The 144,179-nt window shown below is 40.7% G+C and overlaps 1 pseudogene; it reads left to right on the forward strand.

Annotated features, from left to right (window-relative positions):
- The first annotated feature begins 1,853 nt into the window (after window positions 1-1,853).
- Window positions 1,854-2,241, forward strand: LOC110579042 (annotated as a pseudogene).
- Window positions 2,242-144,179: the final 141,938 nt, after the last annotated feature.

Genomic DNA, 144,179 nt, shown 5'->3' on the forward strand with positions numbered 1-144,179 from the left:
TATAGTATGCAACGATTGATCTTTGGGTGGTGAGTTCAAGCCCCATGTTGGGCATAGAGTTTACTTAATTAAAAAAACTATTAAAAAGTATTTTTAAAAAGTGAGCAAATTTTATTATGATCTCTTTATGGGAGAAGTCTTTCAATTGATGTGAGGGATTTCCAGGTTTGTTTGCATTTCAGAGCTTTTGCTTTGTTTACCTGATTTTTTTATATTTACTTATTTATTTATTATTATTTTTTATTATGTACGTTAGTCACCATACAGTACTTCATAAGTTTTTGGTGTAGTGTTCCATGATTCATTGTTTGCATATAACACCCAGTGCATAGCCCAGAAAATCTTTGGCTAGTCTTAACATTTAAGTAAAGAAGTTTTTTCATCTTGCAGTGGCCTGGGAGAATGTAGGAGAGCCTAAATGCCTTTTAAAACAGCTTCCTAATATTATATGAAAACATAGGATTTCTTTTAGTAGAGGTCTTTTATTTTTTTATTTTTATTTTTTTTAAGATTTTATTTATTTATTTGAGAGAGAATGAGAGAGAGAGAGCACATGAGAGGGGAGAGGGTCAGAGGGAGAAGCAGATTCCCTGCTGAGCAGGGAGCCCGATGCAAGACTCAATCCAGAGACTCCAGGATCATGACCTGAGCCAAAGGCAGTCGCTTAACCAACTGAGCCACCCAGGCGCCCAAGTAGAGGTCGTTTAGATGAGTAATTTCCTAATTTGGCTTCTCCAAAGTAATAATTTCAGACAAAGATAAGTAAACTTATTTTTTGAACTTTTGGATATGCAAGGTTGCTGTTAAAAGTATTCCAGTGATCTAAATCAGGATCGTTAGGCTCTTAGGAAAGAATGAGCTGCTGCCATGTGCCTGTTGATGACACAGCTTCGAGGAGGACATAGGCTGGTGCAGACAGGAAGCCAGGAAGGTTTCAGGTCCAGGTCATAATACACAGGAGAGGTGGAGGGCTGGGGCCTGCCTCTTGCTGCTGGCTGTCTGGAGGCAGGGGGATAGCAACCACTCTATCTGCTCTCTTTGGCTCAGGACAACATTGAGGTATCCAAATATGGAGGGTATTCACTGGGACTCCAGTGGAAAGACCCAGCACTTTTGGGGTTTCCCTTGGGTTATTCAGTTCCAGAGCTTTTTTTTTTGTTTTTTTAAATTTTTAAATTCTATTTTTATTACAAGTAATAATTATTTTAATTTTATTTTTATAATAATTCTTTTAATAATTTTAGATTTTGGGGGCATCGGGGTGGCTCAGTCTGTTAGGTGGCTGCCTTCGTCTTGGGTCATGATCTCAGGGTCCTGGGATCGAGCCCCGCATCGGGCTCCCTGCTCAGCGGGGACTCTGCTTCTCCCTCTTCCTCTGCCCCTCCCCCTGTTTGTTAGCGCTTTCTCTCTTCCTCAAATAAATAAATAAAATCTTTAAAAAATTTAGATGTTGTATTCACATTTAAAAATAATTTTATGTTGTATAATTCTTTTTATTGTGGTAAAGAACACATAACATTAAATTTACCATCTTAACCATTTTGAAGTATACTGTTCAGTAGTGTTAAGTATATTCACGTAACTGAGCAACAGATCTCTAGGACTTTTTAATTTTGCAAAGCTGAAATTCTATACCCACTAAACACTTGCTCCCCTCCCCACACCCTCTACAATCACCTTTCTACTTCCTATTCCTACAAATTAGCAACTTTAGACACCTCATATAAATGGAATCATACAGTAATTGCCCTTTTGTGTCTGGCTTATTTCACTTAGCATAATGTCCTTAAGGTTTATCCACATTGTAACAAAAGTGAGAATTTCAGGAAGTGCTACTATTTGTAGCAGGCATGATGGCTTCAAGGTTATTCTGCAGAATTAGATCACTGGCCACGCAGGCCCTCAGGGCCTGCCATCCCAAGTGAGTTGCTGCAGTGTGCTCATGGCCTCTGAAGGTGGTGTTCTTACTGCTGACCAGCAGGCTACTGGGCTGAAGAGGGAGGTCATGATGGCTGCATGGAAGGGACTGGACCAATATTATATGCTAGGCCCAAAGGCAGCTTTGGCACCAAGGAAGATTTGAATTTAGTCCCATCTATCACCAACAAGTGAATAGCGGGCTGCATCTGTGAAGAGGACAATAGTGCCGTCATCTGGTTCTGGCTGCACAAAGGTGAGACCCAGCGATGCCCTAGCTGTGGAATGCATTATAAGCTGTTGCCCCACCAGTTGGTCCACTGAGCCTTTGCTCTAACTTATTCAAAATGTGCTGTAAAGTATCTTCTTTCCAATAAAGACTAGCTATTCCATTGGCTCCTTCTCCCATTAAAAGAAAAGTGAGAAATTCTTTCCTTTTTAAGGCTGAATAATATTGTATGCATGCACCACATTTTCCTTATCAATCTGTTGATGGACATTTGGATTGCTTCCACCACCTCTAGATGCTATGAGTAATGCTATGATGAACATGGGTGTGCAAATATCTCTTTGAGATCCTGCTTTGAGTTATTTTGGATTTATACCCAAGTGGGAATTACTGGATCATAAGGTAATTTTATTTTTAATTTTGGGGAACAGAGTTTTTTGTTATTCAACAAAACATTTTTCTTTTTCCAGAACTGGTTTAGATTTCTAAGTTTGTACTACTGCTTAAAAAAGCTTCCATTTTGGATGTTTTTCCTTTTGGTCTTTGTCCCATTATTTTGAACTTTACCTATGGGTATTTAAAGAAACACCTTCTTTTGGATATAGTTCCTCAAATATATCTCCATTTTTCTTTGTTTCTACTTCTTTCTGACTTTATACTTGTTCATTTTTCTGTAATTTGTTATAGTGACAATTCTCCATCTTCATTTGTTTTGATTATTTTCTTTTTAATAAATATCTACAGTCTTTATTCTGTGATGTCTGTATCTTAGGGTTGACCAGGAACTTGTGCCTGCTAAAATGGTGTTTACATAGCTCAGTATTTTCCCCTCCAAAGTGAGGGGGACTCATGTTGATGAATCAATTGGCAATATGCTCAGTAAATTGTGGATTAGTAAATTCTGTTAGTTATTTGAGGCCACTAGTTTCTATCTTTGAGCTCTAGATAAGACTTCAAGTCATCCTGGGCTCTGAGTTTGCATCTGACGTTCACAGGGCCTGTTTCAAACCTCCATCACATTTAGAGACCTGAAGATCCATTCAGAAATTTAAACCCTCCTCTCAGAGTGGAGCACTTCCTGGGTATTGTTAGAATCCAGTGACTTGTGAGATTTGAGATCTTATAGCTAAAAGCTTGTATGATTTATCTCAACACCTGAGAGTCTTAAAGTCTCAAGTTGCCCAAGGATCCAGAAAGCTAGTATGGGGTCAGAATCCTTGAAAGTAATTATCTTTCTTATAAACAATTCTACTAATTGTTGTTTTATTTTGGAATCCATACTCAAATGACACTTGTCAATCTATGCCTTTCATTGCCCAACTCAGTTTTATTGCTCGGTCTTATCCAGTTATTTATGTGATCTGGAAATGCCTGGCAGAATATAAGGAGCATTATGTGCCACAATGTGGGAACAGGGTTTGTCTTGCTGCCCTAAGCCCTGTTCAGAGATCACTAGGATGGGGTACTTGGTGAGGCCTTCCCCCGAGCATGCCTGATGACAGAGTTGCTTCCCTGATTACTGAGTGATACCTCTTTTTTTCCACTGGGACTGGAACCTTCTGTGATGCTCAGCCCATTAGACTGCATATACCCTGATCACCTTGTCAGCTCCCCAACCTGCTGCCACTGTGTATCCCTAGGTCTACAGCACTTGCATCTCAGAGTTTCCATTTCAAACTGATGACCTTTTTTTGTTAACACCTGCCCCACTAGAAGTATTGCCACTACATGGAGACCTGCTAACATACATTCAGCAAAGACGGTCCTTAGCTGCCAACATTGGCCTGACTGGGTCCCAATTCCACTGCCCAGCTCTCCAACCACGCCAAACCTCTGGCTATGGGGGACATAGCTGGTTAATGTTCTAACCAAATTCCCACCTCTTCCTCTTTCCCACACGATGGATAGTTAGGTTCTGTCCTGCATCATAAATGACCTTGCTTTTATAGCCCATGGGCCAAATCTGGCCACTACCTCCTGTTTTGTATGGCCTGCAGGCTATTATCAATTCCTAACTGATTCTACAATTTGATGATTCTACATCTTTTTATGTTTAAGAAAATGAAAGAAGAAAACCATTTTATGATACATGAGAGTTATATAAAATTAGAATTTCAAGTGTCTAAAAATCAAAGTTTTATTGGTACACAGCCACACTCATTTGTTTTTGTACCGTCTATGGTACTTTCACTGTATAATGGCACAACTGAGCAGTTGTAGCAGAGACTGAATGGCCTATAAGCCTCACATATTTACAGCATGGCTCTTTACAAAAAATTCTACTGAATCCTGTTCTTCACAATAATAATATTTGTAAAAACTATGGTGATTTTATTTTACTCCAGTTTTTGTTGCCACTGTATCTTTATCCTCCTCAAGTCTCTTTGTTATTCCAAATGGTTAGGAAAAAATCCCCAAACCTGCCAGATTCTGTCATCTGTAACTATACACCAATTTAACAGAATTTTTATTCCTGTGAAATATTTGCTTTATCCCAGATTATATTCCCTCCACCCCTCCCTTTGCCCTTTCCTCCTTCTCTTCCTTCTTTCTTGTTACATATTTCTGCATGTTAATTTAGCATCCTCTTAAGCTTAAGATTTGAGCTACTATCCTGTGAAAGTACTTTGTGAATGTTTTCTATGTTGGCTAAGCTTCAAGGATATTGTTTAAAAATCACTCTTAACTTCAAAGACAGAGACATCATCAAGAGGCAACTTTATGAGTTCAGTAGGAACACTAAATACCCAAATGTTAAGATTAAATAATTGTCCATAAGATTACAAACACCAAATTATTTGCAGTTGCCCATGTTTGTCAGACCCTAGAAAGTATGGAAACTTAGGAACAGAAAAGGCCAGGCAGAATTTTTGAGGTATTTTCTCTCTGTAGGAATCAGTTAACTGAGAATGACACAATGTGAACTATTCTCTTTAGTCTAGTGACAATTTAAGTGGCGCTTTCAGTTCAGTTAGATATTATTAGCAAAAAAATAGATTCCTAGAGAAGATTTTGTACTGAAAGCGCATTTCATGGACAGTCTAGGTCATCTAGAACACTTTCCCCCAAACAAATCAGATATATGTGTACACGGCAAGAAGAGCCAAAGGACAACTGGGGATTGATTTTTCAGTGATTAATAATGTGGAGTGGTGGTGTGGCCTTTAAATGCCGTAGCTTTGCTTTTGTCTTATGAACTGCCATCAAACCAACAGATCCCTTACTGTGGTGAGAGTGTTTGCCAGTCCACTACCCACAGGATATCTTGCTTTGGATGCTATTGGATTTTACTTGGGCTTCCAGTAAATGATTGTTTTGTTATCCCTAGCAGCTGTTGGGTCTTACATAAATAATTCTCAGGAGTTTATTCTGGGTTTGCTTTGTATCTGTAATGACTGATCACCTCCAAGGGGATCACCCTATAGATGGAGATGATATGTTGATATAGGTAATTTGGTTACACATGCTGCCAAGACCCCAAGAGCTTTAGTAATTTTTTTGCCTTTCATTGCTTATAGCTTCCTTTCTTATAGCTCAGCTGAGTTGGTTTTTTAGTAGGTTTCTTTTTGTGGTTATCTGAATACTAAGCTGCTTATTACAGCAGAATTAAGATATGTCTAAATGTTTGCAAAGCATATTTTTCTGGAAGTTTGGGGTAGGAGATGGACTTTTCTGTTTCTTTATGTAATTCAAGATTTTTCAGGCTACATGGTCTTTGGGTAGAAATAAATCACAGAGAAGCCCTAGAATATTTTCCTGTATGTGTCTCCACACAATTAAGACTTCCATTCTAGTTTATCCTTATTTCTCCTGGCTGTTTCTGGGGATCCTTACAGATTGTGTCCCATGCACTGGGATATGATTCTCTGAGCTACCTGATGGCTGCCATTTCCCTATTTTCTGCCCTGGCTTTCAGGAAAATTTCTCCTTTGGTTGCCAGAGCTGTGTGAGTCCTAACGTCTTGGGGTTTAGGAGTCTCTGGGTCCCTGCATCCAGTCTGCTGTAACAATTGTGACTCACATATGACATGTGTAATATTGAAAGTTATACTTCAAACTAATGGACAGTTAACAAATACTTATATTCTATTATTCTATCTTCATAAATGTCTTCATAATTACAAAATAAAAATATATATAAAACTAGAATTTTTATGACTAAAAGCAAAATATCAAAGATGAATTTAATTATTATCCCACATATCTGTTTGTTCTGTAGATGTCTTCATAAATAATAAAACAAAATATACACAATTAATAAATATTTATCACATAAAACTTATTTTTTCTTGCTTCATTTTAGCAAAATCACTAATTACATAGATGTAATAAAAATTTTTACATAGTTTGTGTTTAATTGAAAGTAACAATCTAAATGATTAAAATGGAAATATTTTTATAAAAATATAAGTTAAAACAAGTGTAAAAGTCTTAAAAATTAACATTACTTTCATGTTTTTGAAAAATCATTTTTCTTTCAAAATATTAAAAATTTGTTAGGATGTAAAATACAAATTTCAAAAAAATGAATATCCAATTTTAAATCAAAATTATAGAAAAAAGCTAAAATTTAAATTTAATTTTAAACATCTTTTATCAGAAGTTCTTTATAGATCTTGGATACTAGCCCTTTATCTGCTATGTCATTTGCAAATATCTTCTCCCGTTCCATATGTTGCCTTTTAGTTTTGTTGACAGTTTCTTTTGCTGTGCAAAAGCTTTTTATCTTGATGAAGTCCCAATAGTTCATTTTTGCCCTTGCTTCCCTTGCCTTTGGCAATGTTTCTAGGAATAAGTTGCTGCAGCTGAGGTCAAAGAGGTTGCTGCCTTTGTTCTCCTCTAAGATTTTGATAGATTCTTGTCTCACATTGAGATCTTTCATCCATATTGAGTTTATCTTTGTGTATGGTGTAAGAAAAAAGTCCAGTTTCATGCTTCTACATGTGGCTGTCCAATTTTTCCAACACCATGTGTTGAAGAGATGTCTTTTTTCCATTGAATATTCTTCCCTGCTTTGTCAAATATTAGTTGACCAAAGAGTTGAGGGTCCACTTCTGGGTTCTCTGTTCTGTTCCACTGATAAATGTATCTGGTTGTATCTGGTTTTGTATCAAACTCAACCAAAAAACAAAATCCAGTCAAGAAATGGGCAGAAGTTATGAACAGACATTTCTCCAAAGAAGACTTATAAATGACCAATAGACACATGAAAAAATGCTCCACATCACTTGGCAGCAGGGAAATACAAATCAAAATCACACTGAGATACCACCTCACACCAGTCAGAATGGCTAAAATTAACAAATCAGCAAACAACAAATGTTGGTGAGGATGCGGAGAAAGGGAAACCCTCTTACACCCTTGGTGGGAATGCAAGCTGGTGCAGCCACTCTGGAAAACAGTATGGAGGTTCCTCAAGAAGTTAAAAATAGATGTAACCTATTATTCAGCAATTGCATTTGTAGATATTTATCCCAAAGATACAAATGTAATGATCCAAAGGGAGACCTGCATCCCAATGTTTATAGCAGCAATGTCCACAATAGCCAAACTGTGGAAAGAGCTGAGATGTCCATTGACAGAAGAATGGATAATGAAGATGTGGTATATATATATATATACAGTGAAATATTACTCACCCATCAGAAAGGATGAATACTTACCATTTACATCGATGTGGATGGCATTGGAGGGTATTATGCTGAGTGAAATAAGTCAATCAGAGAAAGACAATTATCATATGGTTTCACTCATACGTGGAACATAAGAAACAGCACAGAGGATCATAGGGGAAGGGAGGGAAAACTGAATGGGAAGTCATCAGAGGGAGAAAAACCATGAGAGACTCTTAACTATAGGAAACAAACTGAGGGTTGTTGAAGGGGAAGGGGATGGAGGGATAGGGTAACTGGCTGATGAGCATTAAGGAGGGCACATGATGTGATGAGCCCTGGGTGTTATAAGCAACTGATGAATTATTGAGCTCTACATCTGAAACTAATGATGTACTACATGTTGGCTAATTGAATTTAAATAAAAATTTAAAAAATCTTATATCATATAATTTTCATTATACTTACATTTTTGTAAACATAAAACAATTCACAGTGCCCATGTAGTTGCTGATGTAAAGAATTGGTATTGTGCTTCATGCATGTTTAAGTCTAGACCAAAATACATAGATTTAAGAGTAATATAAATTGTTTAATGTTGCAAAATATTTCTCAGCCACCATGTAGTTTCTCATTAATTGTGGTGAATACTGTGCTGATATGTGGATCCCTTAGGAACCATGAATAGGCATAAGAAGAAAAGCAAGAATATGGACTCTCAGAAATATGGGGTGCCACTGGGAATTGATCTCACTATGCAAGAATCCGTTGTATTTATGCTAAAGAAGAACTGAAAAGGTAAATTAACTTTTCAAAATACATTCTTTATCATACCTAAGTATTCTTCTTATTAATTTCTCCCTGCATGCAAAGACAGTGTTGGACCCAGCTGTGGGCAGTAATACAACCCACAGGCTTCACAGCATTTGGACACGGCCACTTTTTGTGTTGAAGGTGTTGGGCAGGAGATGGAGAAAAGTGTGCCTTTGCCTGGGGGGTGTCACATCATGAGTGGAGTAATGTTCTGCCAGAAAAGCACCAGATCACAGGTGAAAGATGTACCTTTGGGCATTGCATTATTTTTTAGTTTGTTGTTTGGTGTTTGTGATGAGCAAGATCCAGTGCAAGTGCCCCTCTTGCCTACATCTAATTCCTAAGATGCCAGTCTTATATTGTGACGAAGTGAGTCAGAATTTCTCTCCTTAACTTGCATTTTATTATGTTAAATCAAGTATAAAACATAGTGGGCTTGTGTCCTTGATGTCCCCAAGGAAATTGAGTGAAATAGCTCTTATTTCTACTTTCCCTTTATTTCATTCCTCTCTCCCTAAGAGTGGAGGGAGCTGGGTGGAGGACAACCTGAATAGCATATATCATTATGTTATACTCAAAGAAACCCTTATTCTCTGACTTGTACTCATTAAATTTGGGCCACATATTTAGATATTGACTCCCTCTTCCCTTATGAAGAAGTATTTTATTTATTTATTTATTTATTTATTTATTTATTTATTTATTTATTACATATAATGTATTATTTGTTTCAGGGGTACAGGTCTGTGATTCATCAATGAAGAAATCTTTCTAAGAAGCTTCTTGACCCCTCATGCAAATATTTTCCTAGTGGGTTCCTCCATCCATCTTCCAAAAATACCCTGTTGTATCACATTTAAATCATGCTATAGCATATGGAAATGAGAAAGCAATATAAACCAACAGTTTGGCCTCCGTGTAATACCTCTTTAATAAATTGGTAGTTTTGGGGAAAAAGTTCATAGTCTAGATTACATTCTTTTTTTTTCTAGTGAAAGGAACTTTTTATTCAGTATTATGATTTGATATGTGCTCTTTTATTTAATTTTCATGGTATCCCCTGCAAGGCAGTTGTTATTTTCTTCTTCTTCTTCTTTTTTTCAGATGAGGAAACAGAATTTAATACCAGTTAAGTAATTTGCTTAATTTGTAAGTGTTAACTTGAATATTGGTCTGTTTGATTTCAAAGCTTTCACATTTTCTGATAAACCATCTCCCGGTTTTCAGTGCTACAAGTAAAATTCCACTTAAGACATTAAATGGGATCCAAAATTCTTCCTTAAATGGAATTTGGGGAATGAATGAGTCTATGTCACTTAAAAAGCCATCAGTAATTATCTTCTTTGACTTTTAAAGGCTTCTAGCATCTGTAAGACATCTGTCGACTGCACTCCCTGAGGGGATTTCATGGCTTGGGAACTTAAATTTAGATTTATTAAAAACCAAAATAGCTATAATACATGGTTTTGATTCTTGGATAGATGCTGGTGAGACCATTAAGAGGACAGGACAGAGACTGGGAGAACACTGATTGATCATGCTATTCTTTTAAAACTTTAAATAGAGAATTAAAGAACAGTGAAGGGTTTTATTGGATTGTGGATGACAGGAAGCTGGTGGGAATAGAGAACATGTTGGATGATATCATCTGAAAGCTAGAGTGATGAAAATCCAATAAACTAAAATAATATAAGTAAATTGGCAAATTTCTGTATTTAGTTTCAAAAGATCACTGTACTAGAAGTTCAATAAATGTGAATGAAAGCAGCAAAATTTAAAAAAAATTGGGAGAGGGATTGATATTAGCAAAATGGTGAACAACGAAGCTCCAAACTCTTATTCCCCCATAGAAATATTGAAACAGACAAACAAAAATTGTCTCAATCAACTTTGTCAGAGCCTTGGAAATTAGCCACTTTTGCAGCCACGAAGTAAACATCCAATCAAGAAAAAGGCATATTCAAAATGAAAAAGTTTTGTGTCATTTTTACTTACTCTTACCCAAACCCTTCCCCAGCATGGTGGCAGTCTTTGTCTTGAAGCAGCAGTAACCCAGTTCCCAGTTCCTTCTCTTAAACTGGATGGATCAGCACAGACTTTATTAACAAATTATTGTGCATGTCTATTCTAAACTACCTGAGGGGATACTCAAAAGACTAATGCAAAGTGCTCATGTCTGTTTTGCTTAACTCAGAACTCAGGAGGAAAAACTGTGGGCAGTGTTCCTCATAATGAAAAGGTGACGACAGAGCTACAGATTGATTCTAAGGGTAAGAGATCATGGGGAGGAGACATACAATAGACAATTTAAGGCATGGGGGGAGGCTAGGGTGAGACTCTTTGGAAATTAGGGCATTCAAAAACAGCTGTGTATACAAGGAAAACTAGAAATTCAAATGCATGCTTAGGCAAGACACAGAATCAGAAAAGACTTGAGAAGACATTAAACTTTGAACTTGGGCTGATTCTTATGCTCAAAGCAAGCATAACTAGGTGTTGAAGAATTTCCCCATCATAGAGCTAACTGTCAAAGACTGGGAGAATTCTTGACATTCAAGTCTCTGTCACAACACTAGCTGGACACATCTAAAAGGACAGAGACTTCAGTGATCACATGGGACAAGGACTATTCTTTGCAAAAATAGTTTGGAAGTCTCAAAACCAGTGGGCTAATACAGTTTTTAACAATCACAAACAAAGAAGGAACTCTTGGAGCAGGGCAATCTGATATCTAGAGATATCACATTGTAATATTCAAAGCCTCAATTTTCAAGAAAACTATCACAAGGCATACAAAGAAACAAGGAAACATGACATGTTCAAAGAAAAGAAATGGACAGAAACTGTCCCTGAAGAAGCTCAAAATAAGACTTGCTGGACAGAGATTTCAAAACAACTGTCTTAAGTATCTCAAAGACCTAAAGGAAAACATGAGCAAAGAATTGAAAGAAATCAGGAAAACAATGTATGAACAAAATGAGAATAATAACAAGATATAGAATGTGGAAGTGAAAAATACTCTACTGAAGTGAAAAATTCACCAGAGGAGTTCAACCGGAAATTTGAGCAGGCAGAAGAATCAGTGAACTTGAAGATAGGACAATTGAAATTATGGGTATGAGGAACAGAAAAAAAGTAAAGAAAAGTGACTGAATCTAAAGAACCATCAAGCTGATAGATGTTTGCATTATGGAAGTCTCACAAAAAGAGAGTGAGAAAGAGACAGAGATTATTTGAAGAAATGATGGTCAAACACCCCAAATGTGATGAAAGACATGAATGTACAAGTAAAGGAAGCTCAATAATTCCAAGTAATAGAAACTCAAAGAGACCCACATGGAGATACATTCTAATCAAACTGTCTAAAATGCAAGGACAAAAGGAGAATATTGAAAGCAAGAAGAATAAAACTGATTCATCATGTATTATACATCCTGAATGAGATTACTGGCCTATTTCTCAGCAGAAGGAGGTCAGAGGCAGTGGAATGATATATTTAAAAGGCTGAAAGTAAAAACTGTCATCCAAGAATTCCATATCTGGTAAAACTGTACTTCAAAAATGAGAAAGAAATTAAGATAGTCCAGATAAACAAAAGTTGAAGGGTTTGACCTCACCTATAAGAAATGCTAAAAGGAGTCCCTCAGGTTGAAATGCAAGTATGCTTGACAGTAAATAGTAGTCAGATGAAGATATGACTTTGTACAGGGAAATACATGGCAGATCTGAACATAAATATTATTGTAATTTTAACTTACAACTCTGCCTTTTACTTTCTTCAAGATTTAAAAGACAAATACATAAAATAATGAATAATCCATGTCAACTGGGCACACAATGTGTAAAGATGTAATTTGTGACACCAATAATGTGGAACTGTATAGGAGTAGAATTTTTATATGTGACTGACATTAAATTGATATAAATTCAAATTTGATTGTCATAACTTTAGGATATCATATGTAATCCCCATGGTAACCACAAACAAAATATGTATAAAATATACACAAAAGGAAGTGAGAAAAGATTAAAACATGTCACTACAAAAAATCATCTAAACAGAAGACAATAATGGAGGAAATGGGGGACAAAAAGTGATATGAGAAATATAGAAAAAAAGTAAAATGGCAGAAGTAAATTTTTTCTTATAAATAATTTCTTTAAATTTAAATGGACTAAACTCTCCAACCAAAAGGTAGAGATTGGCAGAATGGATTAAAAAACCATGATCCAGAATTGCAGCCTCTGAGACGGAAACCTGGTGCGCCAGGGTCCCGCTGGTGAACTGCAACCTCCGGGGTGGAAACCCTGAGTGGCGGAGTCGCGTGCACGCGAACTGCAGTCCCCGGGACAGGACCCCAAGTGGCGGAGGCATGCGCACACACGCGCGCATGCGAACTGGGAGCAGCTGGTGGTTTTAGAAGCACAAAGGCAGAGACGTGCCCCGAGCTGGAGGCAGGACTGGGAGCACTGCGGAGGGGCCCACAACTCGGGATGCTGCAGTCTATAGCAGCACGAACAGAAACGGAGACGATGTGGCCTGGAGAGCTCAGTGAAGAACAGACTGAGGTCTCTCTGCTCTGAGGCAGAGGGTTGGAAATGGTCTCTTCTGCTCTGACTCACGGAAGAGACGTGGAAAGCCGCCAGGGAAAGGCACTAGAGAACAAAAGCCCCAAAGACTGATTCCCACTGAGCCCATCCCCCACCACAGGGGCGCAGGGCAACTCCCCAAACAGGGTTGCCTGAGTAACAGCGCGGCAGGCCCCTCCCGCAGAAGACAGGCTGGGAAAACAAGAGGCCAGCAACCCTAAGGTCCCAAGAAAACAGGTGCATCTTGCTTGGGTTCTGGTCAATAATTTGGACTCTATACATTCCCTCAAACACCCATCAACAGAATGACTAGGAGGAGGAGCCCCCCAAACAGAAAAGACTCAGAGATTATGACTTATGCTGCAGATTTACAAATGGATGCAGATATAACCAAGATGTCAGAGATGGAATTCAGGCTAGCAATTGTGAAGACAATAGCTAGAATGGAGAAATCAATTAATGGCAACATAGAGTCTCTAAGGGCAGAAATGAAAGCTGAATTGGCAGAACTTAAAAATGTTATCAATGAGATCCAATCCAATCTAGATAATCTAACAGCTAGGGTAACTGAGACAGAAGAGAGAATAAGCGATCTGGAAGACAGTATAATAGATAAAAAGGGGAAAGAGGAAGCCAGGGAAAAACAACTCAGAATCCATGAAAATAGAATCAGAGAAATAAGTGACACCATGAGGCGTTCCAATGTCAGAATCATTGGAATCCCAGAGGGAGTGGAGAGAGAGAGGGCTAGAAGATGTATTTGAGCAAATTGTAGCTGAGAACTTCCCTAATCTGGGGAATGAAACAAACATTCGTGTCCTAGAGGCAGAGAGGACCCCTCCTAAGATCAAGGAAAACAGGCCAACACCCTGGCATGTAATAATAAAACTTGCAAATCTTAGAACCAAGGAAACCATCTTAAGGGCAGTTAGGGGGAAGAGATTCTTTACGTACAGAGGGAGGAATATCAGAATAACGTCAGACCTATCCACAGAGACCTGGCAAGCCAGAAAGGCCTGGCAAGACCTATTCAGGGTACTAAATGAGAAGAACATGCAGCCAAGAATACTTTATCCGGCAAGGCTTTCATTGAGAATGGATGGAGAGATGCAGAGCTTCCATGACTGGCAGAAACTGAAAGAATATGTGACCACTAAGCCAGCCCTGCAAGAAATATTAGGGGGGTTCTATAAAAGGAGAAAGACCCCAAGAGTGATCTACAACAGAAATTTACAGGGACAATCTATAAAAACAACGTCTTCACAGGCAACATGATGACAATTAATTCATATCTTTCAATAATCACTCTCAACATGAATGGCTAAACGCTCCCATAAAACGGCACAGGGTTGCAGATGGGATAAAAAGACAGGACCCATCCATATGCTGTCTACAAGAGACTCATTTTGAACCTAAAGATACATCCAGACTGAAAGTGAAGGGATGGAGATCTATCTTCCATGCCAGCGGACCTCAAAAGAAAGCTGGGGTAGCAATTCTTATATCAGACAAATTAGATTTTATTTTATTTTTAATTTTTTTTAATTTTTTTTAAGATTATTTATTTATTTATTTGAGAGAGAGAGAATGAGAGACAGAGAGCATGAGAGGGAGGAGGGTCAGAGGGAGAAGCAGACTCCCCGCTGAGCAGGGAGCCCAATGTGGGACTCGATCCCGGGACTCCAGGATCATGACCCGAGCCGAAGGCAGTCGCCCAACCAACTGAGCCACCCAGGCGCCCGAGACAAATTAGATTTTAAACTAAAGTCTGTAATTAGAGACCCAGAAGGACACTATATCATTCTTAAAGGGTCTATCCAACAAGAACTAACAATTGTAAATATCTATGCCCCCAAAATGGGAGCAGCCATCTGTTAACCAAAATAAAGAGACATATTGATAACAATACCTTAATTGTAGGAGACCTCAATACTCCACTCTCAGCAATGGACAGATCATCTAAGCAGAAAATCAACAAGGAAACAAGAGCTTTGAATGATACATTGGACCAGATGGACCTCATAGATATTTACAGAACATTCCACCCTAAAACAACAGAATACTCATTCTTCTTGAGCGCACATGGAACTTTCTCCAGAATAGACCATATACTGGGTCACAAATCAGGTCTCAACTGATACCAAAAGATTGAGATTATTCCCTGCATATTCTCAGACCACAGTGCTCTAAAACTGGAACTCAATCACAAGAAAAAATTTGGAAGAAATTCAAACACTTGGAAGCTAAAGACCACTCTGCTCAAGAATGTTTGGGTCAACCAGGAAATCAAGGAAGAACTTAAACAATTCATGGAAATCAATGAGAATGAAAACACATCGGTCCAAAACCTATGGGATACTGCAAAGGCAGTCCTAAGGGGGAAATATATAGCCATCGAAGCCTCACTCAAAAAAATAGAAAAATCCCGAATTCACCAACTAACTCTACACCTTAAAGAACTAGAGAAAAAGCAACAAATGACGCCTAAGCCACGCATTAGAAGAGAAATCGTTAAAATTAGAGCAGAAATCAATGAATTAGAAACCAGAAACACAGTAGATCAGATCAATGAAACTAGAAGTTGGTTCTTTGAAAGAATTAATAAGATTGATAAACCACTGGCCAGACTTATCCAAAAGAAGAGAGAAAGGACCCAAATTGATAAAATTATGAATGAAAGGGGAGAGTTCACGACTAACACCAAGGAAATAGAAACAACTATTAGAAATTATTATTAACAACTATATGCCAATAAACTGAGCAATCTGGATGAAATGGAAGCCTTCCTGGAAACCTATAAGCTGCCAAGACTGAAACAGGAAGAAATTGACAACCTGAATAGGCCAATAACCAGTAACGAGATTGAAGCAGTGATCAAAAACCTCCCAAAAAACAAGAGTCCAGGGCCTGATAGATTCCCTGGGGAATTCTACCAAACATTCAAAGAAGAAATAATACCTATTCTACTGAAGCTGTTTCAAAAACTAGAAACAGAAGCAAACTTCCAAACTCATTCTATGAGGCCAGCATTACCTTAATCCCCAAACCAGGTAAAGACCCCATCAAAAAGGAGAATTTCAGACCGATATCCCTGATGGATATGGATTCCAAAATCCTCAACAAAATCCTAGCTAATAGGATCCAACAATACATTAAAAGGATCATCCACCACGACCAAGTGAGATTTATCCCCTGGATGCAAGGGTGGTTCAACATTCGCAAATCAATCAATGTGATAAAACACATTAATAAGAGGAGGGAGAAGAACCATATGGTCCTCTCAATTGATGCAGAAAAAGCATTTGACAAAATACAACATCCTTTCCTGATTAAAACTCTCCAGAGTATAGGGATAGAGGGAACATTCCTCAAGCTCATAAAATCCATCTATGAAAAACCCACAGTGAATATCATCCTCAATGGGGAAAAGCTGAGAGCCTTTCCCTTAAGATCAGGAACACGTCAAGGGTGCCCACTCTCACCACTGTTGTTCAACATAGTACTAGAAGTCCTAGCAACAGCAATCAGACAACAAAAAGAAACAAAATGTATTCAAATTGGCAAAGAAGAAGTCAAACTCTCTCTTTTCGCAGACGACATGATACTTTATATGGAAACCCCAAAAGACTCCACCCCCAAATTACTAGAACTCATCCAGCAATTCAGTAATGTGGCAGGATACAAAATCAATGCACAGAAATCAGTTGCTTTCTTATACACTAGAAACGCAACTGTTGAAAGAGAAATTAAAGAAACGATTCCATTTACAATAGCACCAAAAACCATAAAATACCTCGGAATAAACCTAACCAAAGAGGTAAAGGATCTATACTCTAGGAACTACAAAACACTCATGAAAGAAATTGAAGAAGACACAAAAAGATGGAAAAATAGTCCATGCTCATGGATCGGAAGAATAAACATTGTTAAAATGTCTATGCTACTCAGAGCAATCTATATCTTCAATGCCATCCCGATCAAAATTCCAATGACATTTTTCAAAGTGCTGGAACAAACAATCCTAAAATTTGTGTGGACTCAGAAAAGACCCCGAATCGCCAAGGAGATGTTGAAAAAGAAAAACAAAGCTGGGGGCATCCCGTTGTCCGACTTCAAGCTATATTACAAAGTAGTGATCACCAAGACAGCATGGTACTGGCACAAACACAGACATACAGACCAATCGAACAGAATAGAGAACCCAGATATGGACCCTCAACTCTATGGTCAAATAATCTTTGACAAAGCAGGAAAAAACATGCAATGGAAAGAAGACAGTCTCTTCAATAAATGGTGCTGGGAAAATTGGACAGCCACATGCAGAAGAATGAAACTCGACCATTCTCTAACACCATTCACAAAGATAAACTCAAAGTGGATGAAAGACCTCAATGTGAGACAGGAATCCATCAAAATCCTAGAGGAGAACATAGGCAGTAACCTCTTTGACATCGCCCACAGCAACTTCTTTCAAGACACATCTCCAAAAGCTGGTGAAACAAAAGCAAAAATGAACTTTTGCGACTTCATCAAGATAAAAAGCTTCTGCACAGCAAAGGAAACAGTCAACAAAACAAAGAGGCAACCCACAGAATGGGAGAAGATTTTTGCAAATGACACTACAGATAAAGGGCTGGTATCCAAAATCTATAAAGAACTTCTCAAACTCAATACCCAAAAAACAAATAATCAAGTCAAAAAGTGGGCAGAAGAGATGAACAGATACTTCTCTGAAGAAGACATACAAATGGCTAACAGACACATGAAAAGATGTTCATCATCATTAGCCATCAGGGAAATCCAAATCAAAACCACACTGAGATACCACCTTACACCAGTTAGAATGGCAAAAATGGACAGGGAAAGAAACAACAAATGTTGGAGAGGTTGTGGAGAAAGGGGAACCCTCTTACACTGTTGGTGGGAATGCAAGTTGGTACAGCCACTTCGGAAAACAGTGTGGAGGTTCCTTAAAAATTTAAAAATAGAGCTACCCTATGACCCAGCAATTGCACTACTGGGTATTTACCCCAAAGACAGAGATGTAGTGAAAAGAAGGGCCATATGCACCCCAATGTTCATAGCAGCAATGTCTGCAATAGCCAAACTGTGGAAAGAGCCGAGATGCCCTTCAACAGATGAATGGATAAAGAAGATGTGGTCCATATATACAATGGAATATTACTCAGCCATCAGAAAAGATGAATACCCAACTTTTACATCAACATGGATGGGACTGGAGGAGATTATGCTAAGTGAAATAAGTCAAGCAGAGAAAGTCAATTATCCTATGGTTTCACTTATTTGTGGAACATAAGGAATAACGTGGAGGACATTAGGAGAAGGAAGGGAAAAATGGGCGGGGGGAATTGGAGGGAGAGATGAACCATGAGAGACTATGGACTCTCAGAAACAAACAGGGTTTTAGAGGGGAGGGGGTGAGGGGGATTGGTTAGCCCGGTGATGGGTATTAAGGAGGGCATGTACTGCATGGAGCACTGGGTGTTATACGAAAACAATGGATTGTGGATCACTACATCAAAAACTAATGATGTATTGTATGGTGACTAACATAACATAATAAAATTAAAAAAAAAACCAACAAAAAACCACGATCCAACTACATGTTCCCTACAAGAGCCTCACTTCAGATTTAAGGACACAAATCGGTTTAAAGTGAAAGAATGGAGGAGTGACATCAGCATCATGGTGATACCTTTTGTTTCTCACCTTTGATTTACAACTAATTGGGCATCCATAAGGAACCTAAATACTTCTGCACATTATACCAGGGCACCTGGAGTTTTTCTCACTATGCATCTGAAAGCAAGCAGACAGGACTCAGTGGGGGCTGTGGATCCAAGGGAGTTTGTAAACCTGCCCTCCCCCCACCTCCTTCTATGGGGGAAAGGGGAACTTGGACAGTGCAAAACTGGGCAGATATTCATGGCCTATAGAGAATTTATGGAGATCCAGACTGCCTGGCAAGGGAATCTGGCATGCCATCAGAGCAGAATAGAGATAAGTTTGGAATCAGAGGAGAGGGAGGGACTCACTAGGTTGGCTCCCCTCCTTAGGGCAAACTGCAAAGTGCTGGACTTTTGGTGGCTTCAGAAGCAACTTCTCCAGGAGAAGAGGTAGAAAGTAAAAGTAGTGAGTGACTGCCTAGCTAACCAGTTGTGCAGGTGGCAGCTGGAGGGACCTGTTTATTTCCAGCAGCACCTGAATTTCTGAGAAGGGACATCTGACTGGGGGTAGGGAGAGGAAGGAGAAGAAAGCAGACAGAATATCAAGGGGCATCAGAGGAAATCATTTCCTGCTGTTCTATATGGTATTTCAGCAGGAGGTCCACCCACAGACCTTTGGGAGTACCCTACTGGAGGATCTGTCTATTGGGCCCATGGGCCTCTCCCAAAGCCCCAGGTGCTAAGTCCACATCTCCCCCCATTCTACAGCCAGCTCCTTGTGAAGACTTCTAAATTTATCTAGGTGTGCCAGCTCCCTTAGGAGAAACCTCAAACTTAAGTGATAGTGCCACCTTCTGGGATACAAAAGAAAGGTTTCTAATTGCCAGGCTGTTGAACTCTAACAAAGTATACATCAATTCTTAATTAAGGAAAAGTGTCTGTTACTTCAAATGCAAAAGTAGAAGCACACGTCAAACACTAAAAAAACAAGGGAATACAGTATCACAAAAGGAAAATGGTAATTCTTCAACAACCAAACTAAAGGGTGTGGAATATTGTAATTGAATTGACAAAAAATTCAAAATAGCTGTTATGAAGAAATTCAACAAGCTACAAGAAGACTCAGAAAAACAATTCAATGAACTCCGGAATAAAATTAATGAACAGAAAAGTTCTTTACCAAAGAGATTGAAATGATAAAATGAAACCAAATCCTGAAGCTGAAGAATCCAATGAAAGAGGTGAAGAATGCAATACAGAGCATCAGTGACAAGGCAGACCAGATGGAAGAAAGAATAAATGACTTGGAGGATAGGAAGAGAGAAATAATTCAGAAGAGGATAGAAATTTTAAACTTAAGTGAAGAAACCCTTATGAGAACTATCAGATATGACCAGAAAGGCAAATATAACAATTGGCATACCAGAAGGAGAAAGGGGGGGGGTGGCAAAAAGTGTATTTAAAGAAATAATATATGGGAATTTCCAAAACTTGGGGAGGGACTTGGAAAGACAAGTCTGTTTCAAGACACACAAGTCCATGAAGCTAATAGATCACTCCATTATCTCAAGGCAAAAAGACCTTATCCAAGACACATTATAATGAAACTTAAAAATCAATCACAAGAAAAAAATCTTAAAAGGCAGCTGGGGTAAAAGAAAGAAACTTACAAAGGAACCCCCATTATGTTATTGGCAGATTTCTCAGCAGAAACTCTACAGGCCAGTAGAGAGTGGAATAATTTATTTGAAGTGTTGAAAGATAAAAATTACCAGCCAAGAATACTTTTCTGTCAAAGTTATCTTCCAGATATGATGGAGAACCAAAGGCTTATCCATACAAACAAAGGCTGAGGGAATTCACCACCGCTAGACAGGCCTTAAACAAGAAATGCTGAAAGGAGCTCTTCAAGTTGAAATGAAAAGGTGCTAATCAGTGGCATAAAAATATATGAAAGTACACAACCTTCTGGTAAAAGTGATAGACAGAATTGAAAACCTGTAATTCTAAATTAGAATGGCATGTTACCCACTTTACTATTGTATAATGGTTAAAAGAAGCATAAAAAATAACTATGACTACTATAATTTGTTAATGAATTCACAGCATAAAAAAAGCAAATTGTGACATTAAAAATATAAAAGGGGTGGAGTAAAAGGGTAGAGCCTTTATAGACAATTGAGGTAAGTTGTTAACAGCATAAAATGGAGTGTTTTATCTCTGAGATGTTTTATGTAACCACAAAACAAAAATCTAGAGTAGATTTATGAAACATAAAGAAAGGGACACTGAGCATACCATCATGGAAAACTACCACTTTACAAAGATAGACAGAAATGGAAAACAAAGCAAAACAAAACAAAACAAAACAAAAAACCCACAATCGAGATACAAAACAACAAGAAAGCAAACAATAAGATGGCAGTAGTAAGTCCTTACATATCAATAATCACTCTAAATATAAATGGATTGAACTCACCAATCAAAAGGCAAAGTGTGGATAGATGGATAAAAAAAGAGGACCCAACTATTTGCTGCTTACAGGAGATTTATTTCATCTAAAAACACACATAGGCTCAAAGTGAAGGTGGAAGGTATTCCACATAAGTAGCAACCAAAAGATAACAGGGATAGCCATACTTATATCAGGCAAAATAGACTTTACGCCAGAAATGGTAACAGGAAACAAAAAAGGTCATTATACAATGATAAAGGTTTCAAGAAGAGAGAATAATTATAAATATATACATATCCAACATTGAAGCACCTAGATATATTAAGCAAATAGTAACATATCTGAAGGGAGAAGTTGACAACTATACAACAATAGCAGGGGATTTCAATACATCACTGCCAGCAATGGATAGATCATCCAAAAATCAGCAAGGAAACATTGGAACTGAACCATACTTTAGATCAATTGGACTTAATAGATATATATAGAACATTCCATCCAATAACAGAGAATACACATTCTTCTCCAGTGCACATGAAACATTATCCAGAATAAATCATAATAGGACACAAAACAAATCTTAGCAAATTTAAGAATATTGAAATCATATCAACATCTTTTCTGACCACAATGATACAAAATTAAAAATCAACCCCAAAAGCTTGAAAATCTATAAGTACATGGAAACTAAAATACACACTTTTCAACAACCATTTAGTCAAGGAAGAAATAGAAAGGGAAATAAAAAAAATCTCAAGCAAATAAAATATAAATACAACATATCAAAACTTGTGTGATGAAGCAAAAGCAGTTTTGAGAGGAAAGTTTATAGTGATAAGTGTGCATATTAAGAAATTAGAAAGAGCTCAAATAAACAACCTAACTTTACACTTTAAGGAACTAGAAAAAGAAAAGTAAATCAAGCCCAAAGTTAGCAGAAGGAAGGAAATAATACATATCAGAGTGGAAATAAATGAAAAACCAAAAAAAAAAAAAAAGAAAAAACCCACAAAAAACCCAAAAGACAGGATCAAAGAAACTAAGAGTTCATTTTTTAAAAGATAAAATTGATAAAACTTTAGTTAGACTAAGAAAAAGAGAGAGAAGACCCAAATAAAATTAGAGATGAAAGAGGAAACATTACAAATGACATTACAAAATATGTAGGATCATAAGAAACTACTTTGAACAATTATATGCCCACAAATTACATAACTTAGAAAAGTGGATAATGTCTAGAAACACACAATTTACAAAGACCAAAATCAGGAACAAATAGAAAATCGGAACCAAACAATAATGAGTAAAGAGATTGAATCAGTAATCAAAAATCTCATAACAGAGAAAACCCTAGAACCAGATGGCTTCACTGGAGGATTCTACCAATTAAAGAAAAATTAATGCCAATATTTTCCAAAATCTTCCAAAAAGGTGAAGAAGGAACATTTCTACACTCATTCTACAAAGCCAGAATTACTCTGATACTAAAACGAAATGAGAACACTGTAAGAAAAAAAAACAAAAACAAATGTGTAGTGTAATATTCCTGATTAATATAGGTAGAAAAATTCTCGACAAAATATTAGCAAACTGAATTTAAGTGGGTTTTATCCCTAAGATGCAAGAATGGTTAAACAGATGCAAATCAATAAATGTAATACACCACATTAATAGAATGAAAGATGAAAATACATTATCATCTCAATAGATGTAGAAAAAGAATTTGACAAAATACAGTATTCTCCCATGATAAAAATCCTTGACAGATTGGGCACAGGAGGAACATTCCTCAACATAATAAGGGCCATGTATGACAAACCCACAGTTAACATCATACTCAATAGAAAAAAATTAAAAATTTTTCCTCTAAGATCAGGAGCAAGACAAGGATGTTTTCTGTCATTACTCTTATTCAATATAGTATTGGAAGTTTTATCTAGGGCAACTAGACAAGACAAAGACATAAAAGACATCCAAACAGAAGGAAGAAATAAAGTTGTTGCTATTTGCATAGGATATAATTTTGTATAGAAAATCCCCAAAACTCAACTAAAAATGCTGTTAGAATTAATCAAAAATTTAATGAAAGTTGTAGGATACAAAATCAACATATAGAAATCAGTTGCATTTCTATACACCAATAATGAAACACGTGAAAAAGAAATAAAACAATCTTATTCATGATAGCACCAAAAACAATAAACGTGCTCATTATTGCTACAATGGCGATCATGTTACAATAGATAAACGTATCAGATCAACATGTTTATACAATTTAAATTTTCAGAAAGTAATGTACAAAATATATTTCCATAATAAGTATATAAAATCACATATAATTAAAAAAAGAAAGTGAGCTGATGGAAAGGATATTATTATTTTTTAAGGTTTTATTTATTTATGTGGCAGAGACAGAGGGAGAGAGAAACAGAGAGCAAGCACAAGCAGGGGGAGCAGCAGGTAGAGGGAGAAGCAGGCTCCCCGTGTAGCCAGGAGCAGATGCGGGACTCAATCCCAGGACCCTGGGATCATGAACTGAGCCAAAGGCAGCCGCTTAACTGACTGAGCCACTCAGGTGTCCCTGGAAAGGATATTCTATGCAAATTGTAAGCAATAGGGAGCCGAGGCAGCTATACTACCAGACAAAATAAATTTCAAGTCAGAAAGTGTTCTGAAAGACAAAGAAGGACACTGATATTGATAAAAGGGTCAATTCATCAAGAAAATATAAAAAATTATAAACATATATGTATGAACATCAGAGCCCCAAATTATATGAAGCCACCTGACAAAATTGAAGGGAATAATAAACAGTTCTACAGTAATCATTGTAGACTTGAATACCCTACTTCCAATAGTAGAGAGAATAGTTAGGACATAAAAATCAATAAGGTAATAGAGGGTTTGAACAACACTATAGACAAATCAGACCCAATAGACAGATACAGGTCATTTTCCTCAACAACAGCAGAATATACATTTTTCTCAAGTACATTTGGAACACTCTCTAGGATAGACAATATTTTAGGTCACAAAACAAGTCTTAGAAAATTTAAAAAGATTGAAATCATACAATGTATCTTTTCTGTTCGTAATGAAACAAAACTAGATATTAATAGAAGGAAAAGTGGAAAATTCACAAATATGTGGAAATTAAATAACACACTCTCACATAACCAATAAATCAAACAAGAAGTCACAAGGGAAATTAGAAAATGTCTTGAAACAAACAAAAATGAAAACACAACATATCAAAACTTATGGGATGAGCAAAAGCATCCCATAAGTTATAATTATATGGGATGTTATTCCATAAGTATCTCAAACTTATAGCTCTAAAAGTTTACAGTCAAACAGAAGAAATATTCCAAATCAACAAGTTAAATAACCTAGATGAAAGGGACAAATTCTCAGATACACAAAACCTACCAAAAATGATTCATGAAAAAAAAAAAAAAAGGAAAGCAGAATAGTCCTAGAACTAGTAAGCAGATTGAATAGGTACTCTAAAACCTTCCAAGAAAGAAAAGTCCTGGATCAACTGGTTTCACTGGTGAATTCTACCAAGCATTTAAAGAAGAACTAATACCAGTTTTTCCCAAATTCTTCCAAAAAAGTGAAGAAAGAACACTTAACACATTCCATGAGATCAGAATTGCCCTGTTTCCAAAGCCTGACAGAGATACTACAAGAAAGAGCTACCTTCTGACCCAACAAATGCACTACTGGGTATTTTCCCCAAAGATACAGTTGTAGTGAAATGAAAGGGCACCTGCACCCCAATGTTCATAGCAGCAATGTCCACAATAGCCAAAGTGGAAAGAGCTGAGAGGTCCTTCAATGGATGAATGGATAAAGAAGATGTGGTTCATATATACAATGGAATATTACTCAGCCATCAGAAAGGATGAATATCTACATTGACATGGATGGAACTGGAGGGTATTGTGCTAAGTAAAATGAGTCAATCAGAGAAACACAATTATCATATGGTTTCACTCATATGTGGAACGTAAGGAATAGTGCAGAGGACAATAGGGGAAGGGAAGGAGACAAACAAATGAGAGACTCTTGACTCCAGGAAACAAACTGAGGGTTGTAGAAAGGGAAGTGGGTGGGGGGATGAGGTAACTGGGTGATGGGCATTAAAGAGGGCATGTGATATCATCATATAGCCCTGGGTGTTATATTCAACTAATGAATCATTGAACATTATATCAAAAACAAATGACTAATGACAAAAACTAATACCTTGGCTAATTGAATTTAAGTAAAAAAAGTACAGAACAATATCCCTTGTGAATACTGATACAAAAACCCTTATTAAAATACTAGCATACCAAATTTGGGTATTCCTGAGTTCATTCCTGGAATGTAAAAATGGTCCAATATATGAAAATCAATCAGTGTAATGACGTTAACAAAATGAAGGAGAAAAACACATGATTATCACAATTGATTGGAAAAAACATTTAACAATATTCAATACCCTTTCACAATAGAAACATTCAACAACTATAAATAGAAGGAAAATACCTCAGCATAATAAAGACCTTATATGAAAAACCCACATCTAACATCATATTTGATTGTGAAAGACTGAAAGCTTTTCCCCAAATCAGAAAGAAGAGAAGGATGCCTGGTTTTGTCACTTCTTTTTTTAAAAAAATTTTAAAAAGATTTTGTTTACTTGAGAGAGAGAGAGAGAGCACAACCTGGGGGAAGTGGGAGAGGGAGAAGCAGGTTCCCCACTGAGCAGGGAGCCCGATGTGGGACTTGATCTCAGGATCCTGGGATCATGACCTGAGCTGAAGGCAGATGCTTAATTGACTGAGCCACCCAGGTGTCCCCCCCTTTTTAAAATTTAAATTCAATTAGCCAACATCATTAGTTTCAGATGTAGAGTTCAATAATTCATCAGTTGCATATAACACCCAGTGCTCATCACATCATGTGCCCTCCTTAATGCCCATCACCCAGATACCCCATCCCCCCCCCACCTCCCTTCCAACAATCCTCAGTTTATTTCCTATAGTAAAGAGTCTCTTGTGGTTTTTCTCCCTCTCTGATTACTCCCCACTCAGGTTTTGTCACTTCTATTTAACATAATACTGGAGGTTCTAGCCAGAGCAAGAAAAGGCAAGAAAAAGAAATAAATGGCATCCAAAACGGAAAGGAAGAAGTAAAATTATATCTGTTTGCAGATAGCATGATATTATATGTAGAAAATCATAATGATTCCACAAAATACTGATAGAACTGAATAAATGAATTCAGCAGTTGCAGGATAAAAAAAATCAACATGCAAAATTCAGTTGCCTTTCTGTAACAATCTGAAGAGGAAACTGAGAAAACTCTATTTTCAATAGCATCAAAAATTAAAGTTATTTAGGAATTAACTTAACCAAGTAGTTTAAAGAATCATACATGGAAAATTACAGAATATTCCTGAAAGAAATTAAAGAAGATGCAAATAAATAGAAAAACATATCTGTTCATTGATTAGGATACTTAATATTGTTTAGATGCCAATATTGCTTGAAGTGATCTACAGATTCAATGCAACTTCTATAAAATCCCTACAATGATTTTGCAGAAATATAAAAATCTTTCCTAGAATTCATATGGAATCTTAAGGAGCTACAAATAGCCAAAACAATGTTGAAAAAGAAGAACAAAATTGGGAGACTCACTTACTAATTTCAAAACTTACTGCAGAGTTGCAGTAATCAAAACAGTGTGATCCTGGCATAATGACAGACATATAAACCAATGAAATAGAGTGTCCAGAAATAAATCTTTGCATACACAGTGAAATGATTTTTGACAAGGATCCCCAAACCAAAGGGAAATGAGTCTTTTCAATAAATGGTTCTTGGAAACCTGATATGGAGAAGAATGAATTTGGCACCCTTATCCTTCACCATATGTAAACATTAACTCAAAATGGATTAAAAACCTTGCAGCTAAAACTAAAAAAACTCTTAGAAGAAAATATAGGGCAAAAGCTTAATGATAATTGGATTTGGCAATGCTTTCTGGGTGTGACACTAAAAGCACAGGAAACAAAAAAATATAGGTAAATTGGACTCCATCAAAATTAAAAACTTCTGTACATCAAAGGACAGTATCAACAGAGTGAGAAGGCAACCTACAGAATGGGAGAAAACATTTGTAAATCATAACTGATAAGGGGTTAATATCCATTATATATAAAGAACTCCAAAGATACAGATGTAGTGAAAAGAATGAGCACATGCACCCCAATGTTCATAGCAGCAGTGTCCACAATAGCCAGACTGTGGAAGGAACAGAGACATCCTTCAGTGGATGAATGGATAAAGAAGATGTGGTTCATATATACAATGGAATATTACTTAGCCATCAGAAAGGATGAATATCTACCATTTACATCCATATGGGTGGAACTGGAGGATATCATACTAAGTGAAATAAGTCAATCCTTTGCTTATCATATACAACTATCATACACAATACCAACACAATTATCATATGGTTTCACTCATGTGTAGAACATGGGGAATAGTGCAGAGGACAGTGGAGGTGGTGGTGGGGGGTAGAAATCGGAGAGGGAGACAAACCATATGAGACTCTTGACTCTGGGAAGCAGACTGAGGGTTGTGGAAAGGGAGGTGGTGGGGAGATGGGGTAACTGGGTGATGGGCATTAAGGAGGGCACGTGATATAATAAGCACTGGGTGATATGCTCAACTGATGTATCATTGAACATTGTGTTAAGGACTGATGATGTACTATACCTTGGCTAACTGAATTTAAATTAAAAAAAAAAAAGAACTACTAAAACTCAATAACATACAAACAAAAAACCCAATAGCCCAGTTAAAAAATGGGTAAAGGACTAGAACCACTCGATGTATATCTTCCAAACAAGATATACAAATAGCCAATAAGCACATAAAAAGATGCTCAATATCTCTGATCATTACTAATTAGGATAATGCAAATTGAAAACATGAGATACCACTTCACACTCATTAGGATTGCTATGTAAACAAACAAAAACAAAAGCAGAAAATAACAATTGTTGGTGCAGATGTGGGGAAATTGGAACCCTTGTGCATTGCTGGTGGGAATGTAAAATGCAGTCTGTGTGGAAAATAGTATAGTGATTCTTCAGAAACTAAGTACAGAATTACTACATGGTCTGGCAATTCCACTTCTGGGTTTATGTCCAAAAGAATTGAAAGCAGGGACTTGAAGAGATAGTTGTGTACTCATGTTCACAGCAGCATTGTTCATAATACCCAAAAGGCTGAACAACACAAATGTTCATAAACAGATGACTGGATAAACAAAATGTGGGATGTCCATACAATGGGATATTATTTAGTTTGAAAAAGGAATGAAATTCTTATATATGCTATAACTTGGATGAACCTTGAAGACATGGGCTAAATGAAATAAACTAGACACAAAAGGACAGATATTGAATGATTCCACTTATATGAGTTACATTTTTAATTTAAATTCAACTAGCCAACATATAGTAGTACATCATTAATTTCAGATGTGGATGGAGTTCAATAATTCATCAGTTGCCTGTAACACCCAGTGCTCATCACAGCACGTGCCCTCCTTAATGCCCGTCACCGAACTTTATAGAGTAGTCAATTTTATAGAGACAGAAAGTAGAATTGTGGTTACCACAGGGTGGTGGGAATGGGGAGGGGATGGGAAATTATTGTTAAACCAGAGTTACTATTTACTTATTCTTTTGTTATACCACACAGACTTGATTACTATATCTTTTTTAAAAAAGATTTTATTTATTTATTTATTTGAGAGAGAGAGAGAGAGTGCGCATGAGCAGGGGGAGGGGAAGAGGGAGAGGGAGAAGCAGACTCCCTGCTGAGCAGGGATCCTAACATGGGGCTTGATCCCAGGACCTGGGATCATGACCTGAGCTGAAGGCAGAGACGCTGACCCGACTGAGTCACCCAGCTGCCCCAGCCACATTCTCTTTTAGAGTCAACTTCCTTTACTAGTGTTGGGGAAGAGGTCATTTGGCATACTTCTTTTCTTGGGTGGTACCACTGGTAGGTGCTTCACCATGCCACATATTCCTCACTCAAGTTCTAACTGCACTGTGGGTCACTGCTTAGCTGGCCTATACTCCTGGATCACCCTTTCTTTCATAGAACATTCTCCCCTTAGCGTCAGGGGAGGGCTAATTGCAGGGTGAGGAGTACTTGCATTTACTGATCCATCCCTTCAAGGAAAAAAATTTGAAGGTCCTCTTCATATTGATGTCTTTCATGGACTAATGAAAAAACACGAACAAAGTCAAACTACTGAAAGTAAGGTCACTTTGGAGATTGGGTTGCTACCTTTCTTCTTCACAGCTTCAGATCCACCCCCATCTTAAGGCTTCAGATCATGATTTTGTCAGTTTCTCCCATTAGCATCGCCCTATGTATTTACTTTAACTTTAATAAAAATACCTGGGGGTGGGATGGTGTATTGATAAGATGTTCTTCTTACATAAGAAGTCTAGTAGTAGGCTGTTCCAGAGGAGTCAGTGAACCACTCCCTTTCTGCTCCACCCTCCTTGGCATATTGGCTTGGTTCTTAAGTTCACTCCTCAATGAGACAGGACAGATGCTGCAGTTCAGATGTCATATGTAGTTATAGTACGATTTGGACAAAGAGGAGGGCATCTTTTCCCATACCTCTCTCATTACCTATTAGAAGGAAAATCATTCCCAGATTCTTACAGCAGACTTTTCCCCAGGACCTCTTGACCATGCCCAGTTGCAAGGAGGTTGGAAAAGTAGATATCTAGCATATCCAGCCCCTATCTTGGGAAGTAGATACAATTAGCAATGAATAAAAGAGTAGGAAATAGCTTTTGGGTAGAATAGCAAAAATACTAAAAGGGAAGAACAGTTTTTCACTGCTGTTTATGAATGAATATAGAGTTTAATTCTCCAAAAACTGTTTCAGGAAACTGAAGAGGAGGAATAGCTACCAACTCATTTTATGTACTACTCTGTGCTATTCAGAACTAGTCTGATACTAAAAATAGACAAATATATGGAAGAGAACATTAACATTAGGATATTAAATAGTAACACCATAGCAACTTTAATGATACTCATCTTATTGATATGATAGTACTATTTGCTTCTGGATGAAAACAAGTATGAAGTATAATTTGTGATTAAAGATGGAAATTATAGTGAGTTCTGAGAGGAGGATAGAAAACATTGCATTTGGACTAGGAGGGAATTTAGGTTCAACCATTATGACAGTGATGTTGAACAAGAATGTAATAAAGTTAGAAATCAACAATGAAAATATAGCCAAACACTGTAAGTTTGGAACATTAAAATAAATCTAAGTAATTCATGAGTTAAAGGAGAAATAACAATGAAAAATATAAAATATTTAGAAATTAACAACAACAAAAGCATTATACTTCAAAACTAAAGGAGTATTTAAAGGGAAATTTATACTCCTGAGTGAATTTTTTGGACAAAGATAAAAACTAAGAATCTATAAAAGAAGAGCAGAACAAACCCCCAAAATTCAAGATAAAGAAATGATAATGACAAAATTATAAACTAATGAAATATGAAATAATAAAAAGACATGATTAATGAAGTCATAATATGATTATTTGAAAGACTAAAATATTGACAAACTTTGACAGTGACTGAGAAAATGAAGAACTTAAATAATATTAGGAATTAAATAAAGGATATTACTACAAATACCATAGAAGTTTAAAAATCCTAACAAATTTTATGAATATCCTTATAACAAAAATTTGGAAATTTAGATAAAGTAGACAATTTTCTGCCCAACTCATTCTATGTACTATTGTATGTACTACTCTGTACTATCAAGAAATACTCTGGTACTAAAACTGGAGAAAAACATTACAAGAAAAGAAAACAGACCAATATCTCTCATGAACATAGATGCAAACATTCTTAACAAAATTTTAGCAAATTGAATACAATAATATATTAAAAAGATTGTGATCAAGTGGGATTTACCCCTGTATGCAATGTTGGGTTAATGTTAAAAAAATTAATCATGGGACGCCTGGGTGGCTCAGTCGGTTAAGCGTCTGCCTTCAGCTCAGGTCATGATCCCAGGGTCCTGGGATCGAGTCCCGCATCGGGCTCCCCGCTCCGCGGGGAGCCTGCTTCTCCCTCTGCCTCTGCCTCTCTCTCTCTCTATCTCTCATGAATAAATAAAGTCTTTATAAAAAAAAATTAATCATTATCAGTTCATCATATTAACAAATGGACTTAAACCCACCTATATTTTAATCCCAGTAGATGTAGGAAAAGCAGCTGGCAAAATCTGACATCATTCCTGATAAAAACTCTTAGCAAACTAGGAATAGAGGGAAATTTCCTCAGCCTAATAGAATATACCTAAAAAAATCCCTATAGTTAGCACCATACTTAATTCTGAAGAAATGAATGGTTCCTTCTCAGATAAAGATTTTTACTTCACCATTTCTATTCAACATTGAACTAGAGCCAATGTGGCCAGGTAAGGAAAAGAAATAAAAGCCATCTAGATAGGAAAGGAAGAAGAAAGACTGCTTTATTCATAATGTGATTGTCTACATAAAAATCTTATTAAATCTATAAAAATAGCTACTAAAACTAGTAAGAGAGTGTAGCAAGCTTGTAGGATACAACATCAGTATAGAGAAATCAATTGTACTTCTATATACTAGCAACAAAAATTGTTTAAAATAGCACTTACAATAGCATAAAATATGAAATATTTCTACATAAAACTAAGAAAAGTTATATAAGACTGTACATTGAAAACTGTAAAATATTGCTGAGAAAAATTTAAAAGGACATAATAGATATATGTAAATTTATGAATTGGAAGACACAAAACTGTTATGATATCAACTTTCAAAATTGATCTAAAAATTCAGTGTAACTCTAAACAAAATCCCAGCAAGCTTTTTTTGTTGTTGTTGAAATTGACAAACAGATTTTAAAATTCATAAGGGAATGCAAAGTACCTAGAAGAGCCAAAGTACCTAGAAGAGCCTTAAAAAAGAACAATGTTGGAGGACTTCTACTACTTGAGTTCAAAATCTATTATAGGGCACCTGGGTGGCTCAGTTAGTTAAGCGTCTGCCTTTGGCTCAGGTCATGATCCCAGGGTTCTGGGATCGAGCCCCACATTGGGCTCCCTGCTCAGTGGGGAGTCTGCTTCTCCCTCTCCCTCTGCTGCTCCCCCTGCTTGTGCTCTCTCTCTCTCTCTGTGTCAAATAAATAAATAAAACCTAAAAAAAAACCCCCCAAAATCTATTATAAATTAATCAAGACAGTGTAGTGCTGGAATAAAGATAGACATATTGGTCACTAGAACAGAACAAGGAATCCAGAAAGAGAACTACGTATAGATAGTCAACTGATTTTTCACAAAGGTGCAAAGGTGGTTTAATGGAGACAGGATAATTTTTTTTCAACAAACAGTCCTAGAACATTTGGCTATCCATATAGTAAAGAAATGAATTTTGATCCTTATCTCACACCATATTAAAAATTAACTGAAGAAGGATCATAGACCTAAATATAAAACCCAGAACTCTAAAACTTACACAACAATATATAGGGGAAATTATTTGTGACCTTGGATTAGTCAAAGATTCTTGTATACAACAGCAAAAGCATAATTCATAAAAGAAAAAAATGATAAATTTGACTTCATTGAAATTAAGAATTTTTCTCTCTAAAGACACTGTAAGACAATGAAAAGAAAAGGCACAGATTGGGAGAAATATTTGCAAATCACATATCTGATAAAGAGCTTGTATCTGGGATATATAAAGAACACTCAACACTTAATAAGTAAACAAACAACCCAATAAAAAGGGGCAAAATTTGAATAGACACTTCTCTGGAGAAGGCATATGGATAACAGACACACAAAAAGATGTTTAATATCACTAGTCATTAGGAAAATGGCAGTGAAAACCACAATGTAATACATACTACAATACCCACTAGAATGGCTAAAATGAAAAAGACCGACTATATCAAAGGGTAGCAATGATGTAGAACAAATGGAAACCTCATACACTGCTTGTAGGATGTACAGTCATTTCAGAAAACCGTTTGGCAGTTTCCTGAAAAGTTAAAGATACATCTACCCTCTGACCTAGACATCCCACTCCTAGGTATTTACCCTCTTCTGGGTGGGCTTGGAAAGTAGGAAAATATTGATATTTTGATGTTGCTGAAGCTGAAAGAAAAATAGTATAAAAGATAATTGAAGATGTGGTATATGTGTATACACACACACACACACACACACACAGTGGAATATTACTCAGCCATCAATAATGAAATCTTGCTATTTGCAACAATGTGTATGGAACTAGAGGATATTATGCTAAGCGAAATAAGTCAACCAGAGAAAGACAATTAGCATATGGTTTCACTCATATGTGGAACGTAAGGAATAGCATGGAAGACATTAGGGGAAGGAAGGGAAAACTGAAAAGAGGGATTTCACTTGTATGTGGAATTTAAGAAACAAAACAGAGGAGCATAGAGGAAGGGAGGGAAAAATAAAACAAGAAGTAGTCAGAGAGGGAGACAAACCATAAGAGACTCTTAACTATAGGAAACAAACTGAGGGTTGGTGGAGGGGAGAGGGTGGGGGATGGGGTAACTAGGTGATGGGCATTAAGGAGGGCATGTGATATGATGAGCACTGGGTGTTATATACAACTGATGAATCACTGAACTCTACCTCTGAAACTAATAGTACACTATATGTTAATTAATTGAATTTAAATTAAAAAAAGATAGTTGAAATTCCATATTGTCCTTTGTGGATTTAACTATGTCCCTTTCCCCACCCTCATCATTGCCCAACTGGATGGAACTGCAATATGGGATAGAGGAGGTCCAAGGAAACTGTGGAATGGTTGGTCACAGGTCAGCAGGCACTAATAAGCTATAATGTGGCTGTGTTCCCAAATCTTGCTGGCCATGGTAGCTGAGGCTTTCACCATCAGGGGCAGTCCTTTGGAGAAGAAATATGATGTCACAGTTACTTCTTGAAATTTTGGAACAGGTTCTAAAACTTGCTTTTCATTTTGTCTCTGGAGGGTTCCCTTAGTTCTCATTTTGCCATCAACTGGCTTGTGGGCCTTTACGTTAAAATGTCTTTGCAAATACAATTTCAGTATTGAAAAATGGAGAACATGAAAGAAAAGTCAGAGTAATTCACATGCAAAAAACAGGGAAATATTTATTTGTAATAAAACTTAAATTAGTAGATGCATTCATTCAACATAAATAGATTCAGAAGAAAAATATAAGGACAGCAAGAATAAAAATTGTCCTAGGGTACCATGTCTCTTCTTAGTTTGTTCACTGTTAATGTACTCTGACTCCCTTTTTAGCCACTTTAAACTATCCTTTCATGGAAGTAAGGAAGAGAGCCCTTCAGGAACAAGGAAGGTTCATCTGTGTTGACTATTGCTTAGAGGCCAGGGAAGATGACTAACAAAAATTACCCATTGACTTGTGCCCATGGAGGGGTCATAGACAGGGATAATGGGTGATGATTTTGTGAGAGCAGAATCTGTATTTGGAGTGGGTTGAACAATGAGATGGAAATGAAAGAAGATAGCAAATGTAGGCATTCTTCAAACATTTTGTGGAGAAGGTAGATGGTGGAGGGGATAAGTTGGGTCTGGATTGATTTCTTGAAAGCATATTTAGAGATCAATGCTAAGGAGCTAGAAGGGAGGGGGATCTGAAGAGTTAGAAGAGAGGAGATTATTGATAATATAAGACATGGGGGGAAATGAGATCCAGAGCATAAATGGAAGATGACAGCTTTGACAGGAGAACAGATGAGGAAAGTGTGAGGACAGATGAGGGCAGGGTTTGGGTTTGGTGATGGGAATAGAGGAGTTCTCATATGGTGGTGATTTTTCTCTGAGGAACAGGTTGTGTGGACATATGAATGGGCAGGAAGTTGGCAGTGAGGGGTAGGAGGGATGGAGAAGATTGAAAGAATTATTGTGAAATGCAGGAAAGTAGGCTTCCCAAAGAAACAGAGTATTATTTCCAGGCAATATTGACAGAGAATAGGTCATTACTGATTGCTGAGTTTGGGGAAGTACTGGGTAGCTGCATCTACTCCTTTATCCTATATCACAAATCCTACTAGAATACTTGTTTCTGGTTTGGTAGTAAAACTAACACACTGAAACTTAGGCCCAGTGCAAGTCTTCATTCTTACTAATCTTCAAATATAGAATGGACCTTGTGAGCTTACCTAGTTCATGAAACATAAGTTGCAAAGGAAGAAGAGAAGAAGGTGGAGAGAGATTTGAGATGTCTCTGATGAGAAATTCCTATGAGAAAAACAATTGTGGAAATAGCTTAAGAAGGAAGCAGAAGTGAGTATAGGATTTGGTTAGAGGGAAGTCCTCCTGAATTGGTTATTTTAGAGGAGAAGCAGTTTTGGGTAATGACAGGGACCAAGGTGTGATCTTGTGAGAGGGTGGCTGGGTGGAGTGGAAGAGAAGGTCAAGGAGCTGAGAGGCTAGGGTTCTGCTTGGATACTGCTGACTCATTCAGGGAGGTACAGGAATTAGGGTGAAGAGGAAGATTGTAAGCCCAGCACCAAACAAAGAAGGCGAGGAGGACAGAAGTGTGTGCTAGAGCCTGTTCATACAGAGAAGTGGTTCTGAGTATTTTTCAACTCCATGGACACTGGCAATGCTACAGATCAGGGCTTTTTGTTTTCTTTTGAAAGCCAATTTACCTGCATGTTCTTGATAGTATAGGAAAATGGAAGTAGTCTCACTCTTTCTATGTATATTGTCTTGTTTATACCTCATGATAACAACACATTGAAATTTAGAGAGATAAAGTGACTTCCTTAGGTCACAGAGTGAATAAATGCTAAAAAAATACACGATTCAAACTCAGGTCCAATTGAAAACAAGGTGCACACTTTGCACTATACGATCAGGATCGTATGTGAATGAACACTGTCAAAATCTATCAATGTGATGGAGGGGGCAGAGTAAGATGGCAGAGGTGTAGGAGACCTGGATTTCACCTGGTCCCAGGAATTCAGCTGGATAGGTAATCAAATCATTCTGAACACCTACGAACTCAACAAGAGATCGAAGGAAAGAGTAGCAGCAACTCTCTGAACAGAAAAGCGACCACTTTCTGGAAGGTAGGACGTGCAGAAAAGTGAATCCAAGGTGATATTCGGGAGAATAGATGGCGGGAGAGAGGGCCTCCATCAGCTGCTTCTGGCAAGTGATAGAGCAGCTGAGAACAAAATTGGAACTTTTAGAAGTTGGCTCCGCTGAGGGACGTCACTCCAGTGGCCAAGCGGGGGGTGGAACACTCGCTGGGACAGTGTGGTCTCAGGACCCTCGAGGTCACAGAAAGACCAGGGGTGCCTGAGTGTGGCAGAGCTCCCAGGTATTGGAGCGGGGAACCTGGCTGCAGAGACAGAGCAGAGGAATGGGCTCTCAGCTCAGGGTTACCATAAACCGAGATCCATGGCACAGTCAAGCCACTGCTCCTCCAGCAGGGCCCCAACAAGCAGCAGATCCAGGGAGACTCCCCTTCCTCCCCTGGGAGGAGTGGTGCAGGAGCACATTGCAGGGATCTGCTGGGTTTGGAGACTCCACATGGGGTCGTGTGCCAGAGATAGAAACGCTTGGTCACAGGCCTGGTGAGCATGGAGTGCAGCCGGAGACCAGGGAGAAGAGAGTGACTGACTGCTTTTCTCTGGAGGCTCACTGAGGAGTGGGGCCCCGAGTTCTCGGCTCCTCCAGGGTAGAGATTGGGAGGCCGCCATTTTCACTCTTGTCCTCCAAAGCTGTACAGAAAGCTTGCAGGGAACAAAAGCTCCCAAGAGCAAACCCCAGCAGATTACTTAGCCTGGACCCGGCAAGGGTGGGGCAATTCTGCCTCTGGCAAAGACATTTGGGAACCATGGCAACAGGCCCCTCCCCCAGAAGATCAGCAAGAACAGACAGCCAAGACCAAGTTTACCAAGCAATGAGAATGGCAGAACTCCAGCGCTAGGGGAATACTGCACATAGAATTCATGGCTTTTTTTACCATGATTCTTTAGTCTTTCAAAGTTAATTTTTTTAACTCTCTTTTCTTTTTTTTTTGAATTTTTCTTTTTCCCTTTTTCAACCAACATCTTATCAATCCCTTTTTTAAAAAAATCTTTTTTATTTTTCATTTTTAGAGTCATATTCTATCCCTTCATAATAGTTACTCTTATTTTTGGTATATATACATATATATATACATATGTATATATATGTATATATATGTATATATATGTATATATATATATATGTATATATATATATATTTATATATAAGTTGTTCTCTCTTTAAAAATTTGAGATACAGTTTTTTCTAACAGATCAAAATATACCCTAAATCTCTAGTGTATGGCTTTGTTCTTATCTCCTGCCTGATCACATTCTCTCCCCCCCTTTTTTTAAACCTCTTCTTTCTTTTTTCACACAACTTCTTATCAATTCCTTTTATAAAATCTTTTATAATTTTCATCTTTACAGTCATATTCCATCCCTTCATTGTATTAACCCTTATTTTGTACATTTGTTTTTCTTTCTTTAAAATTTTGAGAGGCACTTTCTTCTAACAGACCAAAATATGCCCAAAATCTAGTGTGTGGCACTGATCTATGCACCAGCCTGGGCATATTTGATCATATTCTGCTTTTTTTGGTTTTGTTTTTATCTTTATCTTTTTCTTTTTTTTCTTTTTCTTCTTTCTTTCGTTCCCTTTCTTTACCCCGGTTTCTGGTCTTTTCTGATTTGTTTAGTATATGTTTTCTAGGCATGTTGTTACCCTGTTAGCATTTTGTTCTCTCATTCATCTATTCTCCTCTGGACAAAATGACAAGATGGAGAAAATCACCTCAACAAAAAGAACAAGAGGCAGTACCACTGCCAGGGACCTAATCAATATGGACATTAGTAAGATGTGAGAACTAGAGTTCAGAATGACGATTTTAAAGATACTAGCTGGGCTTGAAAAAAGCATGGAAGTTATTAGAGAAACCCTTTCTGGGGAAATAAAAGAACTGAAATCTAACCAAGTCGAAATAAAAAAGGCTATTAATGAGGTGCAATCAAAAATGGAGGCTCTAACTGCTAGGATAAATGAGGCAGAAGAAAGAATTAGTGATATAGAAGACCAAATGATGTAAAACAAAGAAGCTGAGAAAAAGAGAGATAAACAACTACTGGATCACGAGGGCAGAATTTGAGAGATAAGAGATACCATAAGATGAAACAACATTAGAATAATTGGGATCCCAGAAGAAGAAGAAAGAGAGAGAGGGGCAGAAGGTATATTGGAGCAAATTATAGCAGAGAACTTCCCTAATTTGGGGAAGGAAACAGGCATCAAAATCCAGGAGGCACAGAGAACCCCTCTCAAAATCAATAAAAATACGTCAACACCCCGACATCTAATAGGAAAACTTATGAGTCTCAGAGACAAAGAGAAATCCTGAAAGCAGCTTGGGACAAGAGATCTGTTACCTACAATGGTAGAAACATTAGATTGGCAACAGACCTATGCACAGAGACCTGGCAGGCCAGAAAGGACTGGCATGAGATATTTAGAGCACTAAATGAGAAAAATATGCAGCCAAGAATACTATATCCACCTAGGCTGTCATTGAAAATAGAAAGAGAGATAAAAAGCTTCCAGGACAAATAAAAACTAAAGGAATTTGCAAGCACGAAACCAGCCCTACAAGAAATCTTGAAAGGGGTCCTCTAAGTAAAGAGAGAGCCTAAAAGCAACATAGACCAGAAAGGAACACAGGCAAAATACAGTAACAGTTACCTTACAGGCAATACAATGGCACTAAATTCCTATCTTTCAATAGTTACCCTAAATGTAAATGGGCTAAATGCCCCAATCAAAAGACACAGGGTATCAGATTGGATTAAAAAACAAGACCCATCGATATGCTGTCAGCAGGAGACTCATTTTAGACCCAAAGACACCCCCAGTGTCTTGAAAGTGAGGGGGTGGAAAACCATTTACCATGCTCATGGACACCAAAAGAAAGCTGGGGTGGCAATCCTTATATCAGACAAATTAGATTTTAAACCAAAGACTCTAATAAGAGATGAGGAAGGGCACTATATCCCACTTAAAGGGTCTATCCAACAAGAAGATCTAACAATTGTAAATATCTATGCCCCTAACATGGGAGCAGCCAATTATATAAGGCAATTAATAACAAAAGCAAAGAAACACATCGACAACAATACAATAATAGTGGGGGACTTTAACACCCCCCTCACTGAAATGGACAGATCATCTAAGCAAAAGATCAACAAGGAAATAAAGACTTTAAATGACACACTGGACCAAATGGACTTCACAGATATATTCAGAACATTCCATCCCAAAGCAACAGAATACACATTCTTCTCTAGTGCCCATGGATCACATCCTAGGTCACAAATCAGGTCTCAACCAGTACCAAAAGGCTGGGATCATTCCCTGCATATTTTCAGACCACAATGCTTTGAAATTGGAACTCAATCACAAGAGGAAAGTCAGAAAGAACTCAAATCTATGGAGGCTAAAGAGCATCCTACTAAAGAATGAATGGGTCAACCAGGAAATTAAAGAAGAATTTAAAAAATTCATGGAAACAAATGAAAATGAAAACACAACTGTTCAAAATCTTTGGGATACAGCAAAGGCAGTCCTAAGAGGAACGTATATAGCAATACAAGCCTTCCTCAAGAAACAAGAAAGGTCTCAAATACACAACCTAACCCTACACCTAAAGGAGCTGCAGAAAGAACAGCAAATAAAGCCTAAACCCAGCAGGAGAAGAGAAAAGATCAAAGCAGAAATCAATGAAATAGAAACCAAAAGAACAGTAGAACAGATCAACAAAACTAGGAGCTGGTTCTTTGAAAGAATTAATAAGATTGATAAACCCCTGGCCAGACTTATCAAAAAGAAAAGAGAAATGACCCAAATCAACAAAATCATGAATGAAAGAGGAGAGATCACAACCAACACCAAAGAAATACAAACAATCATAAGAACATATTATGAGCGACTCTATGCCAGCAAATACTATATCTTCCAGATACTCTGGAAGATATAGATGCATTCTTAGAGATGTATCAACTACCAAAACTGAACCAGGAAGAAATAGAAAACCTGAACAGGCCTATAACCACTAAGGAAATTGAAGCAGTCATCAAAAATCTCCCAACAAACAAAAGCCCAGGGCCAGATGGCTTTGCAGGAGAATTCTACCAAAGATTTAAAGAAGAATTATTACCTATGCTTCTGAAATTGTTCCAAAAAATAGAAATGGAAGGAAAACTTCCAAACTCATTTTATGAGGCCACCATTACCTTGATCCCCAAACCAGACAAAGACCCCATCAAAAAGTAAAATTTCAGATCAACATCCTTGATGAACATGGATGCAAAAATTCTCACCAAAATACTAGCCAGTAGGAACCAACAATACATTAAAGGATTATTCACCACGACCAAGTGGGATTTATCCCTGGGCTGCAAGGTTGGTTCAACATCCGCAAATCAATCAATGTGATACAATACATGTATAAAAGAAAGAACAAGAACCATATGATCCTCTCAATAGATGCAGAAAAAGCATTTGACAAAGTACAGCATCCTTTCTTGATCAAAACTCTTCAGAGTATAAGGATAGAGGGTATATACCTCAATATCATAAAAGCCATCTATGAAAAACCTAGAGCGAATATCATTCTCAATGGGAAAAAACAGAGCTTTCCCCCTAAGGTCAGGAACACGGCAGGGATGTCCACTATCACCACTGCTATTCAACATAGTATTAGAAGTCCTAGCCACAGCAATCAGATAACAAAAAGAAATCAAAGGCATCCAAATGGGCAAAGAAGAAGTCAAACTCTCACTCTTTGCAGATGATATGATACTTTATGTGGAAAACCCAAATGACTCCCCCTCAAAACTGCTAGAACTCATACAGGAATTCAGTAAAGTGGTAGGATATAAAATCAATGCACAGAAATCAATGGCATTCCTATACACCAACAAGAAGACAGAAGAAAGAGAAATGAAGGAGTCGATCCCATTTACAATTGCACCCAAAACCAGAAGATACCTAGGAATAAATCTAACCAAAGAGGCAAAGAATCTGTACTCAGAAAAACTATAAAATACTCAGGGAAGAAAGTGAGGAAGACACAAAGAAATGGAAAAATATTCCATGCTCATGGATTGGCAGGACAAATATTGTGAAGATGTCAATGCTACCTAGAGCAATCTACACATTTAATGCAATCCCCATCAAAAGACCATCCACTTTTTTCAAAGAAATGGAACAAATAATCCTAAAATTTGTATGGAACCAGAAAAGACCCCGAATAGCCAGAGGAATGTTGAAAAAGAAAAGCAAAGCTGGCGGCATCACAATTCCGGACTTCAAGCTCTATTACAAAGCTGTCATCATCAAGACAGTATGGTACTGGCACAAAAACAGACACATAGATCAATGGAACAGAATAGAGAGCCCAGAAATGGACCCTCAACCCTATGGTCAACTAATTGACAAAGCAGGAAAGAATGTCTAATGGAAAAAAGACAGTCTCTTCAACAAATGGTATTGGGAAAATTGGACAGCCACATGCAGAAGAATGAAACTTGACCATTTCCTTACACCACACACACAAATAGACTCCAAATGGTTGAAAGACCTCAATGTGAGACAGGAGTCCATCAAAATCCTAGAGGAGAACACAGGCAGCAACCTCTTCGACCTCAGCTGCAGCAACTTCTTAGAAACATTGCCAAAGGCAAGGGAAGCAAGGGCAAAAATGAACTATTGGGACCTCATCAAGATAAAAAGCTTTTGCCCAGCAAAAGAAACAATCTACAAAACCAAAAGACAACTGACAGAATGGGAGAAGATATTTGCAAATGACATATCAGATAAAGGGTTAGTATCCAAAATTTATAAAGAACTTATGAAACTCAACACCCAAAGAACAAATGATCCAATCAAGAAATGGGCAGAAGACATGAACAGACATTTTTCCAAAGAAGACATCCAAATGGCCAGCAGACACATGAAAAAGTGTTCAACATTGCTTGGCATCAGGGGAATCCAAATCAAAACCTCAATGAGATACCACCTCACACCAGTCAGAATGGCTAAAATTAACAAGTCAGGAAACGACAGATGATGGTGGGGATGCGGAGAAAGGGGAACCCTCCTACACTCTTGGTGGGAATGCAGGCTGGTGCAGCCACTCTGGAAAACAGTATGGAGGTTCCTCAAAAAGTTGAAAATAGAGCTACCATATGATCCAGCAATTTCACTACTGGGTATTTACCCCAAAGATACAAATGTAGTGATATGAAGGGGTACATGCACCCCAATGTGTATAGCAGCAATTTCCACAATAGCCAAACTGTGGAAAGAGCCAAGATGTCCATTGACAGATGAATGGATAAAGAAGATGTGGCATATATATACAATGGAATATTATGCATTCATCAAAAGGAATGAGATCTTGCCATTTGCAACAACGTGGATGGAACTGGAGAGTGTTGTGCTGAGTAAACTAAGTCAATCAGAGAAAGACATGTATCATATGACCTCACTGATATGAGGAATTCTTAATCTCAGGAAATAAACTGAGGTTTGCTGGAGTGGTGGGGGGTGGAAGGGATGGGGCGCCTGGGTGATAGACATTAGGGAGGGTATGTGCTATGGTGAGCACTGTGAATTGTGCAAGACTGTTGAATCACAGATCTGTACCTCTGAAACAAATAATACATTATATGTTAAAAGAAGAAGAAGAAGAAGAAGAAGAAGATAGCAGGAGGGGAAGAATGAAGGGGGGAGTCAGAGGGGGAGATGAACCATGAGACATCATGGACTCTGTAAAACAAACTGAGGGTTCTAGATGGGAGGGGGTGGGAGGATGGGTTAGCCTGGTGATGGGTATTAAAGAGGACATGGAGCACTGGGTATTATATGCAAATAATGAATCATGGAACACTACATCAAAAACTAATGATGTAATGTATGGTGATTAACATAACATAATAAAAAAAATCTATCAATGTGATGTATACTATTATAGCTCACTAATTAACACTGGGAGAAGTACAGAGACCTGGTTATTTCTCACTGGTAGATGGTGGGCTGAAGTAAAAAGTGAAGATTGGGGTGGCTTGGAACAAGTGCAAGGTTCGGTGCAGAAATGGGTGATCATGAAAGCAGACTGAAGAAAAAATTGTGGACAGAGAAAATATATGGAAGGAGAAAAACTTGAAGGCAGGTACTGAAGGCAAATCTTGTCCACTTCCAGGATTTGTGGACATTGGCTGTGCATGTGCATGATTGTTTTATGCTAATGTAAACTTTTTTATTGTTACTGTTTTTCCAATTATCTGTATCCATTTTTTTTTTTACCACTGCTAATTCTTAATCTTAGATGGAGAATCACCATGTGGTCTTAAGATAGTTACTAAGGGCTTTTATGCAACCAAAAGATCACAATAAAATGGGATGTTCTGCAGCAGCTCTGACACGGGCCACTCTTATAAAGATATCCTCCCCAAAATGCAGTAAATGGAAGTGCTTTCCTGTAAAGTAACCCAAGAAAATCTATGGTTGAGTTATTAAGATTAATAATAGTTAAGCGGGTTGATGAATGTAGGATCAATACATAGTAATTCATTATATTCTTTTCAAAAATTTAAATTTAAATTCAATTCAATTAACATATACTGTATTATTACTTTTATTACTTTCAGAGGTATAATTTAGTGATTCGTCAGTTGCATATAACACCCAGTGCTCATTACTTCAAGTGCTCTCCTTAATGCCCATCACCCAATTACTCCATCCCCCACCACCCCCCTCCAGCAACCCTCAGTTTGTTTCCTATGGTTAAGCGTCTCTTGCCTCCCTCTCTGTTTTCATATTATTTTATTTTTCCTTTCCTTTTCCCATGATCATCAGTTTTGTTTCTTAAAATCTTCAAATACCATATGAAATCATATGGTATTTGTCTTTGTCTGACTGACTTATTTTACCTAGCATAATACCTTCTAGTTCCATCCGCTTCATTGCAAATGGCAAGATTTCATTCTTTTTGATGGCTAAGTACTATTCCGCTGTGTGTGTATTTATATGTATGTGTGTATACATACATACACATATACATATGCATATCACATCTTCTTTTTCCATTGATCTGTTTTTGGACATCTGGGCTCTTTCCATCTTTTGGCTATTGTGGATATAGCGGCTGTTCAGGTTTTCTATTTCTTCCTGTTTCAGTGTTGGTAGTTTATATGTTTCTAGGAATTTATTCATTTCTTCTAGATTGCCAAATTTGTTGGCATATAATTGCTCATAATATTCCCTTATAATTGTTCATATTTCTTCAGTGTTGGTTGTGATCTATCCTCTTTCATTCATGATTTTATTGGTTTGGGTCCTTACTTTTTTCTTTTTGATAAGTGTGGCTAAGGGTTTATCGATCTTATTCTTTCAAAGAACCAGCTTCTAGGTTCATTGTTCTATTTTACTGTTTTTTTTTTAAAGATTTTTATTTATTTATTGAGAGGGAGAGGATGATAGAGAGCATGAGAGCGGGGAGAGTCAGAGGGAGAAGCAGACTCCCTGCTGAGCAGGGAGCCCGATGCGAGACTCGATCCCGGGACTCCAGGATCATGACCTGAGCCGAAGGCAGTCGCTTAACCAACTGAGCCACCCAGGTGCCCCTGTTTTGTTTTTTTGTTTGTTTCTAGATCACTGATTTCTACTCTAATCTTTATTATTTCTCTTCTCCTGCTGGATTTAGGCTTTATTTGTTGTTGTTGTTTTTTTTCCCCAACTCCTTTAGGTATAAGGTTAGGTTGTGTATTTGAGACTTTTGTTGTTTCTCAATGAAGGCCTGTGTTGCTATATACTTCCCTCTTTGGACTGCATTTGCTGCATCCCAAAGGTTTTGAACTGTCGTGTTTTCATTTTCATTTACTTCCATGTATTTAAAAAAAATTCTTCTTTAATTTCCTGGTTGATTATTCATTCTCTAGTAGGATGCCCCTTAACCTCCATGTATTTGTAGTCCTTCCAAATTTTTTCCTGTGGTTGATTTCAAGTTTTAAAAAACTGTGGTCTGGGGTGCCTGGGTGGCTCAGTCGGTTAAGCGACTGCCTTCAGCTCAGGTCATGATCCTGGAGTCCCGGGATCGAGTCCCGCATCGGGCTCCCTGCTCAGTGGGGAGTCTGCTTCTCCCTCTGACCCTCCTCCCTCTCGTGCTCTCTGTCTCTCATTCTCTCTCTTGCAAATAAATAAATAAAATCTTTAATAAAAAAAAAAAAACTGTGGTCTGAAAATATGCATGGTATGATCTTGATCTTTTTGTCCCACTTGAGACCTGATTTGTGACACAGTATGTGATCTGTTCTGGAGAATGTTCCATGTGCACTTGAGAAGAATATGTATTCTGTTGCTTTAGGATAAAATGCTCTGAATATATCTGTTAAGTCCATCTGGTCCAGTATGTCATTCAAAGCCCTTTTTTTCTTGTTGATCTTCCTGCTTAGGTGATCGTCCATTGCTGTGAGTGGGGTGTTAAAATCCCCTACTATTATTGCAGTATTATTAATGAGTTTCTTTAGTTTTGTTATTAATTGGTTTATATATTTGGCTGCTCCCAAGGTGGGGGTGTAAATACTTACAATTGTTCGATCTTCTTGCTGGATAGACCCTTTCATTATGAGATAGTGTCATTCTTCTTCTCTTATTACAGTCTTTGGTTTAAAATCTAGTTTGTCTGATATAAGGCTGGCTACTCCAGCTTTCTTTTGTTGTCCATTGGCATGATAAATGGTTCTCCACCCCCTCACTTTCAATCTGGAGCTGTCTTTGTGTCTAAAATGAGTCTCCCATAAACAGCATATTGATGGGTCTTGTTTTCTTAATCCATTCTGATACCCTATGTGTTTTGACTGGAGCATTTAGTCCATTTTCATTCAGAGTAATTCTTGAAAGATATGAAGTTAGTGTCATTGTATTGCCTCTTAAGTCACTGTTTCTGTAGATTGTCTCTGTTCCCTTCTGGTGTTTGTTACTTTTGGGGTCTCTCTTTGTTCAAAGGATCCCCTTTAATATTTCTTGCAGGGCTGGTTTAGTGCTCACAGATTCATTGTTTTTGTTTGTCCTGGAAACTCTTTATCTCTCCTTCTATTCTGAATGACAGCCTTGCCAGATAAAGTATTCTTGGCTGCATATATAAATATATATATATATATATATTCATTTAGCACACTGAAAATACCATGCCAGTCCTTACTGGCTTGCCAGGTCTGTGTGGACAGGTCTGCTACCAGCCTTATGTTTCTACCCTTGTAGGTTAAGGACCTCTTGTCCCGAGCTGCTTTTAGGATTTTCTCTTTATCTTTGAAATTTGCAAACTTCACTATTATATGTTGAAATGTTGACTTATTTTTATTGATTTTGAGGGGGTTCTCTGTGGCCTCTGGACTTGAATGCCTATTTGTTTCCCCTGATTATGGAAGTTCTCAGCTATAATTTGTTTAAATAAACCTTCCGCTCCTCTCTCCCTCTCCTCATCTTCTGGGGCCCCTATTATCTGGATATCATTTCACTTTGTGGAATCACTGAGTTCTTGAAGTCTCCCTTTGTGATCTAGAAGTTTTCTTTCTCTCTTCTTTTCCACTTCCTTATTTTCCATATTTTATCTTCTATATCATTCACTCTTTCTTCTGCCTCATTCATCCTCATTTTTATAGCCTCCATTTTGACTGCATCTCAGTAATAGAGCATTTTTCATTCCAGCCTGATTAGATTTTAGTTCTTTAATTTCTACAGTAAGGGATTCTCTAATGTCTTCTGTGCTTTTTTCAAGCCCAGCTAGCATCTTTAAAATCATTGTTTTAGATTTACTTCAGACATCTTACATATAGCTGTATTGATTATATCCCTGGCAGTGAGTACTACCTCCTGTTTTTTCTTTTGGGGTGAATTTCTCCATCTTTCATTTTGTTCAGAAAAGAATAGAAGAAAGAAAGAGAAAATACAACAATAACTACAATGACAGAAAAAAAACCACAGCAAACCAGAAAACAAAAACAAAACAAAACAAAAACAAACAAGAAAGAAAACAAAACAAAACAAAAAACTAGAAGCTCGGTTTAAAAGAAACTGGATCCAAAACAAGAAAGAAAAGCTTACATATATATAAAGATAAGATGAAATAAAAAATACAATGAAAAGATACAAAAAATAAAAAATATATAATGCATATGTAAAAATTAAAAAAGAATAAAAAAAGTTGAAAAAATAAGAAAACAGCTGAAAAAATAGAACTGAAGGACTAAAGAGTAAAGAGAACAATGAATGCAATATACTGTTTTCCCCAAGAGCTGAAGGTTTGTAACACTCTATGATCCATAAACTTGGTGTGAGCCAGTTGTTTGTGCTGTTCTTCTGGGGGAGGGGCCTGTTGCGCTGATTGTCCGGTGCACGAGCCCTAATGTAAGGGCACCTCCCTTGCCAGGAGGCTGGGCTCAGTGTAAGAGGCTCTGGATTCCACTATGTGGCGCTGTTTTGCTCCTTGAAGGCTTTCAGCTCTCATAGGCGGGTGGGATGAATATGGCAATACCAGCTCTCTAGCCCCTGAGCTGAAATTTTGCACCCCCACTCTTCAGTGAACCCTCACAGAAAAGCATTCAATCACTCTTGTCGCCCTGGTTTCTGTCTGAACTCTGTGTTCAACAGGCCTGTGACTGAGCATTTTTATCTCAGGCACACGACTGAGTTTCAAAACTACCAAAATTTTATGGACTGCTGTGGTGCAGACCTGCATTATTCCTCGCCAAGCTTCTGCCTTTTGCTGGACGGACCCCTGCCAGGAAAGCGGTCACACAACCGTGTAGCAGTTCACAGTTTATAGCAACACAGAGCAGAGAGCCAGCACCTAGGCTCATTGTTTTCAGGTGGCTTCCCTGCTCCTATGCCTGGGAACTCTGCCTCACTCAGGCACCCCTGTTCTTCTTGTGACCCCAGGGATCTTGAGACCACGCTGTAGTACCTGGGATTCTACCCCATTTCCCCACCTGAGCACCTTTAAGCCAGGGACATCGCCCACTGAGCAGACTTCTAAAAGTTTCAAGTTTGCACTCCGATGCTTATAATCTTTGTGGTAGCCTTCTTAAATAGGCTTCCTCCTCTCTGCTGTATCCTCAGATATATCACCCCAGGTTAAAGTCTCCCGACCTTCTACCCTCCAAAAAGTGGTCACTTGTCTGCTTGTAGAATTGCAATATTTCTTTTCTATCTCTGATTGATTTCACAGCTGTTCAGAATGATTTGACAACTATCTAGCTGCATTTGAGGGACGAGACAAACTTAGGGTCCCCTACTCCTCTGACATCTTAACTCCACACCCCACATAAGTCATTATATCCTTATACTTGACAATGTCAGCTGGAAGCTCCTCACATCAAGTGAAGTCCCTTTCCCCACCCTTTGAATGTGGGCTGGCCTCCTGATTTGCTTTGACCAGTAGAGTATGGCTCCAAGTGTGTATGTTTTATTACTCTCACTTACCTGCCCCTGTGTGAAAACACACCTGGGCTAACAAGCTGGGTGATGAGAGACATGTGATCTAGTTGGTCACCCCCTTTGCCCCAGCCAGCAGCCAATATGTGAGCAAGCCCAGTCTAGCCAGAAAAATGCAGCTGAGTGCAGCCTAAATAGCTAAACCACAGATTTGGAGAATTAAATAAGTGCTTGTTGCCTTAGTCTAACTTTGGGGATAGTTTGTTATGAAGTGATAGCTTACTGATGAAATAGACAAGATAATTTTAAAGAAAAAGAGCAAAATGGAAGGACTCATTCTATCAGATATTAAGATTTGTCATTGGGCTTTAGTAATTAAGACACTATAAAGAGATACAGACAAATTTGTGGGTAAGACTACAATATTCAGAAAGAGATGTATACAAAAAAGAGAACTTGATATATAAAACAGGGGGATTACAAATAAAGTGTGGTACTGGAACAATCAGTTATTAAAATGAAAACTTTAAATTCCTACTCCATATTATTCTCAAAAAGTCAGTTTATAATTTTTAAAAGAAAATAATGGTGAGCATCCTTATGACTTCAGAGGAGGGTCGTATTTTAAAGACACATAAATCAAAGACTGTAAAAGAAAAGTCTGGTACATTTTATTAAAGGAAAAATGAAAACTTTTGTGCATCACAAGGTGAAATGAAAAGTCAAAGACTGGGAGAAAATATTTGCAATGCATAATCCAAACAGATTTTTGATCCAAAGAGTACGGAGAATTAGACTAACAACCTAATAGAAAATTGGATAAAGTGTATAAGAGAACCCAAACGTTCACTAAGCACATAAACCTTTACTCAAAGTCAACATTATGCAGGAAACAATGGGCAAGTTGAGAGAAAACGGTTCATTCTGGGGTTACATTCCACCCAGGAGAACTGTCTCACAGCGTGTGTGAAGCTGCTTCCCAAAGCAGAGTAAAACAGAAGTGAGTATGACTGGGAACATGTTAAACTATTTCTAATAAAATCCACTGATATTTATGGAGAGCCCACTGTGTACAATGTAGCTTGAGCAGTGGGTTGGCTATGTCAGCCTCAGAAGAGCTAAGAGGGGCCACCTTGGGAAATGGAGATAAGGGAAAACAGAGGAGGAGCTTTGGCAGAAGGAGCTTTTTTGTTCCCCTTCCTGCTGCAAACTCAACCATTTCAACTTTTATCTTTTATATATTGAGCTTTTACATCAGCTTTTGTTGGAAGACAGTGTTCTAGTATGGAAAAAGGCTGTCATAGAGGCACATGGGCACCTGCAGTCTCTGTGGGCCCCCTCTCCCAAGTGTTTGAGGGCATCTCCCTGCAGAGGTGGGAAGGGCGCCTGGATTTGGAACTGGGGCACTCCACCACCTCGATGTGCACAGTCCACCAGGCCTAGGACATGAGCATCTGAGCAGCATCCTGAGCGGTAGAGCCAACACCCGCCACATTGGCCAACACCTATAGGCACAGCTTCCCTAGCCCAGAAGCCTACAGAAAATGCCCATCAAGAGAAGTCCGCAAGCCCTCTGGCAATGTCCTCTGAGAGTCCATTGCACAAGGCAGTTTCATATCCAATATTCCTTATAATCAAGAATTTGGCAAGATTGCCAAGGTTTGCATCCTGGCTCCTCATTCGTTAGCTACATGATCATGGTAGTGAGCTACAGTTTCTTCATCTGTGGAATACAATAGTAGTAGTGGTGCCCATCTGAAAGTATTGCTGTGGCAATTCAATGAAATCATACATGTACAACACTTAGAACTGTGCCTGGCATTAAGTAGGCACATGATACATTGTAGTGATCATAATAATAAAATATATCCAACTTGCTCATGTATGTCCAAACATGCCTGGAGACCCTTTGTAGCAAAAGTGCCAAGAGTCTACTTTTTTCATGAAGGATCTAAAAGCCACTCATTCATTCATTCATTCATTCATTCATCCATCTATTGAACAAATGTCTATTGAGTGCTTCCCATGTACCAGAGATTGTTCTAGGCTCTGGGAAATGGTAGTGAGAAAACCACATGAAGATTCTGTCCTCATGGAGCTTCCATTCCAGCCAGGGTATGTGGGGGACTGATTCAAAGTAAACAAACAGATATATATTATAGTACATATGTGTATGTATAGTGTGTTAAGTGGTGATGTGGAGAAAAAGCAGAATAAATGAGCTTCTCTGGGGTGGTCTCAGTTTAGGGTAAGCCACCACAGAAACCCTCAACACAGACTAGAGTTTGAAGAGAACAAGCCCTTCAGTCCAGGCTTCACTGTGCCTGAAGTTTTTAGAATTTGAAAAATGTGACCTGTAGCAATTTCGGTGTTGTCATTCTAGTGTCTAATGAAGCTCTTAGCACTCCCAGACGAGAATTCAGATCTCAGGACCCTGCCAACAAGCAGTTCCTTCCCATGGAGAGGAACGGCTGTGAGACGGCCTGTGCCAAGGTCTGTGGTAGGCTTACATGTGAATAGCCATCCTGGACATAAACATTTTTTGGTTGTGAAGAAACAACTGTTTTTCTTTTTAAAAACATACTCAACAGTTGCTGTGGGAAGAATTCAATGTTAACACCAAGTTGTATATTTTTCTTGAGAATGTTGTAGATGTTTGATTTTTATCACGTGAGACAAGGCTTCCGATCAGCAGGTGTGCATTTGCCTGCAGGTGACGCACACGGGAGTTTTGCCTCATCTTTGGTCTTACTCATTACTTTTTTTTTCTGATTCCACAATGGAGAATGGATACGAACTGGGTAGTCTACCTCTAGCTGACAGGAAAAGATCTTGTGGCCACAGGATGTTCATTTTCCTTTAAATATGTGTCAGGGAAGTGGCAGCATTATCAAGCAGCATCAGAATAAGATTGGTGTTGGAGTTTTCCATTGCTTTTGGCAGAGGGAAAAACACATGGAATTGGGAATGAGCATTAGCTGTGTGATTTGGGAGCATCACAACCTTTCCATGTTTCAGTTTCCCCTTCTATAAAATGTAACCTTTTTGACTACATTTTTAATTGTGTCTGAAAGTCTTCAGTTTGGGTGAGCATTTCATCCCATGAAACCCAGAAGCCTGGTTTTTATGCTTCAAGCCACAGTTAGGTAGCCCAGTTGAAAGCTGTGTATGTGGAGAAGGGCTGGTGAAGGTGGTAGAGCCTGATCCAGCTAAAGTCTGGGTTGGTAGTGATGAAGTGAAATCACATCTGAGGAAGAGGAATTCTCAAATTTTGTTGAAACTAAGATGATGTTTTTGGAGAAAGAGTCAAATAATGTGATGTCTGTGTAAACAAAGACTGTGAATTAACCTAGCTCTGGCCAGGGGTCCCAGTGGGGTCTCCTGGTGGAAGTTGTGTTTCTCTGTGGAAGAGGTGCCTTTCTTCCTGCAAGTGGCCGAGTCACATTTATGCGCCTTCAAAGATGTTTGTCTGGCGGACTTTCCTTCATTCTACCGTAACTTCTACCACTTAGAAACTGCTGTGTTCCAGTAGTTTTACCTAATTTATTTCAAATGATCACAGGTGATTTGTCTGGAGCCAATAAGAAATTTAAACAAATTCCCTAACATAATACAACAAAACCAAAACAATCATTTCCACCTTGAAGTGTAAGGGGTTGAGAGCAGTAGAAAGAGAGACTTTTTTTAAAAAAAGATTTTATTTATTTATTTGAGAGAAAGAGAGAGAGAGAACATGAGCAGGAGGAGGGGGAGAGGGAGAGGGAGAGGGAGAAGCAGACTCCCTGCTGAGCAGGGAGCCTGATATGGGGCTGGATCCCAGGACCCCAGGATCATGACCTGAGCAGAAGGCAGGTGCTTAACTGACTGAGCCACCCAGGTGCCCCGGAAAAGGGAAATCTTTACATGCTGGAGTCAGTTGGCTCCTTTTTCCATGAGAAGCACCCCTGGCAGGCAGTGTATCTCAGGCCAATCCACGGGAAGATGGCAGCAAAGACGGGAAAGTCTGGGGGCTCATTAGTGGCTCTTTATGACACCCATTCAGGGAGATGGAGCCACACATATGACTGAATTTATATTGTATCTTGTTAGCATTAGTTTGTGAGAGAACATATATACCACATACCACACACAGAGGTAGAGAAACAATTTGGTGGCCATTTAAAAACATTTTGTGAAGAAAATGGATTGATTTTCAGCTTGAGGTAGTTTATTGACCTTTATAAACTCATTAAATGCCAGCATGGGAGAGTCTGTATCCTTTTCTGTTTGCTAAATGGCCTTTGGCTCTCTGCTGTGTATCTTAGGGTTAAACCTGGATGGTCTTTGCCAGAGATGGCATGCGGCCTTGTGTGTGGGAGCCTGAAAGAGAGCCCTCTGCCTGCCTAGCTCATACCCTGCTCAGCAGTTACTGCTGGAGCAGGGTCCAGGAGCCCTCGGTGAGCAGCCTTCATGCTGTGGGTGACCAGGCAAGCACCTACACTGAAGGGATGCCTTTCCAGGCTAATGGGTGGGGCTGCAAAGACATGGTGCAAAAGTGATGCAAACACATCTGAGGGCTGCCTGAGCCTGGACATCCAGTACATGGCTTAGATGTGTAATCACTGAAATGGATAAAAATGTCTTAAATCCTTGGAGATCAACCCATAGGAAAACTATTTCTCACCTTTGGTATTAGTCTGGGCTTGTATATTGACCAGGCTAGAGGCCCCAGAGGCTCTACTAGTTTGTCTACAAATGAAGGTAACTTTTTGAAAGTTATCTTGTGTAAAATCCTCATTTCCTAAATGATGGACACTGGGTGCCAACCTTAGATCCACCTTGTTGTCACTGGCAAAGAATTTGGCTTCTGTTTAACCTACCCAAGCAATTGTTCACACTGGCCACATCCAAAAGGGAAGACTTGAAACAGGGCGAGGTGGGCCATTTCTTCTCATTTAGTTACTTAGGGTTTTCTGAGTCAACAAAGCCAGCTGCCTAATTGGTTCACCTGGATTTCCAGATGATTTGTCCTCCTTTGGCTTCTGCTCATGCACCAGGCTCATTCCTGAAGTCTTAGTGTTGGGTGGAGGTGGGCAGTGGGGACAGCATCCTCCTCTTCTCTCAGTTGCAAGCTGGGCTAGAACATTTACAGTTTTAATGATCAATCACTTGGAAAATTTTTTTCCCAGACGGTTATATTTCTGGTCTTTGTGATTTGTAGATGACACCTTCTTAAGCTTTTGATACCCCCCCCCCTTTTAACCGGTGTACCTTCCAATCCAATGAGCTAGTCGTTTGACTCATTGTCAAAGTCCAGGAGACCAGAGGAACTAGTCTCCTCAACACCATGCCCAAGCACAGGTGGCAGCAGAGATCAGGTTAAACCATTTTCATTTCTTTGCTGCTTCTGGGAAATGTACTTGTTTAACTTTTGCAAAGTCACCTTTGGGAAACAGAGAGGCTCATTCTGTGAACCGGAGACCTGTACTAGGGAAGGTGCCATCAAAGTACTGTAGCAATTGGCTTCAGACCCAGCCTCCTTGGGAGCCTCTTTGGGTGGTGAGTCTTCTGAGCACTCTGCATCTATCGATAGGGTCACCATTGCACCAGGGAACATCTCAGTGATTCAGCTGGCAGCAACCAGCCCAGAGAGAGGCAGCTGCTGTGGTGAGGGCCAGGGCCAGAGGAGGTGGGTCAGGGACAGTCTGGAGCTAGAGGAAGCCAGGCACCACGGCACTGGGGTGGTGAGTTAGGCAGACAGAGAGGCAGTAAGACAGTGGTGGCCATAAGCTGGCAGTGGTGACACCCTGACCTTGCTTAGGTAGAGGCTGTTTGTCTACACTGGCCTTCTTAGTCACCCAGTAGATACAGACAACACTGTCCTCTGGGGGCTGCATGTGTAGAGGTCAGGGGTGTGGATTTGAACCCTGGCTCTAATATAGAGGTACACATAACTTTGGGCAAGTGACTTTAGTGCCATGAGTTTCCGTTTCATCTCCTGTAAAGCAGAGATAACAGGGATGTTGTGAGGAGGAAAGGAGAAAACGACTGAAGCCCTGAGCCCATGGCAGCAATGTCTACCAAACAGTGTAAGCGATCATTGTTACCTTGCTCGATGTGGGAGTCAGCACTCTGCAGCTGACTTAAGGGTCAACCAATAGCAAGGAAAGGAATCATGGGACCATTTGTTTTACAGAGCATTAAAAACTGTTGAGCAAGCAAAGCAGTCTATAATTTCTATTATGTAGATAATTGCTCATATCTGCAAAAGCACCATAGTTAATAGGGCTCATAATTAATAGCGTTCACTTTGACCATCCATAGGCTAGGAAGCAGCAACTGTTTGGAACGAGAGAAAAACAGTGGTCTGCTGATGTGCATCTTCAAGGGTTGTGGCAACATGAGCTCCAAGCATCTGATGAGTGGAGATGAGTCATTGAGAGGACATCTGGGGAACTTGGGCTTCTAGATGTTGGGCTTCTATGCATGGTCTCTTATCTCACCACAGCTGCCTCCTTACCTCCCTGCCTTTGATGCTTTTCTCTCGCTATGAAAAGGGGGTGGTCATTCTCTTATTCTCTTGAACCAGTGCTGACCTATAGCCATTTTGATGACTTTTGAAGGAAAGTTATGTCCAGACCCTGGCCTGTAAGGCTGACAGTTTTTCCTTTCTTTTTCTCAAAACACCCTGTTGGGGGGAGGGTGGCAGCCATGGAAGCTAAGATAACACACTCTGAGGAAGCCAAAGCTAGCCATGTAGAGAGGCCACGTGGAGGGCATCCTGCTGCCAGGCTCCAGCTATTCCAGAGGTCCCAACTCAGGCACTGGACACACTGTGAGGGAACTGTCTGGAACATGCCTGCTCCCACAGACAACAGGAAACAAACAAAACCCATCCACAGGGCTCAGGTCAGGCTGTCCTGCCGGCTCTAGCCAACTGGGTCATGCCTCTAAGGCTCCCCAAAGAGGCCAGCCAACCCAGGTGTCCCACCCAACTTCCACACTTACAGAACCTCAAGCATGGTGAAATGGCTGCTATTTCATGCCACCAGGGTGTGGAGCAAAGACAGCTGGACAACCATGTTCGTGCTCCCTGCCCTGCTAGTCTTGCCCTTGCGTGTGTGAGAAGCATCTCCAGTGTTGTGGCCTCACAAGGTAGCATGATGGTTGGTAAGCCAGCAGTGCCAGGATATTTCTGTGGGAGCTCATGAGTAAGTGGTGAGATCAGTGGGTGGTTGTGCTAGGATAAGTCAGTCTCTGTCAGCTGTGCACGTCTCCCCACCCCCTTCTGAATATTCCAACACACACAGAGCAGTCTTGAAAGGGTTCAACTTTCATCTTCGGTCTTTCTGATCTCCTTTCTCCTGGTCACCCATGTTGGTTGCAGGGGGCAGACTCCTCACCTGACCTAACCCAAGGTATTAATGGCCACAGGAAATGACCAATCCCAAGACCAAGACCTGGAGCAGTCAGGGCAACCAGGAGCCACACATTTGAACTTAACCATCTTCTGAACAACTCTTAATTCATGATTTTTCTTTTATTCATTGGTCGTATATTTAACCTGCTTTTGTGAGGGGAAATATGGATAACATATACTTAGGATAAATAATTTCAGTATCACTTGCTGACAAATGCATGTACATATACACAATGCACACTTACACATTCACATGTGTGCAAAGTTTCCCTGTGTGTATGTGCACACACACAGTCATGAGGGCATCGTGTACTTCAGTTTGGAATTAAAGGACTAGCCACATCCCTTTGCTGCAGGGCCTGTTAGCAGATGTGGTGGTCCTACAGCCTTCTGAGCCTGCCTCAGTATGGTCTGCCTCAAACACCCCACCATCACTATTTGGAGCATCTGCACTGAAAAGTCTGTTTGCTTATATGTGCCAAAGCACACAGTCTTTGTGGCAAGTGTGATGGGTGTGCATTAAGGACTTGGGGAGTTAAGTCAGTTGGTTTTCATATTTGACTCCACCTGGATATTTAGGAACAGCCTTTCTGAGCAATCTTCACTGGTAACTGGCTTATTGGAGGCCCCTAGGAATGAATGGAGAAGGATATTCACAAGGAGAAAGACCACATTAGAGAGATTGCTATAGAAAGAGACCAATGCTAAATGCAGATTGTGAAATTTTAACTTGAACACTTGATTTCAGGTTGAACACTTGACACATATAAATGATTTCTAGAGCTTAAATAGATTTCAGGGTTTGGCTAATGATGTATTAAAACAGGAAAAATTTTCTCAATCAGTTTGAATTGCATTTGATTAAATGAACAATCATGCTGGAATAGCATCCATTTTATTTTTCTTTTGTTCTCTCAAGATGTCCAAAGAGAGGCAGGCTGGGGTTGGTATCGATGCTGAGTCCTTTGCTCCTTTGGGTTTCCTGTTCCACCCTCATCAGTTTGTGGTTTTTGTCCTTCCAAAGATGCTGGGACCATATTCAGACATCACTTCTGCATTTTAGTCAGGAAGAAAAAGCAAGAGCAAAGGACAAAAGGTATCTACCAGTTGAGTCTTCCCTTTTATTAAGAAAACAATGATTTTCTTAGAGGTGCCACTGAGTAGATTTCAATTTCATCTCATTGACCAGGTGATGGCAGTCCCAGTTACAAAATTCATTTCTGTTAGTAGGGAAGGAGAGAAAGGAAATTGTGACAGATTCCAGAGGGACGCATGCCACATTTCGTTTTAAATAAGGAAGCTAATTTAGGAAGTGGCTATCTATATCATTTTATATATCAATGATATAAAATTATATTTATATAATTATACAAGCATATCAATTATATGTATATATTAGATGTATTGAGGATCTTCTATTAAGTGCTAGTGACTGGAAACCTTTCCAGACCTCAGTGGGCCAGACTGGGGACTTGCAGGAATGGAGGAATGGCAGGACATGCGAAGTGGGGGGCTGGGCTTTCACAATGAGCAAACAGTGTTTGCAGAGACATACATGAGGTATATTCCTGGTCTACAGAGAAACGGAAGTGGGTAATGACTATTTGAAGCTGGTGCATTATTCATGAGGCTCTAAAAAAATACAAAATATAGCTATAAAGTAATTAGTTTTCTTCCTTCACATATAGATAAAGATGATTTAATTTAAAAACAATCACCTGGCATGGCCTTATAACTTGTCAGGTGATATTGGGTTGATTTCTCTGTTTCATGGCTATAAAGACTGAGGTTTGGGAAGTTTGTCGTTTTTGGTCACAAAGCAACCAGATCGGATTTTGAACTTAGGTCTCTGGACTCTTAAATTCATGCCCCTCCTCCACCACAGCTGTCTCTTATTTTAACTTAATCTCTTCTTGTCCTTGAACTTTGTTTAATCCTTCAGGATGGAGAACCTGAAGCAGTTTCTTTTATCAGGTGAGAGAAAACTGCAGAAAGAAGGGCATTTCTTAACTTCTCACAGTTCTTCCAGAGAAGAAGTCATGAGGACAAGGTAGACCCTTCCCTGTGTAGCTGTAACTCATCATTCTTGCTTGGTGTGGTGCCGCTCTCCTGGGAGCACCTCCTCCTCTGGGCCTCGGGGTATTCTCCACCAGGCCATGTGGTGGGCCATGAGCCTTGCCCTGACCACCCAAGTTGCTGTCACTCACTGCCTTTGTCTCTACATGCTTCATTCCTTTGGAAAAAGTATTCGTTGTTTTAAAAATGATACCTGTTTATTATAAAAATTATATATTTTCTGTATTACATATTTTATACCTATCTAGAGAGAAATTCAAATAAGTAATCAAGGTTAGATAAAATCTCATTGTTTAGAAATAATCACTGTTCATTTATTGGTTTATCACTATTCTAGAATCTTCCTGTGTATATATACAAATGAGAAAATATATGTAGATAGGTATTTATCATTTTACATAAATAGGACTATATTTTATATGTGGTCTTCTTACCCAATTTTTCAAACAACAATATGTCATGAACTTCTATCCATGCCAGTAAAATAATTTGTGTCATTTTTTAATAGTTGGAAGAATTCCTTTGTGTACATGTTCCATAATTTACTTAAGCAGTTTCTTGTTAATGGACATGTATTGTCTCTTATTAAAAGAAAAGAAAAACTAAGTGGGCCAGGTCCATGACCCCGGCCATGCCCAGCCCAATGGGTGGTGGGCCACATTCCAGGGGTCTCCATATGGAAGGTGCTGACACAGAGCGTGGAATGCTGAGCCTTTTCTTATCTTGCAAGTGTTTTGTGCAATGCTTCAGGCTGCAGCTGAGACTGGTAAGAGCAGGGTGGAGAGAACCGAAGGACCCAGACATCTGGAACCCATTTCTGTGGGGTCCTCAAGGCAGGTTTATCTCTTGCTCATGTTCAGAAACCCACAAAGGGATAATTAACTGCCCCTTGGGCAATCCTTCTCTGCCTGGGACACTCTCTTTGTGGAAATACCAAATATCTGCACAGTAGGGCTAGTGCAGGAAGAAGTCCAAAGCCCTAATGACCCTTCCTTGACATTTATTGAGTCCCCGCAGTGTTCAGGTGCAGCATTGCCCATCCTAGCTCCTTTGAGGTCACATCTGAGTGAATAAGGCACAAGAAGTTTGGCAAGACCACTGCTAACCAGCACAGCCTGGTTTCCTCTCCTGATGAGCCAAGCTGCCTATTGTTCAGAACCAGTTTTCCTTATACTTGATCCTGGCTCACTTGGGAGTGGATCCCACCAGATCCTGGTTTGTCTTGTAGCTGGTCTTGTATCCCGGAGGCATGGATCCACCTTGCTTGCTCATAAACTGGGGCAGCAAATTGTGGTTCATGAGGGAAGGAGGGCAGAGCAGCTGTTACCAGTAACAGTAAGGACAGGATTGCCGAGACAAACATTTTCATGGTGATGCATGGGAACACTAAATCCAAACCACATTGTTTAGCTTTCAGTCCAGTAAAGGGGAATGCCACATCCCCTAAAGTAAATGGAAGAGATCATAGTTTAGAAAATATGACAGAGTTGAAAACTTAAAGCTGTATCACACAGTAACATCCTTCAGAAGAAAACAATTGATACAAGGGAGTGTATATATATTTCCATGTCAGTTTATTAGTTTGGAGTCGTCCCTAGTCCAAAAATGGAACTCGGTGGCCGTGAGTCAGAAGTGCCTCAGGCAGGCAGTTAAAAGGAGGCGGGAACACTTTAACAGTCACTGTTGGGAAAGGGACACATGTTCACAGACTTGAGGAATGCATCAGACCATGAGAACCCATTTTCATGTGTCTGCTTCCGTTCAATGTTTGTTTCAGACTGACATCAAATGCCGTACATGGAGCTGTGCGACCCTGATATTTACATGCTCTGGTTCCCTGTTTTTCTTGTGGATTGAAAAGTCACTAGGAGTCTGTAAACACTGTGCAATGGAGTTTGATTTCACAGAGGCCAGAGCAGGCTTTGGGGGAAGGGCAGTGGTCATCTGATGCTCAGGAAGAAAGGGGTGGAGGTGCTGCTTTCTCTCTCTAGCAGCCAAGCACAAAGCTAACGAACGAATCTCGAATCTCGGGGTCAGGCTCTCCTTGCATGGGTTTGATGGGAGATGCTGGGAGCTATGATCCAGGCAGGGAGAGGAAGCCAGGTTGCTGTCAGCGAGTATTTCTATGTAAGCATTTCTGGTAAAGGGCTTTCAGAAGAAAGGCTTTGAATCCTTAAAGCTCACTTGAGTTGTTGTGATTTTGTCTTTCATTATGGTAAAATTTCATATTAGCAGTTGTGTATTCTTTTTTTTAAAGAAGGGCCTCAACTTGTGTAAAATTCTGATCCCACAGAAACTGGCACTATGATTTTTGGCTGTGTCACCCTTGAAATGAGTGTATTCAGGTGAGATGGTCCCAGACAGCCCTTGTCCTCCTGCACAGCTCTGCCACCTGCTTCCTGGAGAACCTAGATGTTCTCCAACAAGGTGTCCGCACATAGTAGGTAGCAGCCAAGGTGGACTCCCAGAACCCTTTTCCTAAGCCTTGCAAGGTGATGAAGCATTTGCTTAGGAAAAGAAAGCAGGAGATGAAGATGTGGACCTCGCACTCAGGCTGCAGGGAGCACGACAGTAGTGGGTGTCAGAGGACACCTGGACTTCTCAGTTGGGACCAGCCATGGCACCTGCTGATGAGGGAAGCCTGACGATGGGCAAAGGGAAGTGAGTGCTTACCAGTCAGAGTCTGAAAAATCTGAGATAGCATCTAGTTCAGTCTCTCATTTGACAGATCAGAAAACAGATCTGGAGAGATCCACAACTGGCCCTAGGCAGAGGTGGCTGTGAGCATGACCGTGACTTTGGGAAATGGCTGGGGTGTGGCAGTAGGGCCCCAGGCTGGACAATGCTGGTCGACATGACCTTTTCCTTCAAAGACAGAGTGTGTATGAAAGCTAGCAACATGAAGCTTGTTACGGATTTAAGAATTTTATCTGACATCCGGAGGATGGAACAACTTTTTCCACTATGACTGTGGAGATTCCAAGGGGTACAGGCACGTGCTGAGGCAGAGCTGGCTGCCGAGTGCATCATCAGATGGCGAGTGGATGCTCTGAGGTGTGGCTGCCTGCGGTTTTTGCCTGTTTCTGCCATCTGAGCACCCAGAAGGCTCGAGTATTAACTCTTGTCCTGCCTTCCTCTGCATCGGGCGCTGGGCGCTGGCCACTGGCAGGTGCAGATGGGAAACTCGAGAGCAAGGACTCAGTGCTGCCAGTGTCTGGCCTGGAAAGCCACTCTGCAGGACCCTTACAAACAGACCAGGATCTGGCTGCTCAAGTGGCTCATGCTTTTTCCACTTTAGCCCTCAGTAAGTTAAAAAACCCTGCAGCCTGCCTCTCTACTGGGGCCAAACAGCAGGCAACACAAGCTCTCCCAGAAAGAGGACATGTAGGCTTTTGTTTTATTTCATAATCCTTGGTCTCTGTTCAGAGTTTTAGCAAACTAGGAAACACTGGCAGGGAAGCAGTGTCTCTGCTCTGTGAAATCCTCCCTTTGGACCAGCGCCTCCAGGCCCTTAAGCTCATTGAGAACCTGCCCCACAGGGTGTGCATCCTAGCTCCTTAGGCCTCACCTGAAGAGACACTGTTCCATGCTTTGACTTGCATGAGGAACAAGAAGTCATCCTAGATGTGACCCGGAAGATCACCCCGTGTTGTGTCTCAGGGTGGTGCTCATGACTGAGTGCTTGTCTGAGGATGTGTCCTATAAGGACTGGTGTCATCCTCATACACCTGTGACCCATCACGGAGCTCATGCAGGGGCATTTACCTGGGCCCTTCCAGGCCTGGCACTGGGGCACTTTGGAGGTTTTAATTCATGGATTTCAAGAATACTGACAGAACTCCAACCTGGCCACACAAGACTCACTGGGATGTGTTAAAATAAGGGTGCTGGGCTCTACCCACAGAGGTTCAAACTTAATACTTTTGAGTGAGTCCCATAGAGCTGCAGTTTTAAACTGCCTCCAACTGGATCTCTGTCTCTGACTAGATCTTTCCCTTGAACTAGATCACTGTCTTGGGCTAGATCTCTGCCTCAGACTGTATCATTGCCTCACACTGGATTGCTACCTCAGACTAGATCACTTCCTCAGACTGGATCTGTTTCAGACTGGATCTCTGCCTCAGGCTGGATCTCTGCCTCAGGCTGGATTACTGCCATGACTGGGGATCACTGCCACAGACTAGGTCAGTGATTCTCGACCTTGGCACCACATTACACTCACTCAGGGAGCGTCACCAACTCCAGTCTATCAGATTGGGAAGAGGAAAATGAAGAGGTCAGAGCACTGGAAATGAAGTCCACTGTGTTCCACGTGGAGCACCAATGTCCTGTATAAACAGTAACGTGTTGTTACATGTGTCATCCCATTACATTACTGCAGAAGGACCTTCCAAAATCATCAGCAGAGTGAAGCAGAAGAGTTTGTATTAATGTCTTATCAATTCATTGTGTTTTTGAACATGTTATCATACAGATATTTAAAATCAAAGTTAAAATCTGAAACAAATCAAGCAGTTCTCTCTTGGAACGTGACTAGAAGTGGAAAACACTAGGAACTTTCTGGTGCCTTCTGGGTGGGGCACCCTGAAGGACAAGTTGCACATTGTTGACCCTGCTCCGGAGCCTGTTTTTTAAGACCCTTGGTCTGCAAAAGTAGTACCCAAGCAAACACACACTTCTGTCCCTCTAGGAATGGTTTAGCAACTAATCTGGGGGAGAGAGACTCAATTTGAGTTGCATTTTGTACCACAAACATATTTCAAGCATGTGCTTAATGTGCAAAAAGTAGGTTTTTTAAAAGATAGGAAATACATTTCTCCTTCAAAACTGAAATGATGTTCACTACAGACCCCTCTCATGCTCCAAAATGACTCATGTCCTGAGTGAATTTGCTTAAGTTTGAAAAAAATAAGCCAACATTTTAGACTCCCCTCCTCCATCCCTCAATCAGACTCCCAATAACATGTGGGCTTTTTAGTTTCCCAAGCTAATGTACTTTTCAGACTAAAACAAAGATGCTGTTGAATACTTGTCAGTCCTGATTATCACACTTCATGTGGCCGATGCCTATGGACTGGGGCTGTGTTATCTTCAGTTCAAGTGTCTTGGAACTGCTTGTCTGTGTGGACCACGTATTAGGGCTGCCCTTTTCAGGCAACCCCCAAATGAAATTGTGATTAAGGGTTTTGTCCCTCCAGAAGTAAATAAAGAGCCATTGAGCAAGTCCAGCCTCTGAAATCACAGTGCAACCTTCCTGCTAGGCCTGGAGGAGAGGCGAGTGCCTCCATCTGCCTCCCAGGGCCTGGTGACTGTGACAGGCAGGAAGGAAGCAGGCAACATCAAAGGACGCTGGTCAGAGCTCCGCAGCCGCTTGGAACCTCTCTGTGACACAAGGTTTCACAAGTCTGCATTTTTATCAGCTGCAGGCTAACAGCTTCCTTCCCTCTGTGTGCTGTCTGCCTTTCTGACTTGCCAGATTTTTCTCACACGTTTCAAATCCACCCTAAGTGATTCTGTTGGCTAGAGCTCAGAGCTAGACGGATCCATTCCCAGCGGCTAAATCCAGGCCCGCCCAGACCCCGACCTTTTGGCGCTCAGGAATGAGAACTGGTGGGGGAGGGGGAGAGGGAGAGGGAGGGCAGGCTGCCTTCGTCCTCCTGGGGACCTGGCCTGCCCTCCGCCTCCCACTCGCCTTGGTTCCTCTGAAGTCTCAGAGGCCTGCCAGCAGTTGTAGAGGGAGCCCTGGTTGCCGCCCTACCCAGTGAGCTCAGAGGGGTCTGCTGCAGACAGATAAAGGGATTCCTCCCACAGACCAGAAACATCTCCCTGGCCAGGCACAAGGGGGATGGAGTAACCCACAGGTTATAATTTAGGTGGGCAAAAGATAATGTTCTAGTGCTTCTCAAACTGAGATGAAGGACCACTTTTTTCCCTCCAATTTTCAATGTATCAGAGTTATATTTTTATAAATTATGTTAAAATAAATTACTAAATCTCAAAAAGCCCCAATGACATGCAAAGTACAACTGTAATTGCTTATCCTTACATTCACCAGACATCAAGTTATATTAGTCATATTCTGTCAAATTGCTGCAACAGTTTCTACATGTTTACTTATGATTTCTGTGCTTACCTGTCACAGCCAGGAACAGTCAGAGGACAGCCCTGCTCTGCGCACCAGGCTTCAACCAGTGCAGTGAGTCCTGGAGAGTGTGCGTGTGTTTGTGTACTGAAGGTGAGAATGTTAGTATGTGCGTGTGAGTGTGTACGCATGTTTGAAGTGGGGAGTGGGTAAATGTGTGTAACTGTGTGTGTGAGTGAATGTGGCACATGGCAGGGAGGGAAGGGATTTAGGCAGAGATGAGGGGAAGCTTATATGGGGGCTCAGAGGTGACTTCCCATGCACAGGCTCTATTTAATTGTTGCATGAGGGGTGAGTGCACACACAGCCAGGACCAGCGCACAAAGAAATGTGCGGGGGTACAGGGAGAAGCCTTTTCCATAGAATAGACAAGATGGCTGGGGCTAAGTGGACATGCCTGTCAGCGGTTGCTCTATCCACACGTTGAGCATAGCACCTGGGCCACAGCTGCACTCAGTGTGGACCCACCATGTGTGGGCACAGGCCGGGTGTCTGCACACCGTACCCTCTCCAGCCCTCCTGGTCCTGTGAAGGAACACCTGTCATCAGCCCTATTTTACTGCTGAGACACTGGAGCTCAAAATCCTAGCAGCTCGCTGGTGTGGCAGGGCTGGAAGCCAAATTCAAGACTTGCACCCCCAGCTCTGGTTTTCATTCACAGAAGCTTCTAGGAGCATCCCTTCCTTTGTAGTTGCAGTGTTGCTAAGTCTTGCTAGAAAAGGAGTCAACTAAAAGGGAACTCTTATGTGCTCACCTTTGAAAAGCACTGGCTTTCAAGAAGTGGCTTGGCCAATTTGGATTGCGGAGAGTGTGATCAGAAATATGTAACATAGTATAATATATTATAAAACAAACTGTTTTAGATAAATGTTTTATAACTACTCAATGTTATGCAGGCATCTCCTTCTTTGCAAGAATTACATGATCATGCCCCATTGCATCATTTCTAGCAGATGATGGTTCATTCTCAGACTCCATCATTGGGAGTTTGAAGCTCTTGACGGGTTAGAGTAGCTGCATTGAGCCTGGAGCCCCGAGGACAGGCACAGGTAGTGAGGCAAAGTCAGGGTGTGTCCATAGCCCCATAGTAGATGGAGCCTGCAAGCAGTTTCAGGACCGACCCTGTGACAACTGTGAAGGAAGTCACAGTGTTCTTGTGGCTCCATCCTCCTTTTCTGTGCCCTGCCCTCTTTAGACATTCTCCCATTTCTCTATTAATCAGCTTCTACCTATCTAATATATACTTCTTACGACCAATCTGCTTTTCTAGGAAGTGATTTGATAAATTCATTCACATTAAGTTATAAATGAACTTTATCATTCCCACTTTATGCACATAAAGGCACAAAAGCTGTCAAACTTCATTTCCAACTTAAGGATATCAGTAGTTTTTGAGCATTTTCTTTCCTTCAGGGCTCAGTACTAGGCTACAGAAATGAGCAAAACTTCAGTGGTACGTTGTTTTGTTGTGCTCTGTTGATGTGGCCAGCCCTGTCAGATATGATCTCTGACATATTCACGACACACATGGGTATGTCTGCCGTTTTTTAAGCCCCAGAGATTTCTTGGGGAATATGCTCAGTAGATTTGATTTTCAAAGATCTTATCAGAGTTGTGTGCTAAATGAGTCAAGCCCCTTATCTTCCTTCAGAAGGAGCTTACAAATAAGGATGCATTAGTGAGGAGTGAGAGAATATATTTCCTCATGGCTTTACCAAACATTTGAACTTCTGAGAAGAGACTTGACATTTTTATCCTTTTTCCTCTGGCTGGAAGAGTCAAGACAGAGGTGAATTTATGAAATCAGTTCTATCTAGGTAGGTCTCTTTGAAAATAAAAATTGTTTGCACTTGTATATTCTTTTGTGGCAACACAAGTTTTTTTGTGTGTCTTTCAGCTTAGTACAATTTAGAATTTTCTACTGCAGGACATAGGGAACAAGTTTCCTTCCTTTCCTGTGCCACTTTCAAGATTCTAAGCTGTTATTAGAACTGTCATTAATAGTTATGAATTTTCCTTTCCCCACTTTTTAATTTTTTAATAACAGATTTAGTGGCTCCATCCATCCATCCACCCATCCACCCATCCACTCATTGGTGCTGGATCTTCTGTCAATTCTAGAAACCCCAATATAAATAAGATAGTCTATGACGACCCTTCTGTGTTCTCTAATCATGTTCTAGATAAGGAGGTCTGTATGGCATGATCTGGTTAAAAGGATGCTCAAAGGCCAGGAAACATTGTGAGCATCAAAAACGGAGTTGGTTACTGTCTTTAGGGAAGTTTTATTGAATCCTCCTCGTTTGGACAATGATAAAGTGACTATGATACCTTACTGGCCATGACAAATGCTTAACCCTATGCCTGGAATATTGGCTTTTTAATAAATACTTGAAGAGCCGATGGATGGATACTCTTAAGAAGCTTACTGGTGGGGCTCCTGAGTGGCCCAGTTGGTTAAGGGCCTGCCTTTGGCTCAGGTCATGACCCCGGGGTCCTGGGATCAAGCCCCACGTCAGGCTCCCTGCTAAATGGGGAGCCTGCTTCTCCCTCTCCCTCTGCTGCTCCCCCTGCTTGTGCACTCTCTCTCTCTCATAAATAAATAAAATCTTTAAAAAAAGAAGCTTACTGGTGAGAAGTGTGCATATGAAATGATAAATGTTAGTAAAGCTTTAGATTCAAGGCAAAATTGCTCAGTAGACACTTTTGTGATTTTAACTTTGGTGATATGATACTATTTCATCATTTTTAAGGGTCTGGTACAGAAAGGACTCATCTTCTTTTTTTTTTTTTTATTCTTATGTTAATCCCCATACATTACATCATTAGTTTTAGATGAAGTGTTCCATGATTCATTGTTTGTGCATAACACCCAGTGCTCCATGCAGAATGTGCCCTCCTCAATACCCACCACCAGGCTAACCCATCCTCCCACCCCCCTCCCCTCTAGAACCCTCAGTTTGTTTTTCAGAGTCCATCGTCTCTCATGGTTCGTCTACCCCTCCGATTTCCCCCGCTTCATTCTTCCCCTCCCGCTAAGAAAGGACTCATCTTCTAAATGGCAGAATACTGTTACTTACAAATAGTGTTGGGTGAAATGGGACTTCTTACTTCCTTTGTGCCCCAAATAGGCAGTGTTTCTTGGAGAAGAAAGATTCTCTATTCCAGAAATATGGTATCATCACAGTCTTCCTCTAGAGGCTAAAAAATACTCTGTGGCTACCATTTGCTGAGGACAATTCCAAACTCTGGGAAGGAGGTGTTATTTCTCTTATAAAACAGGGAGTGATTTTCAGAGCTAATTATTTCCTTCTGTCAAACAAAGAAATAGCAAATGGTCATCTAACTCTTTCATCATGACCCAGTATAACCAGCTCACCCACTTCCTTGCTCCAATTTCCTGCATTGCTACAGAGCAGGTCTGTGGATTTCAGTACAACATCCGTCAGAAAGCATGGCCAAAAGTTCTTGCTGTTTCCGCAGGAGGAGTAGGAAGAGGGTGGCCCTGACACAACAGTTTTATGTGTAAATAGGAATCTCAATGATGAAAATGGGACTGCTTTCTGCACAGGATATCTACAGGAATATTAACAATTGGGTGTTACTTGCTGTTGACCTTGATAGATATTTTACAACCTGGGGTTACAATAATCTCAGGAATTTCCCTGCATCATTTTTCTCCTTGCTATTAGAATCTCTGCCAGTGACACTGAACTGCCTTTGGTCATGATTCTGCCCCATAGAGACCCTTAAATCTGGTTGCTTATTAGAAAATACCTGCCCTTCACTTTGGCTGCATTGGGAAGGAGTTCTTGCCTGGTGAACACCCAGAGAAATTTCATGCTCTACCTACTACCTCCTCCATTCTGCTATCCATGAAAATTGGACATCCTTTCTTAGTTTTGTTCCCAAAATTCTGAATTGAAAGCAGAGACTTCATACATAAGAAGAATGAGTGTATAGCAAATGGGTAGAAACCTGGAAAAGCAGACAAGAGGGTGAGAGGCTGTGTGTTCTCCTCTTACTCTGGATGCTACAAAGGGTTATGTCATCTGGATAATGTCCTAAAGGCCCAGAACAATGGTTGCTGGTCAATAAAATGCTCTTAGAGTGATAGAACCTTAAAAATTTCTCAGCATACTGAATCTGAAGAACCAGTGTTGTGACTAGCATTGACCTTTGGCTCTAGCTTCCACATGTACTTTCCCACTCTTGGATTTCTTTTCAATATCCAATCAGTCATCCACTTCTCTATGGATCAACTGCTCATGGGGCATCTGCTCTGTACCATGCAGTGCACTGTGCTCTTGAGAGGCAAAGATGGAGACAGTGAGGAAGGTGGGGTGAAGAGATAGTTTCCATGTGGTAAGATGTAATGATCACAGGAACACTAGTGTGAAGAGGTTTTGGATTCTTGTAGGTCTGCTGAATGCATGGCATTGGAATGGCATTTACATAGTTGAGAGTTAAGATTCCCAGAGATGTGATTGGAGTCTCACGTTCAATCTCACAGCTGCTTCAGTTTTATATTTCAGAAGATCAGCTCAGTGCTCACTTAGTGGGATTTTAGGCATTTCAGTACAACCTTCTCCTGTGTCCTCCTTCAACCAGAGTAGATAACTGAAATTTAGCCATTAGACATTCATTCATTCGGTGTCATCCTTTTGGTTCACTCCTTGGTTAAAATAAAAATTGATTTAGGCAGGAGCCACCTTAACTTGACAGCTCATGTGGATATCATATCGCTGTTCAAGAAAGAGGTTTGGATGAGGGGTGGCTGGAGAACAGATGGAAGAGATTCATGCTAAGGAGAAAGGTCAGTCTTGAAACTGGTCAGTCTAGAAACATGAAGTCAAACTTCCTTCACAGTGACCCCTAGCTTAACGCCACTTGGTAGTTCTGTTGGCTGCTGTTGAGCGGGGACAGGCCTAGGTCATTTGTATGTATTATCTATTCTCACTTTACCAATTACCCTTCAGAAGGGTTAAAACTATGGAGACTGCAGGGTGAATCCTTGCCTCTTACATTTATTGGTGCAGAGTCAGGGGTGCATGGGGAGGGTGGTGAGGAAGGTAAAAGTCAGCAATGGTCTTCTAAAAGGATGTGAAAGGGAGATGCGGAATGCACTGAGAACTGAGGGGTAAGAATGAGATCCCAGAACTCATCTCACCTATCCCCTTTGTTGTTGGATAAATTGGAGACTCCAAGGAGGTTAATGGATCATTTGCCAAATTCAGGGAGAGACCATACTCAAGGCTCCTGACTTCTAGTCCATTAGCCCACAGCAACCAAGCACTGTATCCTGCACTGGTGGGTCCTCCTTTCACCTAGTACCCAAGGTACATCACATCCTACTCTGCCAAAAGCAGGGAAAAGCCACTGGTGATGGGCTGGAAGGCCCTCACATACCATTTACTGTGGCTGGGCTTGTTTGTCCTGACCAGCTGTAGGAAGGGCCAGGGAATGGGCTTGAGGGAGAAGGATGAAGGCTTTTTTGAAGGTGGAGAAATCTGCTTCTGTGTAAGCTTAGGTCATGGCCTTAGCTCTAGATGGTAGTATTGGCAGAGACTGATTTGTGGTGGTGGTCAGCCCAGGTCAGTTAACAGGCAAGACTGTGAGCTCTTTGAGGAAGTGGATCACAGCTGATTCCTCTGGGCATCCAGTGTCTGTATCCAGAGCAGAAGGTGTCCAGCCAGGAGACAGATGTGTATTGAATAAACATAATGTGTTACATGTTCAGCTTAGCCTCTAACGTGCTATGGTGTATTGTGGTGTCGTATGGAACAATACAATTACAGTGTAGCACACACAGCACAGTATACTACCGTATAGCATAGTAAGTTTATTGTAGTACAGTATAGCACAGTATAGTATAATACAGTACAGTATGGTATAGCACAGTACACTATAGCACAGAATAGAATAGTATACAGTAGAGTACAATATAGTGCTATTATAGTACTTGCAGTACAGTGGGTATAGTATAGCACAGTGCAGTGTAGTATATAGTGCAGTAAAGTACACTACAGTATAGTACTTACAGTACAGTGTAGAACTTATAGTACTCCAAGTGTAGTGTACTATATATAGCACAGTGCAATATAGTGTACAGTATATAAAGCAAAGTAGAGTAGAGCATAGTATGTAGCACAGTATAGCAATATAATACAGTGCAGTGCAATGTAGTATAATAGAGTATATATAGTACAGTGCGGTATAGCACAGAAGAGTAGAATATAGTATAGCACAGTCTAATACAGTAAATATAGCACAGTATAGTACATTATTCTACAGTGTAATATAGTACCATGTAGTATAGTACAGTATAGTATAATACAGCAGAGTGTTGTATAGTACTGTATAGCATAGCCTAGCAGTCTAGTACACACAGTAAGTAGTACAGTGTAGCACAGTATGGCACAGTATATAGTACAGTGTGTTAGAGTAGAGTGTAGTACATGCAGTATAGTATGGTGTGATACAATAAACATGGTACTGTGCAATATTCCACAGCATAGCACAGTCTAGTATGGTAAGTATAGTATAATACAGTACAGTATACTACAGTACAATGTAGTACAGTACAGTAGAGCACAGCGTAGCACCGTCTAGTACAGTGCAGTGGAGTAGAGCTCAGTAGCATGGCCATCAGTCTAGGACAAAGTGGTACAGTGCAGTGTAGTACAGTATGACATAGTACAGTACAGTAGAGCAGAGCATAGCACTGTCTAGTGCAGTGCAGTGGAGTAGAGCTCAGAAGCATGGTTGCACAGTCTAGGACAAAGTGGTACAGTGCAGTGCAGTATAGTACAGTACCATGTAGTACAGTACAGTAGAGCACAGTGTAGCACCGTCCAGTGCAGTGCAGTGGAGTAGAGCTCAGAAGCATGGTCATCAGTCTAGGACAAAGTGGTGCAGTGCAGTATAGCATAGTACAGTACGACATAGTACAGTACAGTACAGCACAGTCCCGTCCAGTCCAGCCTCATGCTTTTTCATGGGTCTGTGGTATGGCATGGTTTGGATGTACTGCTGTCTGTTTGTCCATCTCCCTGTTGATGGACTCATGGGTTATTTCTGGCCTTTTGCTTGTGTAAACAATACTGCTACGAACAGCACCGTATGTATATTTCTTTGCACACACATGTGATTATTTCCTTATTTTCTGAATGAGAATTAGGACCGAGGGTCAGAAGGGCCTCGCTGAAACATTTTCCATTCTAAGAGCGATGTGATGATGTACAGCTGGCTGAGGTCCTGGAACTGTAGTGTACACCCAAGGGGCTCTGTGTCACCACATGGTGTCCAAATCCACCCAGCTAGTCAGGCTTCAGCTGGTGAACCTCAGCTTCTTCCTCGGTGGGCCAAGAGTGAGGCGTAGGGACCTGTCCTGCCAGCACGCACAGGATGGGGAGGCCTCTCCTGGCCTGCCAGTGGAGGTGGCCTGGGGTACAGTGCAGCACAGATCTGCAATATCAGCAACTCTTCATCAATCTGGCGAGACCAAAGCCAAGTCTCAAAACAAACATTTCCTGCGTGAACAATGTGTTTGTTATATTTTCCTCATTTGTTTATGATGGCTGTGTCAGCCACACTGATTTACATAAACACTGCCAATCTCGGGATGTTACACTCTCAACAAAAGTAGCTGAGTACAAACAGCATTCCTTAGTTTTAATTCATATTGTCTAAACATAACAGATGTTGATAAAATGAGCCAACAAGAAAATACAACAAAGGAGACCATTTCAAGGGGGGCTTTTGATTAAAATGCATTCCAGATTGACAAAATGTTACAATATTAATGGAATGGATCATTTACAGGTCATATTTGGCTCCTACAGAACCATAAAGCAAGCTTTCCTCAAACCTTGGCAGCTTCCAGAAGTAAATGTACAGGATGACTGTGTATGTATGGTAATTGAGTCTATTCTGTGGTTCTTGCTCCTCCATTAGTTATTTAGTTGTTTATTTTTGTACATGCTGTACTGCTGCTGTGTTGCAGCCTCAATCCTGGACTTGCTGGAGATGTGTAACTTGCCAGAGGATGCTCTTTGCCTTTCTTGTGAGCCATGTCAGTCCACACTGGGCCCAGATTTCCCAGGGATTGGTGTTGGGGCATAGTCTTGCCCCAGTGGGACAAATGATTGATTTGGAACCTCTCAGTAATGTGATTCTGGGAAGCAGGTGTTACAGTCAAAGGGGGTTTGATTGCAAATAAGGAGACAACAGTAGAAAAGGATTTGGTAAATTCCTTATACTTTATATTGGCAATGAGGGAATGATGTTCAAAGGCTATTGGCAAAATCCTGCTGTTGAATCATTTAAAATTAGACTACAACGAGCAGTAGGTTCAAGCCTCTCATAGTAAGGGATGACATAATCAACATTGAATTTTGACAGTGAGCCTTTGTTTATTATGGTTCATAGAAAGAAATAAAATGGAATACTTCATCTTTGCCTTTTAATGAACACTTGGATTCAAAGAAAGAGTACTTGGAATTAGTTGTGGATGCCATGGGGCCCAGAGTGACTGGGCTGGCGACCCTTGATGGGTGGGAGACACTCCCAGTGCAGTTCTTTCCTAGGCTGTCTGCACATCCCTGGGATTCTTTGGTGGGAGAGCTGTCTGTAATTGGAACAGAGGCTGGAGCACAGTGCAAACACAGTAAATGGGACTCAGTCAGGTTTCAGTGAATTCGGGGCAGGTGTGGAGGATGGCCTCTGCAGCCCTGGCGTTGCTGTCTTTGCATTCCATGTGCAGACATGGTTTCCCACTGCAAGTAGGGCTGACACTTTGGGAATTTATGTCCAGATTTGAAATGGGGATTTTAGCATTCATTGCATTGGGTTGCCTTTAAAAATTAAATTCTGTAAAGCTCTTAAAAGAGAGCTTATTACATAATAAATACCCTGTAAATGGTAGTTATTATTGTTGCTGTGTTTGTTTTTGTTTTGAGCTCATCAGCTCCTATTCTCACCAAAGGGCATTTACATCAGCCTTTGTCATTGTGTGGATCAGCACATCAGGATGTTGGAATCAGCCCTTGCATGTGTCTGAGGTCCTTCCAGCTGACAGATGGGGCAGGGCTCAATCTAGGGGCAGAGACTGTCCCTTAGATATGGAAGTTTTGACATAAGGAGAAGGGAAAAGAAATCAAATTAGTTACTTCTTTGACTAAGAAGGAGGCAAGGAAACATCACAGTATTTCTTTGTAGTGGTGTAATATTATTACTTCTATAGGATTTGGCATTTTATACAATGGTAACAATCAGGTCTATTGTGTAGATGGAGAAATAAAGACCAAAGAGGCTAAGTGGTTTGTCCAAGATCATGCAGATTTTGGAGGCATCTCCAAACTCAGGCTAATATTTCACTCTTGTCTGCACTGCCTTTTTCTTTTTTTAAAGATTTTATTTATTTATTTGAGAGAGAGAGAATGAGAAAGAGAGTACATGAGAGGGGGGAGGGTCCGAGGGAGAAGCAGACTCCCCGCCGAGTAGGGAGCCCGATGCGGGACTCGATCCCGGGACTCCAGGATCATGACCTGAGCCGAAGGCAGTCGCCCAACCAACTGAGCCACCCAGGCGCCCATGCACTGCCTTTTTCAGTCAGACTTTGTAAGATCTCTAAATCAAGGAGTCCATTCTACTGTGAGAGGAAAGAATATGGTGTTTAATGCCCAAGTAAGTAATTTGTTCAATAGTTTTGCAGAATATTCATGAAAATGATCACTTTCCAGCTGCAGGAAAGGGTAGATAAGGAAGAGTAAAAATGACAAAAATTATTTTCCTCTATTCCCATTAGGCCTTAGGTACCAGTGAATTGTCAATAATTTTTTAAAAATTAAAACTTTTCATTTTGAGATAATGGTAGGTTCACAGCAGTTGTAAAAAAAAAAAAAAACAATACAAAGACACCCTCTGTAACTATTACCCAGTTTCTGCCAATGGTAACATCTGCAAAATTATAAAATAATGTCACAACTTAGATATTGACATTGATACAAAGTACAGAATGTTTCCATAACCACAAATATCCTTCCATTTTTCCCTTTTATAGCCATACTTACCATCTTTTCCTATGTATCCACCTGAAAGGGGACAACCACTAATCCATTCTTCATTTCTATAATTTCACCATTTCAAGAATGTTATATAAATGGAATGATATGGTGTGTAACTTTTTTTCACTCAAGAGTAATTCTCTGAAGATTTATACAAGTTGTGTGTATCACTAATTCATTCCTTTTTATTGTTGAGTAGTGTTACATGTGTGAACGTACCACTATTTGTGAATCGTTCACCCAATGAAGGATATCTGGGGGTGTTTCCCATTTTTGGCTATTATAAATACAGTTGTACATTCATGTACAGGTTTCTTTTTGTGTGACCATAAATCCTCATTGCTCCAGAATAAATGCCTAGGGGAGCAACTGCTATGTCTCATGGTAGTTGTATATTTAGTTTTTATTGTCAAGCTGTCTTCCAGAGTGACTATCATTTTATATTCTCACCAGCAACATGTGAGTGATCTGGGTTTTTTTGGCATCCTTGCCAGCATTTAGTGTTATTATGATTTTTTATTTTCTTTTGATTTAGCCATCCCGATAGGTGTGTAATAATATCTTGTTTTAATTTGCATTTCTCTACTGGTTAATGAGGCTGGACATTTTTTTCGTGTACTTATTTGTCATCTGTATATCTTCTTTTTTTTTTTTTAAGATTTTATTTATTTATTTGACAGAGAGAGACACAGCGAGAGAGGCAACACAAGCAGGGGGAGTGGGAAAGGGAGAAGCAGGCCTCCCGCGGGAGGGAGCCCGATGTGGGGCTGGATCCTAGGACCCTGGGATCATGACCTGAGCCAAAGGCAGACACTTAACGACTGAGCTACCCAGGTATCCCTGTATATCTTCTTCAGTGAATAGTCTCTTCATGACTTTTGCCAATGTTCTTATGGATTTTTTATTTTTTACTGATAAATTTTGAGAGTTCTTTAATATTCTTTGTCTATTCTTTAAATATCCTTTGTCAGATATGTGGCCTGCAAATATTTTCTCTCAGTCTGTAGCTTGTCTTTTCATCCTTTTATCAGCATCTTTTGCAAAGGAAAAGTTTTTAATTTTGTTGAAGTCTAATTTATCATTTTTTTCTTTTGTTGATTGTAATTTTCCTATCAAGTTTGACAACTGCTGAATACTAGATCATGAATACTTTCTTTTATGTTTTTCCTAAATGTTTTGTTTTTAAGTCCATGACATATTTTGAGCTAATTATTGTAGAAGGGGTGAGACTTAGGTTTAGGATAATTTATTTATTTATTTTTGGCCTACAGATGACCAATTACTCCAGCACCATTTGTTGATAAGCTACTTTTAGGCCATTCATTTGCTTTTGCAACTTTGTCAGAAATCAATAAGACATATTGGTGTGGGTTTAATTCTGGGTTTTCTGTTCTGTCTCATTGATCTCTGTGTCTATCCCTTCACCAATACCACATAACCTCAATTACTGTAGATATTTAAGTCTTGAAATTGGGTGCTGATTCCCCCACCTTACTCTTCTCTTTCATAATTGTGGCTACCCTAGTTCTTTTACCTTTTCATATACATTTACATTACCATTTCATTACATTTAAGTGATCTTGTTTACAAAAAGTCTTACAGAGATTATGACAGGAATTTTGTTAATCCTGTATATCAATTTTGGGGAGAGTTGGCATCTTTACTCTTTGAGTCTTCCAATCCATCAACCCTATATATTTATTTCTGTTTATTCAAATTATCTTTTATTTCTTTTATCAGCATTTTTGTAATTTCTGCCATTTAAGTCCTATACATGTTTTGTTACATTTACACATAGTATTTTTCTTTTTTGGACTGAATGTAAATAGTATTATATTTTTAATTTCAAGGTCCATGTATTTAATGCTAGTATATAGAAATACAGTTGATTTCTCTGTTTATTTTATATCCAGTGACATTGCTGCACTCACTAGTTCTGGAAGTTTTTTTTTTTTTCTTTTCTCCAGATTCTTTGGGGTTTTCTATGTAGACCACCATGTCCTCTGCAAATAGGGACATTTTCACATCTTTTCTTCTCTGATCTGTGTGCCTTTTATTTCCTTTCCTTGCCTTGTTGCACTGGCTAGAATTTCACCACTATGTTGAATAAGAATGGAGAATTGTTCACATTCTTAGGGAAAAACCATTCAGCCATTCACTATTAAGTATAATAACTGTCAGTTTTTCCGAAGTTTCTGAATCAAGTAGAGGAAGATTCTCTCTATTCTTATTTTTCTAAGATTTTTGAAAAATCATGAACAGGGGGGCGCCTGGGTGGCTCAGTCATTAAGCGTCTGCCTTTGGCTCAGGTCCCAGGGTCCTGGGATCAAGCCCCGCATGGGGATCCCTGCTCTGTGGGAAGTCTGCTTCTCCCTCTCCCACTCCCTCTCCCACTCCCTCTCCCACTCCCCCTGCTTGTGTTCCCTCTCTAGCTGTCTCTTTCTGTCAAATAAATAAATAAAATCTTTTAAAAAATCATGAACAGGTATTGAATTTTATCAACTGACTTTTTTTTGCACTAATTGATAAAATCGGGATTTTTCTTATTTAGTCTGTGAATATGGTGGATAATGATGGTTGATTTTTATATACTGAACCAGTTTTGGATCCTTGACATAAGGCCCAGTTGGTCATTGTATATAATTCTTTTTACATATTAGAGAATTCTACTTGAAAATATTTTGTTAAGGATTTTTACACCTATGCTCATGAAAGATATTAGTTTGTAGTCCCCCCAGGCCACCTTCCCCCTGCTCTTTTTGAACTGTGTGTCTAATTTTGAATTCAGAAGTGTTCTTTTCTCTCCTATTTTTTGGAATGATTCTGTAGGATTGGTAGTAATTCTTATTTATATGTTTGGTAGAATTCTTCAGTGACATTATCTGGACCTGAAGATTTTTTCTTTTTGAGAGTTGTTAATTATGAATTCAACTTAAAAAATACTTTTAGAGCTATGCAAATTATCTAATATTGAGTGGATTGTGTTTGTATTTTTCAAAGAATTTTTCCATTTCATCTAATTTGACAAATTTGTAGAGCTGTTTGCAGTATTCCCTTATGATCCCTTTGATGTCTGCAGGGAAAGTGATTTCCCCCATTTCATTCCTCATATTGATATTTTGTGTTTTCTCTTTTTAAAATAAGTTTTGCTAGAAGTTTGCCAATTTTATTGATCTTTTCAAAGTACCAACTCTTTGTTTCACTGGTATTCTATTATTTTTGTTTTCAGTTTCAATGATTTCTACTCTTACTATTCTTTCTTTCTTTCTACTGCTTTTAGTTTCTGTTGTTCTTTTTCTATGTTCTTGAGGTAAGAGATTAAATTACTATTTGAAACTTTTCTGTTTTCTAATGTATGCATTTAGTGGTATAAATTTCCCTTCTGCTTTAGCTTTGTGCCACAAATTTTGATACGTTGTATTTTCAATTTCACTGAGTTCAATGTATATTTTAGTTTTCTTTGAGATTTTTTTCTCCCCGCCCCCGCTCCTCCTCTTCATCCTCCTCCTTCTTCTTTTTCTTCTTCTTCTTTTGATTCATGGGTTTTTAGAGGTGTTTCAGAGGGTTTTTAGTTTCCAAATGATTGGATATTCTGTTGTTGAGGTTTTTGGTTTATTAACATTGTGGTCAAGGAATGCATGATTTCAATTCTTTAAAATTTGTAGTTTTTATTTTATTTTATTATTTTTTAATGCCACAGGAGTGGTGTATTATTTTATTTTATTTTTAATTTTTTAAATTATAAGTTTCAGAGGTAGTGATTCATCAGTTGCATATAACACCCAGTGCTCATTACATCAAGTGCCCTCCTTAATGTGCAACATCCAATTATCCCTTTCCCTCACCCACCTCCCCTCCAGCAACCCTCAGTTTGTTTCCTAGAGTTCAGGATCTCTTATGGTTTGCCTCCCTCTCAGTTTTCATCTTATTTTATTGTTCCTTCCCTTTGCAACAATGTGGATGGAACACGAAAGTATTATGCTAAGCGAAATAAGCCAGTCAGAGAAAGACAAATACCATATGATTTCATTCATATGTGGAATTTAAGAAACAAAACAGATGAACATAGGAGAAAGGAAGGATGTGGTCTATTTTGGCATATTTTCTTTGGGTTCTCGAAAAAAATGTTCTGTTGTTGTTGGGTGGAGTATTCTACAAATGTTGATTAAGACCTGCTTACTAATGGTGCTGTTGATTTAATCCATATTCTTGCTAATTTTCTAATTCTTTTAATAATTATTGAGAGAAAGGTGTTGAAGTTTCCTACTATAATTATAGATTATTTCCCCTTTTAATACTGTCAGTTTTTGCTTCACATATTTTGTGGTATTGTTTGGTGCATACATATTTAGGATTTCTATGTCTACTTGGTAGATTGAACTTTTATCATTATATAATGTCTCTTTTTGTCTCTGGTAATTTTCTTTGTTCTGAAGCCTACTTTATTAGATATTAATATATTCACACCTACAATTTTTTAAAAAGATTTTATTTATTAGAGTGAGGGAGAGAGAGCACAAGCTGGGGGGGAGAGGGGGAGAAGCAGAGGGAGAAGCAGACTCCCTGCCGAGCAGGGAGCCCTATGCAGGGCATTCAGGGCTCGATTCCAGGACCCTGGGATCATGATCTGAGCTGAAGACAGACGCTTAACCAACTGAGCCACCCAGGCACCCCTCATTCCCACTATCTTTGGTCATTGTTTGAATGGTGTGTCTTTTCCATTGTTTTTACATTCAACGTGACTATATCACTATGTTTGAGGTGAGTTTCTTGTGGACAGCATATAGTTGATTTTTGTTCAGACCATTTTTATTTAATATACTTATTAATATGTTAGGGGTGAAGCTTGTCATTATATTTGTTTTGGTTTCTGTTTGTTCTTTCTGGTTTTTATTTCTATGTTTTCTTTTTCCTTCCTTCCTGTGGGTTGAACAATTTTTTAGAATTCCATTTGATATGTCTATAGAATTTTGAGTGTATCTCTTTATATAGCTCTTTCAGTGGTTTTGCTCTAGGTGTTACATTATATATCTTATCATAATTTGCTGGTGCTGTCATTTTGCCAGTTGGGAAGACTTGTAGAAACTTTACTTCCAATTCCTTTACCTTCCCATTTTTATAATAAAATTATCTTAAACATTTCTTCTTCATACATTTAGAACCACATCAAACTGTTAAGATTTCTGCTTTAACAGTGTATTGTATTATAATATAATATACTATACTCAAGAGGAGAAGAAAAGTTTATTGTTTTTACTTATATTTGTGCTTACTGTGTTCTTCCTTCCTGATGTCTCAAGATCCCTTCTTTTTATCATTCCTGTCTGTTTAGAGAAATTTCTTTTGCCATTCTTTTAGGGTGGATCTACTGGTGACAACTTTTCTTAGTTTTTCTTCCTCTGAGGATCTTTTGGTCTCCCTCTCATTCAAGGACATTTTCACTGGATGTAGAATTCTGGTGTGCCAGTTACTTTTTTTCAGCCCTCGAATCACATGTCATTTCCTCTGGCTTCCATGGCTTCTGATGAAAAATCTATGGTTATTCGAATTGCCTTCCCCATATAGGTGATGTATTAGTTTTTCTCTGGATTCTTTCAAAAAGTTTCTTTGCTTTGCTTTAATTTTCATAAGTTTAGTTATGATGTGTCTTGTTTTCTCTGCATTTATCTTGTTTGTGGTTCACTTAGCCTTTTGAATCTGTAGGCTACATAAATTTAGGAAGTTTCCAACCATTACTTCCTTGGGTACTTCTCATTCTTACACACCTTCTCTTCTCCTTCTGAGACTCCAGTAACACACACGTTAGACTTTTTGTTATAATCCACAGGTCTCTGAGGTTCTGTTTATTATTATTTTTTCAATCTATTTTTTTTTATTCAGATTGAATAAATTCTATTGATGTGTCCTCCAGTTTACTGATTCTTTCCTCTGTCCCTTTCATTCTGCTGTTGAGCCCATTCATTGAATTTTTATCAGTTATATGTTTTTAGTTCTCAAATTTCCATTTGGTTCTTTCTTTGTTTTCTTGCTGAGACATTTATGTGTTTGCTGAGATTATTTTTTCATTGTTTCAAGCATGTTTTATGTCAAGCACATCTGTGTCATCTCAGTGTTGGCATCTTTTGCCTTTTTTCATTCAGTCTGAGATCCTTCTGGTTCTTGGAATGATAAGTGATTTTACATTGAAACCTAAACATTGAGTACTATGTTATAAGACCCTTGATTTTAGTTGGCTTCTTCTGATACTGCTCCAGGGGGGAGCAAGAGGGTGCCGCCTCATTATTGCCAGTTGGGGGTGAAGCCCTGGTTCCTTACTCAGCCACCCTTGACACCCAGTGGGAATCTCATCATTGCTCTGGGTGGGGGTATTGGGGGTTCTGACCCCCCAGTAGGCTTCCATGGATATGTCCTGGTTGTGAGGGGTAGACTATCCCCCATGTGGATGCACTAACATCATGGCAGAGGGTGGCCATTACTGCTGGGTGGTGGTGAAAATGTTGAGTCTACCCTAGGCCTCCTACGATGCCACCCTAGCTGGCAGAGAGAGGGATGCCCCATTACTGCCAGCTTATCTCCACGATACCAACTTATGGGATTGGGCTGGGGTCACAGGATAACTTCCTTACCTCCTGGAGAGGGCAGGATTCTAGGTTTCTGACTTGGCCTGTGCTAGTGTGGTGTGGGAAAGGGACCATAGTTTTTCCTGTGGTGTTTGGCTGGAGTACAGTGGTTATTTTCTAAAAGGTTTTTGTCTTGCTAGGCTGCCCCTTTCCTGGATCTTTGCCTAGAGAGAGTAAGCTTTAGTTAGGGCTGTTTTTGTCTGTGCCCATTGGGATTTCCAGGTTTCTGGCTTCTTCAGCTCCAGGTCTGTGATATACAAGGCAACAAACAAAAACAAGCCCCCAAAAGGCAAAAACCAGAGAACTCAGTTTTGTGTCATTCCTCAGGTCCTGAGGTTTTTAGCTGGTCTGGCTTCCTCTCTCCACCTTTAAGTGTTTTCTGTATAAAATGTTCAGCGTTTTCAGTTGTACTTAGTAGGAAGAGTAGAGTACACCTACTCTATCTTCCTAGAAGCAGAAGTCCTGTCATTAATTTGTAAATGTGTTTGCCAAATAATATAAACAGCAAGTGGAGAACTGAAAGTCTGGAACTTTGTATGCAAATGCATCATCATGATCCAATAATATCCAACTCCAGAGAGGACTTTGAATTTCTTTCTAGTTGCTGGGGGTGCTGATGTTCTCTTGATGTAAGTATCAGTTAATTTCCACAAACTTAATTTATGTTGGGTTATTCTGGGACCTTTGCATTGAATTTCCTGAGAAAAGCCAAGGTGGACAAGTGTAAATTTGCTTAGCAGCAATCACTTCAGAGCGAATATAAATGTGGCTGCAAATGATGGCTAAGTTTCTGGGGTGTGGAGCTCAGATCATCAAGGCTCCAGGAGGGGCAGTGTCTGCGTTTTGAACACAGAGACTTCATAGTTCACATCACTAAGCAGTGATGGATTTAAGTGACTGTTGCTGGACAAGACACATTAGTAGATTTCCTGTGGCACTTCATAATGAGCAGTTAATTTTAGCCTGCTCAAAGGAGAAAGGAGTCCTTGCTGGCTGACCAGCTCAGTTTTCAGGGAATCACTATAGTGACAAATACTGTTATAAAGTATACAGAGGAAAACGATTAATAAGTGCCCACTGATGATGAAGTGTTGCCAGATTTCCTGTGAAATGGAGAAGTGGTGTGAAGACCAGGCCATCTATTGACGTCTCTGGTAATTAGTGCTTAATGTGCTTTTGAACCCAACTTTTCCATTTGTATGTTGTTTTTAACTAGGGGTAGAAATGGAAACTATTTATTTTTGGATCCAAACCCTAGACACATTTAGGAGTTCAGAATTCATAAAAAGAAGACTAAGAAGTGATTAAAGTAACTTTGGAAATGTAGATTATTTTAGAAGTCACCAATTTATCTGACTGAGAACAAAACACCCTGCTTCAAATTATAAGCTGCTATAAAACAGTAGTTGGTTCTCACCACCTCTTCTACCATTATTCTTGACCAATAAAAAAAACTTACATTTGGCGCATACATTTCCTGAATGCTCCAGTCCAAGCTAGCTCTACTCATTTGTGACATGGAATAAGGTCTGAACTACAGGTTACTCTGATGTTCCAGGGGCTGGCCCAGTGTCTGGCCTAGAGTAGGTGCTCAACAAATGTTTATTAAGTGAGTTGACTATGAGAAATATGTATGCCCTGTATCTCTAAACCAGAAGGAAGGTTACAGTCTATTTCAACTTGGCCCTTGAAACTGGGTTGGTCTTCAGATGAATAAAGACATTTATTTAAGTTCAAGATTTCAGGTCTACTTTGTGAATAAGATCTGAGTTTTGGAAATGACCTTGAATTAGTATGGGACATTATGGCTTGGTCTTAGAAGAACATTATAGTATTAAAAACCTAATTATGTATAATTAGAGTTCCTCTCTCAACTTCTGGATGTGTGTCATTATGGTGGCACAATAAAAAATGCTTTAAGTAATATTTTAACATCTTGTATAATGTCTTATGTTTTAGGCTGAGTTGTACATATGGAGGTAAATGGCCCCCTTGCCTGTGTCAGTTAGAATAGGGTTAGGCTGGGGGCACCTGGGTGGCTCAGTCAGTTAAGCATCTGACTCTTGATTTGAGCTCAGGTCATGATCTCAGGGTCATGAGATTGAGCCCTGAATCGGGCTCCATGCTAGGCGTGGAGCCTGCTTGAGATTCTCTCTCTCTCTTCCTCTGCCCCTCCTCTCCTCTTTTTCAAAAAAAAAAAAATAAGGGGGGTTTGGTTGCATACAAGAGAGTCATTCAATCCCAGTGATTTTCACCACACAGAAGTTTGTGTTTTCAAACAGTGTCACAAAACCATACCTGGCTATAAAAGAGCCTGGGAGCAGTGAATGGTTTTGTTGTTGTTGTTGTTTTAAGATTTTATTTGTTTATTTGACAGAGAAAGAGAGGAAGCACAAGCAGGGGGAGGGGCAGAAGGAGAGGGAGAAGCAGGCTCCCCGCTGAACAGGGACCCTGATGTGGGGCTCGAACACAGGACCCTGGGTTCATGACCTGAGCCGAAGGCAGACGCTTAACTGACTGAGCCACCCAGGCACCCTGCAGTGAATATTTTTAACTGGGTATGTTGTTGCTCCCAATAAAATTGGGATGATGTTGATAAAATAGAAAACAGAATGATATTTAGCTGACCATCTGCATTTTCTGCCACACTATTGAAGTGTGTATTTATATCCACTCCTTTACATTAGGCTGGAAAATCCTCCTAACATTAATTTCTTATTGCTTAGTTAAGTTATTATTGCTTATTGTTTAGCATGAAAACACAATGACACACTTGAATTTTTTTCTGTGCAGGGATGGTGTGGATTATCTGTGAATTGGTTTTCTGGCCAAATGAGTCGATCAAGATGGAAATATTAATTTGTTTGAGCAATTGTTCAAACTCTGAACTGAAGAAAAGGTCATAGTAATATATATTCTTGAGAAAGGGGAAGTAATACATTGAATACGAATATCACTACTCATAGTAGATAAGAAGTGAACTTAGGAGAAAACAGGGACATCAATAAACATGTTTTACTATGGTAGAGCCACTGGAGTCTTTGCTGGCCACAGAATTCTGGGCTGCAGTGATCATGAATTTGTTCCAAGAGTATGCAAGAGTCTTATAGCCCTTTACTACGGAAATGTATTTGAGAATAAGGTATCCCAAATTATTTACCTGGGAGTGCTCAAGGGCCGGTGTTTCTACCTACAGAAGCAATTTTTTCACCCCTTGATGTTTCTTTGTTTCATCCCATCCTCACTCCTCCCCTTTCCATTGTTTCTAATCTCAATAGACCATCCTACTGCGCAAGGTTTTAAACCCAAAGGAACAAGATTATCAAGAAAGTGGTCCCATACTCCATCTCAGATATCTCTGTAAAAGTTCTGGTACAAACCACATCCAATACCATGTTCTTCCATAATGAAAAAAATTTGTTATGCTCACCAGCTATCCTCCATCTTCAACTACAGGCATACCTCATTTTACTGCCCTTCACTTTATTGTGCTTCTCAGATACTGCATTGTTTTTTTTTAAACAAACTGAAGGTTTGTGGCAACCCTGTGTTGAGTCTACTGAAGTCATTTTTCCACCACTCATTTTGTGTTTCTGTGTCACACTTTGGTAATTTTTACAGTATTTCAAATTTTTTCAGTATTATTTTATTTGTTATGGCTATCTCTGATCAGCGACTATGACTTGCTGAAAGCTCAGATAGTTAGCATTTTTTAAAAAGATTTATTTATTTTAGAGAGAGAGAAAGCACAGGGGCAATGAGGGGTAGAGGGAGAAGGAGAGAGAGAATCTCAAGCAGGCTCCAGGCTGAGTGTGGAGCCCAGTGAGGGGCTCCATCTCATGACCCTGAGATCATGACCTGAGCCGAAACCAAGAGTTGGATGCTTAACCAAATGAGCCACCCAGGTGCCCCAGGTGGTTAGCATTTTTTAGCAATAGAGTATTTTTAAATTAAGGTATGTACATTGTTTTTTGGACATAATGCTATTGAACACTTAACAAGTCTAACAGAGTGTAAACGTAACTTTTATATGCACAGGGAAACCAAAAATTCATTTAACTCACTTTACTGCAATATTTGCTTTATTGTGGTGGTCTGGAACTGAACCTGCAATATATCTGAGGTGCGCCTGCACTGCATCTTCCATATGAAATAAGGTAGTTTAAAAGACCTGTCAGAGTTGAAACCATTAACAATTAATGAGTCGAGAACATTCGTTAAAGTGGGCATTTTAAAAGATAATTTGATCTCTTTATGAGGCATGTGAAAACAAGGTCTTTGTGCTTTTATAGATTTCATATTTGTATATTAGATGACAATCTTTTAAAATTGCTATAATGGGCAATGTCAATTGTTAATATTTATTGAACACTTATAATATGCCAGTTTAAAGCTTTGCGTGTGATATCAGTCAGGATTTACTTGTCAATTAACAAACCACATTAAAATTTACTGGCTTAAACCAAGGACCATTATTCTTGCTCATGAATCTCTGGGTAAATGGGGCTGGTTTTGTTGATCTTGGCTTGGCTCGATCATACATCTGAGGTCAGCTGGTGGGTTGACATAGGCTGGCTGGCCTAAGAGGACTTCACTCAGATATTTAGCAGCTGGCCAGATGATGTCTAGGGCCAAATGGTAACTGGGCCACCTGTCTCTTCCTTCAGCAGGCTAACCTCAGTGTGTCCACATGGCAGCACCATGGTTTCTAGAGGGAAGTTGACAGAATGCGTGACCTCATGAGGTCCAGCTCAGAATTGGCCTGATGCTACTCCCACTACTAGCTAAAAAGTCACAGGGCCAGCCCAAGGTCAAGGAATAGACTCCACCTCTTGCTGGGAAGAGTCACAAAACCACATTGCAAAGGAGGATCCAGAGAAGGGTGGAGAATTGTGGCCATTTTTGCCATCTACTTCACATATATTAACTCTTTTAATCCAACAGTCCTGTGAGGCAACACTATTCTTATTCCCATTTTATACATGAGGAAACTGAGGCTTAGAGGGGCTAAATAACTTTGTTCTAAACTGTACTGTTTAAAAATGGCAGAAGTAGGACCCAAGTCATTTTTGTTCTAGAACTTGTTCTCCTAGCCATTCTCCCCCAACTTTAACCTAGGTATCAAGGGCAACTCAGGTTGGTTTGGCCATCACAAAGAGAAATTACAGGTGGCAATATAGAATATAGCAAGTGTCAATACCTAATCATTTAAAAGGATTTTGAAGAAACTCAATAAAGTGGAAGGTAAATTGTGCACAGCTCATTTAGATAGAGGCGGATAACACAGGTTCATGATTATGCCATTTTCCCTCCCACACCTTCTTCAGAAGTACCACTAAACATTTCTGAACATGTTTGTGTTCTGAGAGGCAAAACAACCATTTAAAGTCCTAAGGATCCTGGATATGTGTCTTTGTGGCTTTACCTAACAAATATGTTCCCAGATTGTTCTATGTCTTGGTGATCCGATCATGGTGAGGCCCATGGACACAGATGGGATTCAAGAAGTTAATTCTCAATTGTCGCCAGGCCGAGACCCCAAGAACAGAGCAGACCCTCTGAGGTAATGTGATATGTGTGTGTCATAGGAAGTGAATCACTTACCATCAGATATATCCAGTCATGGTTGGTGAGGCTTCTGGGCTGCCACCTTGTTTTTACAAAGGTCATCAGCCCCAGGTCTTGACACTTAAAGAAATACAAGGATACAGAATCCACTGGTGACCAGGGAAAACAAGCAAAAAGATGAATCTGTGTTTAGGATGACCGTAGGCCAACATAATCCAGTCAGTGACATGCAGCAGAGTGGAAAAAAGTGTCTGCCTAGAATCCCAACTCTGCATTGGTCCTGAAGAGTCAAAGCAGTCCCTATACTCTCCCTCCCTGACTCCAGGCCTGGTACCCATGGTGAAGTGGCTGGGGGAAGACTGATGAGGCCTCTGCAGGCCTGGAGACCATGATCTTTACTCTGCTGCTGAAGAAGTTAGAGAGAAAAGAGCAGCAATCATGCAGAAAGGCTCCCAGCATGTGGCATCCTGTCTGTGAGCAGTGTAATCCCACACATCCTGAAAAGAACAGATGTTCCCTAGAATAAGCAATCACCTTTCCAGGACAATGACTAATGGAGAGCCAAAGTCCTTCAGTGCGAGTCTCTGTGTCATGGTGAGATCGAGAACATCCTGGTCAATGACCACAAGTTACTGATGGGCAATTGTGCCAAGACTTTCTTTCTACACTCAGTAGGTGGAAAAACCCTAGGATTTCAAAGGCATCTCCTGGAGAGTATAGTTGAAATGCCAAGGGAAATTTCAGCAACATTGAAAAAAATGTAGACAGTGCCTATGAATGAAGAGTGACCACAAGAGATGGCTGAAGAGTTGCCTTTAGGAGGGGACAGAGTAGCCTCTGTGCTTCACATCCTCACCAAAGGCACGTAGCCTGCCCTCATCCTGGAATAACTTCGGAGTGAGTGACTCTTTTATACTTCTTTTGACTCAAAAGGAAAACCTTTTCCCAGTTGTGTACTTTGAAAAACAAGCAGCCCAAGAATTGTACCAGGGCAGCAAATGACCCAGAAGGGCAATGATTGACTGATGGTTGAAACTGTGGACAAGACACATTCACAAAACATGAGGAAATGAAGACAGACTCTGCCAAGTCAGATTCTCAGACATCAGGTCAGGAGCATGGAGGAAGAAGGTTATGGTGGTGAATCATGTGCAAGCCACAATGGTAGGCGATACTGTGCACACTTTCCTGGCCAAAAGGCCCAGAACTGCCTAATTATTGTAGTGCCTTTTCCGCTCTTTTCCCAAGGAATATCTGCAAGGACACACTGTTCTCTAATTTACTAAAAGCTAAGTATATTCCTGTATAATTCTTTAAAAAATTGGGATCAGAAGGGTTAGTGTTACTTTATTTTTGTTTTACCAACACTCGTTTCTTCAATGTCAAAACACTCTCACTTAGAGAAGTCTTAAAAACAGACAAGGTGCCAGACAACCAGGCCAGCTTCTCCTGCACTCCACACAGAGCTCCCATTGACTGCAATCCTATTGTAAGTCAGGGCCAGCGTAAACAGGGCAGGAACAGCAACACTACGAAACCCTAAGCCTTGCTTGAGCTTGCCAAAGTGAAGCTATAAGATAAGAACAATGGTTCTCCAAGGAAAAGGAACTTATTTACCATGAATTTCATTGTAGAATCATAGGACAAAGTATATCACTGAAGCCAGATAAATGTATGGAGTGCTGTGTACGTGGACCTCAAAGCTGTTCTCTGGAGGTGTTAGAAAGGAAAGTTCCATACCAACGTGAGTTTGGGAAATGTTGGGTTAAATAAGTTAATGGATTTCTTTACTGCACGATTTCTCAGAATATTCTTATCCTAATGTGCACTGTGAGCCCCCAGGAAGGGTACATTGTATGTAGTGCTTCCCAAGCAGGTAATGGGACTCTTGTTCTTCTCTTTCTCATGGGAAGTGGCTCAGTGTAATGGATAAGCATGTGGGCTCTGGGATCAGCCTGTCTGCCTCAATCCAGGCCCTCCCACCTATGAGCTATGTGGCATCAGACAAGTTATGTAGTCTCTTCAAGCCCCAGCTTCCTCATCTATAAAAGCACCTAGTTTATAAATGTAAGGTTGTGGGAAATAAATTAGATAACTCATATAAAATATTGCACTTACTCCATGGCCTCAGAGATAGTTACAGCTTAAGAAGTTATCAATATACAGCATCCTGCAGAATGAGTGTTGTATGGTGTACACTTTTCAAAATATTGGTGTAGTGGACATTGGAGCTGCTGCTTAGCATTGATGGCCTCTCCCTGGCCAAAATAATTCATTTAACTGGTCTAATTAGAAGGATGCTGAAGATCATTTCTTGATGGTTGTGAGGGAAGATCTCCCTTTGAATCTGAGTGATAAGTGTGTGGTTGTGGGACGTGGACTGTGGGGGGTATTTTATTGTAATAAGGTGAGTGAGTCTGAGGAAGAAACAGACACTCAGAGGACAGCAAGACACAGACGGCCTCTTCATCAAACCTCACTTGAACTGACCCTTCCTTGGACTTTTCAGTCAGGAGAGCCTGTAAATTCCTTGAAGCTTAAGTAAGTCTGACTAAGCCTTTCTGTTACTGGCTGGCTAAGCTTCTCAGCTGATAGAAGGGTGAGTTCAAGTGGATAAAGAAGCAGTGTGGTGTACTGGAAACAGCTCCAGAGCACACATGCATCCCCAGCTTTCTAGCGATGGGCTTCACACCATCCATCACTTGACCATTCTACTTCTTAGTTTCCTCAAGTATAAAAGGGAAAAATCAATATCTTTTCTACTCAATCTTCATGGTTAAAGCAAGGTACAAAGGAGAGAAGGTGTGTGAAAACACTCTGGAGACAGTCAAGTGTTCTATAAATGCGACACAGAAATATTTATAGCAATAGCGGGAACTTGACCACTTCTTGATTTAGAGCTGTTACACTGTGGTGGTACAAGATTTTTGGCTAATGCTAAAATAAGAACATAAAAGCCAGCTGTCAAAATATTATAATTGGTCTCTGCCTAACCCTAAGGCTTTAAATTCTGTGATGCTATAAGTTTAAGGGCTTATCTGTGATTTCTGCCATTCTGTAATACTCTATCCCATTTAAATTCTATAGCTCTGAACATTTCAAAAGAGATTCTGAAAGTATTCATGTATAAACAAGGAAAATCACCTCTGGCAATTTTATTTTATTTTTAAAATATTTTGAGCTTTGTAAAATATTAGTCCTCATTTATAGTTTGACCCAATAGGCCAAGCACTCTTTGATAAAAGTTAGTGAAGTTTTTAATTTTAGTTTTAGAGAGAAATAGAATTTTTAGCTAAAAGCATGGTAGAAAGTTGAAAAGGGAATAGTCTACAAAAACAAGAAGGAAGAAATTCTTGAAGGACTTTAATGAAATTGAAAAGTTAAATTATTAGCAATAGGAATGATCTAGTCTTTGTTGGGGAAGATAATTCTCTGTGGGTTTTTGAACTTCTACAAGTCTTGCTGGGAATTCTAAGAACATGAGGCCCTGACTGCCCTTTGGCTGGATCATTTCTCAAGGTTATGTTTGTAGTGAGTAACTTTGAGCAATGGGATAAGATCTCCCTCCAAGACAAAGAATGGGTCTATTTACTGTTCACTGTAACAAAGGTGGATCTCCCAAGCTCAGATATGACACAACCCCACTGTGTATAAAACATCCATCAGGGACCTTCTGTGTCAACCTCATGGGACTTGGGGACAAAGGGAACTGACATTTACCTGTTGATGCTCTTGGTGCTTGCTGGGCACTGAATAAGGTCCTGTGCCTCTGACCCAGGAGTCTCATGTCTTCTGCCAGTATCCATGAAACAGAAACAGGCTAATTTTATTAGCTTATAAGGAAAGTAAAAGCAGATACCCGACTCTTCACAGGTCTTGACACTTTTGGTGATGTATTTGGTTGAGTTTCATGAAAAATTCCTCCTTAAGGCTTCACTCCTACAGTGTTCTGGTGTTCTTTGTGGGCTCCTGTCATCTTCATTAACCAGCAGAGGGAGCCCATGCTAATTAATTAGGTGAGGCTAGCTTTTTTTTGTGGTACACAAGTTAGAGCATCTTACAGATAAAATCCACCTACAATTATCCTGCTGCTGAGAAAAATGTAGGACATAAAACAGTAGCATCATTGACTTGGGCTTCAGGGCATCAAAAATAAAAATATTGCATTTTCCAAGGGAACCCTGCTAGGAAGGAGGAAGTTAGGGAATGTGCATTACCAACCCAGAAGAAGTCGGAGATAGTATTTTCTCAATAAAGGATTTTTCTAAAGTTGATAGCCCTGGATTTTATGAAAGAAGAGGTCCTGAATATAATTAAACAGTTACCTTTGGAACTCTAGAACTATCTCTTTCCTTTATGCCATGTATACTACTAAGAAATTAAGTCCTAACTTGGAAATTACTCTGCTTAAAACTGTTCATAAGTAAAGCAGACAAATACGTGCACACGCAGGTCTTGTGCACTTTGCTTTGGCATCTTCATGTCTGTACTTTTACCCAGGAAAGTTTCAGGAGTTCTGGGCAAGTCCAGAGCTGACCATCTGCCCGGGGTTAGTTTGATTTCCCTGAGCAAGTTCTAGCATCATACTTGACGATCTCAGAAACTTCTGTTTGTTTACAAAATAAAGCTTCCCTGCGTGGAAGCACACACACACACACACACATGCAAAATTTGTTAAAATAAGGGAGAAAACATAATAATTCAAAATTGCACTTAAAAATTGCCATATAGAGGAAAATAGAATATTATTAATGATAAAGACAGTGATAATGAAAACTGCTAAATATTATCTTTTGTTACTTGAATTTTATTCTGAAACTTGGGAGATATATAGATTGTACAGTGACATGATTCAATCTCTAAATCTGGCTTTCTCCTATTTCACAGTAATCCAATTTGACGGATTTGACAAAGTGGTCTCTTTACCTGTGCGTTTTTTCATTTTCTCATTAGCTTTAATTTTTAATTGTTTTCTTTTACTTACCATTTTCACCATCTTGCTTAGAAATACCTTAGAGAACTAAAGTGGCAGAAGATTAAGAATAGTGAGGACAAGAAAATGGCTGTTTTTCAAATATGGTTAGTCTTTAGGGCAGGCTATGCTCTTGAAGATTTGTAAGAGGAAGTGATGTAAGTAAATGTAATTTTCTCATACAAACAATGTTATGAGTAAAGGGTTATTTTCCTAAATAAGGACTTATGCCTAAAATTTAAAGGAATACTTTAAATACCCTATTGAATTAGCTGGAGATATTAGCTGTAGAGTTTTCTGAGGCACACTGCAAATCAGTTAGGGAGGGCAATTCAGAAGCTGGCTGAATATTGTTTATGATTTAATTTGTGCAGGTAGGGCTGGAGGATCCCTGGGAGAGCAGCTGGTTTCAATCTAGGAACTTTAGAGACCTTGCTGAGGCTGAGGGCCCAGTCAAGGGCTGGGCAGTGTGGCCACAAAGGAGAATAGTGAGGTGCATGATCCCAGGGGTGCTTGACAATGGGCAGATTTAGGAATGAGTCACTATAAGGCTCAGGGAGATGGATACCGGTTTTGTGAGGAGCACCCAAAGAAAGAGAGAAAGTAGGGCAGCTCAGATGTGGAAGGCCAAGGAGGCAGGGAGTCATCTCTTTCAGGGGTTGAGAATCCTCTCAAAAATTCTTGACTGGGACAGGGAGGCAGAGAACGAAGTGTTCTACAAACACATGAAGTAACCACCACATTTACGGTGCTGTACTAGGCACTCTTCCACTTGAGGTTAAGGAGGAAAGGTGTGGCTGCTCTCCCGGACTTTCAGCTCGGTGGACACAGCTCAGTCCAACCACTGTGCACACCTTGAGCTGACCACTTCCTTTTGGGCATGACTGTGAATGAGTTAAGGTTATTTGAGATTAGATTTTTTTTTCCCTCTCTACTTCTTTGCCCCAACGATTTCTGACATTTTTCACACCTCGTATTCTATGGTCCAAAAGAAATGTTTCCTTGAAAGTGGAAACTGTATCAGAAATCTGGCTTTTGTATTTTATCTGCAGCTACTTTCCATGGAACACATACACAGAAGGCTGAGAGCAAAATGAAATCACTTTAAGTCACAGACACAATTAGGGACAGAGGGGACTTTTTCTTCCCGACCTAAGATCAGCTCTGGGGGCAGTGATACAGCTCACAGTGACAAGTCTGAACTTCAGCTTGGCACTTTGAGTCTGAATTGGGTTAGTTCAGAGGCAAGAGGGCTATGCTGATACCTGCTGGGAGGGTCTTGGAAAGCCTCTCGCCACAGACTCAGCCACCAGTGGCTGTCCTGACCCATAAACGACATGTCAGGCACCACAGAGTCCTATTCATGAGCTCGTGTTTTTGGAAGAAAGGTCCAGAGACTCTAAAAATGAGCAGTGAGACAGTGACATCATAATGGTATTTATTATTTCAGGTTAGACTGGCACCTACTAAATCACTAAGGCCACAGGTAGGTTTTTCCACTTGAGGGAAGTCTTCTTTTTCCCTCTAAAGCTGGATTACTGGGAGGCGTGAAGCACGCACGTTCCCCAGGAGTGCCAGTGTGGGTGAAATAAAGACTCAAATAATTCCCACTTCATTTTATTTTCACACGTTCCCCTCCCAAAAGTTGAGTGGATTAATTTTTATAGGGCACAGACTGGGGCCAGCTCACACACAGGCCCTCCCGGCTGCTGCCTCCATGGCGTGATGATGATGTGAGGAACATCTCAGGACATCCTGCTCCTTTTGGGCCAGAAATTCCCATTTTACCTAAGCTTTTGGGTTCAAGCTTTCAGGCTTGAATTTTATCAATTTATTTGAAAGACATGACAAAATTATTAACATTTTAGCATAGATTCATTTATCACATGAAGTCTGGCAGAATGGGACTGGTGAATTTCCGTGGGGAAGGAGGGGAGAGAAAAGAGTGAGTGAACGGGGTTCCACCTAGAGAAGTGTCCTGTGTGCTGACTGATGGAAACATGCATGTGTGTGCACGTGTATTTACAGAGTAGTTGAGGTGGGGTGGGAGTGCATGGGAAATGGAAGTCCTACCAGTCTACTAAATGGTTGAGATGTGGATGGTGACAGATGGCGACTACACTTACCATGATGAACACTGAGTAATGTATGGAACTGTCAGATCACTGTGTTGTACACCTGAAACTAACATAACACTATATGTTACTTATACTTCAATAAAAAATAGGAAAAATTGGTTGAGATGTATGATGTATGTTAGAACTTGAGGAATGAAAAAAATGTGTATACATGGGATAATATATATGGTTTGTGATATATACATATGGTTTTAAACAAAATTCATAAAGTAAAATAGAGGTTAAAAGAGCAATCGTAGTGATCACCTGATTACCCAAGTTGCATTTCAGATCATGAGAACTCCAAGGGCTTGGACGCTTAAGAAAACTTTATTTTGGTCTTGGTGTGGGGGAGGCCAGAGGAACACAGCTTCCCATGGCTCTGAATCAGCCCAGCGCCTGCCTAGAGGAGTCTTTCTCTCTCTGGAGCTGTGGCTTCCCTGCATTCATATTTTCTTTCTGGGTCTCACAGCAGCTGCATCATTAAACTAACCTGGCACCTGAAAAGAAGGATAAATCCATGCTAAGATTAATGATAATGCACTTAAATTTACATAACATGTCAAGTCCAGAAGGATCCCAAAGTACCATGTAAACCTCTGGGAGGTGCTGGGATTCAGGTGGCTTCCTCCAAGGCTCACAGAGTTGGCAGGTGGAGCAGAAAGGGTGGGACCTGCGTCCTAGCCATGGCAGCCACAGCAGGACCACTCACATCAGATGGTCAGGAAGCACAAAATGCTTGACAGACTTGCTTGTTATTGCTAAACTTTTGCAACACTCCAGCTCAGTGACTTAAATGAAACTGTGTTTCCTCCGTTTTTGCAGCTAAGGATAGGAAGCCCGACATGATGAAAGGCCTGATGTCAGCAGCAGACCAAGATGCTTAGTGGCAGAAGGGTGGCAGCCTGGTCATTCTGGCTGAGCCCACCGGCCACTCTGAGCTGCTGCACAGCTGCGGGGTGGGGAGGAGGAGCTGGGCCCCCTTCCTTGCTTCTCTGCTTTAGGCTTGTGGCCTTTTGCTGTTTTTATAACTCTGTCTGGAATTGCTCCTGCCCCAGGGCTCACTCCGTCATGTCATTCAGGCCACTGGCCAAGTACTAGCACGACAGGGAGGACTTCCCTGAGCCCCTGACCACAGTGTCTGCCCCTAGGCATTACTCATCCCCTTACCTGCATTCATCCCATCATAGCATGGACCTATGTGAAAGTGTGTTCTATTTTCATTGGTATTGTTTATTGTCTGTCTCTCCAACTAGAATATGAGCTCCATGAGTTGGGGCTTTTGTTCCATCCCTGCTGTATTCTCAGTGCCTGGAACAGGGCCTGAGACATAGTAAGTCCTCGGTAAACATCCCTTGGATGGGGGAATGCATGGGATGATTGCAGCCCTTACATCATTTGTCCACAGACTGGGTGGAGAGCATCAGGAATGTGTCCAGATGTGGCCTCAGGGAATCTAGTCCAGTGTCTTGTGCACAGGTGACATTTTGTTGAATTAAATGGAATTTTTTTTCTTGGGGAGAGGCCTCTGCTTAGTTTAGGGCATTTTTGATGTTGGACACTAGGAAGATTGAAGCTTTCCTTTTACCATTCAGAGGGGGTTTTGGTGTATCTAGGCTAGGGTAGATTAAAACAGCTGAGTCTCTCTGACTTTTTCCATTGGAAGAAGGTGGGGGAGTTGATTGCATTGGCGTCCCTAGCTGGATCTGCCCTGTTTGAAACTTAGTCCTCCAAACGGAGTCACAACTACACAGAACAATGACTACCTCTGTCTTTAAGAACCCCAGGACCTTTGGACAAAAGATCCAACAGTCAGACGGCGCAGTATAACCACATGTGTAAAACGTTCAGTAGGGCCACGCAGAAAGAAGGTCTTGGGAAAGTAGGATTTTCAGGGGCGGGGAGAAGGGGAAGGGGCATTCCAGGCAGAGAGAATAGCAGGAGCAGACCCAGCAATCCAGTAGCATGTAGGTGTGGACAGGGAGGAGCTATGGGCCCCTGCAGTTAGGTGGTGATATGGATCCATGCCCTGGGATTGATCTCATTAGCTAAGCAGGACCAGGCCTGGCCAGGATTTGTAAGGAGGACCTCCCAGGAAAACCCTGGGTACTGCATAGATTGATGCTGGTGATTCATTCAGTGGCAAATCTTTCTTCTGATTCATTCTTGAATCAATGTTCTAAGACACTGTGTGTGTGTGTGTGTGTGTATGATTGTGCATGTGTTTGTATGTGAAAGGGGATAGCTCACTATTTTTTTAATTTTTATTTTTTTTATTAACATATAATGTATTATTTGTTTCAGGGGTACAGGTCTATAATTCACCAGTCTTACACAATTCACAGCGCTCACCATAGCACATACCCTCCCCAGGGTCCATCACCCAGCCACCCCATCCCTCCCACCCCCCTCCACTCCAGCAACCCTGTTTATTTCCTGAGATTAAGAGTCTCTTATGGTTTGTCTCCCTCTCTGGTTTCATCTTGTTTCATTTTTCCCTCCCTTCCCCTATGATCCTCTGTCTTGTTTCTCAAATTTCTCATATCAGTGAGATCATATGATACTTGTCTTTCTCTGACTGACTTATTTCACTTAGCATAATACCCTCTAGTTCCATCCACGTCGTTGCAAATGGCAAGATTTCATTTTTTGATGGCTGCATAATATTTCGTTGTATATATATACCACATCTTGTTTATCCATCTGTTGACGGACATCTAGGCTCTTCCCATAGTTTGGCTATTGTGGACATTGCCTCTATAAACATTGGAGTGCATGTGCCCCTTCGGATCACTACATTTGTATCTTTGGGGTAAATACCCAGTGGGATAGCTCACTCTTAGACAGGTAGAGAATCCCTTACATCCCCTAAGAGGTTGATACCCTCCTGATGTCTGGGCTATGGGGCTTTCCTTCTGCTAATCCCCTCCCACTGGCAGATTATTTCAGTTGCCTGTTTCCCTAGAAATGATCTCTTGGACTCCTATGTTCTGAGATGATTCTGGCTGATTTTACATCAAGGGGAAACACACACTCAGATATTTCCCTGCCCTAGAATACCTTTCAGAGGGCTAGGTCAAGTGCAGTGGGATGCTCCTCTACAAAATAAAACTCTTCTGGACAAAATGAGGGTGTCCAGCGGTCCATGGGATGGTGTAATGGACCAGGGATCTGGGCGGAGCTCACCACGAGAGGAAGTCACCTGGATGAGGAAGGAGGAAGGAAAGAAGACGTCACCTGGATGAGAGGCAGTGGGCAGTGCCTTGATAAAGGTCACTGTGTAGGGTGCGACTGTCCACCCTAAAGCATCCTTTTGTCTCCTGTACTAGTTCAGCTTCTGTTAACCCCAGATCTGAGCTAAAGCACACTGTTGGAGCATCTCCCCCTTCTTAAATAAAGGTATTTCTTAATTACTTTGGTGAATGTGATAATTTGTATGTGTGCATGGCACACCTCATCTGCTTGTTCTATGGCAGGGCATGGGCACTCACTGCCCACTCAGGGATTAGACTGCTTGCCAGTTTACTCTCAACACTGAAGTGATTGTGTGGGAGTGGGGAGAGCTGGTCTGAGAGCTGTAAAAATTTGGTCAAGAAGGCAACGGGTAGACTTTGCTCTCTTTCCTCACTGATAATCTCAGGGAAGGGATTTAAATAAAAAATTTTGTATTGGTCTTGTCTTCAGTTGGTCATGTCTTCCTGAGTAATTTTTGTTTTTTGTTTTTCCCCTTAGATAAGGATGTATTCTTAATATTATGAAATAGTTTGATGTGCTTATTACTGGTAGGCTTGTAACTAAGACTCAGAGGCCAGTAGTACTTTTTAGAATACTTTTAAAATTAATTCTTGGTAGCTGGATGTAGGATGCTTCAGGTCATGGGATAAATATGGAAATGTGGCATGCTTTCCACAATGACTCTCTCTTTCCTTCCTTAAGATCAACAGCCCTCAAAACCAAGATCAAGAAAACTCTAGGCTTAAGAGCACCATTTATATTTCAGCATAAATAGGTCAGTTCATAGATGCAAGCTTTCCCTGTGATATTACTTAGCTATGTATGGATATAAGAATTTTATGGCCACTGCATGATTTTACTTCTTATTGCCAAGTATACACAACCCACATTAGTGAGTTGGTAGTAAAAAATGAGTTTTCTACATTTCTTGACTTTTGTATGTTTGAACTGTAAACTATGTGATGAATATTCTTATCCATATGGAGAAATATCAAGAATTCTCTTTGTGGTAGCTGGGCATATGTATCTAAACTTTCTGGCACACCCAAGTAATAAATCTCTTTGGTAATTTAGACTGCATGAAGCTTGTACTTAAGGTTCAAATTCTATTCCTGCATTTTTATTCATTATTGTGTCGTTGTCCTGGGCCGAAGGTACACCCTCCTTATCTCTGTCAGATTCCTAGCAATTGCAATTACACTTGGAAATGTTGGTCAGTAAGGGGCGGAGTCCCCTTAATTACAAAATGCAGTGCTTGTCATCTGAGAAAAATGAAGCACCCCCAAACCTGATGCGTTATCTCTAATCATCCCCTATCCGTGCTTTATTCCTTCCTGTGTGGTTGTCTCTGACATGCCCATTCCTGTGCGCTGACTCTCATCCCTGGGACCTGCTCCTGAGCTGACACCCACCTGCTGTAGTGGAAGGAAGGTTTGCTGCCTCCAGCGAATTATTTTAACAAGCAAGGAGTTGGAGGAAAATGCCAAACCAAACCAGGTTCTCAGCATGAAAGACAAAAGCAAAGCACAGTTATGGCCTATCAGTGCCTTTGTCTTGATACTCTCAGTTTGCTGAGGTTACATGTAACGTGCTTTCGGAGTTTCTTTCCCGCTCCCTATTATGTACATTAATATATACATCTACTAAGTTCGATACCACGTAGAGCCACTAGATGTCGCTGCCTTCAATCTGTTCCGCTTCCGGCCCAGGCAGCTAAGGCGCTTAGGAGCCAGCCAGGCATTACAGTATGAGAAGAGGCCTAACCTCCAGGATTGTAGGGAGGACTGCGAGGGAGTGCTTGGGGCTGGACGCACTTCCAGAGATCCTTTGCCAAGCTGAAACGAAGGTGAAGAGAGCGGGGGTGGGGGGAAGGCGGTCACACTGCGGGGCCGGAGTGCAAGGAGCAGGTGCGGCCTTGAGGCCCTGCACAGGCCGGCGCGGGGGTGCTCTTGCTCGTTCCCAGGGATGCATGCTAGTGGAGCCGGGGAACCACGGAATCTAATGTCACACAGCTGTAGAGGCACATGGCCTACCGGGAAAGCCTTAGAGGTAACATCTAGAACGACCGGATATTCAGAAACATGCCCTTTGGGGCAAAGATGTCACCTCCAAGGAAGAGTATTGTTGGAGGCATGGCATCAGCCAAGGCTTGAATTTATTTTTCTGATAATGTTTTTATATTTCTTGATTCAATTATTCATCTTCTATTGGCAGTGTTGCACAGTTTTAATATTCATTTCTATTGTGTATAAACATCTCATCTGCAGCTAATTTGTGTCAAAGGGGCAACAACCCAAATTAGTCCGTCTGTTACAATCCAACTACAGTTAGAAGGCTGAGAGCATTCTAGAATGTCTAGAAGAAAGAGGATAACAATAAAAACCAGGTTCTGCATTTTTGTTCCCACAGACACATGCAGGAGCACTTGTTACTAACGGAGACTCTCCCTGTATTTGGGAGCTAAGGTGTCAATTTGCTGTTTCTGAACTCAGGATGGTGAGGAAGAGCCTGTGAGCATAGTACAGGGCACAGTGAGCTATTTCCCTTGTAAATAAGCCTTTTTGCTAAGGAGGGAGGAGATCATTTTCTTCTGCCAGCCGAGCTAGAAATAGAAGGCCTCTGGGCTAAGGAGAATTCTATCTCTGATGGACACATTTGGACAGATCCCATTTATTCCTACTTGAAGGAGTTAGTTGGATGACAGAATTCAAAGGTTTTATCTACAGCTAGCTGGGGTTTGGGCTGTGGCTAAGATGGTTCTAAGTGAGGATCCCAGAAGTGCAAAGGCAGGAGAGACAAAAGCATTGTTTACTGGATACTCAAACCAAAGCTGGGGCTCACTGATTAGTAAATGTGGAGCTCTGACCATGTGTCAGATGCTGCTTTAGCTGGAGACACATCAGTGAACAACAGACAATACACATGCCTCTCTGGAGTATGTCCTTAGCGGGGAAGAGATAAAATACATGAAATAAATCAATTATGTATGTGAATATGATGAGAAATGACAAGGAGAAGATAAAGCAGAGAAGGGGGATGGGGAATATAGGGTGAGATGGTTGGGGAAGGTCTCCCCGAGAAGGCGACATTTGAGCCAATGTGTAGGGGATGCGAGGCAGTTAGTCATAGAGAGGCCATGGGATGGCAAATATTCAAGAACTTTGCCACCCAGTGGTTCAACCATTGGGGTTTTGGAATTGAATATGGTGGTAATATTTACACCAGGGAAACTGGCAAATGCTACAATCCAAGGCTCATTTATTTGGACACCTGGCTTCTCAGCATATCATGGGAGGGGAGAGGAGATGCAGTGGGGGCCTGCCCAGGATCAGGTCAGTCACTGACTCTGGGACAGGGCTGCAGTTACTGGAAGAATAAGACTGTGCGAGCTCACAGGCTCGGGGGCTGCTGCTCAATGTCAGCTTGGATATTTGTAGGTAGTGCTTTGCTGGATAGTCGAACCTTTCTCTTCACGTTGATGATCTCTCTTTAGAAGAAAGTAGATCTGAAAAGTACCCTAGAGTTAACAGTTATCACACATTTCAGGACCATCCTTTCTTCTTGAAATGATGTGAGAGCTGGAACATTATTCTTTACAGTCAGGCCAGAGGAGGCTAAGTCCATTTTGCTGAGTGGAGGTTTTGGATAAAAACGTGTCCTTATGAGCCTTTCCTTCGCATGTTCTTAGGCTGCCTCTCCCTCCGTCCTAATCCACACCTCCTGAAGACGCCAATGAATTAAACACTGTGCTCCACGACATTTTGAGAAATATATGGTATACCTCAAACTTCAATAGGAATTGTTTTGGCATTATCTATGATTTTGACTTTGATACATTTGGTTTTATCAATTTACCCTCCTTGTTATCGAAAACACCCGAGGTTAAATTTTAGGGACAATTTAGCCCTGACCCAGGTTATATGGTTATATATGGGGGGCACTCTTTAGTAACCAGGAAGAGTGCTGCTGCCCTTTAGAATGGGCAGAACCAGAGCAATCCAGAGCGCACAGATCTCTCTTTTGGGGCTAACAAAAACACACTGGAAATTTTACAAGAACTGACTTTTCTGTGAAGTTTCCAGAACTTTCACCTACTACGTGGTCTGGGACCGACAACCCACATCCATCAGTATGGCCCGTTCCAGCTGGGAGCAGGGAGCTCAGAGGTGCAAATCGTCAGTGAGGGGTGAGGCGGGCCAGGCGTCCAGGCCCTGGAGCCATGAAGTCCAGGCACCGTCCCCATCTGGCATTGACTCACTCTTCTGGACAGGAAAAGCCACGGTGGACTGCGTCTCTGAGGATTTTGTTGGGGTCAGCTCCTGAGGACCTGTACACTGCCTTTGCAGGGAGCCATGGCTGCTCATCCTCCTCCCAGGAGGAGTGTTTGGGAATGTGTGGGGAGTGTTCTTGATTTTCCTAAAGTCTGGGGAGTGCTTGCCCTGCTGAAAGTGCCAATATGTCCCATGGGGAGAGGCCAGATAGTGCCTGCTACTGCATTCAGCGGGAGTCAAGGCTACATACAGCAGGAGGGTACAAAAGAGATAGAATCCCTGATTTGTGCTCTGAATGTGGCTATAAGCCTAATGCAGAAGAATGATGGCTGAAGAGTGCTTGGAAGCCTCACACAGTGTCTGCAGAGATGCTGCTGTGGACAGAGCCTTGGAGTGGGCGTGAGGGACTATATTCCAGTCAGGGCTCATTAGCTCTCTGAGCATCTTGGTCAAGGTGTTTACCTCTCTGGGTCTCAATGACTTCTGTAAAGCCAGAGGGCTGGCCCAGATGCTCCTGAAGCCCTACCCTTTGTAGTCTCTAAATGGAGACCAACAGAGTATCCAGAGTTCCTCTTAGTGGGACAGGTGGGCAGGTGTGGTTTCCTGAGGAGCTGACTCTGAGTGAGTCTCTAGGGGACAGCACATTCCAGGCAGGGATGGGCCATGAGAATGGTGATGGCTGTGCCCTGTGGTCAGCGGGGGACTGGACCTCAGAAGGTGTTGACAGCAGCCCACCATTTGCATGCAGTGATTCCCAGCTTGTGTGAACGGAGATGGGGGCCCTATAAGGAAATCTACTGGTGGGTGTCACTGGCCTGAGCTCTGCTGTTGATTCCTCTGATGGTTTGTGGAAGGGCTGAGAAAACTGGATCCCACCAAAGGAGAGATAGATGCTCATGAACTGTGCTTTGCTTTATGTACACACATAGTGTGATGGTTAATTTTATGTATTGGTGTGACTAGACCACGGCGCCCAAATAGTTGGTCAAATATTATCGTGTGTATTTCTGTGTTTTGGGGTGAGATAAACATTTGAATCCTTTGAGTAAAGCAGACTGCCCTCCAATCAGTCATTAGGGTGGGCCTCATCCAATCAGTAGAAGGCCTGAATAAAACAAAAGGCTGTTGTTCATAGAGTAAGAGATAATTCTCCTGCCTTGTGGCCTTTGAACTAGGATATCACCTCTTCCTGCTTCCACATCAGTTTCTGGGCTTTGGATTTGAACTGGGACATCAGCTATCAGCTCTGCAGATTTTGGACTTGCCAGTTTCTACAACATGAGCCAGTTCCCTATAATAAATCTCTCTCTCTCTATTGATATATGTTTATGTTGACATTGATAGATATAGATATATAGATATAAGGATATATTCCATTGGTTCTATTTCTCTAGAGTACTCTAATTAATACACATATTTGATTATCTCACATGCTGGAGGAGGGAAAGCAGATTGGTTGTGTCCATGAAGCAGTGTGTTCAGAAGACTCAGGATGTGTTTGCAGGCTCCCATGGAGAAATAAGTGCATTAGTTGAGCCCAAGAGTTGGAACTACACGGTGGAAATGCTGCTGGATGCTGCTGGGATGCTGCATAGATGCAAAGTCCTCCCTCCTCCAGAGAGATTAGGGGAGAGTAAACACAAGGTAAATACCTCACACTTCTTTCCCATTGTCCACACTAACATTTCAAATAAACAAGTCTAGGGATGTTGGAGGATGAGCAAGCTAATCTATGTATACATTCACAAGGTTTTTGAAAGAAAAATGCTGGGGGAATATTTAGTATCATTGCCATTATTATTTCTGGGTTTCATTCTACCTATGTTTAAAGAAAATGAGGAATAGGTTTCAATGATCTATGTATTTTGGCAAAAAGGTTAAAATTTCCCGCTGGTTCAAATTGAAAAAAAACTCTCATAATTTTCAGGTCAGACATATAAATATTCTAAACAAAAACTCATTAGTTCTGCCCACTCCACCATCTATTGAGTTAAGACTGGCTAATCCAGAGGTTGACACAGTTAAATGAAAAGGTTCATTTGGAACTGTTAACACCTTGCAATAACACCTTGCACTCATATGGAACCCTTCATGCTGAAGGATTGCAAAGTGCTCTGCAGACAGTGTATAAATAGAAACCCTCCCCCTGACCAGAGGCAGCCTCCTTATAGGCACAATGCCACCAAAACACACCCCCACAGTCTTTTTATTGAAAGAGAAAAGTGAAACTGAGAGAATTTTTCCTTTATGCCAATCAGTTCTCGGATTCTCTGACCAAGTGGGTGTTCAACTGACCAACAGGGTATCTAACAATTCAACTCTGACACTAATTCCTAGAGTTAGCATGTACTCTACAGTGTAAGGGCTCAGTTCCATGACACTGTCCCCACATCAGACACCAGTTTCAAATGTGGTGCCCAAGCTACCCATATTTCTGCCTGGCTGAGTACAAATTTGGGAGTACCCACAGCCCCCTCTCAGGTTCAATAATTCACTAGAACAAATTGCAGAACTCGGGAAAGCACTTTACTTACTATTACCAGTTTATTATAAAGGATACAACTTCGGAACAGCCAAATGGAAGAGATGCATGGGGCATTGTATTGGGGGTGGAGGGTGCCAATGGAACTTCCATGCTCTCCTGTGGTGCACTGTCCCAGCAGCTCTATGTGTTCACCAACCTGGCGGGTCTGAAACCTGTCCATTAGGGATTTTTATGGTTTCATTACAGAGGCATGATTGATTAAATCATTGGCCATTGGTGATTAGACTCAATTGCCAGCCCTTCTCCCCTCCCCAGAAGTTAAGGGAGGATGGGACTGAAAATTCCAACCCTCTAATTGAGCCTTGGACCAACCCCTTCCTGAAACTATCTAGGGACTCATAAGAATCTCCTCATTAGCATAAACTCAGGTGTGGTCTAAAGGGGCTTGTTATGAATAACAAAAGACAGTCCTATCTTTCAGGGAATTCCAAGGGTAAGGTTTTAGGAGATTGATGCCAGGAACCAGGGACAAAGACCAAATATATATTTCCTATTAGACTGTACAAATGACATGGTATTTCAATTGACACTGGAGTGAGACCAGTACTAATGTGAGCATGTTACTCACATGGAAGGAGTTCTAGGGCATCTTAAATGGCTTCCTCATGTTTTCTCGTCTCACAGTACTGACTAATAAAATTTCTGTGGTGATGAAATGCTCCAGTGTGGTGGCCACTAACCACATGTGGCTATTGAGCACTTGACATGTGGCTAGTGTACTGCAATATTATTATTTTATTATGATGATTACTTTAATTGTGTTGTGCAAAGCTCTATAGGACAAATCCCCTGGAAATGACCAATGACCTCATGGGGAGGGAGCAGCTCCTGCTGGATCTGGAGCAGCCCTATGCCCCTCATTTCTTACTTCCCTCCTTGGAACTGTGACGCAAAGTGAAGAGATCTTGACATCTCCAGAAATGTTTAGTGTTGGATCTACCCACGCATCCATCCATTCATCCCACCCATCCATCTATCTATCCATTTATCCTTTGAACAAATATTTCTTGAGCATATTCAACACTTGGTCATATTCAATGCTTTTCCAGGTAAACAGAGGTTTTGAATTTAGAATTGCCCAGCAATTCTTAGTAGAGATGCAGAATCAAATTTTTAAAAACGATTTTATTTATTTGAGAGAGAGAGTGAGTGAGAGAGAGCACAAGAGCGTAGGGAGAGGGAGAAGCTTACTCCCCTGCCAAACAGGGATCCTGACCCAGGGCTCTATCTCAGGACCCTGAGCTGAAGGCAGACGCTTAGCCGATTGAGCCACCCAGGCACCCCTAGATGCAGAATCATATTTTGAATAAGTGCATAGTTAATCACTAAAACTATGCTTAAACATACTCTTTCCCAGTGACTGCAGATTGAGGGGTGATGCCAAGTGGGACAAAAGGGAGGTGTGAAATGGTATAAAGTATGACTCCAAGCATTAAATATTTGAAGGGTCCTCCCTTAATGAGATAATGGCTGTCTTTAACATGGATATGTACCTATTGTATAAATGTAGTGCTCCTTAAGTAGAGTAATTGGTGATTCTTATAATCAAGAGGCCATTGATGATGGAGGGAAGTTGAATAGCATGGAGGGCAGCATCTTAAGGAGCTCAGTTATTTTCTCCCAAGTGGAATGGTGGGTTAGAAAGAGGGGAGAGAAAGGAGGCATTGAAGTGGAGTTTAGGAGGCTGAGTGAAATGACACTCCAGGGAAATTGTTAAGAGCAATGATGGAGACAGAAGCAATTGGAGCAAAACTGGGCCAGGGGAGAGAGCACAAAGCAAGGTGAGTTGCTAACACAGCTCAGGCAGCCTTGTGTCCCCAAGCAACAGAAGCTGGCAGAAGTAAGCACTGAGCACAGGTCTGGGGACCCAGAGGGAACACTTGCAGGAAGGGCTGGACCCTAGGACAGAGCCTGATGCAGGTGGGCTCCTTGGAAAAGGGGTTGCCCTAGGGCCTGGCTGGAAGAGGGGCTTCCTCTGATCCTGAGATGAGAAAGTGAGCTCAAGGTGATAGGCACGTGGTCTCTCTTACCTGGTGGTGAAATTGGACCACTGGGGTGGCAGGTGGGGGTGGGGCAGGAACAGTTTTTCCAAGAGGAGAGAGAGAAAAGCCAGACAGAAGCTACATTAGGCAAAATTTTTGTGCTTGTTAAATATTTCATGAGAAGGTCCCTGGCTAGAGCCCTTTATGCGTGTCTTAGTCAGTTAGCGCTGTTGTAACAAATTACCATAGACTGAGTGTTTTATAAACAACAAAACTGATTTCTCACAATTCTGGAGGCTGGAAGTCTGATCTTGGTGTGCCAGCAGTCAGGTGAGACCTGTTCCAGGTCACAGACTTTGTTGTATCCTGCAATGGGGCAGAAAGGGTGAGGGAGCTCTGTGGGTTTCTTTTATAGGGGCACTAACTCCATTTATGAGGGCTCCACTCTCATGACCTAATCACCTCCCAAAGACCCCTGCCTCCAGATACCATCACATTGGGCAGTAAGACTTAAACATATATTAATTTTGGGGGGACACAAACATTCAGTCCATAGCAATCTGAAATGGTTTGCCTGGTCCTCAGTGGTTTGGGACCTCACCTCTGTTCACTGTGGTGTTTTGATCCACAGAACTGGACAGTGATTCTTATGACATTGCTTAAAACTCTAAGAGTTGGGGTTATTTCTCATGAAGGACACTTGCGTTTCTGCCTACTGTGGCTGGGCATAGTGATTAACTATGCACTTTGTTCTTTCTGTGGCTGAGTATGAGGTGCAGCTGTATGAGCTTGCAGGTCCTGGGAGCTAGTTTGTGTGCTTAAGATATCCCAGGAGCCGTTGCTTCTCTTTTATAAACTTTAATTAATTGTGGTCAATTTATACCTGAGCCTTGGCATAAAGGGCTCAATTTAATTTCTCTCTCTTTCTCTCTATACACATGCACACACACAAACACACACAAATACACACACATACATATACATATAGACATATATATACACACAAACATATACATATATATGTATATATATATGTACACACACACATATATAAAAAGGTTTAGAAAAAAATCAGACCAAGTGACTGGTGATTTATGTAAATATTAGAATTCATGAATTCCATTCCAAATAAATCCTTTCCAAACAAAACACATTAATATATGTAATATATATTATTATATTACAATATATTATATCAAATATATATTCATAAGTATATATAAAAATTAATATATAATATATATTCTAGTCCAAACAAAATGCATTTATATGGGTATATATGTATATAAATAAAAGGGCCAGACATATGGGTGATTCTGCAGCTCTGCATTTTGCTTGGAAAGGATTTGTTTGGAATGGAATTCATGAATTCTTATATTTACATAAATCACCAATCACTTGGTCCGATTTTTCCAAATCTTTACAAGCTTACATAAGTATTTTTAATCTAATTACTTTGAAGTAGTGCGGTTATCAGCATTCCCACTGCTCAGGCTCCTCATTCCAGGGTCGAGATAACTATGCCTTTGAAATGTTAAGGTCAGACCCTCAGACTGAGGAATTTGCTCCTTCCTTGGCTGTGTGCTGGGCCGAGCTGTCAAGCACACATAGCTGGGAGAATTGGTGCTGATGCCAGCCTCAGGGGCAGGGACATATTGGTAGTCCTGGCCACAGAGACGTGGGATTGGGTGGTAGCAACAGGACAGCCCCGCTTAGGGCTGAGATCTGGAATGTAGACTGAAGGCTGTGCAAGAGAGGTCAGACCAGAGCAGAGACTGACCCAGAGGTGCTCAGAGGACATGCAGGTGGACGGCAGGTGCTCAGGTCATTGCTCTGGGCTTGTGCTGGGGCCCTGGCTCTTGGGGGATAAATGGAGTACTACAGTGACTCTTCCAGGGGAAGTCTGCAAGGCCAATACACAGTTTTTCCCTGGGGCGTCAGCTTTCCAACCTCTCAGATTCCTGACTTCGTTTCAAAAGCATGCTTCTTTTCTGGTATAAAACCTTTACAATTTGACTTTTATCCAAGAGGGAGTGAAGGCAATTGATTGTAATTTTGTAAAGTGTTTAGTTTAACATATAGAAGTTGAATTTTCATGCCTGAGTTTGACATTGTTTTTTGTGAGTTGGTCTCTGCCTGTCCCTCTAGACACATGCAGTTCTGACCAGCACAGAGGTGTTTTCAGAATGAAATTTATACCCCATTAATACTAACTGGGTGAAAAATGCATTGCTCTTCCACAAAAGCTTATTTAGGGGTCACCTTGACTCCTTTCCAGCAAGTGGGGAAATGGTGGGATGTGGTATGGCAGCGTATCCCCGGCACATAGGCTCAGGAGGCTGAGATCCAGGTGAGCTGTGTGAGGTTAAGGTGTAGGCCCTCTGCCAGGATGGGGGCGGCATGCCACAGGCTCTCAATCAAATGGCTCAAGCTTGCTGTATCAGCACCTGCTTTTGAATAGCTATCGATTATAATGCCGTCTATGTGTGTGGCCCCTCCCACTGGAAGATTGTCCCATCCACTGTCAAACCCAGTGTGTCAGTATAATACCACTCCAGTGTGGGTGTAAGAAGCCCAGCTGCAGAGGAAATGAAGAACCTCCAGGGCCTGCCATGTGGCCAGAGGTCGCTATTCAGTGACACAGAGGCCCATGGCTTTCCATGGAGGTGGCGTGTGTGGCAGGGTGAATCTTTTTTTTTTTTTTTTTTAAGATTTTATTTATTTATTTGACAGAGACAGAGATAGCGAGAGCAGGAACACAAGCAGCGGGAGTGGGAGAGGGAGAAGCAGGCTTCCTGCCGAGCAGGGAGCCCGATGTGGGACTCGATCCCAGGACCCTGGGATCATGACCTGAGCCGAAGGCAGACGCTTAACGACTGAGCCACCCAGGCGCCCGGCAGGGTGAATCTTACCTTGTGCCTGGCCTGGATGTGAGGTTCTGGAGAGCCCTATGAGGAGGGCATGCCGAGGCTTCTGCTTGTGCAGAGGCCCCTCTGCTCTCTGGAGGTGGTTCTTAGGCAGCTTGGGAAGGGCAGGAGTTGAGCCCAGTGGGCTCAGAGGCAGCCAGGTAATGGGCTAGTCAGCGGCTCTGTGGGAAGGGGCTTCACATTTGAGCTCTTGCTTCCACTTGCTCATTGTGGCTTGAAATTCCTTTACCAGGGGGAAGAATTCTTCCAAAAGATTCAGGTTTCAGGTCCTCATACTTCTTTTGGCAATTTATAAGAAATTTGTCATTGGATCTGGCCTCAAGGGCTTTGAGAAAAGATTTTATCGTCAACCTTAAAATTATAAAAAAAAATCCTTAATTATGTTTTAGGAAATTTATGATTTTTAAGGATGAAGAGTCTTTTAGAGACTTATTTAGCTGTGTGACCTTCAGCAAGTTGTAGTCATCTTTTTAGACCTCAAATGACATTTCTTTAAAAGGAAGCAGTTGTACTATATGATTGCTTAGATCTATACTAGTTCAAAAAGTAACAATTCTCTAATTAGAATCTTTAATGTGATGATTTTCATAATCAGGAAAACAATGCATATGTTACACGTTCAGGTGGTAATACTGATTAAAAATCACAATGAAATATAAATGGCCAATACCAGGTCCTTTCCTGAGGTCAATATTGATAAAGGGCAGGAACGTAGAAAGTGAGGAGAAAAGAAAAGAAACGCAAAAAGTGTCAGAAATACACTACACTGGCCAGAGAAGATTCGAGTGTCAGTTTTGCTGGTTAGTCTCTTTGACCTTGGGCATATTGCTCGACCTCTCGGTTTGCTGATCTCTGAGGTGGTAGAGCCCAGTTCGGAGGGTGTCATGAAGCTTACAGCAGTTAGGAGAGTGATGGGCACATGCCTGCCTACCTCAGGGGCTGCTACTCTTATTAATGGTGCTTGTTTGTGAGCTACGACCTGGTTAGCAGCAGTTTGGAGTGATTCTCCCCTTAATTCGAGATTACTTCTGAATCTGGGAGTAGAAAGAAGTAAAAGAAGGAATGGAAGTTTCAGCCTTGGCTTTAAAAAGTTGGTGAAGCAATGGGAAATGGTACCTCCCTTTTATGGATCTCAATCTAAGGAGCTCTGTAAAAAAAACCCATGACTGGCACAACACTTTGAAAAACTACTTAGTTTTCTTCTTTTGGCTCTGCAATTTGCATGGATTTTGGAAAAGGTGGTAACTTAAAAAAAAAGTAGCATATTATGTGTTTTCAAGGTTTTAAATGATTTATGCAATTTTTTTAAGATTTAAAAATTTTCTGTTTTAGGGTGACCTTGTTGGCTTCATAGCCTGAAATGTTTCTGGTTTGAATGGTGTTTGAAAATACAATACAGTCTGTAAAATCAATGTCCTTTCAGTGATTCCATTGCCTGGGTATGAGAGTCATGGAGGACACTGTGCCTTCCCTCTTTCCATGCCACAACACCAGCTGGCCTTGAGCCTTCCCAGAGGCCAGAACTCCCTTGGGGCTCCTTGCCTCCCCTTGAAGGCCAGTGACTGCCACCCAGGGATTTGTGGCAATGCCTTCCTCCCCAGACCCCGGGAAGTCTCTGGGGGGTTCACAGAAGGGTGCCTTTTAGTCACATACAATAGGACTATGAAAATAAGGACAAAGGATAAAACAACAGCAACAAAGGATTAAAAGGAAGATATAACCACAATCTAAAGATACTTGCTGCTCTTAGCCTTAATTTAACTTTGGAGTTTCTGGCAACCTGGGTAGATAGATGATAGGTAGAGATATAAATTAAATAAAACACTATAAGCTACATGATTTCCATTATATCATGAATAGAAGTAGACTAGCTTGAATCTTGACTTAAGAGTTTTGTCCTTAACTCTAAAAAGAGTATGTCGTGAGTGTCCTTATATAAAGGATATTGACTGAGTAGTTTTTTTTTTTTTTTAAAGATTTTATTTATTTATTTGACAGAGAGAGACGCAGCGAGAGAGGGAACACAAGCAAGGGGAGTGGGAGAGGGAGAAGCAGGCTTCCTGCTGAGCAGGGAACCCAATGCGGGGCTCGATCCCAGGACCCTGGGATCATGACCTGAGCTGAAGGCAGACGCTTAATGACTGAGCCACCCAGGTGCCCTGAGTAGTCTTGAATCGAAATGATGCAACAGTTTCAGGGACTATATTTTTCATGTCTATTTCTCATGTTTTCTCTTGTCCATCACATGAGAGGAGATAGGTTATTCCGGAGGCCACCTACTCTAAAAAGGTAAGATGAGACCAGAATAATGAGAGGGCCTCAAAAGAAGATTCTGTTGAATCACTAATGAAGAAGGTACACACAGTGCTGCAGTCCTGTTAACCATGATGCTTTCACCTGCCTGGCTGCCAGTATCTCTTATTGCTGTGTTCTGCCCACTGGATTGACCCTGCTCCAGTGTGGCTCCAACACAGAAAGGAAGGGAAGAATGGGTCAATATGATGATGTAGAGATAGGGAGGGTCCACATGCTGGTCTTGCTAAGGGTTTTGGTCCTTTTTTTTTTTTTTTAAACTCTTATATTTAATTTTTAAAACCATCCAAATTGGTAAGGAAGAAGTAAAACTTTCACTATTTGCAGATGACATGATACTATATATATAGAAAACCCTACAGACGCCACCAAAAACTGCTAGAACTGATAACTGAATTCAGTTTTGGTCTTTCTTACAAGAGCAATGGAAAGCCATTGCAGACTTTATTTTTGTTTCATTTTTTTATTGTTATTTTTAGCATTGGAGACACATGCTAGGTTTGAATTTTGAAAATAATACTCTCTGTGTGTTGTGTGTAGAGATAGCAAGGCCAGGGTATGTGTAGGAAGCCAACACAACAGGTTAGATGACAAATGAAGGGTTTGGTTCCAGGTAGGATGGTGGCAGTGGGAATGGAGAGAAGTATGTGGACTTGTGGCAATTTGGGTGTGGACTGGGTGATGAGAGAGAGGAACATGCCAATGACAACTCGCAGATTCTGGAATGCAACATGGAATGCCAGCAATAAGGAGGCTGTGGAAGGAGGATGATGAGTTTGGTCTTGGGTGTGCCTATGGGTCCCCAGGAGGGAATAGCTGGTGGTGGGAGTTTGTATGTACACATCTGGATTCGGAGATATCTTAGATGACGGGTTTAAATTGGGAGCCCTCTGCATGTCAATGGGAATTGAGAGTGGGAGATAGTCTGTGGCAGGAAGGGCCATGGGCTTTGGAATTAAGAACAAAGAGGTGCCCCAGTGTCGATGTGTCAGGGAAAGGAAGAGCTTGCAAAGGAGACCTAGCAGGAGGAATTGGGAGGGAGGCCTGGGGAGTGTGGTGTCCCAGACTCCAGGGAGGAGAGTGCCTCGAGAAGGGGAAAGGGAGAAGCTGTGTACTATTAGGAGTGTACCCACCTGGCAAATGACGTGGAGGTACTTGAATTTCATGAGAGCTGTCTGGGGCAGTGGTGGGGGTAGCAGCTAGGCTGACATGCTGAAGAGGACACAGAAGATGAGAAAATGGAAAAGGCAAATATGAGTATGTTTTTCAAGAAGTTAGATTATGAGGGAGAAGAAGAAAGGGATAGAGTCATAGGGTTGAGGAGAATCCAACAGATTTTTAAGTGTGTTGGGGAGTGGGGTGGGGTGGGGTGGGGTGTGAAAGAGTTAGGTTCTAAAGTTTATATTGCTTCAAATATTTTTTGAATCATTAGCCCAAAAGAACAAATGTACAGGGTGCAGGATTCCGACTAGTGTTGCTATATTCTACTATCTTGCAGGATACTTTGAATATGGAGGTGTAACTTAAATATAAGTGATCCTACAGAGATTGCCATTGTGGTAACAAGGAGTGGCTACCTTGAAAAATGAGAATGAAGTCTACAGGAGAATGAGACACAGAAATTAGAGAAGAAGAAGACGGGTGAGAGACGCCTTAAGTCTCCCAGCCAGCTAGGTGTAATACATGCTGTCCTGTCCAAAATTCTTAACTCTATTCCCTAAAGTGTAAAAATAGCCCCTGGCCTCTGCCCTCCACTGTTGTCCAGCACTGTCTGCTTCATCACTTAATAGAGCACATTCTGTGATCAGCTCATACCTCTGAGCACAGGTCCTGTTTCTGTCTTTGAGCATACACTGTGCCCATAACAGACAGTTTGAGCTTTCCCCCTTTCCCTCTCCAAATAATCCCCATAAGTGCAACCCATCACACTATACCTCCATTGCTGGACCTAGCCATCGCCCAGGCAGCCAGGAACCCAACAGTGCCAGCTCTGGACAGCAGGCCCTGCTTTTGCAAAAGGAAAAGGAACAAGCCCCAGAAGTGCAGGCGTGGGAAGAGTTTGTGCCTGGGAAAGGGATAAAGTACAAGGCGTCTGTTGGCCAAACACCCCACTTAGCCATGTTTTCCAATGCTAGTGCCTAGTGGAGATGGGATGAGGAAACACTCAGAGTGTTTCTCTGCCCAAGAATGAAGAAGGCACACTTTCTCAAAAGACCTGTGATACATGAGAATTTAGATTTCAGTAACTGTGCTGTTGTGGATCCAAATATAATGGGTTTATTTTTTATTTTTTTCATATAACAAAAAACATTCCCTATTTCCTAAGTATCCAGCCATCAGATCCATGCAAGCAAATAGTCTGTTTAGAATAATGAAAAAAAATAAAATCTACATCCTGTGAGTGTGGGTGTGGAGATGGGGACAGCCCTCTCCTACCTCCCTGTGGTTAACTGTTCATCTCCAACCCTCCTTCACTAATCAAACATACAGGGGTAGACAGCACACCTAAACCCCATGTAGACTCATGCACACCTGTGGATGACACTGCCTGACTGCCTTTACTGGGTACACCAAATGGGTTCATAGCTGTCAAGCTCTGGGCAGATGTGCTCTGTGGAAACATCTCTCTCCTTCAGTAAGATAGTGAAGTGGTAATTAAAGCGGTTGCTGGTAGTGAGCCCAAACATAAACAGGGGAGGGGTGACAGAAAGGACACGTCAAATTGAGAGAGAAAGAAGGCTTTTTCCATGGGCATTGTGGGGAGGGGTAGAACCCTGTGTATGAGTCTAATTTTGATTCTTGGATTTTGGGTGCTGTAGATTTTTGGCATTCATTTGTGATGCTCTCATTATGATTGGCCATGGTGGTACATCTTAAATTTAGTTTGATTGTCCTAATTTGGCCTCCTGACTTGCCCTTCCAGTGATGTGAATCTGTGCTTCTGGAGAGAGCAGTAGTGTGGGGCTAGGATACTGTAGGAGAAACAGCGGTCCCCGGGGGGAAGATGAAAAATCAATATCCCAAAGGATCGGATTTGATGGGCAGGGCATGGGGAATGGCAAGAGCCTATGACAATGGTGACACCTTAGTTCAGAGTGGTATCTCTGGAGAAGGACCTTGGCTAGCAACTGGGAATATCGTAGTGTCTAAATGGGAGGGTCTGGCAAGTAATAAGCTTTTTTTTTTTTTTTAAAGATTTTGTTTATTTATTTGATAGAGAGAGACACAGCGAGAGAGGGAACACAAGCAGGGGGAGTGGGGGAGGGAGAAGCAGTCTTCCTGCCAAGCAGGGAGCCTGATGTGGGGCTCGATCCCAGGACTCTGGGACCATGACCTAAGCTGAAGGCAGATGCTTGACTGAGCCACCCAGGCGCCCCTATTTTGAATTAATTTTTATATATGGTGTAAGATAGTGGTTTAGTTTCATTCTTTTGCATGTAGCTGTCCAGTTCTCTAATACTATTTATTGAAGAGACTGTCCCTTCCCCATTGTATATTCTTGCCCCCTTTCGTGTAAATTAATTGAACATATTATGTGTGGGTTTATTTCTGGGCTCTTTAATCTGTTTTACTGATGTATCTGTGTTTATTCCACTATTGTATTGTTTTGATTACTGTAGCTTTGTAGTAGAGTGTGAAATGAGGGTGCATGATACCTCTGACTTTGTTGTTCTTTCTCAAGATTTTTTAGTTACTTGGGTCCTTTTATGGTTCCATATATATTTTAGAATTATTTTTTCTAGTTCTGTGAAAAATGCCAATGGAACTTTAATAGGGGTAGCATTGAGTCTGTAGATTGCTTTGGTTGTATAGGACATTTTAATAATGTTAATTCTTCCAATCCATTGTATATCTTTCCATTTATTTGTGTCTTCTTCAGTTTCTTTCATCAATGTCTTAGAGTTTTCAGTCTACAGATTTTTCATCTTCTTGGTCACATTTATTCCTAGATATTTTATTATTTTTGATACAATTGTAAGTGGAATTATCTTGATCTCTCTCTCTGATAGTTTATTATTAGTTTATAGAAACTCAACAGATTTTTGTATATTAATTTTTTATCCTGTATCCTGTATCACTTTATTGAGTTCATTGACTAGTTCTAACAGTTTTTTGGTGGAATCTTTAGGTTTTTCTATTTATAGCATTGTGTCATCTGGAAAACCTCTGAGTAGGTTGTGCTCTTCTGCTGGCTTTGGGTAGGTGGCTGGAGAGTGTAGGGGGTGGGGCATACTTACCAACTTTCCTATTTATGGCATCTTCCATTCCAATTTGTATGCCTTTTTTTTTTTTTTAATTTGTATTGCCTAATTGCTGTGGCTAGGACTTCCAATAATACGTTGAATAAAAGTGAGGAGAGGGGGGATCATGTCTTGTTTTTGATCTCATAGGAAAAGCTATCAGCTTTTCACTACTGATGAATGGTGAGTATGATATTAGCTGTGGGTTTTTCATATGTGGTGTTGAGGTAAGTTACTTCTATACTCACTTGGTTGTGTGTTTTTATCAAATGGATGTTGAATTTTGTCAAATGCTTTTTTCTGCATCTATTGAGATTATTATATGATTTTAATCTTTTAAATTAATATGGTGTATCACATTCATTGATTTAAAAATATTGAACTATCCTTGCATACCTGAATAAATCCCACTTGATCATGTTGTGTGATCCTTTTAATGTATTGCTGACTTTGGTTTCCTAATATTTTGTTAAGGATTTTTGCACCTGTATTCAACAGGGATATTGGCCTGTAATTTTTATTATTACTGTTGTTTTATATGTGTGGTGGTCGTTCTAGTTTTGGTATCAGGGTAATGCTGGCTTCATAAAATGAGTTTGTAGGCATTACCTCCTCTTCAACTTTCTGGAAGAGTTTGAGAAGGCTAGGTATTAAATCTTTAAATGTTTGGTAGAGTTAACCAGTAATGCCATCTGGCTCTGGACTTCTGCTAGTTAGAAGTTTTTGATTACTGATTTAATCTCCTTACTAATAATCAGTCTATTCAGATTTTCTATTTTTTTATGATTCAGTCTTGGAAGACTGTAAGTTTATAGGAATTTTTACATTTCTTCTAGGTTCTCCAATTTGTTGGCATATAATTATTCATAGTAGTCTCATGATCCTTTGTATTTCTGTGGTATCAATTGTAACTACTCTTTCATTTCTGATTTTATTTATTGGAACTCTGTCTCTTATTTTCTTGGTGAGTCTAGCTAAAGATTTAATTTTGTTCATCTTTTCAAAGAACCATATCTTAGTTTTATTGATCTTTACTATTGTCTTTTTAGTCTCTATTTCACTTATTGCCACTCTGATCTTTATTATTTTCTTTCTTCTACTAACTTTGGGCTTCATTTGTTCTTCTTTTTCTAGTTCCTTGAGGTGTAAAGTTAAATTGTTTTTGTGATATTTCTTTTGTTTCTTAAGGTAGTCCTGTATTGCTATGAACTTTCCTATTAGAACTGCTTTTACTGCAGCCCATAGTTTTGGTACTTGCATTTCCATTTTCATTTGTCTCTAGGTGTTTTTTCATTTCTCCTTTGATTTCTTCTATTACCCAGTAGTTGTTCAGTAACAGTTGTTTAATCTCCATGTATTTGTACTTTCATGTTTTCTTCTTGTAATTTTTTTGTAATTTCATACCACTGTGGTAGAAATGATACATGATATGATTTCAGTCTTCTTGAATTTGAGATTTGCTTTGTGGCCTAATATGTTATCTATCCAAGAGAATGTTCTACATGCACTTGAGAAGAATGTGTATTCTGCTATTTTGGGATGGCATGTTCTATTAAGTTCCTCTGGTCTAATGTGTCTTTAGGGTCAATGCTTCCTTATTGGTTTTCTGTTTGGATGATCTATCCACTGAAGGGTGTTGAAGTCCCCTATTGTTGTATTGCTTTCCATTCCTCCCTTTAGGTCTGTTAGTATTTGTTTTATATATCTTGGTGCTCCTATGTAGAGTGGATATATATTTATAAATGTTATATCTTCTTGCTGGATTGATCTCTTTATCATTATGTAATGTCCCTCTTTGTCTTCTATTACAGTCTTTATTTTAAAGACTATTTTGTCTGATATGAATATAGCTACACCAGCTTTCTTTACATTTCTATTTGTATGGAATATCTTTTTCCACCCTTTACTTTCCGTCTATCTGTATCTTGTAGGCAGTATACAGATGTGTCTTTTTTAAAAAAATATATATATATCCATTCAGCTGTCCTAATTTTTTGATTGGACAGTTTAGTCATTTAATTTAAGGTAATTATTGATAAATATGTACTTATTGCCATTTTGTTAATTGCTTTCTGGTTGTTTTTGTAAGTTCTCTATTCATTTCTTCTTTCTCTTCCCTTGTTGTTTGATGACCATTAGTTTTATGTTTAGATTTCTTTCTCATTTTTTGGTGTATTTACAATAATTTTTACTTTGTGGTTACTATGAGGTTCACACATATCCTACATATATAACCAACTATTTTTAGTTGGTAGCAATGTAAGTTTGAACACATTCCAAAAGTACAGTTTTACTCCCCTCCTCCATGTTCCATGTTTTTGATGTCAAATTTTATATCTTTTTATTTTGTGTATCCCATAAATTATTATTGTAGTTTTAGTTTATTTAGCTAGTTTTGTCTTTTAACCTGCATAGTAGCTTTATAAGTGATTAATCCACTAATTTTACTATATATTTATTTACCTTTCCCAATGAGATTTTTACTTTTGTTATGTTTTCTTATTAATTAGTGCCGTTTCTTTTCAGCTTAAAGAAGTCCGTTTAACATTTCTTGTAAGAGCAGTTTAGTAGTGATGAACTCCTTTAGCTTTTGCCTGTCTAGAAAACTTTTCATCTTTCCTCCAATTTTGAATGATAACCTTGCTGGGTATTCTTGGAAATTTTTTCCTTTCAGCACTTTGAATATGTCATGCCACTGTCTTCTGGCCTGCTAAGTTTCTGCTGATAAATTTTATAAGTTTATGGGGTTTCTCTTGAACATAACAATTTGTTTTTCTCTTGCTGTTTTTAAGGTTCTCTCTTTAACTTTTGACATTTTGATTATAATGTATCTTGGTGTGGATCTCTTTGGGTTTATCTTATTTAGAACTCTCTAAGCTTCCTAGACCTAGATGTCTGTTTCCTTTCCTAGGTTAGGAAAGTTTTCAGTCATTATTTCTTCAAGTAAGCTTGTGCCTTTTTTCTCTCTTCTCTTTCTGGGGCACCTATAATATGAATGCTTTATGCTTTAAATGTTGTCCTATAGGTCTCTTTAGTTATCTTCATTTAAAAAAATTCTTTTTTCTTTTTTTTTTTCTCTGTCTGGGTTAGTTCCATTGCTTTGTCTTCCAGCTCACTGACTTGTTCTTTTGCTTCATCCAGTCTGCTGTTGAACCCCTCTAGTGCATTTTTCAGTTCAGTTATTGCATTCTTCAGTTCTGTGACTTCTGTTTGGTACTTTCTTAGAGTTTCTATCTCTTTGTTGAAGTTTTCGTTGTGTTTATCCATTCTTCTTCTGAGTTCAGTGAGCATCTTTATGGCCATTATTTTGAATTCTTCATCAGGTAAATTACTTATCTTTGTATTATTAAGGTCTTTGTCTGAAGTTTTATCTTATTCTTTTGTTTGTAACATATTTCTCTGTTTCCTTATTTTACTTGACTCTGTGTTTGTTTCTGTGTATTAGGTGAAACAGCTACTTCCCTCAGTCTTGAGGCCTCATGTAGGGGATGGTGTTTACCTTCTTATATTCCTTGGGAGTGCCTCCTTAGCCTCGTAGATATTTGGGAAACTTGAAGTCTTTCCCTCAGGCTGAAGCTCCAGGCTAATAGGCCTTTTTCATGGGAATATTAGGGTATTTTTTGGTCTGTCTGTGCAGTGCTCTGGGGATGCTGGCCTGCCAAGAATTGACTTTCTGATTGTTACATGCTTGTGGAGCTCAGAAACACAGTCTTCTTGGCCACTAGAGCCATGAAATCAATGGATATCCTCTGAGTGGATTGTGCCCCTCTGCTGGCTTTGGCTTGGTGGCTGGAGAGTGTAGAGGGTGGGGAATACTTGCCACCTTTAGAAAGGCAGTGGGGAAATGTCTTGACTGTGTGCACCTGTAGGCTTCAGGAATGCAGTGGGGGAATGCTTTTCTTTGTGCACATGATGGCTTGAGGATGGGAGCAAGAGAATTCCACCCCTGCTCCTGCTCACGAGTCCCAGTCAGGGAGTGGAGTGCTGCAACTACCTATGTACTCCAGCTTCAGCAAGGCAGAGGGATAGTGCCATGACCACTTGCCCCACCTGTTTTAACAAGGCAGTGAGAGTGTGCCACATCTGAGCTCACCGACGTGTGCTAGCAGGGTAGGTAGAGAGTGCAAAAATGGGTGTCTTCCAGCTCCTTCATCTCCAGGGAACGTTTCAACTGTCCCTGGCCTCTCCAGCGGATGTGTTTTGATCAGAAAATGTATCTCCTTCACATACAGTCTAGGCACTTTTCAAACTACTATTTTTTTGCTGAGTCTTAGGGCAAGTGAGACTGATGTGAGCCCTCTAAAAAGGGAATCTCAGTTTCCCATAGCACTCTGGATCACTTGGATTGCCATGCCAGGGATGGGGTTTTGGTGAGGTTGTGTCTCTCCTACTGGTCTCAATTTGGTCTTTTTATCCTTTTTTTTTTTGTGGAGAAGCAGTGTATCTAGTTTTCAAATCTTTTTCAGAGGGAAATGGTCCATAAAACTAAAAGACAACTTATGGAATGGGAGAAGATATTTGCAAATGACATATTTGATAAAGGGTTAGTGTCCAAAATCTATAAAGAACTTATCAAACTCAACACTCAAACCCAAAAAATCCAATTAAAAAATGGACAAAAGACATGAACAGACATTTCTCCAAAGAAGATATTCAGATGGCCAATAGATAGATGAAAAGATGCTCAACATTACTCATCATCAGGCAAATGCAAATAAAAAGTACAATGAGATATCACTTCATACTTGTTAGAAAGGCTAAAATCAAAAACATAAGAAACAACAGGTGCTGGTGAGGATGTGGAGAAAAAGAAACCCTCTTGCACTGTTGGTGGGAATGCAAACTGGTGCAGCTACTCTAGAAAACAGTATGGAGGTTCCTCAAAGAGTTAAAAATAGAACTACCCTACAAACCAGGAATTACACTACTGGCTATTTACCCAAAGAATACAAGAACACTAATTTGAAGGGAACCATGTACCCCTATGTTTATAGCAGCATTATTTACAATAGCCAAGCTATGGAAGCAGCCCAAGTGCCCATCAACTGATGAATGGATAAAGAAGATGAGGTCCGTTAACAGATGAATGGTAAAGAAGATGACATATATATAGTGGAATATTATTCAGCCATAAAAAGAGTGAAATCTTGTCATTTGCAATGATGGAGCTAGCACGTATAATGCTAAGCAAAATAAGTCGGTTAGTGAAAGAAAAATACCATATGATTTCACTCATATGTGGGATTTAGCAAACAAAACAAACAAACAAGGGAAAAAAAAAGAGATAAACCAAGAAATAGACTCTTAATTATAAAGAACAAACTGATGGTTACCAGAGGGGAGGTGGGTGAGGGGATGGGGAAATAGGGGATGATGATAAAAGAGTATACTTACCATAATGAACATAAGATATAAAATATATACAAATATATATAAAATATAAAAAAATAAAATATGATAAAAAAAGAAATGTCCAATAAACCTGTCTTAGCCAAAAAAACAAAAACAAAAAACAAACAAAAAAACCCACACAAAAAATAAAATTCTTCATAGTATTATTTGGGAAGTGTTCCCCCTCTTCTAAATTTTCTGGAAGAGTTTTGGTAAAATTGTTTTCTTAAGGATCTAGGCCTGGAGTTATCTTTTTTTGAGAGATTTTAAATTATACATTCAGTTTACTTAATAGGTATAGAATTACTTAAGTTCCCTGGTAATTTGTGTTTCCCAGGAATTGATCATTTCTTATAAGTTTAATTTACAAGTATATTTTTTAGAATTCCATTAGCAGTATTCCCTTATTATCCTGCAGGATGTTTAGTGATTTCACCTGTTTTTTTCTTGATACTGGTGACTTGTGTCTTCTCTTACTTGCTTAAAGGTTTGTTGATTTCACTGACTTCTTTTTTCCTCAAAGAACCAACTTTTCTCCCATGAATTTTTTTTTGTTCCAATTTCCCATTGACTTCTGTCTCATCTTTATTATTTCCTTTCTTTTGCTTGCTTTTGGTTTCTTTTGCTCTGCTTTATCTTTCTTTCTTTCTTTTTTTTTTTTTGAAGTTGAAGCTTAGATTTTTGATTTGAGGTCTTTCCTTTTCTCCATTAGAAAGATTTAATGCTATAAATTTTCATCTTATCAATGTTATAGCTGCATCCCATAAATTTTGATATGTTATGCTTTCATTTTTATTCATTGGGACTTTTAAAGAATGTGCTTTCTGTTGCTGTTGGATGGAGTGTTCTATAAATGTCAGTTAGATCCTGTTGGTTGATGGTGGTGTTTAGTTGCTTTGTATCATTGTTGATTTTCTGTGTAGTAGGTCTATCAATTTCTGGGAGTGAGTGTTGAGGTCCTCAGCTATAATTTGTTTACTTCTCCTTTCACCTCCATTAGTTGAAGCTCTGGTGTTTCATGTATACAAATTTAGAATTGTTATATATTCTTGAAGGATTAATGTAATGTCCCTCTTTTTACTCTAGTAATCATCTTTGCCAAGAAGTCTACTTTATTGGATATTAATATATTCACTACTGCTTTTTAAAAATTCATGTTGCATAATGTATCTTTTCCTATCCCTTTACTCTAAACCTAGCTATGTTGTTATGTTTCAGGTGAGTTTGTTGTGGACAACATATATTTGGGTCATGTATTTTTTTTTATTAAACCACTGTGTTTTTTATTTAACCTGTGTGCTTTTATTGGTATATTTAGATCATTTACATTTAAAGTAATTACTGCCATGGTAGGGCTTAGGTCTAGCTTTATTTTTCTTTCCTGTTTATTCTGTTTTATATTTTTTCTTTTTATTCCTTGCTTTCCTGTGTGTAACTTGAACATTTTTTTAGAATTCCATTTTGTTTTCTTTATAATATTTTGAGGATATTACTTTGGATAGTGTTCTTTCTGATTGTTCTATGTTTTACCCTATACATATGTAACATCACAGTTTACTGGTGTTGACATTTCATCACTTAAATGAAGTGTTGACCTTGCTTGAAGTTAGGTCCCTTTACTCTCTGTAGTTTTTAAATATAATTGTCTTAAGTATTTCCTTTACATACATTATCATCATATCAAATGGTATTATAAATTTTGCTTGAACCATAAAATATAATTAAAGTAACTCATGAAAGAATAGTCCATTCTGTTTACTTGTATTTTTATTCTTTTCATTGTTCTTTTTCTGTCCTGAAAATTTTAACTTTCTTTAATTATCATTTTCTTTTACTTTCATTTAGCCAGTCTTTTAAGGTAGGTCTGCTAGTAAAAAATTATCTTATTTTTCCTTTGAGAATTTCTTTATTTCCTCTTTATTCCTCAAGGATAGTTTATTGAGATATAGGATTCACAATTGACAGTTCTTTCCTCTGGAAAATTGTGCTACGTCTTTCCAGCCTCCCTGGTTTCAAATGAAAAATCTTGTCATATGAATTCTTTTTTTATAAGTAATGTGTCATTTCACTCTGGCTCTTTTTAAGCTTTTTTTCTTTGTCTTTAACTTTCATAAATTTAATTATGATGTGCCTTGGTGTGGGTTTCTTTGGGTTTATCTTTCAACTTCTTGCAGGTTTATGTATTTTATCAATTTTGGGAAGTTTTTACTCCTTTCTCCTCTCCTTTGGGACTTTGAAAATGTGAATGTTAGATCATTTATTATCCCACAGATTCTTGATACTCTGTTCATTTTTAAGTCTATTTTCTCTCTGTTGTTCAGATTGAGTCAGTTCTATTGATCTGTCTTCAAGTTCACTGAGTGTATTATCAATTATCACCACTCAACTATTGAGTTCATCAAGTAGTTTTAAAATTTTAGTTATTGCGTTTTCCCATTTTGTTCTTTTTTCATTTTGTTAATTTTCATTTTGTTCTTTTTTAAATAGCCTCATGTCTTTACTGAGATTTTCTGTTTTTGTATTTGTTTAGAAATATTGTTGAAACAGTTTTATGATAGCTGGCTTAAGATAGATGTCTAATAATTCCAACTTCTAATTCATCTCTGTGTTTGTGTCAGCTAATTATCTTTTTCATTAAAGTTGCTGTTCTATTGGCTTTTGGTATGATGAGTGATTTTTTTTTTTTGTATCCTGGACATTTTGTTTATTATATTAGGATACTCTTAAACTATTTATATCTTCTGTTTTAGCAGATCATTACCCTGTTTAAGTTTAGCCCATAGTTGCTGGCTTTTTTGTTGGTCTAATTCCAATATTAATTTAGTTTTCAGACTTTGCAATGCTATTCTGGTCTGACTAATTCTTCTCTGACACTTCTGGGGTTTCCTTCCTTCCTTTCTTTCTTAAGATTTATTTATTTGAGAGAGAGAGAGAGAAAGAGAAAGAGAGAGAGAGAGTGTGTGCATGAGAGGGGGGAGGGGCAGAGGTTGAGAATCTCAAGCAGACTCCCCACTGAGCACAGAGCCTGATGCAAGGCTCAGTCTCACAACTCTGAGATCACGACCTGAGCTGAAACCAAGAGTTGGTCGCTCAAGCAACTGAGCCACCCCGGTGCCCCTGGGATTTCCCTTTCAATCCCAGTTGGTGTTGCCTACAGGAATGGACAGCACTTCTCTGGGTTGTCTTGTGTTGCTGGCCCACATACTCTCACTGGGGGCAGAAGCTCAGAAGCCACAAGACCTCAGTCTACTTATGCAGTTGTTGGAGGGCGGGGCAATGAAGGGCTCTGTTCCTACTTGGCCTTGCAGGTGGACTGGCCTGGCTGCTAGTGCCCAGGTCACAGAGAGCAAGTTGGGGCTTCCCACTAGGACTCTGCTGGGTTTCCTCTTTCCCAGCCCTTTGGGTAGAGAGAAAAGCTTAGAAAAGTTTTTTTTATTTATGCCTCTTAGTAGTTCTGATTTGCAGGCTCCTCAGACCCCTTAGTTTGAGGTCTACGGCAGATAGAAACCCAGAAAATCACATTGCTTTTCCTCAGGTCTTCAAGTCTCTAGTAGCCCACCTCCTTCGCTCTAGGCTTTTTGAGATCTTTTCATCATTGTTTGTTTATAATGTCCAATGTTATTTAGTTGTACTTAGAGGAGAAAGGAGAGAAAAGAACACCATCTTGTTCCAGACCCAGAAGGCTTAAATGGATTTTGCAATATGGACATTTCCTTTGCACTTACAACTATAGTTTGAGCTCAAAAAATATATATCCACTGCCTATTTGTGTGGGAATGTAGATCTTGTTTTTTGTTTTAAATTTTAACAACACAGAAAGCATTTTGACATTACTTGTGATTCAAACAATGTTAGCTCCTGATGAAATGACTTTATCACATTATAAGTATTATGTATAAGCATTTCTGTCTTATAATTTTTGGTTGACTTTTTTAAGAAATATTATCAAATCTGTAGCAAGTGCTAATTCCCAAAACTATTCAGTGTTTGATAATAGTGGTTGAGGATGGTTCTTCCAACCTTTTAAAATGACAAAATCCATTCTTAGCTTGAGCCATATGAAAACAGGCAGAAGGCCTTAGTTTGTCTATTTCTGCTCTACAACTTTTACCTGTGATATGCTGGTAAATGTTTAACAGTTAGATCTCTGGAGACCAAAAGCCCTGGTTTATAGAGTTTGCTGGTTTCTGTGGTGGAAATACTCCCACCATGGCTGATTTCAAGTACCAATGTGATGTCACTCAATAAGTTGTTATGAAAATGTGTGTATAATAGGCTCTCTTGAGCTGGTGCTAGCAGACTTTAGCAAACCACTGATTGAAGAGACCTTAAGAGACCTGCTAAGGAAACCTTAGCTTCTATGCCACACACACTGAATACTTGCAGTAAGCATCATATTTTGGTAATTGTTCATTTAGAGTCTCTCTCACCTTTATAAAACATGCACACATACAGAAAAGTGGCTTTCTGCATGATTTCATTGTAATAGAACAGAACAGGGGAAGAAATAAATCAGATTTTTACTTTTCTGCACTGGGCCTGAAAAACTGGTTTAACCAATCCCACTATTTTCCTCATAAGCAAATATTTACTTTTGGAATGACAAGTCCTGCACCCCAGGTAGTGGTTAATGCCACACATTAAGTAGTGTTTCTTTATGTTATTTACAGAGGCATTACCCTGGTTTGGGTTTCCAAAAAAATGGCAAGTCTTGTTTTAAATATCTTTTGTGGAGGCATTTGTTAATTTATCAAAGTGATAAAGAAATCTGCTTCTTTGAAAGGTACTTACTTAGTCAGCTGTTTGCTTCCTTGCCCGTGAATGGATACTTTTCCAACTGCATGGGCACCAGGGCAGTATCTCATGGAACATGTTTGCTCTAATTGACTCTTTTCAGACCTTCCCCATTTTCTGGCCTCTCCTACTTTCTGCTCTATGTGCTCTTATAGCCCTTTGTCTATGGTACTGGCCACTTTGTAGCTCTGTGTTTTGTGGGCTCTGCTATATCCCTCTGCCTGAACCTACCCTCTGGGGTATTGAACACTACCAGGACCCATGCCTCCCTACCCAAATCAAAACAATGGTTGGCATCTCCCACAATTGGAGCCACCATGGCAAAGACATGAATCCAGATTAAGGGATCTCTTTTACCCTGAGACCAATTCCATTGGGGGAGGGGTGTTACCCTGAACCAACAAGAAAATCTCAGACAGGGTGTCCAAGAATTCAGCTCAATTCTGACACTGTCTGCCTGGAGATAGCATCAGATTCCATAGGTTAAAGGGCTCAGTCCTGCAAGACTGCCCTCCCCACCCCCCCCGCAACCCTCCACTTCAGATCTCAACCACAAGCCCCAGGTTGTTACCTGGGCTACTACTGACCAATAGACTGTGTCAGAGGTTCCCAGGACCTCCTCCCTAGATTTGATTAATTTGCTAGAGTGGCTCACAGAACTCAGAGAAACATTTTACTAGATCATATTGGTTTATTATAAATGGATATAACTCGAACAGCCAGATGGAAGAGATGCACAGGGCAAGGTATGGGAAGGGCTGTGGAGCTTCCTCTGCATGCAAGCCAACTCTCCCCTCACTTCCACATGTTCACTAGCCTGAAAGCTCTTTAAATCCAGGCCTCTTGTTTTTGTTTTGTTTTGTTTTGTTTAAGATTTTATTTTTTTATTTGTGAGAGAGAGAGACAGAGAGAGAACAAGCGGGGGAAGGGCAGAGGGACAAGCAGACCCCCTGCTGAGTGGGAGCCCAATGTGGGGCTCTATCCCAGGACCCTGAAATCATGACCTGAGCTGAAGGCAGATGCTTGAGCCACCCAGGCGCCCCGGCCTCTTGGGTTTTATGGAAGCTTCATTAAATAGGCAGAATTGATTAAATCATTAGCCACTGGCATCTGATTCAATGTCCAGTCCCTCTCCTCTCTGGGGAGGTGGGGACTGTAGGACTGAAAGTTCCAAACCTCTAATCATGTGGTTGGCTCTACCATAAGCCAGCCCCCATCCTTAGATGCTTTCCAAAAGCCACTCATTAACATAACAAAAACACTCTTTATCACTCTCAACACTTAGGAAATTCCAAGGGTTTTGGGAGCTGTGAGCCAGGAACTGTGGATGAAGACCAAATATATCTCAATGATCAAATATATATATTTTTAATAAATCATAATATCACAGGGCCAAAGGCCTGATAAGCATCAAATGCGGCTGCAGTATTAATAGAGAGCTCTTGTCTCAATGGGTAATCTTGGAATGGTAGAATTTCTGGGAATGAGCAGGGCAGTGGGACAGTCAGGATTCTCAAAGCAACTGCTGACCTCTGTTGCTCATAAGACCTACCTGAAGTTTGGTGTAAACAAGTCAGTAAAGTTGTTCTCTTTGCCTCATTTATAAGCTGTCTGCCACATGGAGTCAAAGCAGAGCTTAATCCTGGAAACAAGGGGGTTACATTTCTTCCCTGGGCCTACCAGTGACTCAGGAGTCTGTCAGCACTTTTTATTTTGGGAAATGGGACAGAACCTTATCTGTGGGAGAAGGGTTTGAAAGCATTCTACTAAATCCCTTTGTTACCACTCTTCATAAAGTTGAGGGACTATCTGTGTGCAGATGGAGGAAGGGTGCTAGACAATGGCAGAGCAGGACCAGGATTGCTAGAGTGGTGGTTGTACAATATCAGGCATCACCGCCCATCCCATCCTGAGTTACAGCTACCCCTATTGAGGGCTGGTGATTGAAATTTATGATTTGAGGGTCTTTTGTTTTTCTTAAGGATGCATCACTTGTGGAAATGGAACCTCCCCAGAGGGAAGTGCAAAACTCCTTAAGAAATATCAGTGATTTAAATTCTTAATTATGGTTAGTTCATCATATCCTTCTCAGAAGACTAGGGGCCACAGGGAGGGAGAAAAGGGCTAAAGGAGATGGGGTGTCTGAAGGTAGCAGCTCAGAGATAGCTGAGGGCAGACAAAGGGCAAACTTTGGCCATTTCACGCTGTTGCCTCTGGCCAGCCCTTGGAGAAGCAACACAACATTAACTATTTCAGCAATAACTTTATAAAAGGACTATGGGATGTTCAGGACATTCACTAGGAGGACGTAGACACACATTTGCCTATGGGACCCTTGTTTTCCAAGAACGTAGCTTTTATTTTAGTTGAAACAGATCCTGACTTAGTAGAGTCACAGCCTCTTTCTAAAGCACAAAAGCAGAATGGGACTTGGCTGGCAAAAGAAAGAAATTTGCTTTCTGAGAGATGTCCAATCACCCATGTTTCCAGGACCTTCTATAGTTTCTTTCATATTACTGTATGTGGAAATTTCTTATGCAGAACAACATTCTGAGGCATTACACAGTCTTAATTTATCAAAGGGAGATCATGCTCACAGTGTAGAGCTTGGGGAAAGAGCTAACTTCTATTGAGCACCTACTTTGAGGTGAGAGCTTGCCTAAAGTTCTCAGTTAAAACCCCATTCTCTTAGTCAGCTTGGGCTGCTCTAACAAAATACCACAGACTGGTAGCTTACACAACAAACATTTATTTTTCAGTTCTGGACCCTAGAAGTCCAAGATCAAGGTGCTGGCCAATTGCATTTCTGGTGGGGGCCCTCTTCCTGGCTTGCACACAACTTCCTTCTCCCTGTGTCTTCACGTAGCCTCTCCTTGGTTCATGGGGAGACAGAGATCTCTCTCTTCCTTTTCTTATAAGGCCAGCAATCCTATCAGATTAGAACCCCACCTTTATGACTTCATTTAACCTTAACTACCTCTAAAAGCCCCATCTCAAATACAGTCACTTTGGGGGTTAGGTCTTCAACATATGAATTTTGCGGGACATGATTCAGTTCACAGCACCCACTCTGACTCAAGGTAGAGTGTGTTTAAAATAGTAAAATAGTTACAGAAGAGAAACTGAGGCCACAGAGGTGAAGAAGTAACGAACAAAGAAGTGACTCACCAACTCCAGAATGCCGGCTGGTCGGATCCAGATATGCTCTCTCCATGAAGCATGCTAAGGTCCAGACGCTGGGCTCTTTTAGGAGGAAGGGCATGGTGAGAGCTGCATCCAGTCTATCTGGAATGAGCCTGAAAGCTTCCTGGCAAAGGGCGGCATGTAGTGCTTCTCCTCTGTAAGTGTTTGGTAAGTTGAAAAGCAAAATTCTGAAAAAGTGGATAGTTCCCTCTGATATTCGAGGGCCAATTGTGCACTCCATATTCCTCAGAGAGGAACAGAGGCTCTAACAAGTGAATATTGTGGGCAGAGTCCTAAGAACTTGTGATGGAACCATGGTGCCAACTCAGGTGACCAACTGTCACCTGTGCTAAATTATTCTCTATCCTACCTGTTCACAGGGGACTCAGAGCAGAGCTGTTGAAACCTCACCTTGGCTGAGCCCCCCTTTCCTTTCAGTCACTCATTTAACATTTGCTCCTTAAATATTTATTAATCCCTAAAGTGTGTGGTGCTGTTTTGTGTGCTGGAGGTAAGGAGGTGAGCAGAACAAAGCTGCATCCTGATTGTCAGCACTCCATTTCCTTTCCAGGAGGCACAGTGGGCAGGGGCCTGGTTACTTGAGGCTTCTGGACAAGCCTGGTGTTGTTTATCTCTATTTCATTTAATTTTAATTTTATTTAATTTACTTCATTTTATTTCATTTAACTTCATTTATTTTAGGACAAATGCAGAAAGCCATGCTGCCAGAGGAGATAGTGCCACAGAAGAAACTAATTATAAAGACCAAGTGGTCATACACTGGCAGGATTTGCCGCTATAATCAAACGAAACACAGTTAATCTGGCACACATTTCAGGATGTACATAGTCATTACTGTGTTGTATGATAATCAGGCATAAATGATCAGCAGTTAACCAAAATAACTATAATCAGTGCGACTTTAACACAGACAAGTCATCTTCTAAATGTTTTCTCTTATTAGGTCTCTAGCACTCAGATCTGGTGTCACTCTAGCTCTCCTGGTACTGTGTGTGGCTGCCACATCCCAGCGTGCAAAGACAGAGCTCTTCATCTCGTGTGCTCCATCAGCTGGGCCTTCCTGGGCCCACCAGCCCTGCTCTGTGTCCCTTCTGTACCTCCTCCCATTCACCAGAATCCCCACATTCTTCTCCCTGTCCTACCAGGTGCCTTTGCCCCCGTCCTGAGCCCAAAGCTGTAGGAAGAGGCTGGGATCTGCAGGGCGTGTGGTCTCCCAGTGGGAGCTGACCAAGTGGGGGAGGGAGAGAGATGGAAAATCTACAACCCCTGGAGAGCCCGGGGTGCAGGAATGGGAGGGAGGTTGCGAGCCAGGGTGAGGGGACAGTGTGGGCAGCAGAGGAACATAGTCCCGGTGCCCACACCTCTTTCAGATCCAGGCTCCAGGGACTCTTGATGTGATTTTAGGTGTAAGGAGGATTTATCCAAAACCCTCCCCTCCAACCAGACATTCCTTTAACAAGACACAAAGCTTCCATTTAATGATTGGAGATAACAATCTGAAATGCAAATGCTTGGAGAATTACTACTCTGGCTTGAAAGGGTTTGGGATCCAGGATAAATATGCTGCTTTAATTTAGAAAAGGGTTAAGAAGCAGGAAGCCCTGGGAGACAGGAGAGGGCAGGAAGGAGATGCCTTTCAGGAGGGAAGGAGGAAAATGTGATTGGATTCTGAGTTAAGTTCCCAAATCTGCCTCAGGTCTAGATCTGTTCTAGGCCGATGGGAGTTGTTGGTTAAGCGATGTTGGGCCACCTGCATGACTCATATACCAAGTTGGCCATTCTGTCATCAGAGGACTTTGTAAAGAGTGATTCTTGATAGAAAAAGATGATTTACATTTAATAAAGTGAGGTTAGATTGCAAGGAAGCTGTCTAACATGTCAGGCATTGCATTTCAGGGCAATTACTAGATGCTTTGGGTGGAGTTACAGGCATAAGGCCAAAAGTTGAATGACTTTAAGCCACCCAAGTAGAATGATTCTTGCTGAGAAATGGATGGCCTGAAGCGTTGGGGGGCTGGGTGGCTGGCGGGCTGGGAGGGAGTGGGGGCCGCCTACCTCGGGAAAGGATCTGGTGGTAGCAATGCATTGCTTTGTAGGGAAGGCTTCCATAGAAGGGTCAGAGGAGCATAGGTGCCCAGGACAAGAGCAGACACTTCTTTCTCTGTGTCTGGCTGTGGGCCATGGCCCACATCCCTCTGGGGCTAGGGGAAAGCCTGTACCCCAGCCAGGGCTGCCCCCAGACAAACGGCACTGAGCATGCTAGGAACATCAGAGGATTGAGGGCCAAACTATAAGTTTCTTAGGAGCCCGGGAAAGAAACAGAGGTTCCCATAAAGTTCCTCTAATCAAGGTCCTATCAGTACAACAGAATTACTGATTTCAGGATTATGCTCATTACTTAGGGGGGCAACACACCCAAAAAGAAACGAAAGACAGATGGCTCACTCTGAATCATATTTTTTAATCAGACAATACTTAATGTCCAAGAAGGCAGAAGAAAAAAATTAGAACCCAGATTAGTCTGATGTAGCACATTCTCTTGTGATTATTTCGATTTCTTGGATTTCACTTCAGAGGTTGCTCTTATTTGGGGACAGGATGCCAACTGTTGTCACTTAAGACACATTTCACAGCAAAGCATTGTTCTGGATCTCAGGGAAAAACACTGGTCTTTCTGAAAATCTTAAATTCTCAGAGTCATCTTATCCACTTTCTCCCACCATAGAGAATAACATGTGTTTCTCATAAAGTTGTACATGTTTATCAAATATGTAAATTAACAAATACCACAGACATTTTTGTATTATAAAATATATATGAAATATTTTATATTTAATAGGGAACTTTTCTTCATCAGAAAGGGGGTGGAGGTTGGTCCACGCACTAGGACCTTCCATCTGGAGTGGAGAATTCCATTCCTGGCCATTCCTGGCCCAGGTCCAAACTGTAGGCAATTGGCCCACCTCTTCCTGACTCCCTTTCTGAGTGGGCGGAGGAAGCAGAAGTACATGCCATGCAGTCACGGGAGCCCGGAGATTCAGCTCATCCATGTATCTTCCGTGCAGTCCTTGAATAATTAGGACATGCATAGATTTAGGATATCAAACCCCAGGGGAGGGGTGGGCATGTGTTCTCTGAAGAAGCCCCCATTCCCACCCCAAGGATATGATACACCTGTTACCTATTCACAGAGTTAGTTAGGCCTGCTGGGAAGGTTGAAAATATTACTCGAAATGAATTACCATTTGATTTAGCTATCAGTTAGGATTGTTGTTGAGTCTGTTGTTAATTCATAAATAAGCACATAATTATATCCTTTCTATCATCTTTGTACATCTCCTAATCAATTCCACTCATAGATTGTCACTGCGATCTTCCTTCCCGCGTGGAATGCAACCCCTGCCCCACTAGACCTAGCTCAAGGCTCTCTTTATGAAACCTTCCCTGATGGATTCTCCCAGTGTTGTGAGTTTCCTTACCATTGAATCAACTCTACATCATGTAACTTACATCTCAAAGCAAAATAGTAATTAATTCCTATTTAGCACTCACAACATGCCACTTACCATTCCAAATGCTTTTCAAATGTTAACTTGTTCCACATGCATAAATCTCTATGCGACAGGTACCATTTTTATTCTCTGTTTGCAGACAAGAAAAGCGAAGGCCTGAATGGTCACTCCATTTCTGCATGTCCCACCACTTGTCAGAGTTATAAAACAAAGCTGTGCGTCTGGGCATCTGGTCCAGTCCCTCTCCACGGGCACTCCTGTCCAGGGGAGGCATGAATGCGAGAGTACTCCCTGCCAGTGACTCCTGGCTACATACCAGAGTGATCTGCAGAGCCTTTACAAATTAAAAGTTCCCGGGTTTCCCACTCAGAGTCTGTGATTTAGTGGATCAGGGAACGTCTTCAACTTCCTTCAGTGCTTTGAGGGTGAAGCCAAGTTTGGGGAACTTCTTTCCTGTAGCACGATCCTAAGTGCACAGTAGGGGTAAAATGAATGTGTGTGTGTGTGCGTGTGTGTGTGTGTGTGTGTGTGTGTGGATTGCCTAGCAGAAGCCTCAACATCAGAGTTCTCAGATGTATGTGAGTCTGTAGATCATATGATAAGTCACAGACAGAGAAGAGCTGTCACCTATCCTATCAGGTATGGAAAATTTTGACAATGGTTGGTAACTGATTTTAGGGAAATTTATTGTAATTTAAAATAAAAACTTCTAATTGGAAGGCAAATTTCTCCCCAAACTCATGCTTCCAGTTTTGTCACTTGCCTAGGTACTGAGTCCTCTTGCAGGTCAGAATGTGCCTAGACATGCTCGTGGGTGACGCTGATGTCCAACACTCCAGAGGGATGGCAGTGAGCCACAGAACACGGAAAAAAAAGCTGTTCACTCTTGGTGGAGAGGTAGCCTTAGACTCTATTAAGTTAGTTGTGTCACTGTGTATCAAAGTCCGAGCCAAACATTTTTTTAAAAGTACAGCACCTCGTTCATGGTGCGGTGTCCACTGGCGTTTTGTTTGGTCCAGAAGATGGACAATCAGCCGGATGGGCCTCCCCAGTGTGTGAGTCTCACTGCCCTTCACAACCTGCTTCCCCTCCACCAGAACTGAAGAAAGATATTTTAATATGAATTCCTGCTCCCTGCAAGTTTCCAGAGTTCACATCTTTCTCTCTGACATCAGAGCAAAACACAAAACGGCAAAAGATCCCAGGGTAGCAACTATGCAGGATTAATTTCCCTTTCTTTTGGCCCTTCTCTCCTCCTCTAAGGGTTAAGTCTGTGGAGGGAAGAATTGCTAGACTTTGTGTCTGTGCTTGGTGGGAACTATTAAATTACTGCTGGATGTTTTTGATTATACCACACATCAGTGCTTGAGCACCGAGGCCCTGGAAGCCACATGTGCCTCGCCGGCCTGGCCTGCGCCTGCGCCTGGCCCCCGGCACCCGGCCCCACACTCGCTCGCGGGGGCCTCTCCGTGGCACCGACACAGTGCAAGGATGGGAGCTGGTGCTGGCAAAGCGAAAGGAAACGAGCAATAAAACTGAGAGCTGAGCGGCTTACTGGAGCCAGGACGCTGGGGTCTGCTTAATTGCTCCGAAATGAAAAAGATTCGGGGGTTTTCATGAAATCCCATAGGTACACTTGCCAAGCCTCAAATATTAGATTGAATTACAGTTTCTAATCCCTCCCCTCTCCCTCAGCCATGTATCTTATTTCTTTTAGAGGTTTGTCCACAGCTCTGGGCCGGGAGGAGAAAGGTTAACCTGAGCGGTAGCCAGGCTTTCCCAGGTCCCTGCGAGCACACAGAGGTGCCCTCTGGGAGCTCTCCATCACTGGGCATCCGGCATCCATTGGTGCCAGTGCTCCAGAAACATTGAGAACAAAGGTGTGTCCCCAAGGCCTAGGGGCGGCCATGCTTTGGGGGTGACCAGGGTCAAAGTGTACAGATCATTTCTCTGGACAGAATTGGTATCTTTTATCAGAGACTTAAAGGAGTCTCGCAAAAGTTAAGAAGTACTAATAGAGAAAACAGAAGTATGGTAACACAGTTAGGGATTTTCCTGGGGGAGAAGAGGATTTTCTGGACTGCCTAAAGGAGGAATGGGAAAAGTGGACAAGGTTGCTGAAGTCAGAAGGGTAGTAGATAGTCAGTATCCAAATGACAGAGAGGGGAGGAGGCACAGCATTCTCCATCTGACCTCAGCGGTGGGAAGTGTGTCACTGAGCAACTGAGGGCAGGAAACCTGGCTGCGGTAGAAAGGATGTAGCATGAAAACCAGGCCGATGAGTCATGCAAGATGAACACTGGCCTATAATAAGAGCAAAGAGCTGTTAGAAGGGAGAAGCCAGGAGCACAGGGAGGTATAGGAGGGGTGGGCGGGAGGGCAAGCGGGGCTGATGGTGTGGCCTGCTGCTCCCAGTTCATACTGGCTTCACGCTCTCCAGGCAAAACCTGGGCATGGCGGACACGCTAGTGTGACCTCTGAGACTGAGCTCAGAGGCAAGGACTCGTTCCTCAGGCAGGTTTTATCTTCTCCGGGGCTTTTGCCTAACTCACCTTGTTTGTCTCACAAACCTTCAGGTTTCTTTTTATGTTTTGTGGAATAAGTGTATTGGGATTGTTCCATAAGACACAGGCTTCAGGGTCGGGGGGTGGCAAGCACCAAAAGGAACTTTCCTTCTGGGTGATAGAAACTCTCCAAATTTTCAAAGCATTCTTAGGTGAAAAAAAAAGGCACTGAGGTCTGTTTTGAGGAAATGCACGAGAAAAGTGATAGGAAGACTGAGAGTAACAGTGCCATGGTATGAAATCAAGGAAACTTTGGAGACCGTCAAGATTAATATGTAAGGAAAACAGGGGAAGTCTACCTGAGTGTGAGCTACTGATTCCATCATCACGAGTGAAGAGGCTCTTTGTTTTCTAGTTCCTAGTTTACTGAGCACATGGCTTAGCGTAAACTGAATCTGGCGATTTGGTTCTTTCCTGCACTCACACCACTAAGTTCATAGTGTCTTCTGTGGCAGGGTATTTACTACTGCCTGGAGGTGGCACCTCCATGACAAGGGCACCATCGCCGTCATGATGGTCTTCCTGTCCCCCATGTCTTCCTGCCTCTCTGTGGTCCGACCTCGTATCTCGTGTTCCGCTCATCTTTGTGGTTGTATGTCATGGGTTTTTCCAAATCAGCTCTGTGTGGTCTTTTTGTGGTTTTGTTGGTGGATGAAGGACCTGCTTCTGTGACAGCACGGCCTTCTAGAAGTAGTCATCCGGACTTTCAATGTGTGCTGTTCCCTCAAAGAACATTGGTACCCCATGCATCCTTGGCAGACAGAAAACTGGGATCTTGTGACATAGTTGCCATGGGATGATTCTTGTTCCCAGGGAACAACATGATCTTCAAGGTAAGGACAGTAGCTAAACCTCAGGGTGAGGAAAAGCACTGTGGAGGCAGAGAGGCAGATGAGGCACAAAAGGACAATTCAAGTGACTGTCCAGCTTCCCCAGCCTTTGGAGAGATGAACTTTCCAGATGCCCTTATTCCCAGCCTTGTGTCTTCATGTGAAGAAGGCCCACACATCTCTCTCTGGGGGACCACAGGCTTGTGAGCTCTTCTTCAGAAGAACAGCACCCACTGGCAGATCTGGTGAGCCTGAGCCTCGTTCACACCCATATGGTGAAAAAGGGGTCTCTGTGTCTTCCCTCTGCAACTGGACAGAAGGAAGGAGCAGAGAAATAACACACACTCTCGTGGGGACACCGTGGGCTCTTTCACATACATCATTTGATTTAACCTCCCAGGAACTTCCTAGGAGCTAATTATTATTCTCATTATTTTAAATAACAAAACTAAAGCCCAGAAGAATATTAGTTAACACTAGCTGTTGTAACAAATAAACCCCCAAATGTAAAAGGTTTTAAAAATGACAGAAGTCTATTTCTCATTCATTTAAATCCCAACAGGTGTTCCTTCTCAAGGGGAACTCTCCTCCAAGCGGTACTTCAGAGATGTGGTTCCCTCCACTCTTGAGACTTAAATCACTTTCAAGTCTTCTGCAGTGCTCTGGCTCCAATGGTGAGACTGATCTGAAAGAAGGGTATTTTAGAACTGGAATGAACCATAGCAATAAGTAGTCCAAACTCTGTATTTTATTGATTAAGAAACTGAGATTCAAGAAGATTGAGGGATTGGTCAAGTCCTAGATAGAGATAAGATTTCCCCCCTCAGTAAATTAAAACAAACAAACAAACTACAAATTCAATTCAGCTTTTATCTGTAGATATGAAGCATAGGGGTTCAAAGTTCCAGAAATCCTTGGTATGAATATTTGGGCAAGGAGAAAATAATGCATGTGGCCGTAGGCAGTGTAGGAAATGCCTTTGAAGGGGGGTAACAGTAGGTGCTTTTCTCTGCCACTTCAATTCTCACCTGCTTTTCAAAATATTTGTTTCTCTCTATTGACTAACAGAAAGTGTTTCCAATAGGTGACAAGTGGGGTTTCCTGATTCATCATCACAAGGGCAAATCTGATTATGTCTTATCTTTGGTATTCCCTATATTCCCATGAACTGCAACTTGGAGCAGGATAGGAAAGAGAGAAAGCAAACGTTTTGCAGATCTTTATCAGGTTCCCCTGAGGGAAGCAGGAGAGGAAAAAGCTTGTAAGACTAGCATGCAAGGACTGGCTAGAAGAGAAGAGGGGTAGTGGATAGAGAGGAACCCGGTTTTATACAGAAAACAACAGCAAAAGATGAGTCAGGATAGTTCTGGTGCAAAAATATACAGGGAGGGGATGAAGAAGTGATAGGGTAAATATCACCCTTTGATTCACTTCTATCTAGAGCCACAGAATGAAATCACTTCTCTCCCTAGGAGATTAAAATCCAGTCTCTCTGTCTCCACCACAGAATGTCTGCCTTTCTCATTAACTGGACTTCCATATGTGGTACGGGATGACCTAAGCTGTGGAGGGCAGCGAGCTGACCAGAACAAAGGTCAGATTGTAATCTCCAAGCATCAAATCTATTTTTTGTCCACACTCTCAACATCCACTTCCTACCACCAAATAAAAGGTAGAAGAAAGAACAACAACATAAAACTGTAACAACAAAAAGGTTGTGATGTGAAATAAAGCCCTGGAAATGTCCATCTGCTGTTATCAATGCGTTTGGGACTAAAATCTTTACCACTAATTCCTGTTTGGCTGTGGTGGTGTGCAGGACAGCCCTAGGGAAATCTGTAACGGGGAGGGGAGTGCGGAGACACACACCTGTTAAGGAGACCATCACCAAAACGGAATGCATGCTTAGTAGACACAGTAAGTTCAGGTCTGCATAATAATTTTTTTTAAGGGAGAGAAATAATTTGTAAGAGAAAAAGTCATTCGTTTTGAACACTATATTTTGTCCATTTGGTTGTTTGTAGTGGCCAAATCTACAAAAGTGCAGAACTTAAAACAACAACAACAACAACAACAACTCTCATTGAAATCTCTTGGACGATATACAATCTTCCAGAAAAGCCCCTGTGTTTTCCTTTAAGTTAGACAACAAGTGGGGAGAAGTGGGTTTGTTGTCCTGGAATACATAGTAGCAGAGGTGGAGTTTAAGTCTGAAGTTTGAAGCGTTAGATTCTTATCAACTGTGTAGAGCAAAGTGGAAATAAATTGTACATTGATTTCAAGTGAATTAGTTTCCTGAGCTCTCTGGAGGCTTGGGTGATTTTAGTACTGGAATTCTGATGCTCTCCAACACCAACAAAGACAAAAAACATACAAACCATGGCTAAGATTGGAGAACTCTCAACTACAATGGAATTTTTAGACATCTTTTTTTAAACAGCACTGGCCTGCAATATCTGAGAGATTTCATTATAATGTTCAGATCTGTTTCCTGGTAAAGGTAACTGCATGACCGACAATGAAGTCAGAATGAAAAATGAGGATAGAGCAGGAAAGATAAAAGACATCTTTCTTTGCAGTAGCAAGCGTTTGGTGACCAACTGCCTTATTTTACTTTTTAAAATTTTGTTTTATTTTCCCGTTTTATTTGGTTCATAATATTATTTTCCTTGGGCTCGATACGGCAAATGTGCAATACTTTTGGCTACTTTGGAGAATAAAATGGAAAACCCTGTTTCTGGACAGGAGGAAATGGAGCTCCAGCATACAGCTGAAACGCCAGTGACTGGCAGCCTACACACTCCTGCTACAGGCTCCTGGAGGGAGGGCTGGCTTGGATCTCCACATACGCCCCCTCCTCCTGCTCCTCCCCCTCCTTTCTCCCACGCTTCTCCCAACATGTACGAGCTTCAAAGCAATCTCTAGTAGCTAAGTGACCAAGTCTTGGAAGCCTGACATTGGGATGTTCTGGAAAAGACTTTGGAGACAGAATAGGACAGGCAGCAAAACCCAGCTGCATCTAGAAACAGCTCTATTTTGGTGATGGTTCCTGTGATGCTTTCAAATCAGCAAAATATCTCTTTAAAACAGATAATCTTCTGGCTGCTAAGCTGGGTCGTTTTGTTTTGTTTTGGTATGGAAACATTTTATAGTTCAGAAAACTTTCTTGAATAAAAAAAGTTATATATTTTCTTCAATACTGCAATCAAGTAGCTAAGGTGTTGGAAATGTTAACAGCAACGAAACCATATTTGTTGTAAGAACTTAACGCTCTGATTGCTTGCATTTTTCCTTCTACCTCCCTCCACATTTCTTTTTGTCTTATTAAAAGGATACCCATGATGACCTCCTGGGTATATTTCTAAAAAAAAAAAAAAAGAATCCTTTTGTCTTAAATTCCATTAGTTTTTGAGCCTCTGGAATTTCACAAGAGGTGTCAAATTTAGCTGACCCCAAACTTTTCACTTGAACAGAAATAGAAGCCTAGAGGGGAAAAGCCATGCTGTGTGCTAAGGATATATGACCCATGAAAAGAACTACAATAGAATATGTTAAATGATCTCGTTAAGAGCATTACAATTCCTCAGAGTTCTGTTTTACCTCTCTTGGAGTGGGGTGTATAGAGCTTTGTTCAGATTTGCTGTGGCTGATTCTAATAAAAATAATTTAAAAAACAAATCTGAAATGAGTTTTTATTCACTAATTTAATGCTTTTACCAATATTACCTTTTTTAGTTTCTTCACCTCTTTTGTTGTCAGTTGTTATTCATTCATCGATTCAATTCTTAGTAAGTGCCTATCATGTTTCTATGGGGAATAGAAAGGTAACTAAGAAACAGATCCTACCTGCAAAGAATGTAGTCTCAATTTTGTAATTTTAGACTTGAAATATTATGTCTCTGATTTTTTAAATCCAATGAAATGATGAGATGTTATTTATATGTCGTGCCTTGGGTGCATTCTATAAACACACATTGGTATTTTATGGCAAACTTAAGCTGCTTTTTGGGGGCCTTTTGCCATTTATGGTTTTGCTCATACAACTCTTTCTGGCCTTTAGACTTTGCTCAGAAAGACCCTTCGCTATTTCTAGAACAGGACCTCACACTTCTTGGGGATACCAGACGCGTATAGACATGCTTGTTCTTCCTCAGAATCTGTGCAGTCGTGTGTGTGAGACTGCACATGAGCACAGAAAACTGTCCCTGCCATGGGAACTTGCAGTACTGTGGACACAAACCGGGCAGCAAATATCTACCATAAGACAAGTTCCGTAATAGAGGTTCCTACCAAGTGCTACTATGGGAGCATAGTTGGTAGGACCTTGGAGAAGGGATGTAGGTAGTTTGGGAAAGTTCAAAGCAGGAGATGACACAGGATGCCCGGATGGAAAAGAATGGCTTAGAAGGCAGGGGACGAAGATGCTATCCATCCAGGGGTTTTGTGGGAGACGAGGTGGAGCCTGGGGCTGTTGTTCCTCCCTCTGGCCAGAGCTGCCTCCATAGCTGACCCAGTATGCTTGTTCTTCACCAAATCCAGTCTCCAGGATGCCTGTGACTCTCCAACACACATGCCTGTGTGAGTCAGTCTGAAGGAATCCAGGGGTGGTAAGGGCCATTCACTTGCAGATACTCTGAGATTCTCAGAGAACTGTCCTTGGAATCTGGGAGGGTCTAACAGCACGCCCTCTGCGCTCAGAGGGGAAAAATAATGTTTGTTCTTATTTTTGAAGACTCTTTCTGCTGACTTCAGCACATTTCACCACATCTGCATAGCGACTAAGAAAGTCCCATATAAAGTCCTGTAGTGTGCCAGGCACACAGCCTGACAGGCACTGGGGCGGCCTCAGTCTTATCCTAGGGGTCTGCCCAAGTACACATAGCTGACAGGTGTGCAGCCCAGGTCTTGGGACTCTCTGTCCACTGTACCACATCAGTCTGATTTACTGGAAATTGACTTTTTTAAGACAGTGACAGTCTTGTGATTATGCAGAATGATAAACTGCTTTATAGGCATCTGTAAATTCCTGGCATCTGAAATTCCATCTCTAGGGGTTTCTTCCTCCTATGAATCGTTGTGAACAGAGAAAACTCCAGCAAGTCTTATCAGTTGTGTATGCAGAGAATATCAGAGGTTCTTCTCAGAGCTGGCTGTTACTGGGGGGCTGTCAGGGAGGGTGCTGCCCAGCTATCACTGGGCAGTGAAGGTGGACAGAGCTGCAGAAGCCTGGAAGAGGAGAGGCACTGGGAGATGAGAACCATTTTACCCATCATATACTTTCTATTTAGGACATGCTCGAACTGCTTCTTGGGTTGACCATCCAAATTTGCTAGAACTTTGGTTGTCAATGTGACAGCAGCAATGAGGGAGGGTAGTCTGATTTCTTTCCTTGTGATCCGGGCCTCCGGTTGTAAATATTTTGGATGACTTCAGTGGGATCCTCCTTGTCACCCATAATGAGAACAAGCCACAAAGTGGAAAGAAGCCTGGGTGGGACAGGCTCACCTTCCCTGCAGAGTGGGCTGACAACCATATCCTATAAAATGACCCCTTCCCTTCTGCTCAGGGTACCATGTGAAGCGGGCACAGTGGAGATTGCCTGGGAGTGTGGCCCATTTCTGCTGCTCCTGGTAGATTCTGGGCAGCTAAGGAGGGGCTATGTAGGCTGCCTGTGTGCCCAGAGCCAACCGGCACCACGAGCTGGGACACAATTAACGGGTAACTCGGTCCTTTTCCAACCTAATTCAGATGTTCCATTATGAGTCTTTAGAGTTGGACCAAGCTAGTCCAAATATCATTCTGTTTACCTGACCTAGTAAAATGGCTTGTTTTTTTTTTTTTTAAACAGGGAACTGAATTCGTAGCTTTTTTCACCCTACAATTATTGTACAGGAGATCTGGAAGGGAAACTTCTGGATCTTAATTGCTTCATTTTGCAGAGTTGCTGTGTACCACAGCGGCCAAAGCACAGGCTTTGGAGGCCTGAGGACCTGGGTTCTAACTCTCAGGTCTTAACTGTGTGAGATACACAAGCTTTTGATGTCTGAGTTTCTTCCTTCTAGTAGGGGAATAATAGTACTTACGCCCAGGTTGCTCTAAGGATTATGTGAGCTGGCCATGCGGAGGGCAGGGTGCTGTGGTCATTGCTATCAGTATTATCATCATTAGCCTCTGGAATTTAAAGGTCCTGTCTGTGCTTAGAAAGACAGGCCCAGATCTAGTGTAGAGCAAGTGGCCTGTGTCCCCAGTCCTGAGTCTGGTCACTCTGTGCTGTGTCATCTGGAATACGCCCTGTATTTATATGTGGCACCACTTACAGTCACCCACGCAATGCTGCACTGAAAGCAGACCAAGGGCACAAGTGGCATCCTTTTTTTATGCTACACAGATATGCTTCTGGGACATAGAGGAGAAGGAAACAAGTTTTAAGAAAATATAAGACCTGACATGACTTTGAAGGTAGGCTCTGCCCTGTCCCTGTGAAACCTGTAGAATGCCCTTAATTTCTTGAAATCTTGGTTTCCTCATCTATAAAATGGGGATAACAGTAGAGCCTCAATCGTGGGATAACTGTAGGAGTGAACAATCTGTAAAGGTACGTCGCACATTGGCTGGCACACAGCCAGCACCCCCCACATGGAGTTACTAATATTCCTGGTACATCCTCATCATTCTAATGAGGAGTGCTGGGAGGAAGGTGAGGACCTTGTCCTCTTCCATTTGAGTGCTGGGAGAGAACCTCAGCACTCTGCTTCCATGAGTTCCACAAAGTCACAACCTGTAATTAGTCCCCTGTGAGGAGCTTCACTCCATGCCTGTCTACCTGCTCCACAGGGAGGGCTGCTGGCTGGCCCTATGTGAAGTAAGAATCCCATCTGTTTGCTTTTCCTTCTTGGATCCTGGCGCCTGGACCTGGCACATGGTAGGTGCTCAATAAATATTTGCTGAACAAATGAATACAGAGGGATAACACATCCTTGTTACTTCTCTGGACCATCCTTCTGGGACAGTTGAAAGAGCATAGGCTCCAGACGTAGCCTTGGGTTCAAATCCCACGTACCTGGCTGACTAGCCTTGGTGTCACTGCTGACACTTGTGCCTGGGGGCCCCAGATGTGAGGTGTAGGACTGGTGACCACACCTGTCTCCCAGGGTCGTTCTGAACATCCAGAGAAGTAGTGGAGGATGAATTTCAGCAATCTTCCTTTCTTATGAAGACATCTTATAGGAATTGAACTAGCATGTTGGAGTTTTCTTAATCACTACATCTTACTTTTAATACCTTTTCCAAAGACAGGAATTCTCCTGTTTTTCATTAGTTTTGTCTGTATAAACAGATGTGCTGGACATAAATGAACTAAAGTAAAATCCAGTTTCTAAAAACTCATAAAAACTAAATTATGCCAGATTATAAATTTGATCTTGTATTTCAGCTTTTAGAAGCTGACCACTCTGATTTAGTAAAAATAGGACAGTGTTTTTCCTCACTGAGGCATCTTAGGGTCACTATGCAATTTATAAATTTGTGTCTCTTGCTTCCCACCCCCCCCCAATTTGTTTGCTAGGCTAATTCTGATTCTACGTTGCTTTGCTCCTTAGAGACACACCTGGATGAGGCCAGCTTACCCAAGAATAGGTATCAGTTAGTGTTTAAGAATCTTCTCAAAAGACAGTTCTTTCCAGAAAGTACCCTCTCCTAATTCCAGGATCCTAGGAAGGGCACCCCAAAACACATGCCATGATTTGGGCCTCCTCTCCCACCTCCTTCAAAAGGGGCTTCATTCCTTCGGAGCTCTTGGCAACGTAGATATCATCTGGCACTGGGCACCCAGGGCCCTTATGGAGCATGAGGGTGAGGAGGCCCAGCCCTGAGCTGGTCAGTCCACTTTGGCAGCACCCACTTAATTTCTCTACCTGCAATTTGAAGGTGATGGTTTTGGGCACACAGCTCACAGAGCAAGGTTGCAGAAGTGGCCTGTGTAAAAAAAAATTGTTAGAAAAAGACTCCGACCTTTCTACTGGTGGAAACAAGCAGCATGTACCCACGAAGCAAGTTTCTGATGCCTTCCTCCCTGGGACTCTCCCTGGGGAGCTGCCTCAGAAGGTCTCTGCACCCCCTAGTCAGCGGGGGCATATGGAGGCCGGGCCAGGCACCATGCCTTTCAAGCAACCTGCTCCACCTCATCTCGGATTTGACGTTTTTTGCTCCCTCCACTAGCTACCTGTCTCACCGCTAGTAAGGCCCCACACCCTCACTCAGGAAGCCACTGTGCACCTTATGCTCCTGATCATGGTTACTTCAGTGCTCCGGAATCTGGCCCGGACCGGGCGCCGCCCTTGCCGGGGTCGGGGACGCATTCCCCAGCTCCAGCTTCCCCCTTGCCCTGGGTCCAGGTCCCCGCGAACCCCCACCCTCCGCCCGCCAGGCCACCCCC

This window comes from Neomonachus schauinslandi, chromosome 4 (genome assembly GCF_002201575.2).
Source record: "Neomonachus schauinslandi chromosome 4, ASM220157v2, whole genome shotgun sequence".
Taxonomy (NCBI): domain Eukaryota; kingdom Metazoa; phylum Chordata; class Mammalia; order Carnivora; family Phocidae; genus Neomonachus; species Neomonachus schauinslandi.